The sequence below is a fragment of the Archocentrus centrarchus genome, chromosome 9 (assembly GCF_007364275.1).
Source record: "Archocentrus centrarchus isolate MPI-CPG fArcCen1 chromosome 9, fArcCen1, whole genome shotgun sequence".
Lineage (NCBI taxonomy): Eukaryota > Metazoa > Chordata > Actinopteri > Cichliformes > Cichlidae > Archocentrus > Archocentrus centrarchus.
Genome location: NC_044354.1, coordinates 7,553,574 through 7,697,752, shown reverse-complemented (window position 1 = coordinate 7,697,752; position 144,179 = coordinate 7,553,574). Strand labels below are relative to the sequence as shown.

Below are 144,179 nucleotides of genomic sequence, written 5' to 3'. Positions count from 1 at the left end.
TCTAAATTGGACTACTGTAAAGTCCAAATGCTGCAGCCAGGTTGCTGTCTGGGTAGTTTGCTGCTGTGTTATTTATACAGGTAGTGTGAATATGATTAGAGAGAGTCTGGGAACCCTTCTGTTTTTCTGTATGTGCTATATAATGTAATTATTTGACTGTATTCAGTCTAAATTGCATGTTTCTAATAAATATAGTTTGACTGTGGATGCCAGAAACAGACATGTCAAATCTACCAAAGCTGCGGGTTTGTAGCTTAATATATTAATACTTTAATGTATCTATTAGAATCATTCCCTGATTAGCTGCTTTCAAAAATACCACATGCTGTAAATCTTTCTCGTTTAAATCTCAAAGAATCAATCAAAAGTGCCCCATAACCTGACATTATGACTTGTTGATCCACAGCTTGATGGCTATTTTCCCAACAGATGGCAGCCTGATGGGCTTTCAGCTAGCCAGCAAACCAGCTTCCTACCAGCAGCCCAGTAAACCAACCAACAAGCCAGCCATTAAAACCCTCCAGACAACTTGCTTTTAAGTTAACCTAGTCATTCATGCAGCCAGCAGGCCCCCACCCACGCCAGTCCCTCATAGCTCTAATCCACCTTGCTCGGCCGTGGCCTAGCAGTGCTCATTTCGAGTGCCCCGCAATCTGTGGTCACAACAAGCTTAGCTGCGTGCTAATCCGCCTTGTTCCATCCAGCAAATCATTATCCTCTCACTGATACTGTCTACATCCGTCACTGCTCTTAATGGCACACATCCTAATGTGTTTTTCATGCATCTTTCTGCCAAAATAGGGTTGCTCCAGCTACAATGACTCAGACAAAAAAAAGAAAAAAAAATAGACACAAAAACAGACAAATGAACAAGCAGAGAGGATAATTACCTGTCAAGTCAAAAAAGCCACAGTGGATTTAAAGTCAAAATAGACAGGGAAGCAGAGAGACACAGATTTCCGCTCTCACACACACATTAACACAATAAATAATGTGTCCCTTGTGAATTTATATTGCTCTCTATGAGCCATTAATGGGGGTCAGTAGGTCCCTAAATGCCCATTCCCATGTTGGCTGGTTTGTCATTAATGTATCATGGTCAGTGTCATAATGGAGACTGCTTTATAATTGTGTGCGTGCGCTTGTTATAGTCTGGGATCACACTTATGGGGATGCCCAGGTCATGTCATCTGTAGTTTTTCTGACAATTTGGAATATTGAGTAACACAGTTTACACTCCAAAGTTAACATCCATGCATCCATCCATGCATCCATCAATCCATCACTTTTCCAATTCAGGATCACAGGGGGGCTGGAATATACTTAATTTTTAAAAACTGTTTAAATCTACAGCACAACTGAAGTGAACTTAGATTGACATGAGGTTTAAATCAGGCAACTTGCTGAAACAAGCCGAACGCCAGTAAAACTTTGAGCCACAGTCCTGGGGCTGTTGGGTTGGACACTGAATTATGATTAACATTAGTGTTTGATATATTTATTGAAAATTTTACATTACAAAATCACTTTACAAAGATATAAATGTACAAGAAATATCCATGAGAGAAAAAAAGAAAAAGATTAGTAATAATAGTAACAAAAAACAAACAAAAAAAAAAAAAAAAGGACCCCCCCCCCCCCCCCCCCCACCCCCAATAATGAACAAACCCAGTCCACACTGTCATGAAATACTATTCAAAGGGTGTAAAACAGTATATACTGATGAATAATACCCGATCGATCTGTATAACTAAAGAAAGAGCCTTATTCCTGAACCTGTGTTGAGGGTTGATTAAAGAAAAGAAAGAAAGATTTCCAAGTCTGATAAAATTTCTTTTCTGAGCCTCTCATTATACATCTGATTTTCTCCAGTTTTAAAGTAGCTAACACATCCCTAATCCAATATGTTACTGTGGGTGGGGCAGCGTCCCTCCACCCCAAAAGGATCAGACGGCGTGCCAACAAAGTTGAAAAGGCAATCACCCTGTGTCCCCCAACAGGTAATATCATCCCCTCGGGAACAACCCCAAAAAGCAATATAGTTGGATTTAGATTCAATTTAACTGCAAGAACATCAGAAAGGGCTTCACAAACACCTCCCCAGAATTCTTGTATTTTAGGACAGGCCCAGAACATGTGAATCAGAGTGGCTTCCTCAGATTTACATCTATCACAGATTGGATCCACTTCTGGATAAATCTTAGCCAATTTTGATTTATGAAGGTGCATCCGGTGAACAACTTTAAATTGAATAAGGGAGTGTCTTGCACACATGGAAGAGGTGTGAATTCTCTTTAATACTTTAACCCAAGTTGTCTCACTGATTTGGATTTGCAAGTCTTGCTCCCAAGCTAGTTTTACTGCAGGGATGGGAGGGAAATGCAAATGGGAAATCAATCTCAAGGTGGCAGAAATCGCTCTTTTCTTGGTTGGGTTAGATGATATCAGTTCATCAATTATATTATTGTCTGGTTTATCTGGGAACCCTGAAATGGAGTGTGAAACATAATGCCTAACTTGTAGGTACCTAAAAAAGTGCGAAGTGGGGAGATTAAATTTAGAAGACAGCTGTGCGAAAGAGGCAAACTTGTCTTCAATGAAAAGGTCTTTAAAATACTTCAGGCCTTTTTTGAACCAAGTATTAAAAGTGGCATCTTGCATTGACGGAGGAAAGAAAACATTTGATGCTATTGAATTAGAAAGGTTCATGTTTCGAAGGCCAAAGTATTTCCTAAATTGTGAATAAATTCTAATAGAGTTATTAACTACTGGGTTAGTGATTGTCCGATTTATGGAAAAAGGTAGAGATGCTCCGATTACTAATGATAAAAATTGAGGGTCACAGGACTGTTTCTCCATCTCAACCCATATGGGGCCTCTTTTATCAAAGCAGTAATATGCCCAAAATGACAGACACCACAAATTAGTTGCCCAATAATAATATCTATGATTTGGAAGGGCCATTCCACCAACTTGTTTTGATTTCTGTAGATGATCTTTTCGCAAGCGTGGCCTTTTCCCATTCCAAATGTATGTTGATATAATAGCGTCAAGCTTTTTAAAATAGGCATTGGGAAGAAACACCGGGAGACACTGGAACAAGTATAGATACCTAGGTAGCACAGACATTTTAATCACATTCACTCTCCCAAGCATAGACAGCGGGAGGGGAGACCATTTAGCCAAATCTTGTTCAATTTTAAGTAATAATTTATCAAAATTATTTCTTTTGAGATCTGCAAAATCCTTAGTTACAGAAACTCCTAGGTAAATAAAGCTTTGCTCAGCAATCTTAAAAGGCACCCTAATCTTTGCAAGAACAGTGTTATCTAAGTTTAATGGCAACAGCTCACTCTTATGCAGGTTTAGTTTATACCCTGAAATTTTCCCAAATTGAGTGAGAAGGTCTAGAATAGGAGGAATAGTCGTCTCTGCCCTGGATACAAACAGCAAGAGGTCATCAGCATAGAGGGATAATTTGTGTTCTGTACAGCCTCTGATAATACCATGGATAGAACCACTAGATCTTATGGCTATAGCCAAGGGCTCGATTGCTAATACAAAAAGAAGGGGACTCAGAGGACATCCCTGGCGAGTCCCACGATTTAATTTGAAAGATTTAGAATAAAGGTGATTTGTAAGAACCATGGCTGAAGGGTTGGTATATAATAACTTAATCCATGAAATAAATGTTCCACCAAATCCAAATCTTGCCAATGTCTCAAAAAGGTAATCCCACTCTACTCTATCGAATGCCTTCTCTGCATCCATGGAGAGAAGGCACTCTGAGTCAGCCTGGCATGTGGTGTACATAATGTTAAACAGACGCCGTACATTAAAGAAGGAGCGTCTATCTTTAACAAAACCTGTTTGGTCTGGAGAGACAATATCTGGCAAGACATTCTCTAATCGTCGGGCCAGTACCTTAGCTAATATTTTATAGTCACAATTTAACAGGGATATTGGTCGATAGGATGCACAGTCAAAGGGGTCTTTATCTTTTTTTGGTAGCAATGTTATACAAGCCTCATTCAAAGTGGCAGGAAGAGACCCTCTCTCAAGGGAGTCAGAGTACACGGCCGCCAGCACAGGAGTAAGTTGTGCGGAGAATGTGGCATAGAACTCGCTCGGTAAACCATCTGGCCCGGGAGATTTCCGAGGTTGTAGCATTTTGACTGCCATCTCGACCTCCCGCTGCGTTATTGGTGCATCCAAGGCAGAGACCTGGTCTTGAGACAAGATTGGAATAGGTAAATCCCTAAAAAAATTCTGTAAGAGATCAGGGTTGCTGAGATTATCAGAACTATACAATTCTTCATAATACTGTTGAAAAGCATCATTTATCCCCTGCTGATCAATGGTGAGCCTGCCATGATGAGACTTGATACCTTTAATAATTTGTTTAGCTCTCATGCCTTTTAATTGTCTTGACAATATCTCTCCAGCCTTATCGCCATGTTCATACAAGTCACTCCTATTTTTCAATAATAGGTATTCTATAGATTGTGAGGTGAGTAAATCATATTCTGCCTTGAGTTTTAAGCGTTCCTTATACAGATCCCGGGATGGAGCCTGTGCGTTCTTATTATCTATGGCTGCAATCTGACTTTCCAAATCCAATTGTTTGGCTACACTGCTCTTTTTCTTTTTGGCCACAAAAGATATTACCTGGCCCCTTAGATATGCCTTGAGCGCCTCCCAAACAGTCGACATAGAAACTTCAGGGGTCACATTGATATCCAGGAACAGAGAAATTTGGTCTGACAAGAATTTTCTAAAGTTTTCATCAGATAATAGAAGAGAGTTAAACCTCCAGTGTCTCCTAGGAGTCATCACTTCAGATATATTAAGTTTAAGCATCAGTGGAGCATGGTCAGATATTACTATGGCATGATATTCACATGATTGAACATCCTGAATTAGTTTATTGTCAATGAAAAAATAATCGATCCTGCTGTAACTATGATGAGCATGAGAAAAAAAGGAATATTGTCTATCAAGTGGGTGTAAAAAACGCCAAATATCTGAAATGCCATATTCTGCAAGAAGAGCTTTTAGACAGGATGCTGATTTGGATGTGGCATAACCTGGTCTCACTGATGATCGATCCAGCCCAGGGTCCAGACACAAATTAAAATCCCCTCCCATAATAAGCTCATACGAGTTCAAACAAGGGAGTAGCTTAATAAAACGTGAAAAGAATTGAGGGTCGTCAAAATTTGGAGCATACACATTAGCTAATATTACATCTTTGTTATAAAGTTTGCCAGTGACTATAACATAACGCCCATTGGGGTCTAGTATCGAAGAGGCTGGTGTAAAGGGTACATTTTTATTAATCAATATAGCAACCCCCCTGGCTTTGCCCTGGAAGGTTGAATGGAAGAGCTGCCCCACCCACCCACATTTCAAACGCAGATATTCTGGATTTTTAAGATGGGTTTCCTGGAGAAATGCGATTCCTATTTGCAAGTTTTTGAGATGTGTGAGAACTTTCTTCCTTTTCACAGGATGGTTCAGACCTTTGACATTCCAAGTAACAAACCCAAAATTATTTATCATATTCAGGACATCTGCAAAGTTAGGGAACAATACAGTTGGTTATAAACATAAAACAAAGTACAAAATAGTTTACGCTGGTCGATCTGGAAAAAGAAACTAAAAGAGTTACTATTATTGACAGCGGGAACCCAAAACCCTTCCCAAAACCTAAGGCGATACTAGCTGCAAAAACAAACAGCACACCTTCCCTATCTACCTGCATCACCTCCCTACAAAATCTATCTAAATGACATCTCCACCTGCTCCTTAGAAAAATTGGCAGGTTCCCCGCTGATGAACAGGACAGGTCAGGCCCAGACAGACTGAATACTTTGTTATCCAAATAACACTCACGATATTAGTACACTTGACCGGGGGAGCCCAGAACCAATAACTTAAGTAAATACTGTCCTTAACTTAGTCAGTGTAAATTAAGAGTCATTTGGGCGTGTTCTTACTTATGTAGGTATACTATTCAAGAGGGTTTATTAAAATCCACAATAAACTTCTCAGCCTCAGCCACAGAGCCGAATGCAGTTCGGGTCCCGTCAGTCTGTGTGATGCGGAGTCTTGCTGGGTACAGCAGGGAGGGTTTCAGTCCCATCTTGTATAAAGATGACATTACAGACCTATATTCCTTCCGTTTGCTCACCACTTCAGGGGGGTAGTCTTCGTAGATCCTGAACGAGATGTTTTGGTATTTCAGATCCCCCCTCTTCCTGGCCTCCCGAACAACGAGCTCCTTGTTTTGAAAACGATGAAAGCAGAGAATGACGGGCCGCGGCCTACATCCGGGGCCAGGCTTGGGCACCAGGCTGCGATGTGCGCGGTCCAGCTCCGGTGCCGAGGGAAAAGTGTCGTGACCAAACACGTCCCGTAGTAGCTTTGAAAAAAAAAGACTGGGTTGTGGGCCTTCTATACCTTCAGGTATACCTACTAGCCGGACATTATTCCTTCTGCCTCTCCCCTCTAGCTCAGTTAGCCTGGCCTTAAGCTTCTCGTTGTCAGCTTGTAGCCTCTCGTGACTGCTCTCCACCTTCTCCAAACGCTGATGAAGAGATTCGGCGTTTTCCTCCAGCGAGGTCAAACGCTGATCGTGGCTGACAACAGTCTCTTGGATTACATCCAATTTGTCGTTAACCTCTTTAAACGATGTTTTCAGCTCGGAGATCAGCGCAGACCTATGCTCAGCTAATGAGGCTGTAAGGTCAGCTTTGCTAATGGCGGCTTCAAACTCAGCTTTTTCGCCTGTTTTGGGAGGTTTAGGCGGCATATTGAAGTTAAAAACTTACTACGCAAGAGTAGCAAACACTTCAATGGCAGATGTCCGACTAAGATAAAAGCAGGTAGGTTTATAAGGATAAAACTTGGGGAGCTAGAAGATGACACGTCTTACCCCATGCTCGTTAAACCGGAAGTCCTGAATTATGATTAACATTAATTATTAACATTAATTTTTAACATCTAAACCATCAGAATGTCTGTTTTCTGCAGCAGGAAACAATCCATCAAAGCACAGAACAAACCTTGGTTGTGGGAATGCTGACGTGCTTGCTTTTCCTCATTGCAGCCACCACATGCTCCTTTAAAGGCACCCAGACACACTCACTCATTCATTAGCACACTCTAACACACACACACACACCTTTAGCACAAATTTTTGGAACACAATAATTAGTTTTGTAAGCTCATTGACCCTTGGCCTACATACACAGGTGAATCCAAATGTGAGAAGGTGGCCAATTGCAAGTGTTTCTCCTCGTTGCATGTTTTCTGAAGAGTGGCAACATGGGAGTCTCAAAACAACTCTCAAATGACCTGGAAACAAAGATTGTTCAACATCATGGTTTAGGGGAAGGATCCAAAAAGCTCTCTCAGAGATTTCAGCTGTCAGTTTCCACTGTGAGGAACATAGTGAGGAAGTGGAAGACCACAGGCACAGTTCTAGTTAAGGCCCGAAGTGGCAGGCCAAGAAAAATCTCAGATAGGCAGAGTCGAAGGATGGTGAGAACAGTCATAGTCAACCCACGGAGCAGCTCCAAAGACCTACAACATCATCTTGCTACAGATGGTGTCACTGTGCATCGTTCGACTATTCAGCACACTTTGCACAAGGAGAGCCCGTGTGGGAGAGTAATGCAGAAGAAGCCTTTTCTTCACACACGCCACAAACAGAGTCACTTGAGGTATGCTAAAGTGCATTTGGACAAGCCAGCTTCATTTTGGAATAAGGTGCTGTGGACTGATGAAACTAAAATTGAGTTATCTGGACATAACAAGGGGCGGTATGCGTGGTAGAAAAAGAACACGGCATTCCAAGACAAACACTTGCTACCCACAGTAACATTTGCTGTGGGGCTGTGTGGCCAGTGCAGGTACTGGGAATCTTGTTAAAGTTGAGGGTCGCATGGATTCCAGTAAATTCTTGAGAACAAAGTTCAAGAATCAGTGACAAAGTTGAAGTTGCGCCAGGGTTGGCTACTTCAACAAGATAACAACCCTAAACACTGCTCAAAATCTACTAAGGCATAAGGAACAAGTACAATGTTCTGGAGTGGCCATCTCAGTCCCAGACCTGAATATTATTGAAAATCTGTGGTGTGATATGAAGTGGGCTGTCCGTGCTCCGAAACCATCAAACCTGACAGAACTGGAGATGTTTTGGAAAGAAGAATGGTCCAAAATACCTTCAACCAGAATCCAGACTCTCATTGGAAGCATTTAGAGGCTGTTTTTTCTGCAAAAGGAGGATCTACTAAATACTGATGTCATTTTTCTGTTGGGGTGCCCAGACTTATGCACCTGCCTAATTGTGTTTGAATAATTATTGCACACTTTCTGTAAATCCTATAAAACTCATTTCACTTCTCAGATATCACTGTTTTCATCTGCTATATGATATATTTAACTGAAATTGCTAATCTGAACAACCAATGATTTATAAAGGAAACTCATGAAAATTATCAGGGGTGCCCAAACTTTAGCATACCACTGTATATTGTAAGGTAAAGACACCACAGTTTCATGGCTTAGTTTAGGCTGCATGTATACCTTATTGTATGTGCATTACAGTACTTACGATCATTTTTTTTTTGCATTTAGGTACATGTTTTCTTTAAAAATTAGGATTTTAATATGGCACGTAAATACAATGAAAAAGATTAGATTTTTGACAGCTGTACGCAGTTACACTATTAAAAACTGCTATTACAGTTTCTAAATTGTAAAAGACCTGTTTTTTCCTTTTGAATATTTATTATTGCTCATTAACAAGGCAAAAGTATTTCTTATTTGATTACTCAATTAATTGATAGAATAATCAATCAATAGCTGCATCCCTAATGTTGATGCATTAACAAAATGTAGAGGTTACTTCAAAGTCCTGGGAAAACACATTTAAGAAAATTAGGTAAAGGATCTTGTTTAAAAAAAAATCCCTGCATATGATGGGAAATATACTCATGGATCTAATTCAAGGTCATATCAGCTCTGTCCTCTTTCTTTCCAGTATTTGGGGAAGTTTACTTTATAGCAACACCAGCTTTAAACTTTTGATAGCATTATTTTACATGCACATTGCTTTATTTTCATCATAAAGCCGTAACTTGTTAAAAGTGAAAACACAAACATATCAAACGTATTTGGATAATGTCAGAGTTAAATAGCTAGGACACGCTACACTGCAGCATCAACAGTTCTCGTTAAAAAAGTGAGCTCAAAACACCGAAAAGTAATCTGGAGGCAAACAGTTCAGAGCAGCAGTGTCAGCTTAATTAGCTAGCAAGCCACAGCTGTTAAAACCTGCCAACACCAGTTAGCCAAAAAAAAAGCAAAAAAAAGCCAGAATGAGAGGATGCTTTTGTTTATCTGTTTAACATAATTTCTTCACTCTGTCAAAATATGTAAATGAGGATGCTTTCAATAATTCTAAAATCTTGACAGAGCCTGTTTTCCGTATCTGTGCACATATTTGTGTGTGTCCAGTAATTCTGTCTTTATGAATGAATTAATTTATGTCTATAACATGGGACTCCTAGAAAAAAACAAACAAACAAACAAAAACACAGAGGATGTGCCCTGTTTTTGCTGCAGTGTTATAAACAGTCCCACAGGCTACTCTCACAATAAATAAAATATTAATAAAATGCTGGGTTCATTTTTGCTGGTGTTACTTTTTTTCTGCACTTTCATTAAGTTCTTTGATGATAGATAATGGCAAAAAATACTTTTATCAATTAGATAGTGGCTGGAATAATTATAAAAAAGTCAAGTGGTGATAAAGACCACAGCAGTAATCCACACTAAGTGGAGGATCTCTGTGGTTTAATCACTAGCAGCAGTATCTCGCACGGCACCTTATGTCTTGTGCACTAAACAGCATCTACACTATTTCATATCAAGTTGAAATAAGTCCTGCAGTAATCTGGATGTTGGCCAAAATTCAGTGCAGAGTAGGCATTATTGCCTTGTGGAATACATAAAAGTACACTAGAGACATTTTATCCTTGTAGGATACCCATTAACAGCACTAAATGTACCTTTAAGGCATTTAGGTGGCCTTGTTGTGAACTGGGGAAACCTGTAAAGGTGTAAACAATGAAACAGCTGCTTATGCAATTGAGTCATGAAGACTTGCAGCCACAAAAAGCAGAGTTAAATGTGAAAAAAAGGCAAAAGCATTAAAATAGATGGAAGAAAATAGATTGTGACATTATTCAGGTGCAAAAGTCCAATTATCAGATTCACTGTATTAAACTGCAATATAGCGAATCACATGTATGATAGCCATTTTCATATTTTGTCCACATTCATACAATATTAATTTCTAGCATTCTAAGCCTGCACCTGGTCCATTTACTTTAACCAGGAATCCATTAAAATTTCCTTTAAAGGGTGTTATGATATGATGGTTCAGCGAGAAAGCAGAAAGATGCAGTATAGCATGCTGAACACTGTCATGGTGATAACAGCCTATTCTTGTATGATTTTCGGTGCACTGAATCATGCATCATTCAGCTCAAACTTCTCAGAACCCGAAAAGAATCCAGCCGAAGAGTCTCAGCAAGGATTTGCAGGAACCAGGGCGAGAGCAACTGTCTCTCACGCTTTGAAAAAAGCCTTAGGCTGTAAAGAAGCAGCAAGAGAAGTATACCTCTGAGACTTCTGATGGCAAAGTGTGCAGGGGAAAGAGCCAAGCCTCGCTCTGCTCTTATAAGCCCTGGACTGCATACGCTGACGTACAAGCAGGGGAGAAATTGGCAGTGGGAATAAGGGCAACACAGTGTAAATTTGGAGCACAAAAGGCTTAAGGGGACACTGTGCATTCATCCCTGTGGCCCTGCACACACACATGCAGTACAGTATGCATGGGTCTTCAGAGGTGGCTGTGGAGAATGGCTGGTGAGGAGATCAAAACAAAGCCCATGGGTGATGTTGGAGGGGAGCTCAGGGACTTGGGATGGAAGTCTGCTCCCCATCCTCTGGTCTTATCCAAACTGGGATGTGCACACACTCAGACATATATTCACTAAGAGCATAATGACCATAAGAAAAAGGGAGATAACCCAAAAAGACACACCACCAGGAGAGAAAGCTGAAACTCACATGCATTCATGCACACGCACACTGACAGCACAAGGCTTTAACTGACTGATATTGCCAGGAGTTCCGAGGATAATCCTGTGAAACTGTGTTTGTGGGGAGAAACTGGGTTTCAGTGGCCAGGAGAAAACACCCTCCAAATGTTGAGAGAAGATGCCAATCAACTTCATACCACAGTCATAATCTGTGACCTGATTTCTCAATGTTGTCAGCCTCTTTGAGGGGTGAAAATAACAGCAACACAGCTCCATCCAATTATTTTTGTTCCAGGGCATTTCAACATTTTCGGCAAACACGTCTGGTACTTTCATAGTCACAGCTCAGAGCTATGATTGCACAAGCCTGTATATAAAAGACTATATATATATATATATATATATGAGTGTGGAACAAATATTTAGTGTGATAAAGGCTGCGACCAACAGAGTAGGTGCACTCAGCAGCAGGAAAATGTGGCAAAAATTTAGAGAGCCAAAAAGACAATTTATAGGAGTACAGTTCCTATAAATTGTGTCACTCTGTGAGGAGCCAAGAGCCACAACTGGGGTGACAAAGATGGAAATGGGAAATGCCATTTGATTTATGAAGTCACATGTGCTGTTAATTTTGCACAGGATAGACTCATCAGTGCGTTTGCACATAAACAACCCCCTCCCAAAGCTGAAAACTGGTGCAGTGGGACTGTTTTCTGTGCTGTTAGCTTCTTGAATAACAGTGAATATGAAACAGATTTTTTGTGGGAATAACAGCTTTAACAAAATTAAAGCTATCAGCTTGAAGTCAGGACTCTGTTTTGCAAATCTCAGTGAGATAACACAAAAGAAGATTTGTATTTGGGTTCAGACCTAAAGCTGATTTCACACATAAACTCCAGACAATGTCGGGAGAATCTGGTCCGAGACTGTCCTTCCTCTCACACACCACAGGAGATAGTCCACTTCAGACGAGTTCTCACCAGTGAAAATTTCACTGGTTTTAAGCAAAGGCGATGCCTGAATAGAACATGCAGGAGGCAGGACATTGGCTGGCTGTGAATTCACCAGGCAATTAGTTGTGCAATTCTTACAAGGGCTTTATCAGACATCAGACAGACTTTGTTCTGGGGAGCTGGCAGGGAGAAGGGCGCAAATGTCCAAATCACCTCCATTGGGTAATGTCTAGAAAAGCTTAAAACTGCAGTGCATGTGAGAAAATGGCTTAAGATATATTTCTTGAACTTCGTTCTATTGATCCATTAAATAGCTTGACTTCATCAGCATAGGTACAGTCAGTAGCAGGAAAAAAAAAGATCATTTGAGTAAAAATTCACAATTAATGGGAGAATAGCCTTTCTTAATGGTGTCATCATGGGAGGAGCTAAGAGCCACAACTGGGGTGACAAAACTGTCAGTATTGCAAATATTCTGACATCATTATGCTTCGTATGTTGGTCAGATGTAGGAACAGCACCTGAAACCTCCTTCCTCCATGACCTTTGGTATCAGATCCAACCCAACATTTACACTCACTTCACGCAGTAATTACCGTAGCTGGGTGTGCAGAGGTTAGAAAATAACCAGGGTTTCTGTGGTCTCTGCAATTTTTCACAGTTACCTCATGCAGCTATGTATATTCCTGCAATAAAACTCTGTCCAAAAGTGTTGACTATTTGACTGATTATCAACATTAATACCACTCCCTATTACAGTAGAGTTTAGTTTTCTTTTGCTAACTTGTTAACCACCTGGAATGTGGTTATTCTGAACAGGTTCAAACTCGCTGGCTTCAGGTCTGAGTAATACACTACTTTTTAAAATCTAATAAATTTTTGAAATATTTTAAATTCATTGTCACAAGCCAATTTCCTCTCTAATCACTGCTTAAATACAAATTAGACCTTGCAACCACTATTTACTGCTGACATTAATGGAGCTTCTGGTTGATTTGGAAAGGGAGCCTTAATTACTGTGATTAGTGACACCTGTGGTTAGCATATATTGCCACAGCTTTGTGTCACAATGGCCACTTTGAAAATGGTCTGTTATTTCATAAACCTATGTAAAATTGTCATCATATAGTTTAAGGCAAACAAGTGAAAATGGGTAGAAATGGGCAGAGAAGCTGTTTCATCATTCAGACCAATAAGCAATAAAACAAACGGAGCTTAAATAACCTGAATCAGTTTCTTTTTGTTAGGACTTTTATTACAGCCCTTGCCCCAAAACCTGTTTCATGTCTTTGCAGTCATCAAAAATGTGAGAGGAAGAGGTCATAAGAGTAGTTTGCTCAAAGTCTCTCCTCCTTCCCGTCCTCTCAGTCATCTGCAACAAGGGACAGGAGTGAAAACATGCATGTGTGAAAGCTGCCACATATTTGTTAATTTGCTGACAGGTTTTCATCCATCTACACTGAAGGGGTTGTGATCTGGCCTTTCCCATCCCTGTGAAAATGCACAGTAACATCTTGTTTTAGTTAAGTTCCACCTTTTTTTTTAAATCCTTTGTCTGGGTTTATTTTATATAATCTTTCACTGTGTATTTATTTTGCACAGGCCTTGCCCCGGCTTTGCTGTCACTGTTGCTTCACAGCATTTCTAAGATAACATCAACATTGAAAATTGATGAGCTTGTCATCAGTGATTAAGATTCAAAGGGATTCATGACTGTTTACTTTTTACTCCCCTCTCTAAGTGCCGGTCATTCAGCTGAGGAGAGAATAAGTGTTTTAAAAGGATGAAAAAGGGGGTTGGTTCATAATGCTGAACATGAACATTTAGGGACAGATTCTTTTTTTTAAATGGACAAATTATTTCTTCCAAGTTACAAATCTTTGTGTACAGATAAAAGAATATATCTGTATATTAGAAATTTTTTAGTAAATCTGCACCCAGCTTGAATTTTGGTGTATTAATGTCAATAACAAAACCAAGTCAGTATTGCCAAGTTAGTGTCCTCTGTGAGGTTGCACTTTGGTGCAGTGTAGTATGTTGAGTGTAGGAGTGAGGACCAAATGCTGGACTAAATAACCAACAAGTGGGGGCACAACAAACCCCGCCCCCCAGCAGACGTTTTAGCTGATTGGAACGTTGTCACTCTCCAAACACTGAATCACCAAGATAATACATAGGTCCTTTTGTCCGTGCCCATAATTTTCCAAGATTTAAAAAGCTGAATAAAATAACTTTGATTTTATGGTCATTTTTGATTTTTTTGTAAAAGCTTTATCTCATATAATGAGAAAATACATAGTTTGTTGGGTGGGTGATAACAGGGAAACTGAGTGATCGGACTGATAGAGAGTCAAAGGTCGTGTCATATATTCACGTATCCGGATCACATCCCAATCAAATGTTACATGTCCATCGACAACAGTGATTCTTACTGCGACAAATGATGGATGACTTTTTTCAGCTGAAATATGGCCAAAAATATTCATTTAATGGAGTTTCCCATGCTAAATTTAAGTAGCCCACAAACCGGATCACAATGGCATTCTGTTTTGCACTAGTTCTTGACCCACCACAGCTGCATACTGAATATCAGATGAATTCATTTTTTTTTTTTTTTTTTTAACATTTTGCCCTATGATAAATATAGGGATTCCTTTCAGTTTTTCTGGAATTTGTTTTTACCTTGACCTTGACCCAATTATGGCAAAAATTTAATCAGGTGATCTATGGATCACTGGCCAACTTTCATGCAAATTTGGAATGAATCAGAGTGATAGTTTTGCTGTAATACTGTTAACAAGCATACCAAAATCAATACCAATTCCCACTCTGGAGTACAGTAAAGATGAGTCTGTGCTTACTGTCTCAGGTAAGTGCCCTGGGTTCTTTAAACCAAACAACCTTCATTAAACAAGAGGACTTGAAGTAATATTTGTATCCTGAGTCTTGTTATTCACTTCAGATGAGCTGTAGTAACATTAGAATACCAGCACTTAAAACTATCAGATTTGGGCACTGTTAAACAAAATTGAGACTGATGGGTATGCCATTAATTCAAGTACAAATACTAAATACTAATATTAAACTGTTGGATAAATTAAAAATGTAAATAATTTCTCTAGATAAAACATGAGGATTGAAGTGATAATAACTCCTGTGGGAACACTGGAAAGTAATTCTTGTAGATCAGTCAACCTCATGATAGCAATGAAAGATGAAAAGAGGGTCACCAAAGTCAAGCTATTTCATCATATTGACATCATCAACATATGAGCCAAACTACTGCTGTATACTGTAGGTGCTGCTAGATAAAAGAAGGTATCCTGGGGACATAGTTGCTGCAAATCTCTGGCGGATTACAGATCAGCACTTGCCATTGTGCATCCATGATTTGGAAGAGGCTAATTAACAACTTATAGACTATGTTGAAATGCAGTCCACAAGTAATGACATGAATCTACATTTGGAAGAACCTCCTATCAAAGACTGCAGCCATTCATCCATCTTACACTGTGGTCATTCATCCAAGATATGTTCTGCTGATAGCTGCTGTTGGATGGGATTGCCTGGACTTGTCAGTCACAAGAGTGAAAAGAAACATGTTTTGTGAGTGCCATTACTCCTCTCTTTCAGCAGCCATACCCTAAAAACAAGAGCAACCAACTGAGATCACAGAGGGATTTGTAAGCAGACTTAGAACAAACAGTCACCCCAGTGGGTCAGAACATCTTGTTAAGAAAAAGAAGTTTCATGACTTGAGTTATTCTATGGTTTCAGCAAAGATCAAGAGTGCTTTAATAGCATTTCAGTGGCCTCACATATTTGAAAAGAAAACTGTCTGAACTCGTGACACCTGACAACTGTTGTCTTGCCTGGTTTGTCTGACTCAGACATCCACATTAAGCTTTATAAGACTGAAAAAGTGAAAGGCTTGTTGCGATACACATCGCTCTCCGTCTCTATCTCGCTAAAGCTTTTTCTTTTCTATTCAAGTTACAGCTTGAAAAGAACAGCCTTGATGTTGAGGCACAATCTAAATATCTTTGGCACAGAAATGTTTTCTGAAGTCATTCAATTTGCTTGTAATCCAGACCAAAATAAAAACGTGTCATCCCAGCAATATCATCTCTGGCTTATTTGAAGAACTGATCAATATGTTGAAGGAATTACTTTAAGTTGATATTAGTGCAAATATGTCCCCAGTAGATCATATTTGGATGGAATCGGAGGTACAGCAGCCTTTATGACCATTTTGTGAACTGCACTGAAACTATGTTAGGAAGAGATAAGGAGTTTGGTGGCTTTGAGTGTTGAAACAGCAGCATGAGTGAGAAAAATATTACAGTACGTGGGAAGGATGCTTGTGTGCTTGTGTAACATCTTTGGCTCTGACACAGTCGAGAGGAGTCAGCCTCGGACTGCGGACTGGGTTATGCTGAAACACGCCCACAAGACTGCAATTACTTTAGTGTACAGAGAGGAGTGCAAAGGTCATCGGAAGTTATTTTCTCCGAGGTATGATGTAAAAGACAGATGAATTCAAGTATTGAAGCAGGCGATGCACAAAAATGTTGCAGGGATTTATTTGTAAATGTGCAAATAAATTGAACATTTATCGCTCTGATTTATTGTGCAAATGCAGGTGAGAATGATGTGTTTGAAAGCAAGATGACTGTCTCCGCATAAAGATTTATGGATAATTTTAAAGGATTATAAAAATAATTTGATCAGTGCATATCTTTGTAAGCATGTATGTGCAAATGGAATGCTTTTTGTGCCATAAAGAGACTCTCCATTTTCCGTGATGGGTTCCTAGGACAGATATACAAAAACTGTTTTCTTAAAATACAGGCCTGCGTAAGCAGTTCCCCTCTGCCAGATGATCCACCTCCCATATCTTCACACATAACAGCCTCTCGGTGGTATCAGCTCAGCATGTGCGAATGCAGATGTAGCTGTGTGTAGTGGTGGCAGTCATCCCAAACTGCAGTTCTGATATGAGAAAAGGGATATTTTACTAACCACAGATGTGGCCACTTAAAGCAGTCGCTCTGCTCCTAAGAGGAAGTAAAATCCAACAGAAGTACTGCAGCACTGAGAAATGTGAGAAGAAGCAGGCTAAGCAATTTAAAGCAGGTGTGTGGAAAACATTTAAAAACAAACTTTCCATCATATGATAAATAATATATATTTTTTTCATTTTACTCTCCTTCTAGAGATGCAGTCCCAAGTATTTTGCATGCAAAGGGCCAACAAATGGATATTTAAATTGCAATAGATATGGAACATATGTGTATTTTATGTTCCAGCTATTGGTTCATTTCAAAGCCATCATCAGAACAGAGGGACCACAGATATCTGATATTCCATCTGATCCACTCGTTGCACGAGTGCTCTTTAATACTGCAACAAGTTTGTCTCGCTGTATTCATTCCCTCTTGCCGTGCTGGCCATCAAGGGTTCCTTCCTAATTCAGATTTTCAGATATGTTCCCAAATCAGTTTCAGTCTAATATATAAAGAATAAAACCCACAATTCTTGTGTGTAAAGATACATGGCGGTTTTTATGTGTGTCCTTCAAATCTTGTTTTGAAAGCACTTCAGGAATTAATCCTTTAATGGTAAGCATGAAGCTAAGGAGCCAGCTGGCACACCCACTGTTTGTTAGCTGTTATTTGATTGTGATGCTTTCACATCTGCACTCTCTGGCAGTGATGTCACTGAGTATTGTTTGTTGGTTTGGGGTTTCTTCTTCACAGCTTGAAGAATTTTTCTGTCATCAGCTGCTGTTGTTTTATGTGGGCGATCTGCCCTGCGTTTATTTTCAAGTCAACCAGCTGTGTCTTTTTTCTTCCGAACGTTTCACGTCGCACTCCTTGATATTTATTTTCTTTTGCTATGGTTCTTTCCTCTTTTCTCTTTTTCTTAGCGAGCTATTTTTCCTTTCATCTCCCCAGTCTTCATTTTAATGTAAGCCTTTTGCCTCCAATCGCAACAGATGAGAAGACGATTGAAGTGAAGGCTGGACACCAACTGGCCTTTTATATACAGAGGAAAGGTGACTTGGGTAACGGCACATGAGTCAGTCGATAAATTACCTTCGCACACCTGAAAGTCAGGGCAATCAACACAACACAGCCATTTCTGTGGGATGGTAAAATGCATGCAACTTATCACATGTATATATGGAATCCCTCTTTTTGGTTAATCGTTTATTTTAATTGAAAACACCAAACTTTACTCTGCTCTTAAAACACTTTTGAAAGTTGGCGCGTCTGTGCCACCGAAGGACTAAGATAAGTCTCATGATGTCGTGTTTTTGGTTGGCTGTTGCCTGTGTGTAGTGGGTGTGTAATGTCTGTCACTGTCAAAGCTGTGTACAATCCATCAGCTCACAGCTGTGACCGCCTGTTGGTTGTCAAGGTCACTTCTCTACTACAAACACGCACACACAGACTGTACTGTAGTAGTACTGTATATATGCTCACGATATATATTGAGCATGTCTGTGTTATAACTGACAAGTTATAAGTGGGATGCCCTGTTGGAAAGATGATATTTGCATTATAACATTAAATTTAATGCTTTACAATGTGCTTAATGTTTTACGATTGTCCCTCCTTCCAGTGTGTACTTTCATTGTCTTCCTTATGTTAATCAAGCATTTTATTTTGCAGGTTTGGAGCATGTTTAATTTATTATCCTTTTCCGAATGTGTCCTCAGTATGTGATCAGACTGTGGCTGTCCATCAGCCAGTCAGAGCCCACAGTCCCACCTCTTGAAATGGTTGAGCTCAGTCTGAAGATTACCACAGTCTGAACAAATTGATTCCTTGTCATAATGTCTGTCCAATTAATTTACCTTTTGCAGCTGAGGCTTTGTGCAGAGCTGACTAATTGCTGCTGCCTCAGTCAAAGTCATCACAAACACAGAACCAGAGGAGAATGGACCATCTGCACAGTCTGTTCAAGTAGTGACGCAGTTAATGAAATATAAAATAAAAACCAACAAGTCCACGGTATGGTGGAGCCACTATCGCTTTATTGAAGCTACAACCACCAATTTAGCCTGTGTGGAAGTGATGTTTTGCTATTTCAGTTTAAGACATTTAAATGTCAAAAATGTGAAGCCAAAGAGTAACGGGATAAATTGAAAGCAAACTGTTGTAATCTTTACAAGGGAAAAGTGATTTCATTGAGTCTGAAAATTCAAAATTGTCTGTTTTACAAGGGAAACTAACAGATGGAAGCTAGTAACAATATTAGTTCTCATTTTGCTTTCAGCAAAGCTCTGCCTAATATGGCATGTTTTAAAAATCAAACAATGCTATCTTCCACCCTGTACACGGGTCCACCTTTATCCCCACCCATGCTGATGTTGTGTGGCCCTTGAGGGTGGGGGTGGGGTTGCATCTTTATATTTAATTCAGACCATACAATTCAGTGTTGGTAATAATTGCACGGATTACCTGAAGCCATAATCACATGATGCCTGACGATGAGAAGGTAAAACACAAGCCATCTGGTCTGCCTGGGTGTGGCTGAGCCAACGATCAGCTTGCAACTACACACACACACACACACACACACACACACACACACACACACACTGTATGTATACAGGCCAATAGGCAACACATGCAGGCAGTGCAGTAACAGTCGCATGTAGAAAAATCTCCAGTTATTCCAGTGATGAATTATGTCTTGATTTCAGCTATATGCACTATAAAACATCTCCAAAACCAATGAAGAAAGCATGTATTCTTTGTTCCTTCTTAAATGTTTCACATTCAACACAATGTATCCAAGACTTGCCTATACTGTAGAATGGAAGAAGTGGGTCATTTTTTGCCATTCCAACAAAACGTGTTTCATCAGCACATGTTGAAATTGTATCCATGTTTTTTTTTTCCCCTTTCTCTTTTCATGCTTGTCTCAGTATTTATTTTACCAGAAGAAAGAAAGTCTGAAAGAGATTTTTTCCTCCATTGAGAGATCTTGAATTGTGACAAAAAGTACCTTTGATAATCCTTTATGTGGATTATCAAAGATTTTAGCCTGCAATTATTGGAAGTAATTGTCACTTATTCCCAAGCTGTTCAAACTCTAAAATACATCAAAACAAGCAAACATATATTAAAAACACAGACATGCAGTAATATATTTATTTCATCTATAAAGCATGTGCAGCCTGTCTCTGTTCTTCCATTACTTTTTATCCCCTCCACCCTCCATGGTATTTTTATCATCTGTTTCTTCCTTTCTCCTCACCTTCCCCCATCATTATTGCATCATCTTTCTTGCTCCACGCTAATATCACTTCCCTACAACTCTCGTCTCTTCCTCCTCGTTCCTATCAGCTCAGTCGCCAACCTGTCACTTATTCCTCAGAGCAATAGGACACAGCTGCCGGGTATCTGTAACCTCGACACACGCGCACACACATGTGATTGTCCCCTTCTGCCTCTCTGGGCTATAATCAGTGGTGTCTCAGCTGCAGGTATGACCATCTCTTCTCTGAGGACTGCAGAGATCAGTTATCCCTCCCGGGGAATCACAGTGTGTGTGTCTGTGTCGGTCTTAGAATTTTTAAACATTTGGGGACAAATTTAGTGTTTAAACCAGTTGGCCTGTCTAATTAGTGACAAACCTGGTGTCCCCAACTAGTTTTTACTGCAGCTGCATTGAGTGTGAACTAAAACAATTTGGATTCTCTCAGCCTTCAGTTCTAAAAACCTTTTAAAACAATGTGCAGTGATATTCAGTTCCACATCAGACTGACTCATGAATGGCATGTGTGGCAGTTAATAAATTCACCATATTTCATAACTTCATGAGCCATACTCAGTCAGATTGATGTTTATTTTGCTTTTTGTACTCTACACTGAGCTGATTGCGTATTAATATTTCCAAATGAGAAAAATATAAATCATGATTTAAACATGAGCAGTAAATGCTTACAATGAAAAACAGAGCAACGAGTTGAAAGATGCAGAAATATTGAACTGGAAAGTTTGTGATTCAATCATGATACTAATGATTAACAATTAATAATACCTTTTTTTAAAAAAAAGCTACTCACGCAATAAATGTTTCATATTGTGGGTAAGACAGTAACCCTTTTTATTCCATTCCCCTATTATTATTGTGCACTTTATGCAGTGGTTAGGTCAGCAAAATGCTGCTAAATGAATATTTAAAACAACAGGATGTGTATCTGAGAGACAGCTATTGAAAAAGAAATTCAGTAATCTGAGTATGTGTGTGTGTGTGTGTACAGTACATGTGCCTACTATGTGTTTGTCAGCCTGTGCATACTATACATGCATGAATGTGCATATGTGGGTGTCTGTTTAAGACTCCTGATCCCTGAAGGTCAGCGGTGAGGTGATTATACTTCAGCTACATCCAAGTCTGGAGCACAAATGGCTGAACTTCCATATTGATTTCCTGTCACTCCAGATGGAAATTCTTACTGTACCTCAGATTGGACTCAACAGCCCCACCTCAACCTCTCTCCCTTGCTCTCTCATACACACACTCACAAACACACACGCCGACTAATCATCCTCAAACTGATGAATCATTTTAAAGTTGGCGGTTAAAAGGTTAAGGATCGGGTTGTGTTTGTGACAGGTTGCTGATGGTTTTTGTGGATGTGTGGAAATGTATTCTCTTGGATCTGGATGAACTGTCAAATGAGGTTATAGAAAAAGGTTTCATCTGGAATTTTAATTCCCAAATTTTGAATGTCTGACATGTTATTGAAATTCAAATGACCACCTCCTCTGTATTTCTCAATCTTACCACATGAATATGAATGGAGTGATAGCCTCCATCTGATTCTTCCTTAATATGCATGAGAGCAGAAGACTTGATGAATTGCTAAAATCTGTGTACTGATCTCCATTTGAGATTATTGGACCAAGAAACCAATTGTTCCATAATGAGAGCCATTTACGCTTGCTCCGAATGGGCTTTTAATGTTATTTGGTTTCCATACTGACCTGGCCTTCTTGCATGAGAGGTCAAGGGTCATACATTTTGTGACGGGAGCATCCGTCACACTTGACATTTTGTATTGACCTCTGTAGAGAGCGCAAAGTGGAAGCTGTGGGGCGGGGCGGCTGCTGACAGTTCGTCAGCAAAGGTGCAACGAATGGAAGCGCAAATAAACACAAGAAGAGAGGCGCGATGCGTGGACACACGTGCACGTGTGCACACACCGTTTCCAGTTTCATACCACGCTCCCTCCATCCCACACATGTTTTAAAAGCTTTTCATTTCAAACAGTGATTGTGGGCTTTAAACATAATTTGTGAATGGGGACGACCATTACGCGTTGTTCATTGCTGTGCTAACAGCCCTGCTCCCGGTGACATGTCAAGGCTGAGTAAGTGGAGCCACATAAGTGATGAAGTAACGCCCGATCAAATCAATGCCTAATTTTTATGCAAAAAGCTTTGCTGCAAATGAAAATCATCATTTGGCATCATGCCATGTAATGAATTTCAGCCTGCCATATTTGACCTGCAGCCTGTAATTGTATTCTTTCTTCATTTTTCTGGCTATTTTATACTCTAACTCTCAGGAACTTGGATTTGAAAACCATTTTCTTTAGAACATGGTTGACGCTGTATTTTTTTGTGAAGCTGCAGGGTACTTTTTACTGGTTTGATTGAGTGAAGTCACCTGTGAGACGGAGTCTCATTCTGACTGCAGGACACATCTGTGATGTATGCAGGTGCACTTGAGGATGTTTGCAAACTGCAAGGATAACGAAAAAAATTATACTAAGAATTTCTAAACATGCACTGAACATGTAAGTGATGAGATGCATAAATGCATTAGCGGAAATGAACATTTCTTGAAATATCTCTGTACACTGCTGGGTATATTTAACATTAAAATCAGTTCGGTCAGGCACATCATTAAAATGCTGATCATATGTTATTGCATCAGCAATGAAAGATGAGAGAAGGTTTTGGGCTGTAAATTAAAATTAGCAGTAAGACTTTACTTGAAGTCCCTCTGTTCGGCACCTAAAAATATTTTTACACAATGTAGTTGTAAGCTGATAAGTGTTTTTTTTAATTATTCAATCAGAAACACCTCTTAATGAACCCCCCAAGTGGATGTTGTTGTGTAAACTGATAATTTAAAAACCCTCTTATAATATAAAGGTATAATAGCTGGCAGATTCTAAATACATACAGTATATCCTTATATCAGCTTACAACTACAGGACAGGAAGAAAGACAGGTCTGTAATGTGCAATCATTAAATCAAAAATCATTAAATTATGAATAAGATTTCTGGATTTCAAATGTCAGAGAAAAAGGCTTGGTTTTCTTAATGATATCCTATATATATTTTTTCTTTTTCAAACTATGAGTAGTAAAGTATATATTTATCATAAGGAATAATTCTAGTACAGTATGGATTTTAGTTATGCATCACCACAATTAGAACGAGCTATAATAATAGTACAACCCAATATTTTTGAGCATACCAAATTTAAATGAGTGATAATGTGAACCTTTTTAGTTATAATGCATTTTTCGCTCCTTTTAATTTTAACCACAGTATCTGATTTCCCCCACCCACCACTTCATTTAACTGCAAATTTGACCTATTGTGTCTTTATGCTACAGTGGTAATGGTTTCCAAAAAAATGGGTTTAGTGCTGGGATAAGGTTGATTGGAGCGTTTGTGTCTTTGCATGGAGGGTTAGATGGACATGACCATTGCATTTGTGCAAGAGCCCCCCCCCGCCCACACAGACACACACACACACACACCCACCCACACACACACACACATCCATAATTGATGTGGGAGAAGGGGCTCCCTAAGGGTCATCTCCTCTCTCTTCATCCCTCCCAATTTCCCCAGCTGTTCTTGGCTGTCTCCTGCTCACTTTCTCCTCTCCTTCTTCCTCGTCTTTACATTTTCAACCCTTCATCCTCTGCCTTTCATCTTGTCCATCCATTTACATGCCTACTGGCTCTCAGCCATTTAATGCACTGACAGAGCTATGGGTTACCCGTTTGAATCCAGAAAACCACTCATTGCAACATGCCTTTCTTTTTCACCTCCTCACTGCTCGCTCTTCTCCCTTAGTGCATCTACTGCATGTGTGTGTCTCTAAATAAATTCGCCCTCCCCCACATGTATCACCTCACACAAAACTCTCAGTTTGCAATTTACTCGTGTATAGACACTCACGCACATAAGCATCTTGTATTCGCTCACTTTCTCTTGATGTCTCTCCAGATGTTAAGAGTCTTGCCGGCCAGTGGAGATAGTAAGAAGAAGGGAGGCACAAAGAAACACACAAAAACACACACATACTGGATAGAAATACACATGGTTAGGGACCACCAGCACCTCTTAATGGAAAGACACACATGTTTACACATACAGACTAAGACATTAGTTTAAATCTTGCTGAAACCTTTTGCTCATATATAATTTAGGCAGTATATCTCACCACATGCAGGAAATTTGCAAATGGTGCATCTCAATTTATCAAACGTGACAGTCATACTTTCTCCTGCAGTAATTGTGGCACAATGTGAGTTTATGTTGCATTAAATTCCTTTTTATTGGATTTATTATCATGGTTACTGAAATGGAACATGTTTTATTGCCGAAGTGAAAAAAATACACACCTCATAAAATCAGCCCGACTGAGTGAGTAGATCTTTTACTTTACAGTAAGTCACATTCAAACACATTTTTTTTAAATTCTACTATCCTTGTGCAGAATCTCATCAAAAATACCCTGATAAATGGAACATGAATGTATGAACGAGTTTAGGGAAATGTGAGAGGCTCAACTTGTTCAATAATTGAAAGTGAACTTAAGTGAATTTAAATGTAATTAGAGGCCCCCTTAATTTTCCAAAGTCCATTTTTTTTTGTCCTCTTCACTTTTATACTTGCAGTTTGATTTTTTTCAGTCTAAATTAATGAACTCTAGAGACACTGTTCTCCTTCCATCCTGCTGACTTCAGTTGATTAAATGCTGATACCAACAAGTTGCCTTCCATTATTACAGCACGATAGAAGAAAATAAAACCAGACACAAGGAACAGCTGATCTTATTCCTCAAGGCTGTTGGGCCATTATTTACAACCTGAAAGGAATACCTGCAGAGACTGTTCGAAGCTGGGTTTTACTGTGAGCTATATGTAGGATGTGAGATGTCCCTTTTTTTTGAAAAGCACAGCCAATTTTGCATAATATTTTATGCACCTAATTGATTTAAATGTTTCAAAAGTAAAACAAAGCATCTCATTCTTCCTCTAAATGATGATGCCTGGGTGGGTTATGGGTCACACCATAGCCTGAGGAGGCTGTCTGGAGACTCTGTCTGCTTAGAGTGCCTCCCAGGCAGCCCCAGAGCCCAGAGAGGGTCCCTGATCCCAGGGGAACATATGACCATCCTCCAATCACCAAACCAGCAGATGGCAGAGAACTGATTGGTATGAACCACCCTCTGAAATGGTCTATAGAAATAAGTGATACAAGTGAAAACAGCCACACTGAGGGGCAACAATGAATAAAACATAGGGCTATGACTCCTATTTGACTCCTCTCTGTTGACATCTTTTCTGTTTAAAAAAAAAAAAGAAAAGAAAAAAAAGACAAGCCCTTCAATACAAGAGTCAGGGGAGATCGGGTGAATTTACATGCAGCAGATATACTGAAGTGATTTTATGTGGCAGGAGAAACTGACTATTATGAGACATCTCTGCTTTAATACTAGACAGCAGGGGAGAGAGGAACAGGGAAGATGGGCACAGGGAGACGTGAAACAATGTCTTTGAGCTGGAATCAAACCCGCAGTACCCAAGAACCCATGTACACAGAAAACACAAGGATTGTTCTGTCAAAAAAAGGGGGAAACAGTCACTTTCAGAAGAACAGGAAGTTTTCAAAAAAGAAAATCAGATGTGAGTTAATGTGATCTATTTTGGCAATAAAAACAAGCACTTCTGGTAAAGCTTTTTTTTACTCTTTATTAACACCACTTAGGCCAAAACCACAATCATTTATTTATACACTTCATTTCTTATTTCACCATCATATCAGTGATGCAAACCTCTCTTTTTTTGGCATTTAAAAAAATAATAATTGATGCAGGTCATACTAGCAGCAAAGTTCTACCTGCTGTGACAGGGAGATGATTGAATGACTTCAGTGATCCCGATGCCTCTCCTCTGGTGCCGAACAGGCCAAAGTTTTTGCTTCAAGATGATAATTTAATTCACTGCAACAACAACTTAGTTTTTAATTAACTTAAAAGAATGTCATCTTTGTCCTGTTAGTCCTCTGGAGGAAATTAACATTCCAGTCTGAGAAACAATTAACAGGACAAGTCATACTTTTAGAAATGTTCAAGAGATTAATACTGCTGCTGGAATATTACTAACACAGTCAATCTGAATGGAATTTAAATATGAACATATCTTTGTTTCAATGTTAGTTTTGCAGCATTTGCAGCTGAAATAAAAATGGAAACATTAACATGGTTTTGAGCTACTCCTTCAATAACTGATGTTGAAACCATACTTGAGCGTATACATATTTAAACATATTAACTTTGCAGGATTACAAAGCTCTTCAACATAAACAGCTGAGAGAAGAGGGTTAAATTTGCAAATGTATACCAGTGCATCACCGTGCGTTCCCGCTGGGTTTCACACATGGCTCCTGCACATGCTGCATATTAGCTGATGGATCACACGATTACAGCAGTTCACACCGGTTGAATGGGTGGTAATCATGCATGTTGCAAAGTGTTTTTCACCACTGTATTAGTTGCAGGGCCCACATCTGCTAAGCCTGAGAGAACAAATAGCTCCGTCTGAAATATTCGATCAGACACGCACGCTTACAGACACACACACACACACACACACACACACACACACACACACACACACACACACACACACACACACTGAGTTCTGTTTACTCCTAAGAGACAAGCTCATTTACAACAAATGCGTAACAGCTTTTACCATCTCTCGCGTAGTTCATGATCATCTAAATATTGTGAAGTGTGCGGAGAGGTTCATGGCACGGTAGCTCTAATGGATGGGGTGAAGCTCTGAGAGTCCTTCCTCCTCACATCTGATTAAGACAAACACACTCAAAAGTACAGCTTCCCAAACCACTGAAATGGTCCTTTCACATGTGATAAATCAGAAACAACAAATATGCAAAGAAATGGATGATTTGATTATAGCTGACGCCAGTGAGCGTTGCTTTGATAAAATAACAGAGAGGCCAAATCTGCTTGATATAATTTCATTTAACTGGCCATTTATCTTCCTCAGTTTACCAGCAGTTACCAAAAAGGTCTCTATCACTCCATTGCAGCTGCCATGCACCTAATTAATTTATTTTTCAGAGGTCAATGAAACCTTCAGCAAGGTAGTCTTTGTGTTTCGCCTTTTTTAGAATCAACCACACCTGCAGGCATATACTGAGATGAAAACTGTTGCACTTGTTTAAACCTGAGACCTCTCTGTGAACGATGGCAAAGGGGGTTCAGACTGGAGGTTAATGAAGGAAGAGAAAGAATAAACGTGTCAGAAACACACACACTTCTTTCTTTGTGAGGACACTCTTTGCCACGTTGCGTTTCTTAACTCATGCTGCATACACAGGAAATGACCAGCAGCAATGTGGCCGTGTGATCATGAAATTTAGCAATAACAGGTGAAATAAGCGCGGCCTCTGCCAACCTCCTTTAACCTTTACACAAGCAGTTGAAGTGACTACCAGTGGGAGGGAAGAACTGCTGGCTGTTGACTGTGGGGAATACACACTCACCAGATACTTCATTAGGTACACCTATTCAGCTGCTCAAATATCTAATCAGCCAATCACATGGCAGGAACTCAGCGCATTTAGGCATGTGGACATGGCCAGGATGACCTGCTGAAGTTCAAACTGAGCACTGGACTGGGGAAGAAAGGTAATTTAAATTACTCTGAATGGGGCACAGTTGTTATTGCCAGATGGGTTGGTCTGAGTATTTCAGAAACTGCTGATCTACTGGGATTTTCCCACACAAGCATCTCTAGGGTTTTACAGAGAATTGTATGAAAAAAGAAGAAATTAGCCAGGAGGTCGTTCTTGTTGCTCCTTATGTTTAACTTAGTTTTGTGTCTGTTGTGATGTGGAGAATTGTAGAACACAGGGAAGGGGTTTTTGTGTGTGTGTGTGTGTGTGTGTGTGTGTGTGTGTGTGTGTGTGTGTGTGTGTGTGTGTGTGTGTGTGTGTGTGTGTGTGTGTGTGTGTGTGTGTGTGTGTTGAAGTATCCTTGGGCAAAATGTGTGGATGATAGTATATAGGAAAAGCAACAAAACACGTGTGTGTGATTGCGTGAATGGGGCTTCTAAGTAGAAAGTGTTTTGAGTGCTTGGTTAGAGTAGAAAAGCATTATATATATATGTATCAGTCCATTTATGATTTAGTACCAATTGAGCATTGCTTAAATGCCATAGCCTACCCAAGTATTTATTGCTGATCATGCCCTTTCCTGACCACAGTGTCCCTATCTTCTGATGGCTGCTCCCAGCAGGACAGCAGGCCATGCTACAAAGCTCAAATCATCCCAAACTGTTTTCTTGAACAATGAGACCATTGTGCTGAAATGGCCTCCACAATCACCAGATCTCAGTCCATTATAGATTTGCATTATGGACGTAGAGCCGACAAATCTGCATCAACGGTGTATTGTGTCATTATATGGAACAAAATCTCCAATTTTCCCACACCTTATTGAATCTGTGTCATGAAGAATTAAGGCACAGATTCAGAAGGCAAAAGGGGGGGCCAACATGGTACTAATGTTGTAACTAATGAAGTGGTCAGTGAGTACAGAATGGGGTTGCTTATGCAAACAGAACCTGAAATGTCCACCTTTAGCTTCAAAGAGGCGACAAGCAAGCTGTTGTATTGGTGGGCATTGCTTTAGCTAAACCTCAGTGATCACAGCAAAATGATAATTACTTGCCTTTAACTGAACCTGAAATACTCTTTGAAGGTGTGACACAAAGTAAGGACCTGCAAAAATAAACCGCATCTATATATCACTTTTCTTGTTTTACCCAACAACTGAAAGTGCTTGACACTACAAACAACATTCCACTCACTCTCTCACACACACACACACAATCCTACGCTGTTATATCATAGAGCACCCACCAGACCCTTTTTACCTCCTAAGCCACAGCTGCTCTGTGTTCTCACTCAGGAGGTCTAAAGGAGTAAACATACTCAGACGCAGACACAGACAGCTGCACACACCAGGACTAATCATTCCTGTTACACTTTATTCAAGACACGTGCACAGAGCATTGTGACCATCACCTGATTTTTGTCACGTGGACACAAGTAGACCCTAGCATACTCGCGGGCAGGGATACTCTTAACACCTATCCAAAATTCCAACTGGTCCTCACAAAGACAGGCGTGCAGGTTAACACACACTTTGAGGGGGAAGAGTGAATGTGGAGGATTGGTCTCATTTGTCAAAGGCCTATTTTTGTTCCCATCAGTTTTACAGTTTTAGGACTATCTAAATGCCAAAATCCAGATGGCTGAAGGCCTGAGTTCATCAAAATGTAAAAACTCTCATCTGAGTCACACTGAGTTATTACCCACAGATTTACGCTTTACTAGCACTAGCAAGTCATTTTGTGGGCCTTTGTGCCCTGTGGCAACATTCACTATAAGTTGCCCAACAAGGAAGACTGCAGGACACTACTCAAAGCTATAAATGTCCTCCAACTGTTCTGCATTGTTTGTGCAAAAAAAAAAAGGATAATCAGATATTCATGAATAAAATATAATAGTGCAAAGATAATATTCTTTATCTTGCCCAGCTCAGTGTGCTGCACCACGGCTCCTGCCTAATGTTGTTGTCGGTCTCATTTGAGCACCCGCTTTGTATCCACTTGCCAAACACATCTCTTAAATCTGTCCCTATCCATAGTAGACTCTTACACATAAATAGGAATACTTTGAAAACTACAGGCAGAGTAAGAGACAGATGGCACAACTAACCATACAATCTTTCTGAAATCCCATGATGCTAATAAAGCACTTACAGGTATTTAGTTTAGCAGAGAGCACAGAACATCCTCCACATCCTCTCACTAACACACAACGTAATCCATGCTGTTGGCACAGGAGTCTTGGAGCAGTTGCCGTGCTGCACACACTGAAACATCATCTGGCTACTGAGAAAAGCCTGTCAGCTATCACACATTTGGACAGACGTGTACAATCCTGAACTTGCGCAACCACATACAAGTCGCACACTCGAAATGTCACAAGCACCCACATCATGCAATAAATTATGGAGTAAGCTGTGCAGATTGAATGTAGGTGATCGTCTCTTCTCTCTTAGAAAGGAACACTTGAGTTGCACAGCAATGAATACGGCCTCATGAATTCTTCACTAAAACTCTATCAATAAACAAACAGAACAATAAATAAACCATTAAGTTTAGTTGCAGCAAGACAACAGACTGGCAGGAAGGCAGGGGAAGAAAGGCGTCGAGTGTCCCATTTGTCTGTTAGCTTTTTGTGTGTGCTTGAGATATTCTGTACAACAATGCACGCAATAATAAACTTGAGACATTATTGATTATAGATGGGGTGCAGGGATTTAGGGAGTGATTTACAGGAGAAAACATCTGCGAAGGCAAGCTGGAAGGAGACAAAGGCAGTCTGGAGGACAGTGGATGCCTGTATGCTAAATCGTATGGAGAAATGTGCAGCACCAATAGGATTTTCTCAGAGGAGTCCAAGGTAGTGGGATTTGGGCAACAGGATTAGCTGCTGTGTAATACTGTGGATGTGATGGGGGCAGCATGCTCAGAAGGTTCAACCCATGTGTGTGTGTGTGTGTGTGTGTGTGTGTGTGTGTGTGTGTGTGTGTGTGTGTGTGTGGAATGAGGGGTTGAAGAGAGCAGTCAAAGGGATTAGGATGGTCCTAAGAATGAAACGTTCTTCTTCATTGACAGATTTGATGTAACCATCCCAATTTTAGGGCGTAATGTAACAAGAATGATGCTGGTTTGGTTTGCAGGTTTGGGGCCATGTTCATGCTCTCTTGTATAGCCTACACATGCACACTGCCGCAGACAAGCCCAGCCCTGAAACAGGACTAACCCTCCGAGTACAAGTATTTATTATACAATGAAAATAAAAATACAAATCCCAGTGTTTTCTAATTCCCGACATCATTATAGACAAAAACCTGAGGTGAACACAAGGAATAACAATCGCACATTAAAAACAGCAGATTTCCTCTTTTTGACAGTTTCTGGGCAACCAGAAATACATTTATGAATTATATCTAAACTGTTATTGGGAGTAACCACCATGGACTGACACCAAGCATAGAATTAATACCCAAATGCAGACAGAGTAAACAAAGAACACGCCTTTATTGGTGAATGAGAAGTCCAGCAATCCAAAAAAACAAACAAAATCCATGAACAAAGTAACGTGCATGCAAGAGAAATGCTAAGAAACACACCAAGAGGATAAACAGATGCTGTAACAAAAGACAAAGGGAACACAGCACTATTTATAGACACAGACGCACTAAGGGGTAGTCAGGGGAATAGGAAACACCTGGGTAGCAAGCCACAACTGAAAACAATAAAAACAACAAGCCAGGGGACATCAAACCAGACATAAGACACAAACAGCCAGCTATCAAAGTAAAACAGGAAATCAGAGACTAACATATTCAAACTTGACATAGAAAGACACACAGGGGAAGGCTAGGGAAACATCACAAAATTGTTTCTTCAACATAAACAAGACAACTTAACCCTGAGTTACACAAGCGCAGACCTGCTGGCAACCTCTGGTGGCTAGGGGAAAGATTTATGTTTCCCAACTGGTTGGCAAGTGGTTTCTGGCAGTTGCGATCTGTTCTCTAGGTGAAATCCAAAAACCTCCTTGTAATTGCTTTGGTTGCCCATAGTTTGCATTAAAGGTGCAGACTTCTGTGCAAACACTTGCCATTTACACTGTGATCTGTAGTGAAAGTTGCACCTTTTACTTAGGAGGCAGATGGTCTCTGTTTCCAGTTTGTGCCATATGTTTCACGGTTTCACAACCACTTGTGTTTGCAGACAAGTCAGCAACTTCCATGCAAAGAAAGTACTGGCGATGGTGGCAACCTGCTAGAGACCAAGGCAATTGCAAGGAGGTTTTCAATGCACCACCATATACTTCTTTGCAACCAGTTTTACACTAGCAACTGCCACCAACCTCCATCAACCACTTGCAAACTGATTGGGGAATATACATTTTTCGTTAGTGACCAGTTTCTAAGCCTGATTTGGAACGACAGTTTAGTAATCAATTTCACAGCAACTGAGAGCAACTGCTCAGCAACAGTTGGAACACACATTTTTGCCTAATTACTGCTGGTTGCCAGGTAGTTAACTGGTCTCTCGACCAGTGTGACTGGGACTTTAAGGATTCAGTTCCACTTAGAAGGAAGTCCTTCTCAGTGGGGTTGAAAGAGAAGCAAAGCAGCAATCAAAAGTTTGTCAATAGAAACCTAACATAAAAAGAAAAAAAATCAGTCAGATCTGTCTGAATCCATTATTACCATAGCTGTTGTTGTTCCTGCTGTTTTTCCACTAGTTCAGCCTCTTTAAAACTGCTTGGTCTGTGACAGTGGTTATTATAGCCACACTTTCCTATCAGACATTTAAAAAGCAGAGCTCTATGATTGTATGGTTTTGAAACAAAAGAACATCTACAGATTTTGAATGTTGATTAAATGTAATTAGCTGAGAAAACAATTTAAATCTGTGAAGTGTTCCTACTCAAAAACTGTTCAAATCTGATAAATGTTTAGCCGGCCTGAAGACGGCAATGTTAGAAAACAAATAAAACTGAAAGAAGTGAGATTATTGACCTCTGTAGGCCAGTCAAATATGTATACACTACTGTATATTGCCAAAAGTATTCACTCATCTGCTTTGACATACAAAGGGGCAACCCGTTATTTCACAAATGTTTGTAGAAGCAGTCTCCATGCCTAGGTGCTAGATTTTATACACTTGTGGCCATGGAAGTGATTGGAACACCTGAATTCAGTGATTTGGTTCGGTGAGTGAATATTTTTGGCAACATAGTGTATCTGCTAGCACACTAAATCTCTACCATGTTGGATTGTGGGTAATGTAGGGATCACATTTTCACAAAGAAAAGATGAAAAACGGTAATGTAGGTCATGCTGATTTGGAAACCAGATCAGTGGAGTACTCTTTAAAGACATCCTGTTTGCAACCACAGTAGGAGAAATGTCGTGAACAATGCCCAAATCCCAATTAAAAAAAAAAAAATTCTGGAAGAAATGCACTGATGCACTTTTCCTCGTCGACTTTAAGTGCACTTGAATGCAATTAAGGAAGGATGTCTTGCTGCTAAGTAGGACTTTTAAAATAGAGACACTCAAAAAGCATTTGGCAATGCGCATGAATTGATTATATAACCACACACATCATGTCATTTTTAGACGTGACCTGTCAAGTCTGTTGCACAAATCATGAAGACAAACGGCGGAAATCAAATATTTACCTGGTGAATACACATGAGCTTCCTTATACTGTCAACGTGACAGATGTTGATAGCATTATCTGCTGTGTGAAGCATGTATTGTCTACACTTTCTGTCCAGATAGTTATCAGGCTACACTCAGAAACGATAGGTCAAGGTCAGACTGAAATTTGTTGAGACAAATCAGATGGATGTGACATGCCTAGCTCTTGACCTTTGCATGTTATTACATTCCTCTCTGCGATCACGTATCTTTTCCTCAACTGAAAACCAACTAATAGAGAACTTCAGAGGAATCATATCCTAAAATATCACCTGACTTTCTATCTCTTCATATTTCTGTTTACTTTTGTCTTTGCTTTGAACCACATATATTAAAATAAGAAGATGGAAGTGATATTGCTGTGTTTTCACCTCAAGATACCTGCAGATACACAAATACAGGCGCAGGGAAAATGAAGCTAGATGAATGGGAGTAACAAATAAAGGGAAGTCAGTTTGCATTACTGTGGCCCACACAATAGTAACATGGTTGTCCCTGGATCCACTCTGCCTTTGTTCTCGTCTGTGCGTCATTTAATATCACTGCTAAAAAAAACAAAACAAAGGGCTTTGTTTTTCAGTTTAGGAGCTCAGTACTGCAGCCCTTCAGCCCTCAGATCCAGACTGACAGGTAAGGATGTGAATTGTTCCCCTTTGTTGCTTACAGTCCTCTGACCTCTGATGTGTCTTCTCATATCTGAAGTTGGTTGACTTCAATAGCTGGACAAAGCCTGCTGCTGTGTCAGGTAACAACTTCAACTCTCTCTCTTCTACAAAGGAAAGAAACATTTGTACCTCATCATCAATATACGTGCATTTAAAAAAAATTTTTTTTAATTAAGTCTCAAAAGCTCTGATATTGTTTTAGGGGAAGTGCTGTGCAAAAATCTTGAGCCACCCCTCATTTATATATTTTGCTTCAGAGGAGCCAGACAGATTTTTCTTAAAGCGGTCTTGAGCAGTAGTTCTCATTTTCAGTCCAGTCCTTGTACTTGACCATTTTCAGAGGAATATGTTTTTTCTTTGTTTTGTGTTTTGTTTAAGCCACTTCACACTGACCTATAAATTACTGAAGCATAAAAGAGGCACATAACACAAAGGATGAACCAGTATTGTGTCTACATATAATAGACAACTTAGCAAAGAACCAGTTGTATCTTTAGGCACTTTGTTACCAGCAGCCTGGCACAAAAAAAATCACATAATTTGTTCCAATTTCCTTGGTTGAATCTAGGAAATACACCAACGATAACACAGTTTGAAAGGTATAAAATAGTATTTATGCACAACAAGGTGATTACCCGAGAGCTTTTAGCTGAAAAGTTGGCATACGTTGGCATATGTAGCCAGTCCTTAAAGATTTTGAGGAAACTGGACAAATGGAGGACAAAAGATGACAAAAACAATCTGCAGAAGATGAACAGTAACTGAAAGTATGTCCTTAAGAAGTAGGAAAAAATACAGCAAAGACCTGACACAGGATCTGGGGGATCCATCTGGCCCTTCAGTTGATCCATCTACTGCTCACCAAAGCCTTGTCAGAAATGATCAATAATGAAGCCTGGAGAACTATTTCTGAAGACTACTTCAAGAAATTACAAGAAAGCTTGCCTAAGAGAATTCAGGCTGTAGTAAAGAATAAAGGTGGTTATACCAAATATCGACTTTCAAGCTCTGTAGAAATTTACAAACCCTATTTTTGCCTTATATACTGTATTTCCATGTATATCTGCACACATTTCAATACATCGCTGCACCCATTTCCCATTTTGCTAACAAAATACAAAGAAATGAGGAGGGTCAAGATGTTTGCACAGTACTGTACAAGAATTAGTCTATTAGAGTACTGATTTTACTCTTACATAATTAGCTTAATACTTGTGATGCAAAAGTTGTCCAAATCACAGATTTAAAAATATATTTTTATATATCCAGGCTTTTTTTTTAGGGTCCTACCTATGAACATAAGAAGATAATTGATAATCAAAATGATTGTCTACTATCAATCAATTAGGTGAGAAGCTGACCCACCTTTTCAGGAATAAAATGTGTGGCCTTCAGTTCAATACAGACTGTAAACAGAGCTATTTGTCTTTGGTTTTTTATGTATGTATTGAGGTAGCTTATTCCTTATTAACTCTGGTAAAGCTTAGAACAATAACAAATGCATGTATAATTTGTACTTCTGTGCTTGCCAGGCATGAAAGCATAACCACTTGATGTGTAGAATGTGTAGAATGCTTTCAGTTCTTTTAAAGTCTAGAAATTTTTTGTTCATCGTAAATTAAGACTCAACAGTAAAGTAAAAGATTCATCATGACAGCATTTAATCAGACTTGGCAGGTTATACTGGAAGAGCAGTAATCACTTGACTGAAAATTTAATTTCCTATCCATAACTTCAGGAAACTCTGTGTTGAATTGGCTGGATTGGTTTGTAACACACCATGTTCATTGAACTAGGCAGCAGAACTTCCCCATCAGGTCCAACACAAGACCAGCTACAGCTACAAAATACCCAGGAGGCTGTAACAGTCAGTCATCCCTCTGTCCTACTTTCCCTCTTTTCATATTCCTCCTCCTTTCCCTCCTCCTCTCACATCTTCCCACTCTCTAACTCCATCCCTCCATTTCACTCCTCCATTGCAAGAAAATAGCAGCACTCGTCTGATTGCTTTAAAGTGCCATCAATAAAAATAAAAACACCACTTTCTGGATGTATCTGGGAAAATTCAGCTGAAGATTGAAGGTTGTTCTGGCTGGATTGGATCATTGGATATTAAATTACAGTTGCCCTTGATAGGAGAAAATTTGTATAGCAATTCCCTGGTTCTCACTTCATATGTGTGGTAGCTAAATATTAGAAATGAAATAAAATATAAACATCACAAAAGTAAACTAAACAGTAAATGCCTGAGAGTTGCTCTAATGCCAATAAATCTCAATCTGAACATGAAGAAAAAAAACAAACTTCTCATTCCTCATCTATTTTTTCTGTCCACATGAAGCAAAAGTGCAGGGAAACCAAGAAAGAGATATAGTCAGTATACAGGCCTACAATGTGTTAAACTAGTAACTACACAGGTAGTATTTTAAACCTCAACTTGCTAATGCATTTCATTCATACAGATTTTTAAAACCCCTTAAAATTTGTCCCTTTTAAGATACTTTTATGTCCTCCTTGTGTTATGAACATACATCACTGTAATTCTCTGCCATGGCTAGATAGGCTAGATTTGATACACAACAAAGCCTATCTCAGTCTGCAATCTGCAGTCATGAAATTCAATTTATTTATTCATGTTTTTTAGACAAATCTTAATACTTCCAAATTGAAAGTGCAACAAAATCTGCATATGGAGGCAAAATTTGCAGTCGGAGGCAGAAGTCATTCATTTAATAGAAAATCACACACAGAAGCAGTCTTATAATACCAATAATACCAATCTTCAGACATCATTCACTGTTTACTCTCTTTTTCACTTTATGTTTGGTTAGGTTGATTAGGTTCAGGCACCAAAACTGTTTGGTTAGATTAAGAAAAAGATCATTGTCTGAGTTAAAATAAAACTTCTACCAATCACTTTGTTAGGTACAGCTTACTGTTACTGGGTTTGACCCCCTTTTGCCAGCTGCACATTTTTGCATATTTAAGATTTAAGCAGTAAGACATAACCAGCAAAATCATTTCTGGTTTATGAATGGGCATGCATACTGTATAATTGTTTTTTGCATCTAAATTTGATTGTTTGTTTGCAGATGCAGCATTATCATAACATGTTAAAATAGTGGTAAATGTATTACATTTCAATTATGCTTTAACTGGGGTGGGACTAGGTGGTAGTCAGTTCAGCAGAAACACTTAGGAAGAGACACAAAGAGACAGAGATGCAGACAGACAGACACAGAGCAAGACAGCATGGCAGACCAATAGAGACAGGGTCAGCAGGTGAAGAAGACAGGAAGAAACACAGAGAATAAAGGACACTGACAGACACATAAGACAGAGAAAGAGGAAAAGGAGGAACCGAGGAGGATGGTGAGCTCCCCTGGCTGTGAACCTGCCATGTGTAGAGGCATGCTGCACCATCTGTTTTGAGACTGTTTACGTAACACACCACTGCCGCAGAAACCCTGCAGATGCATACCCCATACCACCTTGCCTAGGACATCACAGGGCAGGGCGGTGCCATGCTTCACTTCCCCTAGCAATGAAATCAACAACAGAAAAAACAACCACAGCAAAATGCAGTGACAACAAAAATAAGGAAAGGGCCAAGGCCATACTTCTGAACATAAACACAAAACAAAATAGGATGTAGTTTTACATTAAAATACTTGTTTTAAATTTCAAGAAAGCAGTGGCAATAAAAGCAGAGCAAACAGCAGTCAGGTGGGAAAAAATAGTGTAATAAAAATGAAAGAACTTGGCAGCCTGATACTGCCAACACACATCACTCTGTAACAAAACATGACCCTAAACAGCAATGACAGCCATTGACTGTTGTCTGTCATTAGACCCAGAATCACAGCTGTAAACAATGACCCAAGATACAACCACCACATTATCTGCCGAAGATGCACACTGAGAACAAAGAGAAGCAAGAGAGCGAAAGAAAGAACAAGACAGAAAGAACAAACAACAGAAGTGATGTCACACATATTGACAGAGAGGGCAAGACAAGGCAAGACATGAGTTTTGCGAGAAGGGAGGCTAACAAGTGTGAGAGAACTACGCAGGGCAAGTGGGGTAAAAGGAGACCATGAAAAAAATCACCAGGGAGGCAGGGAGAGTCTAGTGCATGTTGACAGTGCTGTCGTGTCTTGGCAGTGCCAGTTAGACTCTGGAGATGTCTTCAGCGAACACTGCCGCTCAGAACGTGAGCTTTTTGTGCGGAACCAAACAAATGTCTGCAGGGAGCTGTTGGTAATTGTGTTGGTTGAAGATAAAGGCATGAGTTTTCCCAAAAGCAAAAGCATGTTATATAAATAGCAATTGCCATCAACTGACCATTACCTAAGCCTTTGCCCCAAACAGTTTTTGCCTGATGAAGTAGGACAGGCCTCTTGAGCATTAAACTTATTTTGCTATTAAGCAAAATATTAAATTTTTCAGTTCAGTTCAATTCCATTCCATTTTATTTATATAGTGCCAATTCATGACAAGGTGCTTTATTTAGTAGGGTAAAGAACCTACAATATATACAGAAAACTTCAACATTCAGACAAATTTCCTATGAGCAAGCACTTAGCACCAGCGGGACGGAAAAACTCACTTTTAACATTAGAACCCAGAAAAACCAGGCTCAAGAAGGGGCAGTTATCTGCCATGACCAGCTGAGGATGAGGGGACAGTGAAGAGAGTAGAGGGAGATGGGACAAAAGAGACGTTGTATGAGAGAGTCAGAGTTTAATAATTACTAACGCTGGTTTAAACCTCTAAATGCAATAGTGGTGTATAAACACATGGAGCGTGAAAGGAGGTGAGCAAAGGAGAAATGCTTAGTGCAGTGGGGAAGCCCTCCAGCAGCCAACCCCTATTGCAGCATAACTAAGGGATGGTTCAGGGTCACCTGATGCAGTCCTATCTGTAAGCTTTATCAATGAGGAAACTTTCAAGCTTTATCTTAAAAGTAGAGAGAGTGTCTGTCTCCCAAATCCAAAATGGGAGCTGGTTCCACAGGAGAGGGGCCTGATACCTGAAGGCTCATTCTACTTTTAAAAACTGTAGGAACCACAAATAAGCCTACAGTTTGGTAGTAAAGTATACTCTATTGGGTCAATATGGGACTATGAGATCTTTAAGACATGATGGGGCCTGACTGTTCAAGACCTTGTATGAGAGGAGAAGGATTTTTTATCCATCCATCCATCCATCCATCCATCCATCCATCCATCCATCCATCCATCCATCCATCCATCCATCCATCCATCCATTCGCTTCCCCTCATCCTGTTCTGGATTTAACAGGGAGCTAATGAAGAGAGGCTAATATTAGAGAAATAGGATCTCTCTTTCCAGTCCCTGTCAGTACTCTCGCTGCAGTGTTCTGGATCAACTGAAGGCTTTTCATGGAGCTTTTAGGACAACCTGATAATAATGAATTGCAATAGTCCAGCCTAAAAGTAATAAATGCATGACCTTTTTTTTTTGTGTTGGCACATGGCAAATATTGATGAATGAATTTAAATTTAAATGTTATCTCAAACTGATCACACAAAAGAGGGTTTTCAGGAACTACCGCTAAATGTTCAGTTACTGTGACATATGTCAAGACAAGCTCATGAGCTGTTTTCAGCATCTACATGGATGTTAAAATCACCGACAATAATTATTATATCTGAACTGAGAACTAAGTCTGATTAAAAGAAGAAAATCTGAGAAATCGTATAGAATTCTGAGTAAGGCCCAGGTGGATGATAAGATTCAACTACTAAAACTGTTTTTGGGGTTTTCTATAAGGGTGTACAAAGCTGAGAGTCAGGCTTTCAAATAATGAAACCTGTCTGAGTAAATAAAATTGCTGTTATTCCTCCTCCTCAGCCTGTGCTTCAAGGATTTTGACAGCATAACTCAACAATGTTGATTCATTTGAACTAACATACTCATCCTGCTGTAACCACGTTTTTATAAGAGAAAAAATCAATATGTTGATCAATTATTAAAATATTTACTAAAAGAGAAAAAATCAATATGTTGATCAATTATTAAATAATTTACTAACAGAGACTTAGGAAAGAGAGATGTAATGTTTAATAGCCATTAATAGAGGGATAATAAAGATTTGCTTGACTTTGACATTTAATTGTTTTACTCTTGGGTGCAATTATAATTCTTTCTTTGTGAATTTTTAAACTTAAATAGATTTTTGTTGATTTCTGGTTTGTTTTTTTCCTATTTTGGTGGTGTGGCAGAAGACACAGTCTCTATGAGGATGGAGTTTTGGGGGAATGACAGGAGGAGGGAAGTTGCAGAGAGGCATGGAAGATTACAGCTCTGCTTCCTGGTCTCAACTTTGGATACACAGTGATACAATCTGAGTGCCCCAACCTACTCTGCTAGCATTTGTGGCATTTGAGCAGTGTAGTGTTAGCTTATGCAGGCCACAAAGCTAATCCTGCAATCCCAATATATGAGTCAGTTCATGCCCTTTGGTTCATCACATTAACAAATCTAATCTGGCACCTGTTAGTTAAATTCCTTTTTTTACACCCCCCCCAAGTTGCTGCTGATTCTGCAAGCAGCTTTGCAAGCCACTTCCAATCCCAGCACTCCCTTTTCATGTTGTGTCAGATTTAATCAATATTATGTCTATTCTGTTTTGCTGTAGTTGCTGCTGTCCCTCCTTAGGCTTTTCACATATGAACAAGGCAGGGTGGAGAGTTCCCAGAACTGAGTATTTACCACATAAATAAATTACTGCAGATGGAAATAAATACCTACTTTTGACTAAAGTGGTCCTGGATTTGATCGATATCTGCATTAACACACCAACAGCTAACAGAAACATTTTGTGAAGTTTGAGGTTATGTTAGAAAAAAAAAACAGAATCAGACCCACCGAAGTCTATGAAAGAGAGTTACATCAGTCCTTGATCCCACAGTGTTCAGTTGCTGCAGTACTGTTTGGTCTGTGATTTTAGTCAGCTGTTAGGTGGCTTCTAGGCAACATGATGACATCATAAATGTGTGATTCAAGTTTGTTCTTGTTGTAAAACTTAAACGATGGGATGCTTGTATAAGGTGTTATCGGTGCATGAATGATAGAAATAGGTCATTTTAGCCTGTTGGTAGGTGGTTGCTAGGTAACATGATAAAGTCATATGTGATGTAGAAGAAACCTTCAGGGTCTGCAATGTACCTGCAGCCAAGTTTGGCTGCTCAACTCCTGATGTGTAGGAGGAGTTTGTGGACAGACAGACAGATATTTTTTACTAATATCTATTATTACAGTAACACATGGAATTGTGTTCTGCCGTGTTCTAGTGTCTCATAGGCTAATATTTATCCTAAAATTCTTCTCTGACGTTAAAATAATCATACTCACAATTAACATGATAAGTTACATCCAATTAACTTCTGCCATGCATAACTGACTAGCTGTAAAACCTGCTAGCAAAGTCTGATATTACATTTTTATACTTGTTATTGTAGTTCGGGGCTAAATGACACTTTGGCTCTTCTTTCATCGTCTTTACATGGATCATCAACTGAGTAAGATGAATTTGTTTTGCATGCATGCAGTCTTTAATACATAAGACCTTTAGTAAGATTAAGTTTTTTTATCCACTATATGAGCACTAACACAGAGTTCTCCTTCTTGTTTTGACATAACCATTACTTTTTTGTTTCTTTTCTTTTTGTTCCAGGTCCCCGACTTCCTGTTTCCCACCAGTGTGATTATATTCCTCACTCTATTGTGTGTGTCAAGTGTTTATTCCTTGTCATATTTGTTTGCCTGATATCGATTCCCTACCTGTGTACTAAGCCCTATTTACCCACTAAAGACTTGCTCTTACTCTGATGCTCTGGCTCTGCCTTGTCCTGTTTTGCAGTCTGCTCGTTGTTACACAACTACCAGAGTTAACTAGCTAAATTAAACTTTCATGAATGAAAAATAAAAAGCTACTTCTCTGTGTATGTCAGTGGAGTGCAAAGGGTCATTTGCCTTAAAAATCTGATTAAAAATAATAGCATAAGAACATGAATGTCCTATGAAGTCAAGGGGACATGCAGTGTCAAGGCTTCCACTTCACTGAGTGATGCAGAGCACCATATGTGAGACAAACCTGCTCCACAAGCATATTTAATTCATCAAAACACACAGAAAACTGCATAAAAATATTCTTATGCCACTGTAACAAACTTCTTTCATTTGTCCCAGGTGAACTTTGCCTGCGCCAAGGTCGACTCCATAATATCACATCGCAAGATCAAAACTGCAACTTGTTTATTGGAAAATCTGCCCATCTGGCTAAGCATCATGGCTGGCAGCAAGATGAAAAGATGACTCACCGAAATAATGTTGGGGAATGAGGGAAAAGCAAACGATGTGAATCATGAGTATAGCCTGGCAGTCCCTGATTGGCTCTATAATGGAAACCAGACTACACTCAGCCAGACGAGGCTGGGTGCCCAGCATTGCCACCTAGGGCAGTGGACCAACAGAGAGGCACTAGCTGAATGAGCTTGCCTATTCAATTTGCCAACTGTGCAGCCAGCTAGGCAGAACATGGAGGCAGAAACAGAGAGAGACAGAGAAAGATGAGAGTTTGAGGAAGACATCATGGTCATAGCTGGAAGGGTTTGGATGAGCAAAGACTTTGAGAAAAAAAAAATAAAAAAGGGGGCATGGAAAGCAGGATGGGAAGTTTGCTTTAAAAGAAATAATGATGTATCTGCTTTGAACAATGTGGACAGCGGGACAGAAGCAGTGCTATGACCTTTCAATGGAGCGGCCTTTGTGGTAGTGTTTCCTGTGCTATGCTTTTTAGTGAGAAAACTTTGACAACTTTAAGCACTACGCAGGAAGCTCAGCAGGTTTAGTGCCATGGCAACGCTGCATTTGTAAAGTTTTCTACACTTTTTTGGTTTCAGACTAATCTTAAAATGGATTCAATTCATTTTTGTCCTTATCAATCTACTCTCAGGACTTCACAATGACAGAGCAAGAATGGGTTTGTGTGTGTGCGTGTAAGTAAAATGATATTTGTACAGGTTCTGATCCCTTCAATAATTATGTGCTTAAAGCACCTTTGGCAACAAGATTTCGAAGGAACTGTCCTACAGGTTTGTCACAGCTTTCTACCATGGTGAAATCATTCAAGCACAAACAGTTTGAAGGGGGATTACCTGTGCACAGCCATTTTTTTAAGGTCTTTTCAAGATGCTGTATAGGGGTCCGGTTTGAATTCTGGCTGGGGCACACTTGGACTTTCCTGGGCTTTCTTTGCAGTATGTTTCTGGTTGTTGCCTCAAAACCTTTTGGAAACCTTTGCTCCAGTCTGAGCTTCTGGACAATCTGGCAAAACATTTTCCTGCATCCATCTTTCCCTTTCCCAGTCACTGTTACAGAAAAACATTCCCACAGCATGATGGTGCTACCACCTTGTTTGATTGTGGGGATTTATTGCTTCCTGTCAGATTTGACAAAAAGCTTCATGTAACAGTGTCAGCTGCTGTGAAACTCTAATAGGTTGGAGGCAAGTAGAAACAGGACAGACCAAAAGAGAGAGAGAGAAAAAAAAGCCAATGTCAACACCAAATTTCAAAAACTGCAGTCCCCAAAACGACCATTTGAGGCAGATTCCAAAAGCAAGTCAATCCCCACAGTGTAAAAATACCTAAGCAGGAAAAACTTTTTACAGCCTAGTACCAAAAAAAAAAAAAAAATGTCACTATCTAATTTGTCCCATAATGGTACATCCACATTCCTGTTTAAACTGTATTTAGGTGAACAGTTTAGGGCATTGCCACTTTGAATGACAAGTGGGTGCCAACATAGGCCTGTGCAGTCCTATAAAATACTAAGGACACCCTTACTGCTTTCACAGGAATTAAGAGAGTAAGTAACAGCCAGGTGCTGTTAATCAAATGCACTTGATTAATTAATCACCAGCAAGTGCGAACACCGCTATAAAAACCAGAAGTTTTGGCAGTTTGCCGGTCTGGAGCATTCAGGCGTGTGTTAACACAATGTCAATCTTATTGTACCAGGAGTGGACATCCAAGCAAATGTGCAATGCTCAGAGAAAAAAACCCAAGAGCTACATCACAGACTCTACACGCCTTGTTAAATGTTAAAGTTCATGACAGCACGATTAGAAAAAGACTGAACAAGTGTGGCTTGTTTGGAAGTGCTGCCAGAAGAAAGCCTCTTTTCTCTAAAAATGACGTTTACAAAGTCGCATCTGAACAAACCACAAGACTTCTGGAACAATGTCCTTTGGACAGATGGGACCAAAGTGGAGATGTCTGGCTATAACTGCACAGCACCAGATTTGGTGAAAAACATACACAGCATATCAGCAAAAACACCTCATACCAGCTGGTGATGATTTAAGCTTGTTTTGTGTATTCTAGTGTCTGAAGTTTGGCTGAAAACTGGGTCAGTACTTCAAGTTATTCCTGGTAAAGGCGGTTCTGGAAGCTATTGAATATCATGGGGTGTGCTTTGTTTTTCACATTACACCTGTGAAAACTTTCTTTTTCACATGACTGTAGCTGCTACCTGTCTGCTAGACGTTCTGTCAGCTAATTTGAGTCATTGAGCAGGAGTGGGAGTCCATAAACCAATGGCTGATGTCATGTATACACACCCATCTTTTACAGACAGTTTGTTATTATCAGCTACACTGTTCATGACAGATGTTTTCTTTATCAGTTATATTATCATTATTTGGTAATTAAAGGTACCGCTGTTTTAAACAAACCCAAACATTTTCTGCTAAATTCATGGAAGCTCTGAGGTTTGAGCATCTCAAATTGACTTAATTTTTGATGTCCTTCATTGCTCATTTTTGTCTCCTGAATTCTTGAAACTTGTCCCAATTAAAACAGGACCTCCTGATTGCTGCCTCTCAAATTGTGATCTTCCTCAGAAACAATCCTGTGAACGAGTTGTCAGAGCCTTACGTTGCCACAAGCGTAAAATGCAGTTTTGGCAAGAAAATAAAGGTGACTCATTGCCAACTGTGATAGATCTGATGCCAGCTTCCAGCATCTACGAGATAATTTTCATATTTTACTATCATGAATGAAACAAATGGCTCCCTGCAAGGTAGAAAACAAATCAGTGAACTTGTGTTCGAAGATGGCTGGCAGCAACATAAAGTACATGATTTGTAGTTAATGGGCTAAAACAGTCCTTTCATGCATCCCGCTGTGGAAAAAAACAACACACTTAGTATATTGAACTCTTCCAGTATGTTGCATAGGTTACAGCAGCATCAGTTTATTATCTTTACTTCTGTTGACAGTCATTCATCATGCTTTGGCATGTTATTGAGAAAAGAAACATTACTGCTGATCTGTAGATGGACAAGGAGCTCCTGGAGCAGAGAAAACAAAGACGAGAGTTAATTTTAGACATGTTGCAGAACAAAGCAGAACATCACAGAAAATTAAAAGCAGGCTTCGTGGAGATGAAATGTTATGCTGGTAACATGTAATTCAGTGAAACGGGGTTGTGATACTGGCACATCTCTCATGTACTCTCATCTCAGGATGATAAATCAAACAAACTTAAAAAAAAACCAAAAACAAAATTAAAAATTTATACATCAGAGCAGTTCAGCATGCACAGTTTTTTCCAGGCATAAGCTAAGAAAGTTGAGTGTGAAGAGGAAAGATGGGGAAAGAGTTATATTATCCCCTGTCTTTAAGAAAACTTTGGTTCTGGAGATACAGAGGAGAGAGGAAGCTTAAGGGGGCTGGAGAGGTTGGGAAGTTGTGGGAGAGTGTCGTAAAAATAAAAACAACAGGATACAAGAAGACGGGATCTGCGAGAAGCTAGGTGCCCTAGTTCATTTCAAGAAAATGAGGTGAAATTCCATTCAAGTCAGCAACCTTCATATAAACATGCAAGGAAAACACCGCTGCTGTAACTTTTCTGTGTCTGTGCCCTGCAGCAAGATGTTAATTCTACAAGGATAATAACAGAGTGGGAAAAAAAAAGAAAAAGAAAAAATATATAATACATACATAATTGGAAAGAACAGAGTTTTAGAATAGAAGAGAAAATGATGATTTGCAAAACATGTGTTTGCATGAGAACTGACCACAGGTGGGTTATTGGGGCTTGAAGTTGAATGGTCGTTTTTGGAAAGAAAACAAATGGAGAGCACCACTGAATATTTGATGTGGTGATTCAGCTCAAAACAGCCAGAGGAAGGATATTTGACCATTTATTAACCTGAGAATATGAGAAAAATTCTCCTAAATTAGTTATTTATTATTAGTGTTCTCTCCAAATTCCCAAATTAAATCAGTTATAACTCCAGAATTATAACCCCTGAAGGCTAACAAAGGTCAAACTTTTTTTCTTTCAGTGGTTGCCTTGCAAAACATTTCTTCTAAGCCCTGCAGGAAGGCTCAGTTGTATGATACAATCGTCTATCGTGTGCAGTAGATTGCCTCTTGTTTTGACAACTCTAAGAGTAACTGCACTCTCAGCTGTGGCTGCACAGGCACAAATTTGTACCATTGCATTTATAAACAAAACCAAAGAAACCGATTCACCTGGTCTCTTACTGGACACTGCCAGGACAGACTGTCGGTTAGATTACAACTTCAGCCTTGTAACATACGATCATGTGACGTTTTGAAAACCTAAGAACACCCCATGACTCAGTAGCAGCAATAACCTGAAGTAACTGTTTTCTGTTTTACTGTATCAGTCTTTGACATCATAAATTTGATCCACTCTTCTTTTTAAAGTTGCTTCAGTTCATTGATGCCTGATGGTATTTGTGTATGCACAGCTCTCTTAAGGTCCCCCCACAGCTCTGCTGTGGATTTAATGCTGCAATTGAGAATTGTCCTTGTTGTTACTGCATGACCCAGTTTCACCCAAGCTTTAGCTGTCAGAGAGATGACCTCACATTTGACTCTAGAATACTTTGGAATACAGACTAATTCATGGTCAGCTCAATGACTGCAAGGTGCCCAGCCCCTGTGGCTGCAAAACAAGCCTCAATAATCACCCCTCCACCACTGTGCTTAATGGTTGGTACGAGGTGTTTGTGCTGATATGATGTGCCTGGTTGTAGCCAAATGTGTTGTGGTGGCCAAACATCTCCACTTCAGTCTTGTCTGCTTTTAGACACACAAACTGAGGCCTGTAGAGTCTGAGATGTAGGAGATGTTTGCAGTTTCTCTGAACATTGCACAGTCTGACCTTTGGCTGAATTTGCTGGGATGTTCACTCCTGGGAAGACTGTGGCATTGTGATCACACAGACCTAACTAATCCAGACCTGCAATCTGCCAAAACTTCTGCTTTCACAGAGGTTACCCTCTTAATTCCTATGGAAGCAGTAAGGGTGCATTTAGGTTTTCACAAGACTACACAGAAACCTGTGAAAAAGTTCTTTTTCATATTACTGTAGCTGTCATAGTGATCCATCACAGGGGCTTATTGCACCAAACCAAACCAAATGTATATATCATTTATAGCACTGTACTCTGGGGTTAAAGTGGATCAGAACAACGGTCGCTGTAGTTCAACATCTAGCTAGCGCTGCACAGGAGGAGCAAGCATAAAGGCAGTAATGTTTTGTGGCAGGCAATTTCAAATTTCTAACCACTTGACAAATATCAACAAGCACACAAACTGTTTCTGTGCAGTGTGACACACAATGTGCCTGCAAGCTAAAGTTACAGCTCCTGTATTTCCCAGGGAGAGAAAAGAGTGTGAGATACTTCACTCAGAGATGGAGAAAGATGTAAGAAAGAAGGGACACAAGAGGAAGAAGAGAGATTATTTTTAAAGGCAAGGACTGTTGGTGACATTTGATAAACAGCAAATTTAAAGCTTACTTCTTGTGTCCTCATTCTTTGTAGAGTTTTTTTTTTGTTTTGTTTTTTTTATCAGATATTGCCTCTGAATATGATGTGAACTTGTGTTTTTTTTTTTTTTTCCCTATTGTGAAACAGCTTGCAAAGAAAATACAAGGCAGTTTAGTGCAGGATACACAGGTTAGTTTGCAGTGCTGTGGTGAATTTATTATGCACTGTGCTGGACGGGCACAGAAAAGCTGTGGTGTTCAACGTCAGTGTTGGGTTACATCAAGTGTACCTGTAGCAGACTTCAGTTTGAATTTAAGCTGACGATGCCGGTTAGATTCACTCACTGAATTCCACCTTTACATTGTGTAGAAGTTGGAAATCAGCCTTGATGTAACATCTATTTATAGGTTAATGAATTGAGCTGTGTAAATCCAAAAAGAGCAACAGCAGCATGCCAGCTGATTGCAGCTTGTACACAGAGAAAATCTACTTGTGCTCTAAAATAGAAGTTGTCACTTATTTTAAGTGATTTTTTTTCTTCCCGCATTCATCTACTACAACCAATCTTAAGTTTCTCCCACCTGCCAATTTAAACCCTGACTGTGCTCATTTTTTCTGTTCAGGTGTGGAGGCAAAGTCACCCATCTGCAATGCAAACAACAGGAAGTAGAGATTTTTTTTTTGTTTATGCCCTTTGTATGCCCAGCTTTTTATTTTTACGTATACTTTGATTACATTTCAGAGCCTGTACTTTTTCACTTTTGCTTGAGTCAAGTATCTGTACTTCTTCTTAAGTGAAGAAGTCTGCACTTCAGCGACATCTGCCACAAACTGAACCAGAGGATCAGCCGAGGAATGAACAATAACCTTATCAGCCATGGCTTCACCCATTGAAGCCAGGCAGAATAGCTGCAGATGTGCTCACAAACAGCAGCTGGATGCTGTTGGAGCTTTTTTCCAGTGAATAATGGGCAATGAATGTTTAAGTGTCACATCATCTCTTCTTGTCTGCCTTAGATGGTGGTATAACTGGACTGGACCAACATGCTTACTCTTTGCATCAGAATGTATGCAAACCATAGTCTTTTTGAACTTTTTAAAAATTTCTCAGCAGCAACTGCTACCAAATTTGATGGAGCAGAAATTAAGCACAACAGTGATTGGCAACAACTTTGTAAAAAGGGGTTGCATAATTGATACAGGCTGGTCCCAGCAGAGCAATTTTCAGGGTAAAAGGTGATAACATTTGCACAACCTAAATGTGCAAATACACTTTTGCATGGGGTATAATTGTATAGTTTTAGCTGTTGAAGCAGTGCGCATGATTTAAAAAAAAAAAAAAGTGTCTGTGACAGGCAGTTAAAGGGAGAGGAAGTGTCACAAAAACAACCATTAACAAGTGAAGAGCGAACAAACAAAAGTGACAAAAAAGTGTAAAGTTCAAAGAAAATAACAGGTTTAATGAAGAACTATCAAACTCACTTTAAAAATCACATGGCTCTTTTAAGTCAAACTTTACAGTTGATCAGAAAGTTCAGATGTTTTTTAGCAGGAGATGTTTTTAACTACCCCTGTTGGGCTTTCATATTTGTCTCAGACTTGAAAGCAGCCACTGGTTTAAATCTCTGCTGTAGATGAAAGAAAAAAAAAATATGCACATTTTGATTAATGCCAGTTGAGCTGGGATCGTGACAACGGACACTTAATCCCCAAAATGACTCAGATACGTCACAAATGGGCTACAGGGGCAGGGTGACATGTCTCAAGGTTGTGGATTACATGAAGAACGTAGCCTAATCTACATTATTACTCATTTATTTCAAGATGGGTATCCCTCAACCCATTTGCAGAGCTTGTTGGGAGCCAAAAGGAGTTAAGCTGTGAATCCAAGGTTAACTCAGTGTTTTAATAATTTAGTTCTCACATAGATTCTGTAACAGGAAAAAAACTCTTCACTCGAATGCTCATCATCACTTAAATATATATATATTTTAAAAAGTCTAAATAAATGTGTTTTATTAAAGAGCTAATTGTCCTTATGTGACAAGCTACTGTTCTGCTTCATGGTCTTCATGGTTATTGTTTGTGCACGGTTTTTGCAACTTTAGACATTCAAGATATCGTAATAGAGACAAATGTGCATTGAAAAATGTGAAAGATAAGTAGCTGCAAGGGTTTTAGGAATCACTCAGACTCAAAAGATGCATCAGGAAAAGTGCTGTTACCTGTCATTTGCAGGTGGAATTGCCTATATACTACAGTTGTGTACATTGCCTGTAAAATGCTTCCACTGTGTTATAGCCTTAGGAGAAATTATATTAGTTGTCAGCTTTTGCAGGTGTTTCACATTTTTGCAACATCATGCCTTAGCACGCCTCAAGAAACACATCAATTGAGAAACGTGCTCAGATAGTTTTGTGCCTCAGTGGTAACAAAATCACTTGCACAGTGCATCTGTTCAGTTAATCTGACAGGAGCCAATGAAACTGCTTGAAAAAGACATCATTTGTTTTGTAAGAATGGGGCTCAGATTTCGACTAGAACTTTTTTGTTTTTTGGGAATTGTGAGGATGTTGGGCTTTTGGGTACCTGAGAATAATGAAAACGCTTTAAATGATTAAAACCTCAGTCTGGTTATTTACAAGAAAAAAAAAAGAGAGAGAAATCATTAACTGTATGACAGTCATCAATCAGACATCAATCAATCAACCCATTAATGCATCAATCTTCCACTTTCTCACTGCCGTTCCTGAGCCGGGTGAGATATACAGTCACAGTAAAAAAAAAATGAAGTCCACCCTCTGTCAGTTCGAAGCATTTACAAATCAAGACATAATTTTAAAAAGATCTAATCTTTATCAGCTTTTAAAATATTCTCACTCTTCTTTATAACTTTGCTTCAGTTCATTTTGATTTGTGGGCATTCGTTTATGTACGGCTCTCTTAAGGTCCCACCTTGGTCAGGTGGAGGTGTGGACTTTGGGCCATTGCAACAGCTTGATCCAGTTGCAGATTTGCTGGTGCGCTCCCTCTCTCTCTTTCCAATTGTACTCTCATGTCACGCAAACTGAAGCTTGCAGAGTCTGAGATGTAGCTCTTAAGTTTTTGTGCAGTTTCTCTGAGCACTGCACGATCTGACCTTGAGGTTAATTTGCTGGGACGTCCACCCCTGGGAAGATTGGCAACTGTCTTGAATGTTTTCCACTTGTGAAAAATATTTCTCACTGTAGAATGATAGTTTTCAAATTGTTTGGAAATGGACTTATAACCTTTCCCAGACTGATGGGAAGCAACAATTGCTTCTGTAAGATCATTGCTAATGTCTTGCCTCTGCATTGTGCTAACACACAGCTGAATGCTCCAGACCAGCAAACTGCGAAAACCTCTGCTTTTATAGAGGCGGTCACGCTTGCTCAAAGATCACTCAAATATGAGCATCTGGCTGCTACTCTTGACTCCTTTGGACGCAGTAAGGGTGTACTTGGTTTTCCACACACTGCTTCTGCATTTTTGGTTTGGGTTTTGTTAAATAATTAATGACACTATGTAATACAGTTTGCCATGTGGTGCTTTTCATCTGGGGTTGTCTTTGCTTAATTTTAAAACCCTGAAAGGACCAGATTATTTTTTTATTGTTTTGATATGTAAAATCTTAGAACAGAAAGAGGGTGTACTTTCTTTTTACCATGACTGTACAGTCTCTCTAGAAATTGCTGGGTCTGCCCCAGGGTCTCCCGCCAGGTGCATATGCCTGCAAACCCTTCAAGGAGAGGTGCTGAATCCGTCCAGTGTGAAGGAACATGAGCTGTATTCTGACCTGTTTTCTGATGTCTGAGCTCCTCATGTTAGTGCCAAGTCTGAACCAGCCACCCTATGAAAAGAGTTCATTTTGGTCACTTGCATCTACAATCTCATTTTTTTTTTTTTGGTCACTGGTCAGAGCTCATGAGTTGAGGGTTGAACGTAGGTCAACTGAAATGCTTCACCTTCCAGCTCAGCAGTCTCTTCACGACAATGGTCTGCTACACACACGTGTCCAGCTCACACGCCACCTACCCTTAAAGAAGATGATCAGGATCTGCAGCTACTTGAACTCCTTCACTTGAGGCAACAGTGCTTTCCGAATCAAGAGGGAGAATCAACCGTGGCCTCAGATTTGAAGATAAAGACACTCATTCCATTCGCTTCACACTCAGCTGCAAAGTGCCCCAGTCCATCTCAAAGGTCACATTTTGATGAAGCCAACCAAAAAGCAGGAACCTGAGTCCAAGGTTCCCAAAATAGATATGTTCCTTGAGATCCTCTCTATGATAATCACAAGCAGGATGGCAGACAGGGGGGCAACCCTCTCCAACACCCACTGAAAATATGCTTGACTACTTGCCAAGAACACAGAATGGTGAAAACAGCTCTGGAAATGTGGGAGGTATTGAGGTAGGTCAAGCTGGTCCTTTTATAACTCCACTTTCTACTGGAAAGAGCAGCATTAAACATTTTAACTGGGTACACATAAGAGACAATGACATGCGAACCAAATTGTTCTTGACACAACACAGATTTATTATGACAACCTCTCTTTGCCATTGTTCACTTTCTATTAACTGCTCATATCTTGCCTGTCCATTGTGAAGGGTTGTTCCTCATAAAAGACTGGTGCTATCTGTGCAACTTAATACTACTGTTGTGACTCTCAGTCGTTGTTCATCTCTTACAAAAGACACTCGTGATCATGTCTCCTTTGTTGCTCGAAAGTAGCAGTTGTCAAGCAGGCGCGAGACAAGTGTAGCTGCACAGACGGGGATTAGGCACATGAACTTACAGTACACACATCCACACACGCACACACACACACACACAAGCATGTAATTACACACACAAGCATGTAATTCTTGTTCATAGTTTATACATACTGTAAAGCCTTTACAAAAATCTAATGATATATACAAAAATGCAAATATCTAAGCTTTCTAACAATGAACCAAAACCGTTAAATCCAGTTGTCTGCATATACAAATCATTTACACTCAACTGGCCACGCACAATTGTTACTGAACAAAATCATTAGATTTTATCAGTAGTATTTAAAGTTGTGGTAGGCAACATGTTTTTGGCATAATTGGACAAATAATCCATAATAACCTTTCCTGTGAATCTACTGATCTGAGATCTGGGAACAGAACTAGAATCTTGCACCTCCTCTGGGGCCTTTTTTAAGGCTTTAGAAAATCTTGCTCGTCATTTGGTTACTAGGGCTTCAAATACAATGTGAAGCCAAAGGTTTGCACTGACTTACTTTTAGTGCTTATAAGGTATGTGATATACTCGTCTGATGGGAGGGGCTATTAAAAAAAATACAGGGGAGAGAAGCACAAAAACAACCTATTGTAAATTTCTAACTACTGCAATTTAAAGGTTATGATAGGCCGCTTGAGACTTCCTAGTTAAAAGTCCATTAAAAGACTAAAAGCTACAAATTCAGTGATAATCTCACAGGTAATCAGATGCAGAGCTACTAATCTTGAATGCAGTGCATGCATACGTTAGCTTTAAATGTAGCAGTTTGTGTTTTTGTTTGGTTTTTTTTACTTATGCACCTACATCTTTGATATTTCTGACCCTACAATTCATTTTCCTCTTTTTGGTCTGAATGACCTTCTTCTATTTGCATCTTTAGGTCTTAGCTTTTAGTTACAACAGCTTTAAATCAGCACACTTCAACAAATTTCTCTCAGTTTGTCAGGATCAAGTACATTTATATGGCACTTTCACATTCCAGTGTCAAAAGTTTCAACTTTTCACATGTAAATGTGCACTGGTGACTGCTTGCCAACTACAGAGTTTGAAATTGAGAAAGCATCCAATTTTATACAGACGTGTTCTACTGACTTAGAAGCACCATCAGTAGAGTTTTCTCATTTTTATCAATTTGCCTCAAACTGAACTGGTGACATTCAATGACAAACCCTGCACAACCTGTAAGTCACTATTTCAATGAGCCTGGAATGAATTTCATGGGGAGAATTTTTGCTATGACCAGGCACTCTGGAGGGTAAGGGTAGGTTGTGTTACAGCTTCTTTCTGGGTTTGCTCAGTTTGGGTTTTGCTTCGCTTAACAGTATGCATAAACATTGTTGCATCTTACTTTTTAAAAGTTTCCATAGCCACAATACATAAAGTAGTAAAGATTTTTTGTTCACTTCATGTGGAAGGCATGACTGAGTAAAAACAAAGATGGCAATTCAGCCACTGTTGTGGGTAGAGGCACGCAACTGGGCTCAATTGTTTGTTGGCTTTTGTGTATTCTAAAAGGCAACTATCAGTGTCTGTCATCTGTGGCTCAGCTCTGTCAGCCCTATAGGACCACAGCCACATACAGAGGTAAGTCCATTTGAGACTTATTAAAGCTAGACAAGTACAGCATCCTCCCCCGACTAGCTGCTTCAGAAAAAAAAGCGCGTTTCTCTCTGTGTGGCGTCCAGCCCGACTTATTTTGCCTCATAACACACACCAGAGCAAGTAAACTGCTTTGACAAGTACACGCAGAGACCCAACTCACCAGACATTAATACACACACACAGACACATACTCCTCCTATTCCCCTCATTGGGACTGTGTGTGCTGTATCTTGCCGGATCTCAGTGTGAGTCTCAGTGTGACAGTCTCTTTTTTCCTCATCTTCTTCTTCTTCTTTTTTTTCCAAGGCATCCATCTCTGCTCGGCCTTGCCATCTGTTCTCCATGCTGTGGAACATGGCGCTCCCTCTGGCTGCAGGCGTTTTCACATGGTGGCAAAAATTGTCGATTGGAGTAAGAAGAAAAAAAAAAATGGCTGAGGACAGAAGTTGTTTAGGAAATGGTCTAAGATGCAAGAATTCAGATGCCAGGATTTCTTTTTGTATAAAGCAGACTTTTTTATGTGTCTAAACATATCTAGTTTTGATTTTGTTTGAATGGGGTGTATTTATATGTGGGTATTGCCACACTGAAGATTTTCTCTTTAGATATTACTTTTGAAGAAATAAAAAAGCTTTAACTGTTGCCTGTTTTCTTGTTGTATTGCGCTACATTAACAGTTGCCACACTAATTGGCAATGGGCAGCAATTATAAGCAGGGTTTCCATAATACAAAGTGGAGGTGGCAGTAATGTTGTTTGGTTTAGTGTGTATTTATGTTTTTATCATTTCTCTACCTGCTGATTATTCTATTAACAGAGCTTGCCACCTGCTAGCGCTGGACACAAACAGCAGGAGAACCACATGAAAAGTTGCCTTTTTGAAATGAAAACATAGCATGTGCATACATTTTTAACATTTCTAAAGCAAAGATAGGTATGAAAACAAGTTTCTCATAATGTCACATCTATGTTTCCATTTCTCCACCACTAATCTGGCTTTAGAGCAGCAGCTTGGAGTTAAGAAAAGCAGCTTTCTCCCAAACATCTTCCTGTCAGGGGGAACCAGAGGGGTTCCTCAGCCAGGTGGCATTTATTATTGCTGTCATGTCCTGGGCCGTTGGCCCAGCGTTTTGTGTTAGTTTATTTCCTAGTGTTGTGATATGTCTGCGTCTCTGTTCTGAGTCTGTGCCTGTTCCCCGTGTTTAGTCAGTATGTTCCTTGGTTTGTCACTTCCTGTTTATTTTGACAGTCTGGTTTTCCTGTGCTTTGTGTTCAGCTTTGCTTCCCCTGTGTAATTAGTTTCATTTGCCTCACCTGTTGTTCCCTGCTGTTTCCTCTTGCCCTGATTACCCAGTGTGTACTTAAGCCCTCAGTTTTGTTTTGTTCTCTGTTGCGTCGTTGACGTTGTGTGTCCGTGTGTTCCTGTATTCCTGTGTTCTTGTGTTCCTGTGTTCCCTGTGTCTGCCCGTCGTCTCCCTTCCACGGTTTTTGTATTTGCTTTTTCCCCGTTGAAATAAATCCCTTTTATGTTACGCTGACTTCTGGAGTCCTTCGTGTCAGCCATTCCTCGTCCATTTCCTCCCCGGCCATGACAGAACGACGCAACCAAACTAAAGACCCTGCAAGCTCCGGCTGCTACAACGGCACTCGCCTGGCGCTGGGGGGACCAGCTTTTTTGAACGGTCCCCGGCGACGCCGCTCACCGCCCCCGCCTAAACCGCAGGTCTGCCGCGTGGGCGGACTGTTTTTGGCGCCGGCCGCTCCCTCACCTGTCACTCCGCTTGCTGGTCCCTCCTTTTCTCAGCAGTCGCCGCAGCCACGGAGGACGAGATACCGGAGGAAGCGGAGAGACGTTTTCCTGGAGCCGGCGCCCGGAATGACTCCAGAGGAGTCATTTTTCCGATTCCTGGGTCACAGGGGTCCTTGGCCTCCCACCACTTCCGCGTCACCACTGCCTGCTGCTGACGGAGGAAGACCAAGCTCCCGGCAGCATCAGAGAGAATCGCCGCGGGAGCAGAAAGAGCAACTTCAGCCCGTCATGTACTCTGCTGCTTCCTCCCTCTCAGAGGAGAGCAGGAAAATTCTGATCCGAAGAGTGGACCGATTATGCTTGGACTTGTTATCTGACCCGTGTAAGGAGGAACAGGAAGCCATCACCACCAGGCTTCAAGACCTGATTGCCAGTTTCCCTTGGCTGTTGGACTCCTTGCACGGGTTAGTGAAAGACTTTGTAATCACCACCCTTCACCTACAGCCAGCACCACAGACCACTGCTGCAGCCTCTCAGCCACTCCTGTCAGTTCCCTTAGCTTCTTCCCAGTGTTCCCAGTCAGCTGTAGCTCCAGCTCCCCCTCAGTCGCAGTGTTCCCAGTCAGCTGTAGCTCCAGCTCCCCCTCAGTCGCAGTGTTCCCAGTCAGCTGTAGCTCCAGCTCCCCCTCAGTCGCAGTGTTCCCAGTCAGCTGTAGCTCCAGCTCCCCCTCAGTCGCAGTGTTCCCAGTCAGCTGTAGCTCCAGCTCCCCCTCAGTCGCAGTGTTCCCAGTCAGCTGTAGCTCCAGCTCCCCCTCAGTCGCAGTGTTCCCAGTCAGCTGTAGCTCCAGCTCCCCCTCAGTCGCAGTGTTCCCAGTCAGCTGTAGCTCCAGCTCCCCCTCAGTCGCAGTGTTCCCAGTCAGCTGTAGCTCCAGCTCCCCCTCAGTCGCAGTCCCAGACCCCTCAGTTAGCTCCAGCTCCCTCTGCTCACCCTGCTCCAGCTCCCTTAGCTCCAGCTTCCCCTGCACCCGTACCTGTTCCGCGGGTGGGGGCAGCCACGGACGGGCTGACCTCTGCACCCGTACCTGTTCCGCGGGTGGGGGCAGCCACGGACGGGCTGACCTCTGCACCCGTACCTGTTCCGCGGGTGGGGGCAGCCACGGACGGGCTGACCTCTGCACCCGTACCTGTTCCGCGGGTGGGGGCAGCCACGGACGGGCTGACCTCTGCACCCGTACCTGTTCCGCGGGTGGGGGCAGCCACGGACGGGCTGACCTCTGCACCCGTACCTGTTCCGCAGGTGGGGGCAGCCAGGTCCAAGCCTTCGCATCGGTCTTCTGTGTTAGCTGCAGCAGCAGGGTCTCAGTCAGCTCTAGCTCCAGTCGCTCTCTCTCGCCTTCAGTCAGCTCTAGCTCCAGTCGCTCTCCCTCGGTTCCCCGTGTCAGCTGTTTTAGTGCCCTCTCAGTCAGCTCCCTCTCAGGCCCCAGTGTCAGCTAGCTCTCACCTCTCTGTTTCCATGCAGCCAGATCTCCCTAGCCCTCAGGCTGCTCCCACGCAGCCAGCAGCGCTGTTTCGCACTCAGTCTGCTCCAGCCCCTGTAGCTCTCCCTCGCACTCAGTCTGCTCCAGCCCCTGTAGCTCTCCCTCGCACTCAGTCTGCTCCAGCCCCGGTAGCTCTCCCTCGCACTCAGTCTGCTCCAGCCCCTGTAGCTCTCCCTCGCACTCAGTCTGCTCCAGCCCCTGTAGCTCTCCCTCGCACTCAGTCTGCTCCAGCCCCTGTCGCTCTCCCTCGCACTCAGTCTGCTCCAGCCCCTGTCGCTCTCCCTGTCCACTCCACTCTCAGTCAGTTCCAGTAGCTCTTCCTCGGTCCCCAGTGTCAGCTAGTTCCTGGCCTGCTTCCACGCAGCCAGTCGTCTCCCGGCCTGCTTCCACGCAGCCAGTCGTCTCCCGGCCTGCTTCCACGCAGCCAGTCGTCTCCCGGCCTGCTTCCACGCAGCCAGTCGTCTCCCGGCCTGCTTCCACGCAGCCAGTCGTCTCCCGGCCTGCTTCCACGCAGCCAGTCGTCTCCCGGCCTGCTTCCACGCAGCCAGTCGTCTCCCGGCCTGCTTCCACGCAGCCAGTCGTCTCCCGGCCTGCTTCCACGCAGCCAGTCGTCTCCCGGCCTGCTTCCACGCAGCCAGTCGTCTCCCGGCCTGCTTCCACGCAGCCAGTCGTCTCCCGGCCTGCTTCCACGCAGTCCCCTGCACCTCGGCTAGTCCCCGAGCAGCCCCTGCTGCTCAATAAAGTAGCAGTGTGCCCTGTTCCGCGGTCCCAGCCTACGCATCCGGTGCCTCACTATGTAGGCCCCGTTCAGCCCATGGGCTCAGCTCAGTCCGAGCCGATGGGGGTCTCCGCTCAGTCCGAGCCAGGGGGTCCCGCTCAGTCCGAGCGCTCCGCGCCAGAGGGTCCCGCTCAGTCCGAGCCGATGGGGGTCTCCGCTCAGTCCGAGCCAGGGGGTCCCGCTCAGTCCGAGCGCTCCGCGCCAGAGGGTCCCGCTCAGTCCGAGCCGATGGGGGTCTCCGCTCAGTCCGAGCGCTCCGCGCCAGAGGGTCCCGCTCAGTCCGAGCCGATGGGGGTCTCCGCTCAGTCCGAGCCAGGGGGTCCTGCTCAGTCCGAGCACTCCGCGCCAGAGGGTCCCGCTCAGTCCGAGCCGATGGGGGTCTCCGCTCAGTCCGAGCGCTCCGCGCACGAGGGTCCCGCTCAGTCCGAGCGCTCCGCGCACGAGGGTCCCGCTCAGTCCGAGCCGATGGGGGTCTCCGCTCAGTCCGAGCGCTCCGAGCCAGGGGATCCCGCTCAGTCCGAGCCGGTGGGGGTCTCTGCTCAGTCCGAGCGCTCCACGTCACCCGAGGGTTCCCCACCAGAGCCCGGGGTCGCCCTTCTCCGCCGCCGCATGCCCCGCGGTCGGCCTCCAGTGTCTGCTCCCCGTCGCCGCCGCCGCATGCCGCGCGGTCGGCCTCCAGTGTCTTCTCCTCGTCTCCGCCGCCGCCGCTGGAAGCACGGTCAGCCTCCGGTGCCTGCTCCCCGTCGCCGCCGCCGCTGGGAGCGCGGTCGGCCTCCAGTGACTCCTCCTCGTCGTCGCCGCCGCCGCTGGGAGCGCGGTCGGCCTCCAGTGACTCCTCCTCGTCGTCGCCGCCGCCGCTGGGAGCGCGGTCGGCCTCCAGTGACTCCTCCTCGTCGTCGCCGCCGCCGCTGGGAGTGCGGTCGGCCTCCAGTGACTCCTCCTCGTCGTCGCCGCTGGGAGCGCGGTCGGCCTCCAGTGACTCCCCCTCGTCGTCGCCGCCGCCGCTGGGAGCGCGGTCGGCCTCCAGTGATTCCTTCTCGTCCTCGCCGCCGCCGCCGCTGGGAGCGCGGTCGGCCTCCCTCGTTGGGACTTTGCTTTGTGGCCCCTTGGCCTCTGCGGCCTCCTGAACTGTGTGTTTTTTTTTTTTTTTGGATTTCCCACTGACTCCCCTGAACTGTGGACTGTTTTTTCCCCTGCTGTTTTTTGTTTTGTCATAGCTCCTGGACTGTTCCTTGTTTCGACCCCCTGTTTTGGACTGTCTCCGGCCTTGTGCCGTCGCCTTTTGTTCTGGTCCTGTGTTTTTGTTTTCTTCCTGTACGGGTTTGATTTGTTTTGTTCACGCCCTGTGATTTCTGTTTTGCTCCCTGTCTTTGTTTTTGTTTCGGGCCCTCCCTCCTGGTCCCCCGCCTCCCGCCCTTGTCTGGTTTTGTTTTCTGGTTTTGGCCGTCGGGAGCCGGCCTTTGAGGGGGGGGTACTGTCATGTCCTGGGCCGTTGGCCCAGCGTTTTGTGTTAGTTTATTTCCTAGTGTTGTGATATGTCTGCGTCTCTGTTCTGAGTCTGTGCCTGTTCCCCGTGTTTAGTCAGTATGTTCCTTGGTTTGTCACTTCCTGTTTATTTTGACAGTCTGGTTTTCCTGTGCTTTGTGTTCAGCTTTGCTTCCCCTGTGTAATTAGTTTCATTTGCCTCACCTGTTGTTCCCTGCTGTTTCCTCTTGCCCTGATTACCCAGTGTGTACTTAAGCCCTCAGTTTTGTTTTGTTCTCTGTTGCGTCGTTGACGTTGTGTGTCCGTGTGTTCCTGTATTCCTGTGTTCTTGTGTTCCTGTGTTCCCTGTGTCTGCCCGTCGTCTCCCTTCCACGGTTTTTGTATTTGCTTTTTCCCCGTTGAAATAAATCCCTTTTATGTTACGCTGACTTCTGGAGTCCTTCGTGTCAGCCATTCCTCGTCCATTTCCTCCCCGGCCATGACAATTGCTCTAGTCTGTTTTGCACATGACTCACAAGAATACCTCAAAATTACATGCCCAGGAAGCATTTGAACCCCAAGCCATCTTAACTGGACTCTTTGAGCTCAGCAAACAAAGGCAAATTTTCTTTTCACATGGATCTACTGACCTGAAGGCTCAGCTTCCCATTTACTAATACCAACACTGCAATAAACCACCAATCACCTGCTGATGTTATCCTGACTCATTAACAAGACTTTGGATGTATTTGCAATAACAACCTGCTCCAAAAACAATCCCAATTAATTTGTCTTCAGAGCGCCTCAGACAGAGAAGTTGACTCTCTAAGTCACAGATTTCTGGCAGTCGTTGGGTGAAATCATTCACGAAGAGTCTGCTGTAGCAAAAACCTCCTTGTGATTGCTTTTGTTGCTAGCAGATTGGCACGGTTGCCCATAGCTGCATGGAAGATGGCAACTCATCTGCAAACACTTGCTAACTATTCATCGAGCAGCAGGCAACGGAGAGCATTTGCCTTCAAAGTAAAAGTTGTGTCTCATTGCTATAGCCAGCATGTTAGCAGCTTTTACTCCGAAGGCAAATGGGCTTCATTTCTATGTGTAAGCACTTTTCACAGTTTACCACCTGCTGGCTAGCAGTTAGCAAGTGTTGGCATCTTTCATGTAAGCTGTGGGTGACCATGGCAATCTACTGGCAACCAAAGTAATGAGGAGGTTTTCAATGCAGCACCGTATGCCTCTTTGTGACCAAATTCACCTTGTGACTGCCAGCAATCGCAGTCGCAGAATACAGATTTTACCATAACAACCTGTGGTTTTGGTCTCTGACCGGTCACCAGGGCTGCATGGCCAGGGCTTTAGCAATCAATCTCACAGCAACTGCCATCAATCGCTAGCAACCACTTGCCAACCACTCAGGGAATGCACACATTCACTGCTGGTAGTTACATGACAAACAGCACATAGGAAAGCACATTTTAACATATACACAGGTAGGAAATAACCATGCAGTTTACAGGCCTCTGACATTACACTTTAAGTAAATTCTTCAGTTTGCCAAAATAAAAGTCTAACAGATCAAATCACTAGAGAGTATAAAGAAGAGCTATTGGGTAGATCTAATAAAGTAAATGGGTTTACTAAAGCTCCAGGGGAGAACAACACCTGGGATTTAGGGAACTTCTCAAGCTTGGGCTCAGTGTGGACGTGAAGAATTTATGCACACACACACACACACACACACAAAAGGGCAGATACACGAACAAGGACACAGTCATGCAAACATGTTCACGCAGACACACATTTGTGCACACAGTCATACACACAAACACGCTGGAGGTCTGCTGTGCCTCCCAGAACTCCCATCTGTTGAACCAGCAGTCCAGGTTGGTCTTAATGAGAAATAATGAGCCTTCACTAAATAACAACAGCTTGGATGGATTTCACCTCCACTTCAGATTTTATTAGAATGGCATGGAGAGCAGTTCATTCTTCAAGCTACACAATGCATTTGTTGTAACTCAAATGACATTTTGACATTTAATTTCCATTTTTTTTTCTCTTTTTCTGAGCGTACAAAGAAAAGTTGAAGCTAAATGTCACATTTCCATCATCTACATCTTATTATAAGGAATGCATAGGGAAAGCAAGCATTAACTTACTAGAAGGTGGAGAAAAATGTTAACAAACTTGTTCAAGTACCATTCATACTGATGAAGTTGAGGGTAATTTCCCACCATAGAAATCCAATCTATGTAATGACCACAAAAAAAGGAGTTCAAAAGGAAACCCCTTCCTTCAAATCTGACATATTTCTCAAATAAATCAGAGCACAAATTTAATTGCGAGGCCTGACAGCTGCATGGCTGTCAGCAAAAACACCATTAACATATATAGTGTGTGTGTGTGTGTGTGTGTGTGTGTGTGTGTGTCTGTGTGTGTGTGTGTGTGTGTGTGTGTGTGTGTGTGGCTGTACAAAGTCCACCAGGCATCATGTCAGGGAATCCAGCTGTCCTTGGACGATTTCGAGCTGAAAGAAAGAGGGGAAAATGATGAGTTTTTGGAAAGGAGATGTGCACAAAAGAAGGACACACACACACAAAGAAGAAGAGGAAGTTTGAAAGAGAGAGGCAGTAGAATGCATCGAACTATGAATGAGTGCAAAATGCAACTTGGGTGCTTGGCACTAAAAACATGAAGATGGTGTGGCATGAAAGTGCCACACACATACACACATACACACACACAAACCTTGCTGTACAAATCAAGTAGCTCCTGGTGGTTAAACTCAACGAAAACATTTTCCTGAACCTGGAGAGACACAGAGAGAAATGATGTTAGAGACAGTCAGAGAGGCAAGAAACAATCTAAAAAGTAAGAAAAGTTCAGAAATATACAAAAGCAACAGAGCAGTGGAGAAGAAGCAGCGATGAGAGCACAAAGGTAAGAGTCATGACGCAGATTTTTTTTGAGCCGGTTTCTGGTGCTTTCTATAAAAGCCTTCATTAATTATTACTACTGTCTGACCAGTATGTACCATCTCCCAAGTCTTATCCATCAGTGTTTAAAAATACAGAGCTGTGCACCAGCTTGTGGAGGGAAAACCCATCAGTCTGTCTCCATTCTGTTGTCTTACTTTTAAAACTTGTAGACCTCTGTCACTGTGTCACTAACTGTAGTACAAAACTACACACATGACTAAATAAAACAGGACACTGCGTCAACAATGTCAAGCATAAACAACAATGGTTTAGTCCATCTCATACAAACAGAATCAATGCCTCATGGTCTGAGAGTCCTTCAGGTGCCTTTTGGCCAACTCCAGGTGGGCTGTCATGTGCCTTTTACCGAGCAGTGGCTTCTGTCTGGCTAATCTACTACACAGGCTACTGATTTGTGGAGTGCTGCAGAAATGGTTGTCCTTCTGGAAGGTTCCCCTCTCTCCACAGAGCAACGGTGGAGCTCTGTCAGAGTGACCATCGGGTTCTTGGTCACCCACCTGACTAAGGCCCTTCTGCTCCAATCGCTCAGATTGGCTGGGTAGCCAGCTCTAGGAAGAGTCCTGGTGGTTCCAAACTGTTTCTATTTGCAGATGATGGAGGCCACTGTGCTCAATGGGACCTTCAATGCTACAGAAATTTTACTGTACCATTCCCTGGTCTGTGCCTTGATTTCATGCGTTCATGCACTGTCAACTATGGGACCTTATATAGATCATCAAATCACGTCCAATCAACAGAATTTACCCCACGGGGACTCCAATCAAGTTGTAGAATACGTCTGACAGATGATCAGTGGAAACAGAATGCACTTGAGCTCAACTGTGTAATACAAAGGCTGTGAATACTTATGTACATGTTACAATTTTGGTTTATTTTCAATAAATTTGCAAGGATTTCAAGCAAACTTTTTTTCACTTTGTCATTAATGGGGTATTGTGTGTAGAATTCTGAGGGGAAAAATGAATTGAATCCATTTCGGACTAAGGCTGTAACATGACACAATGTGGAACAAGTGAAGCGCTGTGAATACTTTTCAGATGTACTGTAGATTGAGAGGTTAGTCATGCACACTGCAGACATTCAAGAAAGAAATGTGTGAATTGAGTAATGGGGAACCTGTGCCACAGTAAATCTTTATGCCTAAGAATGCCTCTGGCCCCTGTTATAGACTAAAGAGTGAAGTCATGTTAATGACGGATCACATAAGTTAGAAGACTTTTTGTTATTTATACACTAAATTATGTATTTTTCATTTGTTATACTGGAATATCTAACTAAGATACATGAACAGTGCTACAAGTTTTTTTTTTATATACATTTCCCTTTAGTCTCATACAGTTTATTACTTTATGTGCTAATTCTTAGGTTCACCCTCAAGCCTTTTTCTCTGCAGACTGTGTAGAAAACCATACAAAAGCAAGGGCAACCATCACTGTTCTATTACCATCATCATCGTCATCATTATCCCATCAGAAACTCAGACTGAACGATAACCCACCTCCATGAGCGGGCGTAATGGGGAGACACTTTATCAACACCCATCACTGAGAAAATAGCTATAATATCTGAAATGGATGGAGAGTAGTACAAAATGAGAACTGCAGTTTTGTAGCCAACTAAAGTGCATTTATTGATGTTACCCTAAATGCACCAAACTCTGTGATCCAACAAAGATAGCAGATGAGGGGGAAAAAAAGAAGGTGCAAAGAAAAAAGAAATAAAATAAGTTTATGCTGAAAGGCAGTAAAGCCAAATGTGAGTTTTCTGATTGTACACTCCCCCTCTAAAGCTCTACTCCCAGCAGTTTGGTACTTGGAGACTAAACGGAGCTTGCAGGCTTGAAGCAAACTGGCTGCCTGGTTGGGTGGGTGGAGGGAGGCCATGTGTCATGGTAAATTAATGACAGAGATATTAATTAGAAGCTACATTAAAAGTCCATAAATGAGAGCACAGAGGGCTGTTATCTCTTGTCAAAGCTCCCACTCCACAGCAGCTTCACAACACAAGGAAAATGTAGGACAGCCTTGAATTTAGCTACAGCTGAGGGAGCTCTGCAAGGACAGCCCAGCAGGTAATGAAACAACTAAATAAAGTGTTGTTACTGAGTGAGATAAAATGAAAAGAAGACACACATCAAAGAAGATCTACAAGGTGATAAATCATTTCTCAGAGGAAAGACAGTTGCCGCTAGGAAATTATTTGATTTGAAGGAAAAATTGTGCGTGCAGTGAAATTGGCTGAACGATGAACACGTTTTGCTTCCAGTAGCATTAATCAGCCTCAATTCACGCAACTCACTCCCATTGATCCCCACTGTGGCAACACTATTATAACGAGCAGACTCCTGAGCTGCATAATAACTTATCTTGGTTAACAGTCTTTAAGTGTGCCTGGGTCACAGCAACACCAGGAGCCTCGGTGAAAGAGCAGAAATAAACACTCGCCAGCCCGCTGAGCTGTCTATTATTTTCTGACAGAGGTAAGAAAGGGGACAACCAAAAAGAAGGCTGCATGTGTGTGAATATGATGTTAATCAGAACTAAACTACGATAACATGCACGCAACAAACACTTGCTGTCTTCACGTGTTCACATTTTTGTTAACGTGAGACCGAAAGTGTGTTCTGATAAGATTTTCAAAATACTGCTCTGTGTGTGTGTGTGTGTGTGTGTGACAGAGAGTGTGTGCATGTGTGTTTATGTGTGTGAGTGTGTGCTTGGCCCATCAAATTGCTCCTCAGGGTTGAGATTTTGCCAGGCAGTAACCCAACAAGGCTCTGACAGATCTGGGCTAACACTAATGGGGATAGGATGCATCATCCTTGTCATCACAGCCCTATACAGCCCTACAGTAGGCATAAACATCCACACACATATCCATAAACGTTTCATCTGTCTTAGTGCTAGAAAACAGAAAACAGGATAAACCCATTAACATAATCACAGATTCACTTGCATCTGGTGTTCCATATGCATTACATGTTAGACCATATATAGGCTAGACACTGAGGGAAACGCAAGAGGAAGGAGAATGAACGAGTAAAGCAGGAACTGAAATGAACAAATAAAGGAGCTATAAAATCATAAAATAAACCAGCAAAAGTTCTTGAAATATGTCCTTGAAATGTAGGACAAACTTTTCTTCTCTCAGCACTAAAAGCTCTCAACAATGTCACTTGTACAATTCTCAAAATGAGTCAACAAAGTCACAGAGGATAAAGACTCTTCAGGGATTACAGCATAACTCATCATGAGGACACCATGTTAATTCTTTAGTCTCTGGACACTTAAAGCAAAATTACTGCTATGGCAACACACACATAATTTCCACAGCTTTGGCCTTCAAGTCCTATCAGAAATAATAACATTGTACTCATCAAGACAGTTTCTGCAATCTGGCTGTGCCAGTGTTTATTATCAGGGAGATAATAAACAAATGCACATGATAGCAAATGTACCAAAACTGACTGTATGTTACAATGTACTTGCATTCATTATGCAATTAATAACATGGATATTCTGGGTGTGTTCACTTCAAGTTTTACTCTTAAATAATGGCGGACAACCTGTCTAATTGGCAGCTTTTAAAAATTTGGACCTCAAACAAATGAAGCCAAATTTCCTCCAGGATTCCCAAAATTTTCTTCTAGCACCAAAATTGGGTTGGCATTCTATTTTATGTTATTTAATCGTATGTATACCCTTTTTGCCTCTAGGATTGCCTTAATTCTTCATGGCACAGATTCAACAAGGCGCTGAAACCAGATCTCTTATAGATTTTGGTCTATATTGACATGACAGCACAGATGCTGCCGATTTGTCAGCCGCACATCTATGATGCAAATCTCCTGTTCCATCTTATCCCAAAGGTGCTCTACTGGATTGACATCTGGTGACTGTGGAGGCCATTTGTGCACTCATTGTAAGGATTAAGAAACCAGCCTGAGATGATCTGAGCTTTGTGACATGCTGCGTTATCCTGCTGAAGAAGGGTACACTGTGATCATAAAGGGATGGGCATGGTCAGCAACAATATTCAGGTAGGCTGTGGCATTTAAATGATGCTCAGTTGGTACTAAGGGGCCCAAAGTGTGCTAAGAAATCTCCCACACATTACACCACCACCTCCACGAGCCTGAACTGCCGATAGAGGGCAGGATGGATCGATGCTTTGGTTGTTATTTATGCCAGATTCTAACTGCAAACATCCAAATGCTGCAGCAAAAATCAAGACTCATCAGACCATGCACAGTTTTTCCAGCCTTCTTATTGTCAATGCTGGTGAGCCTGTGTGATTTGTATAACAATTTCCAGTTCTTAGCTGTCAGGAGTCACACCCTTGAAGCAAATGGGCTACAGTTGCTGCTGTAGCCCATTTGCTTCAAGGGTCAACTACTGTGCTCAGAGATACTCTTCTGCATATCTGAGTTGTCTGAGTTATATGAGCTGGAAGCAGTAGAGCCATTTTACTCTGACCTTTGACAACATGACATTTTCACCCTGAGAACTGCCGTGCACTGGATATTTTCTCTTTTCCCCTTCTTACCACCTTCTGATTCTAGATTAGATAGAAAATATTTACATTACCCAATAAAGTGGCTGGTGAGTGTAAATATATATGTATCAGTGATGGATTTCTATGAATTTGGCACAGATATTTGTTGCACCCTGATGAGGAAACCTAGTAACTCCACTGGTCCCCTGACTTTTCACCAGGGGCTGCAAGCACCAAATCATTCACAGATACAGTGAAATATCTCAAAAGTAGTGAAACGACTCAGCACAAATCTTGGACTTTATGTCTTTTTTCCACCAGCAGGTTGACATTTGTGATTCAGAGTGAAAAGTCTGGACAAACATTAGATAAACTTCCAGGCAGACATTCATGACTTATGGGGAACTTTGCTATTGCCCTGAATTTTTGGTCCATTGATTTCCATTGAGTGAAAATCAGGTCAAATAAACACTGGCGTATATGTCTAACAGGTCAGTTTTCTTTACGGCATCAGAGATTTTGAGACAAAACTGTGGCCATGACCAGAAAAACAAAACCCTGATTAAAGCATTTTAAGCAAGAATTTCCCTTCAGATAAACATCAAACTGAAAAACTCTCCTTGAAGCTCAGAGAGGCAAACATCTACTGTCATCTAGATGAACAACGGGTAACTGCAGCACTGACGCTGAGAAGAGAGCAATTTTATGTTATTCAGCTTAAAGAGATTTGTTGTATTCTTGAGTGCTCCAATCAATGTGTTACAATTGATAAAAAAAAAAAAAATGACACATTCAACAAGCAGTGCTTTTATCTCATCAAGTTGTTACTGTAGCCAGTTATAACAATTTATAAGAGACTGTGGTGTAAAACATGGAGTAGTGGCACTCTTAAACCACATGGAGTCCATGTGAATGGGGCTAGGAGGACGCAGAAATGGACTCTTCATAAATTATTTGCTTCAGCACAAAAAAGTAAGGCCTGGATTTGAAACACTCGACAAAGAAGCGATTTATTTTTTTCCTGAGTGCTTCACAAAAACTGAATTTCTTATTTTTGAGAAATAAAAGCAAAGAAGTGCATGTTGGGAATAAGGAAAGGAAGAGTGAGTACAACATGACAAGGAAGAGAGATTGACAAAAAAACAAAGAGGGGATGGGAGAAATGAGCAGCTGAAAGCAAGAGTAGAGGGCAAAGACAAGACTTTCAAAGACAAAGAGTAATATCTTAAGTAAATAACAGAAGAATTGTGATTATTCAAGAAAAAGTTTATTGTAACAAACAATAAGGATCTCTGATATGACTCATATCGTGAAATTTAACTGCAAATCTGATACAATAACACAGCTGTGGACAATTTCACAGAGAGAGATAGAGAATGAAAGCGGGACAGCACTTTTCAGCGTCTAGTTGAAGCTGTCTGTCGGGGGAAGCAATCTTAAAATATGCATGGCAGAGTCGATACCAGACAGACACGGTGTGAAGCAAATCAGGCTCAAGTGTTGACTACAAGTGACAATCAATCTTCTGCAGAATAGTTAAATGATATGTGTGACTGTGTGAAGGGGCAGCACAGAGGTGCCAGCACAGAGGTGACAGTGCTCACAGTGATGAGCACTGTCACCTCGTAGCAAAACAATTTCGTGTTTGATTGAGAGCCTTTCTATGTGGAGTTTGTGTGCCGTCCCTGTGCCCGTACAGGTTAATTGACCATAGTTTTGAGTGTGAGTGTGAATGATTTGTACTCTTGCATTTCTGGAAGATGTTTGCAAATTCAAAGTTAGGTTCTCAGTACAGCAGTTTTTTGTCTATTTTCAATGCGGATTCTATGAAGTTCAGAGTTGACAGCACTCAAAGGCCTCTGTGCAAAAAAAAAAGTCCTCGCTGCACAGCTCTGTTTTGCGGCTGTGATCACGGCAGTTCCAGCTGAAAACAGTTGTGAAATACGACTGCGTTTGTCAGTACCACTTCTCAAGAAGGGGCGGCATTTACAATACAAATAATGTCGGTCATGGCTGAAGTGAAACTAATCCTGACTGTGACCAACAACCTAATTATTTTTGATCTATTGAAGAAAATACTTTTTAACCTTGCAACAACAAGCTCCTTAGAAAAGCGCTCCAGAAATTAGGTCATCAGAGATTCCAGTGCCCATGAACACAGACACTTAAACTATTCTGCAAGATGAAACCATGAATTATTTCATTAATTCTGGTGCAGTGATCACCACATGATTACCTTCTGTAACTTTTCAGCCTGCCTCTGTCGGCTATGTTCATTGTGCCATAATAATCAGATGTGGAAAAGAAAAGCAGTTCCCCAGATAGCGTGTTCCCTCTGGAGTACCTAAATACCCACGTGGAGGGTTTTTAACATTAAACTTGGCACTTTTTCCAGAAATTATTTCACATTCATGAGAGGTGATAATTAGCAGAAAAATACATGAAGGCTGCAAAAAAATAAAAACAGACCTATCCTCTTGGCATTTACACAAAGTGTAAAGAGCAACAGAACATTTTTTAGGACTTGATTTGTCAAGAGAGCTGAAGAGCTCTGCAGTAAGAGGTTAAGGTACAGCACAGATCTCCTGTGACTTTGCGGCATTGCAAATGTTCTGGGACTATGAGCTCTTTCACAGTTTGTCCAATCGGCAGACTCTAATGCCGTCTGTCTGTTGACTTTTCCTGACAAAGAAAATCTTGACTGAAAGACAGACTGATAGAAGGGGAGATGGAATATGCTGGAGGTTAGCTGTGGGATTTTGGTGACCCTATTCTCAAGACACACACAAATACACACACGTAATTAGCTGGGACACCAGTGAGTCCATATACATTAAATGATGAAAAAAAAAAGACTAGAGGACAGGGGTGCAGAGTGAGATGGGGCCATGAGACCCCTGCCTAACTTCAATTCCAGGAAGACTGGGAAAAAAAAGAATTATTATCAAGAATTATTATTATTATTTAATATAATATATACAATTAATATATATCATTTAATATCATATAATTTGTAATATAATAATTTCTATTTTTATTATATATAAGAATTATTATTGCCATCCACTGCCATAGGCCTGTGTGCTGGGAGCTTTACTCAGCACTCACAGCTCAGACCAGATCCATCTTCAGACTTGAACTTCATTTGAAACCACAGCTGTAAAATTTGGGCTTTGCATAACTATTGCTGTTATTGTGTGGACAAAATCAGTCTGGACAGACAGACATATAAGCATCTGCCAAAGAACTCAAAACCTTCTTTGTGGCAGTTCCTGCTAAGCAGATGGCTCCAGGGCCACATTTTGTCATGACACACAGACACACAAGGTAAAAACAATACAAGCATTGCTATAGCGAGTGGTGACAAATACCCGCCTTCCTTTCCTGATTGATGTACTCTCTTTTAAACACAAACACAGATGCACACATATGCTCTTTGTTTTATCTTGGCTTCACTGAACATTACAGACCATTACTTGGAAAAAACAAAACAAAAAAACAAAACGGAGTAACAATGGAATGAGTGTTGGTTTATCTTATTTTCTGGCTTCAACTTGTCTTTATGCTTGACTGCCTTCCCGTCTCTCTGCAGCCAGTTTATAGTATCTACTCTGTACGCCACTGTTTGTCAGTTAGCTTACAGTGTGTGCATCACTGCAAACCTATCTGCCCATCTTCTTCTCTGTGTTTATGCTAGCCATATTTCACAAGCCTTACTGACTGTCTGAGCTGCGTTCTGTTATCTTGCTGAAGGGTGATCAGCAGAAGTTATTGAAAGAGAACGTTCTTGTCTTTCACTGAGCGTGCAGACAGGTGATAAAACTGTGGCATAAAGACAGAGTAGCGTTTCCAGCGATTATGTCACATACACTGGAATCTCACCATTGTTGATGTTCTTTTATTACTACAAATAAAGAAGTTGCACACTAACACTTGTTTTAGTATGCTAGTTAACAACCATGTACAAAACGCATCTGTTGCATCAAAGGGAAAAAATAATATTGTGAGCCCACTTTATTACCGAAAGGAGTGCTTTTGGTTTGTTTGGTGATGCATGTGCTTCCATGTAACCGTGCAAAGCTGTCTGTCACTAAAAAGCCAAATACTGACAGGTGTGCTGACAAAACAGTCTTTAAACGTCTCAAACATTTTCATTGTTTGCTGCACAGCCACAGGTGTGCTACATCCTCTTTTATGCCACGAGCACTTCTGTCAACATCTCTATCTCATCAGCACTTCTGAGGTTTGCCTAGATTGCAGCCACCTGAATCCACCTTGTTGGATGAAGAAATGAGAGGCGAAAATCAGGGACAGGTCAAAGTTTCAGCAGAGGAGAAAAACAAACCGGATTGAACATTGCACTGTGTTGGGGAGCTTTCAGTTCATTATGGCATACTAATCAAACAAAATATAATATACCATTAATCTAATATGCGCTGTAACTACATTTTCTAAACAAGAACAGGGTGCCATAATAAGACAATTACAATATGGTGACCGCTGACCCCTAAAACTTCCCAAAATGTCATGATCTATTAGAGCCAGCATTTCTCAAATTAAGGCATGTTACTGGGTATTCCCTCAGCCAGTTAGTGGACAGGCAAAATACAGGGCATTAGTATTCAGTTTAGATTTTAGAGTAAAGCATGATTAATTTGCAAGTAAATGGTCACTAGTGATTACAAGACTTCTTCAGTAGAAAGATGTTTCTACCCAAGAACTCCACCCAATATCAGGGAAATTAGGTCGGAAAACTTCCCAGAGGTTGCAAATTGTCCTTTCTCACATATAGCATCAAGAAATAGATTGTTTTAGACATGTTCTCACTACTGGAAATACTCAGTTTGGCTTGGGCCAAGGTGCTGCCTAGGTAGAGCTTAAATAAAGCAGGACACTCCGCAGGACAATTACCTGCTTTTTTTTTTTTTTTTTTTTGCTATGACTCACAGAGAGAGCAGCAAGGTTAAAGCTTGTTTAGTGCCTGAGCCGACTGCGTCTGACATTTTTGTTCTCACATATACCTCCATCGGGTCTCCATCGGGTCTTCTTCAGGAGTACGTTAGTGAGTGCTGTGATTAATTTTGTTTTAGGTATTCTTTGGTTGCCATGACAGGACATCTGAAATACTTAACTTTTATTTGCAAACCTGGTATTATTTTAACTTGTTTATTATACGTTTTAGGTGTATAACATTGCACATCAGTAATTGTGCAGTACCCAATTAACTTGTAACATCATCTTAAGCACACCATGTTGGTATTTATTTGGGTAATAAAATGCACAAATATGGTAACAATAAAACTGTCAGAAAATTTTTGTAGCATTAAAACTTTCTTTTAAACACATACAATGTAACAGTACACAATATCCCTCTTATGTGCCAAGAAATATATTTAAAGTTCAATAATCAACCATGTTTAATCTTCCCATGACCCGTTGAGACATTGCCATTCAGAAAAACGGTCTATAGGAGCCACATGTGCTCTGTGGCTAAATGCTGAAAGAGGGGCACCATTAACTGGTATCCATTCGACAACACTGCCCTGCAGCCATCACACAGTGACAGACACGGAACCTCAAAACGTCAGCCGTTCACCAAAAGCCTGTTGAGTGCAACAAATAAGAGCTGTCAAAGCCAAACACTAGAAACTGTCAATCACCTGTGGTATTTATAACAGAAATGGGCACAAGCAGATATGTGTACACACATGCACTCCCACACAAACACGCAAAGAAGAAAAGTTATTTTCCAAAGCTCCGTCAGACTTATGACATACAATAGATGACATGATGGAAAACCCATCCTGCAAACGGTAAGTCAGGGGCCTTCTAAAAACATGTAATGGGGCCAACACGTCACTCAGAGTTTCTAATTTCTTTGATTTGAAGAAAAAAAGAAAAGAAAAAGCACTGAGCAATAAACTTTCTTTTATCCCTCTTAATATTTTCTTCCCTTTTCAACTGTCCCTTTGATAAAGCCCTATTTTTCTCTAAACTCCGAAAACCACAGGGAGAAACTAATAGCATAGAAGAGTGCAGTGGACGTCAGGGGAGACAGTGGGAACTTTGACAACAATAAAAAGATAAATAAAGCAGGCAAAACAATAAACAAACTGTAGCTTTTGTTTTGTTTTGCAAGAGGAGGCAGCAGGTTTAGCCCCAGCAGGAAGGATTCCTGAAAGCACACCAGGACACAGACACACACACACACACACACACACACACACTTCTCTAACTACCCCCCACCACAACAAACAAAAGACTGCACATATATTTTAGCCTCATGGGCATGTATATACACAAGCATGCATGGATACAAATGCTCACCCACCCAGTAACACAAACAACAATCATGCACAAATTTAGCAGGAAGCAACATAAACACTGTAAAAACATAGTTTGTTTGCATATACACCAATATGCGGATTATCCTCTGGATGTTATATTAGGCCATCTATTATTTAAAAGCAGTTGCTGCTACAATGATACAATTAAATTATTAATATTTTCCATGTTGGTCTGGGAGAATATGTTAACAGCCATTAATTTCTGATGAAGGACACCTGGCAAGTGGTTGCAGTTAAACTGTCCATTCATTCTTCTTAATTAATGGGCAGACTGTATCTAAAGTAAGTTACTGAAGCATCAGGGAGGCAAAGCCTCTATTACCAGCTTATTACAACAGTTAACGAGTTAACCAGACATTTTTGAATAATGAAGGAAAAATCTGAAGGCGAGCCCTCGTTTCTACAGATTAGAACACTGTGGGTGCCCTGTTACAAAATTAAATAATTCACATGCAACACTTTCTAGAAGAGCGCTCACAACATCAGTCATATTTTTTTTTCTTATCACAACACCAAACATTACACTGTAAAATTCTACGTCAAGGTCTTGGAAGAGCAGCCCCCTGAATTTCCTCTGAATGAAACATCTGCTTGCGGGATTAGGAAGTCCCCTGTTCAGTCTAGCCAATATCTGACCACTCCATGCAGGAAATTCTTACCCAATTTCAAACTTTGGCATTGGCAATTCTAGTTCCCAGTATGTCAGTAAAGGCCAAAATCGTAGTTCAGAATTGAATTAAACTGAACCTAACTAAACTAAATCACCTTTCTCATGTCAGCCCCCCCCCACCCAAAAAAAAATTGCTTGTTTAGGCCCAAAAGCTGCTGTGTTTTAGTGGCATGGAAAAAATCATCTGCTTTCATGTGATGTCTCTGTTCATCTTTTCTACTATGCCCTCATAAATGCACACTCTGTTCTCCAGCCATCCATTTTCTTTCACTTATCCAATTTGGGGTTGCGATGGGGCTGGAGCCTATCCCAGCTGTCAGGGGGCGAGAGGTGGGGTGCGGTCTGGACTGGCTGCCAGTCTATTGCGGGGCAAGCACACAGACAGACAAACATTCACACTCGCATTCACATCTACGGTCAATTTAGAATCACCAATTAACCTAACAAGCAGAGATTACAGGGAGCGCATGTAAACTCCACACAGAGTTGGAGCTGGTAGATTCAAGGCCAGGAGCTTCTTACAGTTAGACTACAGTGCTAACCACTACACCACTGTGCCATCAAAGTTCTCTGTGTATATAGCTTTATACTGTTTTCTACATTGGATATTTTGGTGATTGTTTCTTTTAAACTATCTTTTAAACACGAGATTCAAGACTAGCAATGACGTGTTTAAAAGTGGCAAAGAGAACAACTTCCATCCTCCCTGTGTCTCTTTCTACAGTACCAATACATCCCTCCGGTCACAACAATGTTTTCTGACATCCAACTGTTCTTTTGGCTCTGCCTGGCAGGATAGGCAAGTGAGCAAAGCATCTTTCATCCTCCAGTGAGATGGAATCAGCCTGGTGCACAACCCACAAACTAAGAATCATAAAATCTAGAAGAACTCACCCAAATAAAACCTAAGAGGTTTTCTGTCTGCCAGGCCCAATGATCTGTTCAGTCCTGATATAAGTTTTAAGAAATATATTTCCAAATATATCCACTGGATGGCAAATAATGAGCCAGTGGACATCTACTACATCAGGTACATGTTGAAACATTACACATAATGTCTGTTACTTAACAAAAACATGGCAGTCTTAGAAATTTGTATGAGTCTGAAAACAAAAAAAATACCATTATTTAACACCTTAGGTATTTACACACAGCACAGCATCCAAAGCAATGCTTCGGGTCAGCCCTCTGACACAGGCCCACAGAGCTATCAGATAATGTCAGGATATTAATGTGAGGGCAGCCTGCAGGCTTACTGGGCTCCATCAGTGTGGGAGAGATGAGCTCAGAGTCGTGGCTTGTCATATTCCAATGTGTCAACAAGCAGTACACATCATGGCCAGCTGACAGCTGCCAAACAACCTGTTTCAAAGGTCACTATGCTTTCTAGTTTCTAGTCTTTCTGAGTACAACGTGATGGGATTTTTTTTTTTTTTTGTAAATTATGGTCCCTGTTAGAGTCAGAAGAGAGGATGAAGCAGCTTCAGGGTGGGCCGATCTATGGGTTGACTAGTCACTACCAATGTCCCTCAGTTTCTTAGTCAGTAGGTTCATCTTTTATATAGAGTCCATGGTATCACATTTTGCTAAGCATTTCAACACCTGCCAACACATTGGCCTATTCTAAATATTTCATAATACTTACTCAGATACTTAAAGAATTTTAATCGTGAATGTGTTTAAATTAACCTTTGAACTACTCTTCCCACTTGCTAACTAGTTTTGATGCATGTTAATATGTTCAACTCTACTCAGGTTGATTGGCAGCCAAGTTGGTATCGGCTGACCTTTGAACAAATCCCAGTTAGGAAACATCGCATACATAAATCACAAGTTTGCAGACTCACAGAGATACATCACTGCTAGTCTGTGACTTCCTTCCCATCACATATGCCATGTGGTTTCACAATCACTGCCCTCAGATTGGAGTAGCAGGAGGTGAGGTTTTGCTCTGTCTCCTTCTTCCTCTTGAGGTAATTTCTATCTCACTTTCCTCTTAGCTTTTCTCCATCTCTCATGGGCAAGAAATGCTGCCCTTTCTTCATGTATATGTTTTCTTTATCTCTGTAACTTCACCTCATCTCCTGTCTTGCCTTGCATTAAGTTACGTCTTGTTATAAACAGCCCATCAGTGAGCTGTCCATCCGTAACCTGCCCGTGGACTGACATTTATTAAGAGTCAGCTTTGCCTGCAGTCTCCCTGCCTCGTTCTGCATCCCCACATGAATACAGAGAGCCAATTAGAGAAAGAAGAGGGCATATGTAATGTCTACATGCTCAGGGAGGTTAAGCCACATACACAAACAAATGCCCAAACAGAGACACCAGACAGATGGAGGAATAGATAGAGAAAGAGAAGGGGACAGAGAGCAGATGAAAGAAGATGAGTATAGATGAGAAAGAAAAAGGTGGAGGGAAGGGTTTGAATGAACCTCAATAAATAAAGAAATGGTAATATTACCTACAGTGCCAAATGGCTGCTGCAACAAAGGAATAGGACGGTAACACTCTTGCTAAATAAACATACAGCACCTTTATTCAAGAGATTAAACACGCTGGGAGACAGCAGACAAGTAAATTGTGAAGCAAACTCTCATTCAGCAATGATGAATTTTGACATTTACCATGAGCAGGAGGAGGCAGCTCCTGGGGCTAAACAAATAATGTCCTCAGTGGTGGACTGAATAGGACGAGGGATATTTTGCCTATTGGTTTTTTCTCATACGGATGAGGTCACCTATGTCCTGTCTGTCCAGTTTCAGTGTTTGTGCTTGTTCCTTATTTGTTTGTGTGTGTGTGTGTATAGTCCACCACATCCTGTGTTGTGGTTGGGGACAATGGGACATGACTAGGCTTTCACCGGGGCATACCGTTTTCCACATCCGCCTCTTGAACCTTCCCATGCTATGCAGCAAAACACAAACACAAGTGACCTATTGATGATGAGCTTCATGTGAGGGATTCATTTAGATATGAATCACACTCTGAGGAGACAGGAAGACACATAAACAAAGAAACTCCAGTTAGGTACGAAATCTGGAATAAACATTGCTCTGTCTGTCTTAGCAATTAGTTTTTGGCCTTACACAAACAGGCATTTTGAAAACATTTCTTCTGAATCTAAGACAATACTGCTACAGAGTGCTATAGCACGCAAGATCAGAAAATACAAGAAAGATTATTGTAGACACAACGTGAGAGACTTTTTGCATTCCTTACAGCTAACACATTATTGCACAATGAACAAGAAAATAATTTTTTATTACACAAGCAATATCTAGTTATTTTTCCCACACATATGCAGCTTTGATGATGTACTTTGGAGAAGTCTTCAGAGTAAATCTCCCACTTTGATTCTATGGTCATCTTATTACCTAAATTATGAGATTTAAATATGTAAAAATTTAATCTAGGTTTCCAGTGACAGCCTGTAAAAAATATATGATCATTGAACTTTAATTAAAACCCTTACATACTCAGTTTACTTCCCAGTGTTTTTCCCTTATTTTGCCTTAATACAGGATGGTATAAGAAAAAGTGCTCACTGTTACATCGTGCTTTCATCATAATCACAATATGGAAACATGTCACAAAATCTGAAATGTGATGAAGAGGAAAAGTAATTTAGTTACTTTTCTCATACAGTGTTCAGGATCGTGTATTTAAATTCTTTGAGATGGGATAGGCCATTTAATGTTTGAGGTCTTTGTAAGCAGTATACCTATGAAAGTAGAGACACATAGGAACAGTATAACTTATATACATACTTCAGTATTTTTTTTTTCAAAAGTCATTATCACCATATTGAAAAATATTATCCCCATCACAGATTTTTCTCACATTGTGCAGCCTTTTATTAATTTATCTTTCCAGCATAGTTCCACACAACTTCATGACCAGAGGACTAATGACCTAGATGATTGAAAACGTGGACTGTGTGCAGGATCTTTAATCCTGCTCCAAGCTTTTTCGCTCTGCACTTAATCAGGGTCATTAACAGGTAGAGCAGGTATAAACATGTGGAATATAAATAGTTTATGTACTAATAAGTGTTGGCAAGCACACCAGTAAAGAAAGTTACACTCAGATGATCAACAGTAAATCTCTATAAATGATATAAAAACAAAGAATCTTTAATTAATGAGTACACAGCAGTAGCTATATAGGTAAACAATATATAAATGCTACAGTAGAAGGGCAGTTGGTCAGCATGCTCTGCCAAAGGCAATGCCAATCCTAACGCTGCAAAACTTTAATGAAAGTGATGCCAACACCCACAAAAATGTAAAAGGTTTCTCCTTAGTCCAAGCTGTCCACTCTACCAATTTTCATTAAGTTTTTCTGACTTGTTTTTGGGTAATCTCGCTGACCAAAAAAACAACAGACAGCACTGATCACATAGGTGATTATGCAATGTACATGGATCCTTATCGTTAAAGAGGAACACACAGGCACTGGAACAGAGAAAGCCATATTTAATGATGCGATTATTGATGGTATTCATTACATCTGTGCATTCAGACTGTGTTATGTCGAGCTACTGTGATAATGGTCTAAGCACGTAGAGATTGTAATGCTTGATGAAAGAATGTACAGAGGGACACAAACAGAAAGAGACAAGACAGGCAGCAACAGTTGTGCTGAGTCTGTGAGAGAACAGTGCAGCCTCTGCTAGGGGTCATTTGTCAGGCCATTAGGTTCACCAGTTAATGCAATAAAAGAATAATAACAAATTCCCCTGTAATGTCCAAAACAGACTGGCTGTTCAGTGAGGAGTCCTCTTTCACCCACCACTTCCCATCCTACACACATATGAATACATGCACCCACACACACACACACACACAAAAGCACTGTCTTTTCTTTCTGGGTCTGTTTCATTCTTGCACGCATACACACAGAACTGACAGTCTCTAGGTGGGCAAGGGTGGGATTTTCACACGCCTCACTCCCCAGAGCACATTCAGTACAGTACAGAGTGTGGCAGCAGGACATACACACAAAGGCTCGGATTGTCGGCACCCCATAAGCCACTCACTGAACTAGAATGACAGAAACACACTGAAGCAAGGATGCACACACATACACAGGCTCCTTGGGGGCATGCCTGAACACACAGACATGCGTGCACAAACACCCACATACACACCAAATTCAGATCCGCATTTCTCAGAAGCCAGCAGAGCTAAAGCTTTGCATTTTGGGTCCACGATGAGAATGAAAACATGGCTATACAAATTCACTATTTGATATGCTAAAAAATGATAAAATTAGAAAAAGAAATTACTAATCACTCAGAGATGCAATCACTCAGCTACATTAAACTCACACACTTTACTTGTTGGTAAGCTTTAGACTCAGGCATGTTGTTTACAAGCTCGAACATGGTCTCAAACAGAACCAATACTCTATATGCAAATAATACCCTTATCAACCTGCAGTCGAGCCTTTGCTAACTTTAATGCATTTTGACAAAAGTTCAGCTGTTCCATTTTGATGGCCCTCCTGCAGGGTCATAAATTTTTTAGGCATTTTTTGCAGTTAATTCATAAATAATAACCAAGGCCACAAAGGACTCTGGAACCTAACAGAAATAAACATCTGAATCTCACTTACTGTTCTCTGAATAAAATATTCTCCTCTCCTTATTTTATCAAGCATGGCAATATTAAAAGCTCCCTGTATTGCTGTCAAACATAGATGGTTTCTTTTAGGACTGGCTGTTGACATGCTGAGCTATACGATTCATAGAGAATGGATAAATAGCAGAGAGGCATAAGACAAGGACAAGCCTTCAATTTCTTATATTTTAAGTACATTCTCATTCCCTTCTTGCCTTTGTTACACACACACACACACACACACACACACACACACACACACACACACAGAAACATAGTACAAGATCAACAAGACCCTAAGAGCCTTCATCGAGAACTCAATGGGAATGTGGAGGACAACACTAGAGGCCAACTTCAAGCCAAGTGCACAAGTTACCATCAAGTGCGGGATTTAACAAGGAGATGCTCTGTCCCCACTGCTGTTCTTCATAGGCCTGAACCCCCTCAGCCAGATCATTAAAAGGACAGTTACGGATACCAATGATGGAATGGAGCAACCATTAGCCACCTCCTCTACAAGGATGACATCAAGCTGCATGCCGGGAGTGAATGAGATATCGATTCACTGATCCACACCACTTGGATCGACAGCAAAGACAATGGAATGTCATTCAGAATGGAGACGTGTAGTCAGATGGTAACAAAGAGATGGAAGGTAGTCAGAACTGAGGAAATTGCACTACCAGAAGGCAACACTGCAGAAATTGAGGACAGCTACAAGTACCTTGGAGTCCCACAGGCAAGCCGCAACCACCAAGTACCTGCAGGGAGTAAGGCAAGTCCTGAAGAGTCATCTGAATGGGAAGAACAAGATCTGGGCAATCAGCACCTACGGCATGTACCACTGGCAGATAGAGAGAGGGGATAATATAGAAAAATCCTACCAATGGCTGGACAAAGCTGGGCTGAAAGACAGCACAGAAGCACTAATCACAGGAGCAAGCTTAGGCACCATGTCGATAGAGGCCATACAAGGCAAGATCAAGATGCAGGCGGTGCAGAGATGCCCCTGAGACAATCCAGCACATAAGACCAGGGTGTAAGATGCTAGCAGGCAGGGCATACATGGGACACCATAACCAAGTGGCTAGCATAGTATACAGAAACATCTGTGCCAAGTATGACCTGGAAGTCCCGAGGTCAAAATGGGATACACCTAGGGATGAGAATTGATAAGAATTTACCAATTCCAATTCCATTATTGATATCACTTATTGATTCAATTCTTTATTGATTCTCTTGTTGATTGTCATTGGGTTAGGGAATAAAATATACTGCAAATGGGTTTGTGTGCACCAACCCTTAATGTAAAGTAGAACAAAATTAAAACTGGCACGAAATAATAAGAATTCCTCTGTCAAAAAATAAATTAATTAATTAAATAAATAAATATATATATATATATATATATATATATATATATAGAGAGAGAGAGAGAGAGAGAGAGAGAGTTACTTTATATTTATTGTTCTTTAATATACTTGGAAAAAATAAAGAATGTCATAACTCTTTAAGGACAACAATGCATGTAAATGTGATGCGAATGACAATAAAAAAAATCCTTGAATCCTTGAGTTTGTTTTCTCCTTCCATCTGTACAGCTATGCAGCATACTTAACCCACTTCCAATTGAAGATTCCAATTTAATTTTTGAGGTTTTTACCAAATGTAAAGTAACACATAGTATCTCAAAAATTGTTAACAAAGAACTGAAATCACGAAAGTAAAGATTAACTGTCTAATAACTGACTCCTCCACTCCTCCAAGAAAGAAAATAAAAAGCTTCTTTCTGCTGCTCCATTGCTCACAGAGTTGGCAGATTTTTATGCTGGATGCCCCTCCTGTTACAACCCCCAAAGAGTTTGTGTTTCCTCCTGGTCTCAAAGCAGGGATCTTTCACATTAGGCAAATGTGTAAACCACTAACTATGTAGCCACTTCAAGAAAGAAAATAACTCAACCTTAAAAGTCCAGTCCCCATGGTAATTGATCTACTTAACATGCAATGTTAAGTACATGCAAGACAATTAAATACAACTGCAAGAGGTAATAATAAGCAGATTACCAGCATTTAAACTTTTAGCCTTTGTCGACCTCAATGAAACTTGAAAAGACACTGCAATTATTAATTATTAATTAATTAACAAGGAAGACTTGGTCACCTGGGGAATTAAACCCTGGACCTCTGTATCCCCAGAGAAAGTGACTCACTGATTCTGCCTCTGGAAGACACCATTTCCTTCATGCCTCACAAGTTGAGGCAATGACATCATGTGTCCACAATTAGGATTTTTTTGTGTATTTACAGCTAAAAATGCTTACAACTGTCAAAAAGTTTGGATGTAAAAATAAATAAATAAATAAAATAACATCAATCTTCTTTTTTGAATGCTCTGTCAAATACTTTGGTGATGTTTGATCAAACTGATGAAACAGAATACGCCGTGCATACGTTGCTTAATTACAGTAAGCAGGGATTCTGCCAGTGTAATACAAACCCGAAGATCTTTAAGATCTTTTTAGATACAAACTTCAAGTGCTAAGTCAGCTACTGCATCTTATTAGTTAGTGTAACCTGAAAGGCTTGTTGAAACTATAAAGAAGTAAAAAAGAAATAACCAATTTTAAAAGGAAGCAGACAGATGTAATGTCTAATAACCATGTTGCCTACAGTGGTTCAGCTAATATCCATATTCATTGCTGTATGTAGTTAATGGTAACAATGATTTGGTGCTCTCTCGCAGATATAATCTGTGTTACAGATTGTTTATACTCAGAGTGAGAAATAAACTCCCCATTTCCCCATCTTCACACCAGCAACAGTACATCACATTACTATTACACAGTAAGTGGTATGGTAAAAGGATGTTGATAAGTTAACTGCAATGTTAAATCAAATGTGACTTTTTGGGGCAGATGACCAACAGAGCAAAGATGCAGATGACTTTTGAGATTAAAATGATGAAAGAGTTTTTAAACCAGGCCAACGTCGTTTTGAGACAATCATTACAGATGGTGCGGTTCCCTGAATTTTGAGGTCTGAGTAGTGGCGGGAATCTGAGACTGGCACAGAAGAAGCAGCATCATTAGAAGCTCTATATGATTCATCATATGAGTGCATTTGACAAGTACACAAAACATTGTATTAGTACATGAATGTCAGCTGACTCCCCAAATCAAAACCATCAGACTTTTCCTCTGGCCTGTAGACTAATCCTTCTGTATTGTTTTGTTGAAAGATCCTTATATTTGGAAATACTGACTATAAAGCTGTCTGGCTTCTTCACCGCAACTACCCCCAAAGTTATACTGATCACTCTGCACTGATGGCATAACATTTACTAAATTAAAGACGCAAAATGTCAGTTTTGGCCGGCATGTTAAGAGTTCAAATTGTTGGAATGATAAAACTCTACGAGATAAAAACTAAATTAATCATTTTAAACACCAAAGCTTCCATCTAACACTGCATCCGATGAGAAATCTTATCACAGAAGATTATCACTGTGTCTTCCAGATAATTGTGTCATGACTTCACTGGAAGGCAAAGTATCCCCGAATTCACTTAACATTTCATTAAACGAGCCAAAGCTGTAGCCTGCAGGTACAAAAATGCACTGTGGATTTAAAACCAAGATAAATACAAGCTGACAGAAATGTCTGTCCATTTGTGATGAGACTAAGAGTTTCTAGTGACTTTCATATAAGGGTGAATGTCAAGCCACGATGTTTGGGATAAATCTGGTTCACATCTTGCAGGGGCGTGCACTCGTGGTGCTTCAGAGGCAGCATCTGTGCTGATCAGTGGCCTCTCTGAGCTAAATGACGATGACTGGGATTACCGCATCACTTCCACATCCTTCATGTCTGTTACTGTTTAGCAGCCCGAACTTTAATCAAAAACATGTTTGCTCACAACGAAATTCTATGGGGTCAAAAGCACTGCAGTGCTTTTTGTGGTGCCAGTGACACTTGCGAACTTCCGTGATAAATGTTCTAATTTCTTTCCTCTTTCCGTGAACCCTGCTCCTCCAACTTCAGTGAGGTGCAGTCAAATTATTATTCATCCACTTGGGAATCTCAGCGCTCTAGGGAAATATGACAGCTCCTCAATCCCTCTGTCCTCCTTCTCCTCCCTCCCTACTGTGGTCAGTGTTGAACAGAAACAGAGCCGGGTTCTGCTCATCCTTCTAGCACGTCTGCAATGCGTCATCTGCCATATGCTGTGATTGCTAGTATTTCTGTGGCTTTACAGGCTCTAAGCCTAAACCAGTGTACAAGGAATAAGTGCTTATGTTATTGATCGGCTGCATTTTCACAACCTAATGTTAAAATGTATTCCCTTTGCCTAAAGATTAAATCAGAAAGAGAGGTTTTCCACTAAAAAAATAAATAAAACAAATAGAAATCACTAGAATTTTATTTTAGGTTGGCTGCTTTCTTTTTTTTTTTTAATTTTTGCTTGATCATTTTCTCTGCCTAATAACTGTACTTACACCAAGCTTCATGTGTCAGCCAGGTTTGATTATGCTTCCAGGCAACATCGCCCAGAGCTGAGCCAACGGCAGCAAAAAGGAAACAATACACACCATGCCATGTACAAAACAGCTTTTACATTTTTAATAAGTGAATCTGGGGCAGTTTCTTCATTTTCTGGAAAACTCTGAGATACTTATTAAGGTTTCATATCAAAAGCATTCCAAACCATTTTATACATAATACATTTATTTTGAACTTTCTGCCGCAGTACATTTTAATTCTGTGCCTGACACAGTATACTTCAATATAACAGTAATTCACCTTTTGAAGCCCAGCGTATGACACATGACTGATAACTGCTCACAATAAAAGAAAATACATGCAGAGGGCTTTATTAAATTCTGATTAAACCTCTCCATATGTGGTGAGAGAGGAAGCAGTGCACTCCATTAAGCTTTTCCTACATCAAACCAGTCCCCCAACCACCTAAGCTTGACAATCTTAATGTGACAAACTAGCGCAGTTCATGTCTATTTCATTGATGTATGAACTTGAAAATGTGTAACAAAAGCCTCCAGAGCATCTTTAAATCCAAGAGCACCTTAAAAACCCATCTGAGACGAGGCTCAGGTATCTTTTCATCATCACAAGAGGAATCCTGAGCTTTCAACCCTGTAGTGAATTTCTGTAATGTGAGAGGCACAAAGCTAGAAAAAAACAAACAAACACTTGGCTCCCACCTACAAACCCCTCAACTTGTATTTAACACACTTTAAATTCACCCCTAGTTTCCCAGAAACATGCACTGTTTAAGCAACTACCAATGTCTTCTGCTCACTCACTCTGTTGTTCTGCTGTGGAGCTTTATGAATATGGGATTCCTAAAAAAAGCTGCACTTTGAGGGGAATTTGGTCAAAATGAGAAAGTCAGCTTAGTGCCAGCTTAACATAAGTGTAAGCTTGTGTTTAGGCACTAGGAGGTGTCTGTAAAATGTAAGGGGGGTTGGAGGTGGCGGGGGGACGACTTCTCTTCACCTGACCTCCTTTTCAACATTTGCTCATCAAAGTAAACCATTAAATAACAAACTGGAGTATTTAAATATAGAAAATATAAGATACTAGGGGGAAAAAAAGACGAAGACAGCATGGAAGAGGACAGGAAAATAATCCAAGAGCTGGAAGAGCAAACTGAGGGAGGAGGACAAAGAGAGAAACCCAAAGATGAGCAATTTCATTTTGATTGTGAAACAGAAAAAAAAAAGAAAAAAAAAAGAAGTTAATCCATTTCATAGTCACCCACCACACCACCCTTCATATGTGGTCTGTGGGAGTGGCAAGGGCTGGGCTGGCCTAGATACATGCAAAATGAATAAAGCTATAATATCCTTTGATACAAGTCTTTGAAACACGTTCAGCTTCAAGCAGCATCTGTTCCTACTTTTAATCTGGTTAGGATGTTTCTCTAAATACAGCCAAGTATTATCGTCATCAGCAGGTGTTACGGATAGGGGGATGTGACATGATCAATGGAGTGCAGTAATTTAGTGGAAAATAATGTCAATAATCCCTGTTAATTCAATTTCTCAGTGTACATATTTAACTCTGTCAGCGACTGTGAGATGCATAAAGGAGCACCAGAGGAAAAAAAAAACACTGCATAAACACAATAATATTGATGAATAATAAAGCAGCTAATTTGGGTGTATATCTGAGAGAAAAGAGGTTTGATATTTGGCTCATACTGTGCTCTCTTTCTCCAACAATCTCTCCTATGTGGCCTATTTAGCCCAACTAACATCCAGCATCTGAAAAGGACCAGACCTCAAAGTGTGTGAAGCCTCTCCCCGTGCTCGTCATTACCATGTTTGTTTATCTACTGCTCACTCCCTCAAAGGAACACCCAGCCTTGTTAAGGAGGGAGAAGAAAGCTTTAAAAGTGGAAATAAGGCATACATTTGAGTCCGATCCCAGGACGATGCGCAGTACCGAGCTATTTCCATAATGGTAGCTTAACGGGAGCTAGCCGTCTGAGCGAGGGGCACGTCGCCCTCATTAAGGCACTCGCTCAGGAACAGATTAGCGCTTCATTAACATACAGAGAGAAGCGGGGGAAATTACCACTCTCCATTTCACAGTCTGAAAGGCAGGCAAAGACCAGTTAGAGATAAGTGGTAGGGAAAAGATGGACTCAATTTGGGGAATGATAAAAATCGGTGTACGGTATAAAATTTCCTATTAATGCATCCTGAATGTCTCTGACCATGAATGTGCAAGACAGAGTTTCCTCCCATTCTGTCGGTCTCCATATTTCTTTCGCTCCTTGTCAATCTCTCTTTTTAACAACTTTGTTGCACTTACTGCCCCACTGCTTTTAGAAAGACACCTTCCCTGGCATCATTATACATTAGTTAGAAGAGAATGCCAGTAGTTGCCCTCCTCTGTATTATATCCCTATATCCCTAATATGCTAAGTTCCTGTACAATCAGATGCATCAACAAAACCAGACTTCTCTCTTCCTAATTAGCCTGATGCTAAAAGGGAGGGATATGAGGCAGGACAGTGTGTTGAATAATGAACCAGCATCTAAAAAGCCAACCTGCAGTCATGGCAAGTCACACTAAAACTATAAATCTTAAATTTTACTTATAATGAGCTCCTTAAACTATCCCAAACTAACAATACACACATGAAGGTGATTTGATGTTCATTTAACTTGGGAGAAAAAATACCGGCAATATCGTGGCGGGTCCCTTCTGTCTGCTCAGATTCAAAAGCCAATGATCAGGGAGAACGTTTGGCAGAAAAGCTTAATTAGCCCTTTGTAAAGTCTTTTAAAAGAAACCCAAAATGGTCAAACAAAGAAAAAACATATGATCAGCCAATTCTCCAAGTGCATGTGGACAATGTGTACGACATTTTCCTGTTAGCCTGCCCTTCACTTTCACTGTCTCGTGTCCTATCGTTGCAATGATAAATTCCACTAGTATATTTAACCATTAGATTTAATGTGCCTAATTAGTGAAACTACCTGTCAGAAGATGGCAGACATAGTATGACCCTTTCTTTAAAAACTAAAACTTAACTCAAAGAAGTGTCTAATTAGGAAAGCTACCTGCAACAGGACATTTGCACAAAAGAGAAATGAACTTTTCTCACCTCTAACTTTGTGATGGGACTTTTACATGCTTCTGCTCTCGTGTTAGCGACCCTCACAAAACTACATATTTTAACCTTTCCAAGATGTTTAATTAGGAAGAGGCCTGCCTTGGCACTCTGGCCAATTAACATAAGGAAGATGTTAGCATGTCCTGCATCCTCTCCTTATATAGGATAAGTATATATCTATACTAAATTATTTAAATGCAAACTGTACCAAACAACAATTTTGAGACTTGCGTAGCTCTAATTAGTCTCTGGAAGCTGATGAAAACAACCTAGTGCTTAAATTAACTTTCTTTCTTCCTTGTCTCCCTGCTGTTATTAAATCATTTACAGTGATTTCCTATCTAGATCATTTTCCCCTTTATCACACCGTTTGCTATTGATACGCTGTCTTTCACTTTAACTCTCCACTGGACTCTTGGGGGGTCAAGCTGATTATCCAAAAGCTGGCAGGGTTATTATTACCTGCACAGTCTGAGATGACTTTGGCCAGAAGGTATTCAGACTGAACAATGTGCTCTAGGTTAATAATCTGTGCTTCATTCTATATAGAAAAGACTATATGTCAGATCTCTGAACGACACCTTACTGAAGCCACATTAACCTTGCAGGAATCATTTTTATACTGCAAAATCTCTGGTGTCTAAAATTTAATTTTTTATTCCTTCACACAAGTTTTAATTTAACCTAAGCTGAGAGGTCAAGCATGAGATACAAGCAAAGAGGGTGCATGGCGTGACACACCATACTAACCTGCATTCTTCAAATCTAAGCATTAACCCTTTACATTTCCTTTTCTTTTTTGCATTTTCAGCAGCTTAAGGTGAATAAAATGACTACTAGAAAGCTAATACACTACTACGACCTCACTTCAAGTTAAAAATGAAGAAAGTCTAAGAGCTGCCATTCTGCTGTAAATGAACCCTCAGTCCCTTCTTTGAAAATGAAATGGCATGGTGGTGCAGTCGTTAGTAATGTCACCTCACAGGAAAAAAAGTCCTGGGTTCAAATTCACCAGTCGGCTGGGTCCTCTCTGATGGAGTTTGCATGTTTTCCCTGTACCTGCGTGGGTTCTCTCTGAGTACTCCGGCTTCCTCCCACAGTCCAAAGACATGCATGTTAGGTTCAATGGTGAGTCTAAATTGCCTGTAGGTGTGAATGGTCATCTGTCTCTTTGTGCTGGCCCTGCAATAGACTGGCAATTTATCCAGGGTGTACCTGCCCTTCACCCTATAACAGCTGGGACAGGCTCTAGTCCCCATGAGCATGAATCGGATAAATGATTAAGAAAACAGGTGGATGGACAAACAGTGAAATAACCAGTAATTTCCACTCCAAAATATTGCATTATTAGTAAAATTCATTATATTTTTATTCATTATATTTTTTTATAATACCGGATATCAATTTTGCTTTCGACCACAATGTTGCACCTTGGTACTTACAATAATTTGTAAAACATGCAAGAATATTTGGTTGTCTGACTGGTAAGATTTCAAAGTTCATATTAAAAAAATGACCTAGCAGATACCAACACAATATAATTAACATGGAGTTAGTGATGTAAGGTACACTGAATTTTAACTACAACTTAAGAATGGTGGTAACTTGCAGTGTAATAATTAAAATTCACGTCTAACCTTCTCAGCTCACACAAAATCAAATGAATTAACTACAGCACTCATACAGTAGTGTTCTCCTCTCCCTGTGGAGTATGTCAGTACGGCTACAGTTGGAATTAAATGATAAATAAACCATACAGGCAGGACCACTACTGACAGCGAGAACACCGAATTACAGCATAATGAGCTCAACCTGTGCTATACAGTTCATTCAAAGTATGACGATTACGTCTTGCTGTATATCTTGTGTTTCAGAGACAGTCACCACGCAAGTTTGAGGTGAAAGTAAGAAATCAAGATGACTTATAACCCTTGGTGTGCAACATTAAATAAATACGGACATTTTTTAAACTCGCATTATTCTCATTATCTCTCAGAGTACAAGCAGTCATAATTACTTTCCCATTTGTTAAACAAATGAGATAAAATATAATAATGAGAAAGCCTTAAAGGTGTCTATAAGAAGTTTTCTTTCACATTTTCACAGAGCCAAGCTAGCTGTATTGACCTGCTTCCAGACTTTAAGCTGAGCTAAAATAAACCAAGATAAGATAAGCTGAGCGGCTTTGAGCTCCTGCTTCACATTTAACACACAGACATAACAAAGTTATTGATTTTCTGATCTAACTCCCGGCAAGACGCCATTTGAAAGCTTGGAAAAATTCAACCCTCAACTAACTTTGACTCACATATTATTCTGATATTATCAAATTTCTCACAATTATCACTAGAAATCATACTAAACTTGACAGACAAAACATTCAAACAACAAGATCCAGTACGATAATAGCTGTTTCCACATTTTCAATCGTATCACATGATTTTCCTTAGCAGATTGAGCTCATGCAGGTATCTTGGAACTGATATAAACAAGTTCAATCTCACTTCCTGTCTCAACAGAAAATTTTAAAACATCTCCAATGTTAAGCTGTCTGCTGAGCGTTTTCCTACAGACCAATTACCAGGGTTATTATAGTTAACGAAAACGAACGAAATAACGAAAACTGAAATTGAAAAAACATTGTCGTTAACTGAAATTAATAAAAACTATAATTAAAAGGAAAAAACGATAACTAACTAAAACTGAATTGTGAGTTTACAAAACTAACTAAAACTAACTGAAATTATCGATAAACTGACTTTCATTTACTTTTTTTTTTTAAGCCTTGTGGATTGATATGAAATCATTTTTTCTGCTCTCCGAGTTTAAGCTGGGAGCGCCATCGGACAACTGAGTGAGTGTTTGCGCATGTGCGTGCGCTCACCGCGCTGGTCCGCAAAGTAATGGCTGCGGTCTGCCGAGAAAGCGGCAGAGTCCCGTATGGAGGTTCTTTGAGTACAAGAGCACAGATAGAATCGAAAGTCTTGTTGTGGATGATGAAAAATGTGCGGAACATTTCTCAGTCAGGAAAAACCAGCAACATCAAAGTCCACCTGAGAAGCGCACAACGGCTACAGAAACCGCTCTGATCCTACCAGGTAACCTGGCCTGCGCCTCTGAGAAACGGGACTACTTGTCGGGTCCACGCAGCCCAGAAAGTTGTGACTAAACTGTTTAGTCCTTGTGCGTTTCCGGCTACTTTATCAGTGAGAGAATAACAATCAGGAATAATAATCAAAGCATCAATATAAGGACTCACAACTGTCAGCAAATTCCTGGTAGGAGACTGCTGAAACTATCAGGATGGACGTGAAGGAATGAAGAAAGTGAAAAAAAACTGGGACAAATATGTTTGCAGCCAAAAAACTGAGCACAAAAAGCGAGGACCAGAAAAGAAGTCCCAGCCTGCGCCGCATATAAAACACCTGCACACGACCACAAGGTAATTAACACACACAATCCAGCTACACAAGCATAAATGTGGACATGAGGTCGGCAACTTCCGTAGGCTATGTACAGAGGCCGCAAAGACCCTGCAAGTAGCGAGCATCTAACCAAGCTAGCTCCGAAACAGAAGCAGCTTCAGGTGGTGAGAACATCAGGATGCAGCTGGATTTGAGCTTTGACTCCTTCAAAGAGTTTGTTTTTGTCAAACACCACATGTAGGTGTTGTTAATCTACTGCACTGATGCTGAAGTTTACTGTGGAGTTTATTGTAGAATTTATTGAGTTTGGGAATTCATGTTTTTCTTTGTTTCTCCCTGTTGATGTTCATGTGTGTCCTTAATATTACACACATTTAGCATGTCTTGTGAACAGCTGGTTGTTGAATATATATATATAGTTTTCATTACACAATAGTCACTTTTGCGCCTTGAATCTTGCACCTGATTAGGTATGAAAATACTAAAACTAATACTGAAACTAACTAAAACTAAGCATGAAACCAAAAATAAAAACTAATAAAAACGAGAAAAACCACTCTGAAAACTAATTAAAACTAACTGAATTAAAGAAAAAAAAGTAAAAACTAACTAAAACTAAACTATAATGTAAAATCCAAAACTATTATAACCCTGCCAATTACTGTTTCCAGTATCAGAACTGAACTAATTTTCATCTTGAATATTTCATATCTGGATACCATAGAGTGATATACATAAATCAATGCTGGACCAGTTATTTTAATAATCCTGTGAGAAAGATTCCAACCTCTTCACCTAGTCTTAATACAAGAGTAAACATTCATTCAGATAAACTGAATAAATTCACATGCAAAGTGAACAAATGTCCCAATTTCATCCTGCTTTAAAGTGATGCATTCCTGAAATAAAATTCAACCCCATAAAATAACATCACAGACCCAGCTCATCCCAATGCAGAAGCCTAGTTTCTGTTTCTCTCTTTCAACATCTCACAGAGGGGAAAAAAAACAGATATGAAAGCTTTGATTGTACTTTATCCTTGAAGTGTGAAAAAGTAAACGCAGAGAGAGAGAGAACGGGAAAAAAAAAGGTGGGAAAGGAGCCATCCAGATTCCATCACTATCTTTTAGTCTTTCATGACCAAATCAAAACATTTCTAGTGTCTCTCGTCTTCATTGTCAACCCCTTTAATGCCTTTTCCCCTGCTTCAGCTCCTCCATCCATCCATCAACCCATGTTTTTCTAACCTTAAAGCACACAAAGGCTCATGCACAGACACATAAACACTAAGTAGTGTCCCATCCATCTCACGCTACATCCACAACCACACACTTATTACACACACACACCCCCCCACCCCCCCAAAAAAACCAGATGCCTGCGCACTCACACATGCACGTCCACATACACCACTGATTCACAGACAGCCACAGACCCTAACCACCTTTAACCATTCCTGTCTCCACACTCAAGTCGTGATGGCTGCTTCCAAGATGTGGGAGACAGTAGACGCGTAGCTCCTGCTGAGCCTCCTGAAATGCTAGAGTTGTTTTTCAGCCACGCTTTCACGATCTCAGGTCAGATATGCTTGCTGCTGGAGGCATTTCATCATCTCGCAAATTTTAGAAAGGTCTATGAAAGGTTTTCCGATGTTTTGAGTCCAGGTTGCGTGCTGTCTCTTTCAAAAATGGATGACTTCTGTCGACTTAAGTGCCTTGCTACAGATGCAACTCCAAGCTGAACCATTTACCTGCGTGGCTGCGTTCAGGTGCCATCCAGCTTTAAAAGTCTTTGTGGTGTTAGTGTTAATAATAAACTTTATTCCACATTGCAGGTATAAAATATGAACCCAGCCCTTAGACTAATGTCACAGCCATCCAATTTGGGATATTCCAGATAACTGTGTAGGTTTTAAAACTGTAAAAGCAAGAGTGAAACATGCCTTCAGATAGAATTAACCAAGTTCTAAAACACTGGTGACAAAGATGAAGTGTTAAAAGGTGGGGCGTGTGTGGGGGTAACTGTCTCTCTCTGAGGGCTTCTCCCATCTCTGCTGTGACTAAAGGGATTGCAGGGATTTTTTTTTTTTTTTTGACGTAATAGCAGAGAGAGGAAACTGCCTCGTTCGAAACAACAGCCAAAATTATTTTTTTCCATCCTTGCCACCCCTTCCCCACCTTCCTCCTTTCCTCTTCTTGTCATCATCTCCTTTTTCCTCCTCCTCCTCCTCCTCACTACCCTATCTCTTCATACTGCTCTCCACACCAATGTGTCTTTTTAGAGCCTTCAGAGGCTGGGTGTCTTATCGAGGTTTCCCAGGTCTATGGGTGAAGCTGAGGAGAAGCTACTGTCAACTCTACTCTCTGCTATCAGCCCCGTGGCAGTCACAATGACACTGACATGCATACTCAAGCAAGCACATTATTACGAACACACACACAGGCACACACACCTACACACACACACACACACACACACACACACACACACACACACACACACACACACACACAGAGGAATTTATTAATCCCAAACAAGTCTGGTTTAGACTGGAGTCATTTTCCCACAGGGCTGCAGCAGAAAGAAAAATTGTGCTTAATGGACATTATTGTAAAAGTGCTTTATGAAATCTGTCAAAAGGCTACCAGACCAATAAATAGAGGCGGATGAAGCTTACAACAAGCTAACACCTTATTCAAATAAGATGCTGAACACATCTAAATCCTATCCAGTCAGTGAAAGGCAATGCATAAAAAGCACATTATTGCCAAAATGATTTCAAGAAATAAAGAACGATCACATCAATTTTTGCTTCTTCTTATTCTCTCAAAATGATGTAATTGCCTGTGTTTCTCACTGTGAGGGAGGAAGAAAAATCTTTTACCAACTGTTTCAAAGCCATAAATCAGCTATTTGTTTACTTCGTTTCTGTCATTTCACAGCTAACTGTCATGTTTGTCTCTCTTAAAAATAAAAAAGAGCACTCACTGACAAATCAAGACTGTGTTTATTATTGTAAAGTGGCTAACTAAGAATGTGTGATGAGTCATGTCATTAGACACAACGTATGCTGAAAAACATTTCCTTTACTCAAATTTACATAAGATGTGTGATGATGAAAACAGAGAATGGAGAGCCATTCCAACAGAGAGGCAACATGAAAAGACATGCAGGTGGTTTAGTTCTTTGTCCATTGTTCTCTCACACTTTACCAGTGTGTTTATCAGATGAGCAATGTGAGCCACTCCCACTGGTTTAATTGGTAACCCAGGTATCACATAAACAAACACTCTGAAATAACTTCTTACGCCTTGTGCCATGTTGTTAAAGTACGTGTGTGTGTGTGTGTGTGTGTGTGTGTGTGTGTGTCTGTGTGTGTGTGTGTGTGTGTAAGGGGGGGTTGAGTTGGAAGGAGAAAAAGGTGGGTGTGCTGTAGCATGACAGAGAAAAACATTTTCGCAAATTAAAATTACTACACTCAAATGAGCGTCGGTTAGCAGAAGGCAGCCAAAGAAATTAACAGGCATGTCAGAAAATTCAGCCAGGATCATCTATCTATATCATCAGAGGTTCCTGACTGAGGGAGTTTGCCATTAATACTGCTTAACATAAAGAGACTTTTAATATATGTAGATATTTATATATAAAATGAGTAATATCATAAGAGACACTGCAAGTCTCCGTACTTAAGTCTTTAAGTAATGTTAGATATGCTACATGCTCCTTGGGGAAATTTGTCTTCTTCATTTGACCCATCCAATCTAATTAGAAGCAGCAGGCACTCACAGTGCAGCACCCAGTGGCCAGCTCCACCTCCTTGGTCAAGGGCAACAGCAGGAGTATTCCCAATATCTAACATGCTAGTGTGAGAGGAAAATGGCACACACAGTGAAAGAGAATGAAGGAAGGACAAGATAAGTTTTTCTCCTGTCATATTTTTCTTCCTTCAGTTGTTTTTGTCTTTATTCATCTCCATCCTTATTTTACAGCTTCCATCTCATTTTTAACCCCCCCCCCCCTTTTTTTTTTTAGATTAATTCTAGGAGAAAAGTGAAACCAATACAAAATTCACTCAAAGTGAGTCCAATATTGCCTTGGAGAGTTTGAGCGTGTGACATTTAGCTCTGTTAACCTTTGTTTTTCTGTGGCTTTACTCTCAAAGCTGCAGGCAAAGTTAAAGCCCAGCAGTTTTGTTAACACAGCATCCAGCTTTCCAGACATACACAACAAGATGGGGTGAAAAATCACCTGCAGGATGCATGAAGTCAATAACAAGTTGCAAGTTGTTTGTGTAAAAATATGTGCAACACATATCTATATGCGTACATGGTATATGCTCCAGAAACAGTGCCTGCTGTGCTGCTGTACAGAAACTTACATATATGTATGACGGGGCCAAAGTCTCTGAGATGTAGTGGAAGTAGACGCCTACATAAACAAGTGGGTTCTGACACTTGTACTAGACTTAGAACAATGAGGATTACTTCTCAACACCCACCAACACTGGCATGTTCTGGCCTATCTGACAAGCTGTCATCTTCTACATTGTTCACTCTGTGCAATTGCACAGTGACAAATGGTATGAACAAAACTGTGTAGGAGAATAGCACAGATTTAAGAAAAAAATGTCAAACTACAGTACATAATCTCTGCCACTGGCAATCATTTAAACAGCCGAGCTAGAGCCATGTGCACTGAATCTACCTACACATCAAATACAGAGCTGAATGCCTCATCTGCACTGTCAGATATCTCCAATGGTAATCCTTCACCATTCACCAGCAACTGTACAATGCTAATGCTAATATTCAACAGCAGTGCCAAAAGCTACTGCCCTTCTTTAAACAATAAGTTGGTTGTCTTTCATGCAACAGTGTCAGTTTTATTTGGCTCTCAACAACACATTATACAAACTGAAAATTAATGCAACCTTCAAGCTGTTGAACCATCACCAAGTCACAGCTGGGAGCCACTTGGAAGGCTTTTATAGTTGGTTTAAAATGGGGGGATAGTCAGAGCACTAGGGGGAATTACAGCTCTGTCTGTGTGTGTGTGTGTGTGTGTGTGTGTGTGTGTGTGTGTGTGTGTGTGTGTGTGTGTGTGTGTGTGTGTGTGTGTGTGTGTGTGTGTGTGTGTGTGTGTGTGTGTGTGTGTGTGTGTATGCATTACTCATTCAGTAGGGACATAAATCGGTTTATATAGTCACAGTGCCAGGACTTTAATTCTTTTTTTTAAATAAAGAAGAAACATGGTATAATTCAATTTTAAGATAAAGACAGGATAAGGCAAAGTTTACTTGGTAGTTTTCCGTCTCTACTCAAAAACACTGCAGGTGATTAAAATCAAAACAAAATTTTATTTAGTTTTTCAGCCTAATGCTGGCCTTCTTCACTTGTATCTTTGGACCTTATATTGAGAAAAGCTTCTAAATGCAAGTTCAGTACTTGGCCTCAACTCCAGATCTTCTATGTGCTTAATTTGTCCTGAAATAATGAGGGAACATGACTCACCTGGCCCTGAAACCACTTGACAGTTAATTGTTCAATTACTTTTCAGCTTTTGGAATTGGGCTATAAAAATGCCTGTAATTCCTAAACAGTTAATTCAATACTTTTGTTAAACCCCTTGCATTAAAACTTAAAGTCTGCACTTCAATCACATCTTTATTGTCTGATTTAAATCCACTGCGGTGGTGTACAGAGGCCAAATTACAAAAATGTCACTGTCCAAATACTTCTGGGACTAACTGTACCTGTACCTTTGTGTGATGAAAAGCTGGTGTGCTTGAAATGTTACAGCTGCAACAAAGACGTGAAATTGGAGTCCTGCAGTGAGCAAACTGTTGATTTTTTTTCATGCAAAAATGTTGACTTGCTTTCAGTCCGGGACCTGCTCCACTTTTTTTTGGGTGTAGATGTGTGTATTTTTTTCTGCTTTGCCTAACTGTCCCTAAGCCATCTTCCGTACCTCATGGTTAGGGTACGCATTATCATAATGAATGTGTCCACACAAACACAAAGAAACCAACAAGTACGGTGTGTGTGTGCACTGCACATCTGTTTGCACATTATGCTTGAACATAAGAGAGCGTGTGAATCTATGCATATGTGTGAACCATCATTAGAGGAAGGTCAATGTGACACCAGCAACACTGCTTCATAAATAATGTAAATCAGCACAAGAATTAGACTTTGTAATTATAACTCTCTACGGCACTATGGTTACTGTTTGCATGTATACATGTGTACATTATGAGCATCTGTGTCTTTGTGTGTGTGTGTGTGTTTGTCTAATCTCTAATTAGCTCCAGGAGAATACAGTGGCTATTTAAGTGTTGCATTACTTAGTGCTAGAGATAAGAGAAGTAGTAGAGGGCTTAAAATGCCTCAGTTCATTATAATTTGTGTAGTCTAGTTTATGTGCCTGTTAGAAGAAATTCACAATATGTGAGAGAAAGAAAAGGAGGAGAAAAGGGAAAGAACATTTAGAAATATGCAAGCTCACAGGCTTATACTCTATTTGTATGAATGAGCATGAGTGAATGGCTCATGTTTATAAAGTGAGCCTGGCAGTGAGTGTATGTGAGTGTTGCACTTGTAATCATATTCATCCCTGTCAGGTCAGCCGCAGTTTACACTGCCACTTTCAATCTAGTGGCTGTGACTTTGCTTTAAACAGCACACACATGGTATTTGGCTGCTATTCTAATGACATTTAAAGCTGACCGATAGGGACTGCATGTCACTCTAATTAGAAGAAGCGTTCCCCTGTATAGCGAACTGTTAGGCTAACATCGACTCTTCCCCGCAAATTTGGGGGTGAATTATTGAAAAGGGCAAAGCTGAGCACCTTGATGAGGTTGGCACATTTAGCTGGCTGAATGGTCAGATTGACACAGCTCAGAGAAAGGAAATAAAGGCCATCACTATCACACTAGTTCAGAGTGCAGCTTTGTGTGGAACCTGGACCTTATCTTAGAAACAACTGGCAATTCACCGCTAATATGACCTAAAAGGCAGAAGTTACCATAGTTCAAATTAACATCAAATTTTGAACAGCTGTCCTCACGGTAGTATTTACCAGAAGCAAGCCTTGTGGCTCAGTCCCACTAGAGTAAAAATAGGATGGTAACCTCCTTGTGATCAGGAATTGGTGTTTGCACAATTAATCTTTTTCACATGCACATGCACATTCACAGCACGGTGGCACAGTGGTTAGCACTGCTGCCTCACAGATAGAATACCATCTGGAAGGCCTGGGTTCGATTCCACCGTGGCCCAGGCCTCTCCCTCTCTCTGTGTGGAGTTTGCATGTTCTCCCCGTGCTTGCGTGGGTTTCCTCCGGGTACTCCGGTTTCCTCCCACATTCCAAAGACATGCAATTACTGGGGTTAGGTTAATTGGCTACTCTAAATTGCCCATAGGTGTGAATGAGAGTGTGAAAGGTTGTTCGTCTTTCTGTGTTGGCCCTGTGACAGGCTGGCGACCTGTTCAGGGTGTACCCTGCCTCTCGCCCTATGACAGCTGGGATAGGCTCCAGCCCCCCCGCGGATGGATGGATGGACATTCGGAGACAGACTGCAAGCAGTTGTGGTGACCGAGTGGTTGTCCAGAGGTTGAAGGAGTTCCATGCTCAGGTCCAATCACAAGGCAATTGCAAGGTTCACCAGGTGGGAGGTAACCTGTCTCCAAACAATCACAGTCTGACATACACTGACAGCAATCACGCTCAGACGGACTGGCAAAGGTGTGCAATTAATAACCGTTAAATTTATAAACACAGACAGAGTGTTAACACATTGCAATCAATCAGTCTGCAGCGCATCTCTTTGCTATAATGGACACAACTGAAGTGGTTGCCAAGCTGGCATTGGCAGAGAAAATTTGGCAAGTTTTTAATGGGAGCAACCCACATACTCGACTCTGCTGCTCACTGAATTTTCCTTACAAATATGCACCATTGCCAAGAAGCACTGTTACAACAAAGTAATAATCGGCCAAACACATATTTCCTTACTTTCTGTGCTAGGTTTATATAGGAATATAACCCAAATACAACCATTTGGCAGCTGTGTCACCTATTGGAAAGAGAAATGAATTTAAACAGTTAATGTGAACTCCTGTTTAATGCGAATGCGTGTAGATGCTACAGACTTGCAATCTTCAAAGATTTAGCACAATTAATCGCCATATTATCACCAACAGTTTTCCTGTAATTGCCAACTTGACCCAATTCAATAGCAAACTGATAGCAGACTTTGTTTTAGTGCTGTTGTATCGCCATCATCCCACAACAAAGTCGCTTCAAGGACAGCAACTGACTGAGTGGTTGCAAACCTGGTCCCCGTCTTTGAAGCAACCATTTCAAAGGCAACAAGATTGCAAGTTCATGGCACTGAATTGCATTGAATCAATACATGCACACAGACCCAAAGCCTGCCTACACCCACCTATTTTAATTAAGCCATAATAGATCACAAGTGTTAAGTGAATGGCAATAAATGATATGCTTTGTTAATAGCTGAATGTCACTGGTTAAAAGCGAACACCAAATTCTTAAATACTGCAGCAAAAACAAACAATCACACTACCTCAAAGAAGTGACCACTGAGGTGCTGATAATCAATTGTACATTCAGATAATTAATCTGAATGTACAATTCAATTCTTGATATGTCTTCCTCAGCTGCCATTGGGACATTTACTTAGATGACTAAATGAAGCTGACTGAAATCTAATTTGTATTTTACTCTTTGTTATATTCCAAAGGTTTTCTTACAATTCACTTGACAGCTGAATCAAAATTTGCTACAGAGCCACCCAGATAACTAAAGTGTTCAGTGCTGTTGTAGATCCTGTGAGTGTGAGAGAAATAAAGAGTGCGTTAGCCGTTCCCGAGTGATGATTGACGCCGCTGATGACAGAACGGTGGCATCGGATTCTTTTCTGTCTTGCTCCCAAAGCTCCTGACCCACCTAATTGGTTTTCATTGTTTAAAAGACCAAACCATCAAAGACACCACTGTCAGTTTGACGGCTTTCACTTTCAGATTAGGCTCTCTCTATTATTTATAACTGACAAGAAACTTTCTGATACGCACTCTCAAATATACAGACAACAATCCTGACTTGTCTACACATAGACACATTGGTGATCATGTATGCACACTTGTGCTTCCACTGTGTGTGTGCGCGCACACACACACACACACACACACACACACACACACACACACACACACACACACACACACACACACACACACACACACACAGTGTAAGTGCGTTGTTCAAAGACAGCCAGCACACCCTGACACAGCAAAGAGAATATATGACCAAAGGGACTTTTGCAGTGTGTCTGTGTGTATTTGTGGATGTGTGTGTTCGAAAGAGGAAAATGAAGATGGACAGTGTGTGTTTGCATATGTATGTATTTCAAAAGGAGACAGACAGATTTTGTGAGTGCGCGTCTGTGTCTGTGTATGTTCAAAGCCTTCACATTTTGCCTCTGTACAGACTCTGCAGAACTGCTGTGACAGAGCAGAAGAACCGACACTGATACAAGTTCTGTGGGAGTTTTTGTTCCAAACAATACAAAAAAGCCTCATCCTAATGATCAAAGTACTAGAATAACCCAAGGAAATGTCACTGCATAATCCTAGCCATTAAAAATAGCCCGTTGTTTAACTTTGCTGAGCATAAAAATAAATACCAAACTTAACTTAAATGTTAAATTCCAATCAGGGAAATATTTGACACAAAATAAATGTTTCTGAGCTCTCTGTTGCCTCAAAATGACTTTTCCATATCCACAAATAGACTAAATTTCAACAATTCCTCTGACAGCTAAACAAACAGCCTCCCGTTCAGCCTCTTCCACATCAGCATGTCAGCTAACGGCTGAAGAAACAACCAAAACCGCTACAAACATCATCCCTTTGCTTCCTGCTATGCATGCATCTCCCATCCTACACTTCTGTATCATAATCTATCTAATCTGCACCTATGTCTGCTAACTCAAGATCAAGGATACACATTTAATGCAGATTGAGTCAGGCTTTGATAGAATGCCATCTTTCTAGTTTGGTAGGACTCCAGTCTGCTGTCTGTCACTACCAGATACAGCTCAAACCAGGAGAGGGTCTGACTCCACCTATTTTCACCCACACATGTTCTGCTATACGCGACACACACACACATACCTCTTTTATCCCAGACTGTGTTTCCTCTTTAGGATGTCAATCAAACATTGATAAGTACTTGCTTTTGGACTTACAGTGACAACATCCTTCTCTACCTGCCTGTCTATTTTCCTTTCTTCTTCACAAAATTCTGGGGGGAAAAAATGGCAATATGAGTTTTGTCAATATTGCATACCAGCCTCCCTTTCATTCCCCCTCTTTTTTCCTACTGTGATAGTGATCCAAGTGATAAAGCTTGCCTCTATTATTAGCAGTGTAATAGAGGGCTGTGGTTGTGAGGATCTGACAAGGAGATGATAGCAGAAGTGCTTACTCCTCCATTCTCCCCGTTCTCCTCCTATATCATTTAGAAAATAGTCGCAGTGCAGCAGCAGATCATGGCTGGCTAATGGCCTTAGAACATAACTGCTGCCACAGTAAGACACACTTACCATTACTCAATTTGTACAGACATTAAAAAGAACATCATTAAATGCAAGAATCTATCTGTTATTTCACTGTTCAAACATGCTCCAATAAATATTTGTGATCACGCACAAGACCCAGAAGCCAAATTAAGAGGTGTAATTAAAAAAGCGTGAGACTTTAGCTGCGGAGGCCTAGGGCTGCTCTCAGGATTGAGCTTTCTATTATGGACTCACAGCTGCTTTGTCTAAATGTTCATACCTCCTGGTTTTTGGCACCTCTCAACCAAAACATGCATCTTTTTTTTAAATTGCCAGTGGGTGCATTTCCAGACATACTTATCTTCTGTTGCAAATTATTTTCTTTGGAGAAGCTCCAGATTTGACACCTGGCAACATCAAGGATTTCAAATTAGGTCTACAGCATTAGGCTTTAGGGAGAGTTCTCATTCAGTCCCAAAATACAGACCAGACTGTGTCTGACCAGAAGTGTAACATGCATGGAATAAAGGGAATAAAGTGAAAACCGTCCTTGAAGGACGATTCCACTTTATTTCTAGTTGGGTCTAATTCTGAGTAGCAACAATAACAACGTGCTAACTAAAGTAAAATACTAAAATCTGAGAACACAAATCTCAGCAGACACCAAAACATACAATGGACTACATCCAGTTTGAGAAAATATGTGCGAAAAAAGTCCTGTTAGAGAAACCTCACACACATTCTTATTTGTTAAGCTCATAAAAAGACACAAAGAAGAAAAAATAAATACCACAAGCTTATTTCCATAGGCTAATGATTGTTCTTGTGCTTGTTCTGAGATGAGGATCAATAACAGGTGTTTTTGGTATATGTGTGTGTTTTCAGTGAGTTCGGCTCTGACGGCAGCAGTGAAGGCAACCAAAGCCTGCATAGATTTCCAGGGGGTATGTTTTTGGAGCACTGTGGGGGACTCTGAAAAGCCTTCAGAATTTAAAAAAAAAAAAAAAAAAGAATAGTTCCCCAAGAAGCCCCCTGCTGTCTGTGCCTACTGTATGAGTGTGTTACTGAGTTTTCTGCTATGCATCCATTGCTTACATGTACACAATTTAGGCTCAGTTTGAATACATTCACCTCAAATGGTATGCTTCTGTGTGTGTTCATGTGCGTTCATGTGTCTGCATTGTGCCTAGGACTCTCAAGTGTGTGTTCCACCAAGCCTAAGAAGGTGACATATTGGAGGAGCTTCCTGTATCTATAATTCATAGTGCAGCCTCTAAACAAAGAACAGAGTGCTCAGCTCCCATCAGATATGCTACAGGGGAACTGACACGATTGCAAAAGCTGCAAACAAAATATAGCTGGATAGCTAGGACCTGGAGCTAATAAGAGGTATTACAGACTGTGATAACAGAAAAGAGCACACAGACTGACAAGAAGGCTGACAGCCACATGTGGAATAAGGAATACTATTTTCTTTCTGTCTCTTTTTCTTACCGCCTTGATGGATTTTCTCTGACCCACATTATCAGGAAACAGACAGGCAGACGTGTAAACAAGTTCAAATATGACTCAGTGTGCTGTCTACACTGAAACAAAGGCTCTTTCAACACAGTGCCATATTTCCTTTGTTGTGATAGACACCTGTAATCACCCCATGCTCACAATGAGGACAATCATGCAATATTTAGAAACTCAAGCTCCAAACATTCTCTGAGGGAAGATGTAACATTTATACCTGTTGTGTGTTGAGGTTTGTCTTCATGCTACACAGGTAGAAGTTTGTCATATTAGTCAAGCTAACCACTCATCCCTGCTGAAAGAAACATTGTGCACCTCTTTCAAACACAGGGTGGGGTGAGCAAAGATAATTTTATACAAATAACAGAACAGCCAGTCTTCTAGAGCTCAAATATTGAACATAACACAAAAGCAACTAAGTGTAGCGTTGAAAAGATGAAAAGCTTATTTGTATGAGAGAAAATTAATCATCAGTGATTTTTAAAATCAACTGAAATGTTTAGGTAATTTTTCCTCTGTTTTATATAATTGGTAATTGGTTATATTTGGATTTTGCAATGTTAATTTTGATGTTGCTTCTGGCCACACTGACAGAGATATACGCACACACTTTTTTATCTCAAATGCATTGCAGTGCATGGTCCACTTGTTTGTACTCACAGGAAGTGACAAAATCAGCTGCATGAAAAGTGAAAAGAGAATTTAAGAAGTTAAGAAGTTCTGCTACTGCTAGCACTTGGCTTTGTTTGTGAGTTCCGAAATGTCTTAAAAAATGGACACTAATGCTTATGATTAAATACCGATCGATCGATCGATCTCAGGTTCATATAATTGCCTAAAAAAAAAAAAAAAAAAAAAATCAACTGGTGCAACTAATGCACACTGCAAAAAAAAAAATAAATCCCACACTAACTTAAGATTACAGCTGCAGCTCTGAAAAAAGACATCAGGTTAGGTTATGACATGCCTGTACAATAAGATGCAATGATGGCTCCAGCCTCACATCTGCTCCTGTGAGTCTGTGCCCCTTAATTAAATAGCTCCATATTGTTAATAGCAGGTGACAAATGTGATTCTCTCAAACATACAAATTGTCATAGGCTTCTGACATCAATGCGATGCTTACTGCAATTATCACACAGACGAAGGAGCGAGGCAGATGGGAATATGTTCACGAAGATGTTAACAAAAAATAACAGGAGAGAGCAAAAAGAGGTGCGTCAAATACGGGGAAAAAAGATAAGTGATTGCAAAGTTGGTAAGATACGCTAAGATCAGTCTGGATACAGCACTGGCAAAGATGGGAGTGAGAAAAAAAAGTGGTTTTTCACCACTGATGGAAGAATCCTTATCTATTCATATGTAACTGGCTCGTGCTTTAGTGCAGCCAAAAATAGCTTCTTCACCAGTTGCACGCGGTACATTCCCCACCTCATTCATTCTGTTCATCTAAGAGTGAGTAACAATCAGAGAGTGTAGAAAACTAAAGGATAAGTCGGGAGTGTGATAATAAACATCTTAAATAGAATATAACACCATTTTATAATTCATATGAATATGTGAACATGTACAATGCCATAATGATTTGTTCACTGTGGTGCAATAATGTCCCACAAATATAAGCTATTTTAACATATTTACTGTCCTTATTTCTGGTTTCAGAAAAATCTGTCATGTTTGCATGACATTACATTTATTATTATGCATTTATTAAAAGTAAAAGTCTGTTTTCATAACTTAAATGATCATGTAACTGATAATCTACACACACTGTAAAGCAAAAACAAGCTTTTGAAGATTTTTTAAAATTAATTTATTATTAATAAACTGCCTGAAAAGTCTAAATATTAAGACTCCCCATCCAACCTGAGAGTCTGAAAGATTCTGCCATAATTTCCACAAAGACCTGAGTCTACTGTTGCTGCCAAAGGCAGTTCAACCAAGTATGTACATATTTTATACACACTAATATACTGTCCTTTAAATTTTATTTTAAGAAAATTAATAAACTATAAGGTAGAGTGTTTAAATTAATGTGAACTAAATTAAATGAAATTGGTTTTTTAGGTGCATTTCAAACAGTACAAAATAATAAAAACTGACAACCTTCTACATATAATGCATACTCACAGAGCCGTCGCAATTTTAAACCACCTAATGTTGCTGCTAAAACAGCACTGACCAATTCAGGCATAGACTCAACAAGAACTCTCTCCTGGTATCAGTCACCAGGACATTAGCAGCACTTTGTTAGGTATAACTTATTAGTACCTTTAGAACTGCCTTAAGGTTTTGTGGCACAGCTTCAACAAGGTGTGGTAAACATTCCTCAGAGATTTTGGTCCATACTGACATGACAACATCACACAGTTGATGCAGATTTGTTGGCTGCACATCTATGATATGAATCTCCCCTTCCACCAAATCTCAAAGGTGCTCTACTGGATTGAGATCTGGTGACTGTGGAGGCCATTGGAGTACAGTGAACTCATTATCGAGTTCAAGAAACCAGTTTGAGATCATTTGAGCTTTGTGACATGGCACATTATCCTGTTTGGAGCAGCCAACAGAAGATGGGTACACTGTGGTCATACTTAAAGGGATGGTCAGCAATAATATTCAGGTAGACTGTGGCATTTGAATGATACTTAATTGGTATTAAGCACCCCAGAATGTGCCAAGAAAATATGCCTCACACCATTATACCACCAGCACCAGCCTGAACAACTGATAGAAGGAAGGATGGATCAATGCTTTCGTGTTGTTTACACCAAATTCTGACTGTACCGTCCGAATGTTGCAGCAGAAATCAAGACTCAGACCAGGCAATTTTCCCAGTCTTCTACTCTCCAATTCTGGCAAGCTTGAGCCAATTTTAGTCTCAGTTTTCTGTTCTTAGCTGACCAGAGTGGCACTCGGTGTGGTCTTCTGCTGCTGTAGCCCATCTGCTTCAATGTGATATTTGGGTTATTGTTTCCTTCCTACTAGCTTGATGCAGTTTGACCATTCTCCTCTGACCTCTGACATCAACAAGGCATTTTCACCCAGAAAACTGCCGCTCACTGGATAATTTCTATTTTTCAGACCCACCTCTGTAAACCCTAGAGATGGCTGTATGGGAAAATCCCAGTAGATCAGCAGTTTCTGACATACTCAGACGAGTCTGTCCACCAGCAATCATGCCACATTCAGAGTCACTTAAATCAACTTTCTTTCCGATTCTGATGCTTAGTTTGAAATGCTCTGGGTTGGTGCCATATGACTGGCTGATTAGATGTGTGCATTAAAGAGTAGATGAACAGCTGTACTTAACAAAGTGATTGCATATGAAGCACATTTTTAAAGTTTTGCAGTTTGGTCAGCGCTTCTGGCAATGCTTTGATACCACCACCAAAACCAGGGGTCTTGGGGGTCATACAATACTCAGCCTAAAACTACTGAGCCATAAGGACTTGTGAATAAAAATTGTTTATAAACACTAACAAAAGCCAGAGACAACTGGCCAAGAGATGAAATAAGAAGAAACTGTAAACAAATGCAGGAGTAACTGTAGATATGTAACTAATCCTGAAGTAGAAAAACAGATTGGACATGATTTAAAAGCAACAAAACAACATGTACAATATATTTTATTAGAATGGCACCTGTCTGGAAATAGCCTGGTGCTTTCACATTGTTTGTTCACACCTCCCACACTGCCTAGTTGGAGGGTGAAAACACTGAAAGGAGGCAAATCATATTAAGCACCTAAAAATTACCGAGTCCTGAACTGGAATGACTGGAGCTGGCAGTTTATCCGTGGGCAGAGGAAAAGCTGCCTATGTGGACCATTTATTCAGTGCTTAGTGTTTGACTTCAGATCAACCCTCGAGCCTTTCAGCCCTTTCAGCTCATTTAGGCTATGCCCAAATCAATGAGGATGCATTTAAAATGCCTTAAACATCTGAAGCAGGCTAAAAGTTCTTTTTCGAAAGCTTTCGGCCAACTTTAAAACCTAAAAAAATAGATTCATTCCAGGTGAATCTGAAGATATTTAAACTACTGTGGTGTAAAAAGTCATTTGAATCTAATATGCTGATTTTTGAAATTTAATTACTTCAGTAGGAATTCATAAAATAAAATCTACGCCTGTTCCCTAATTAAAAAGGTTTATGAATCAGAATTTTTAGAAGTTTAAGTGCAATCACTCAAAGTCTATTCAATAGGTGCCATTTTCAAGATCACACTTGTATAAGTTATTCACTGAATTCACTGGCTTTGAGTTATGAGGTCACAAATCCTGCTCAAAGGAACTCACCTTCAGCAGTGATTTTAGTTGAGCTTAGAGAAAGTTCCCACTTTCAACAGAAGCATTTGAAAATAACATTTCAAGTACTTGTAGTGAATCACTTTACCTCAAAAGCATTTGACAGCAGAAACAGGAGTCAAAGGGCATGTACCGTAGTTTAGTACTGACCACATTTATTTATCAGAAAATCATTTGTGGTGGTACCTTAACTTTAAATACTGCAATGAGTAGTGGAATAAGAAGGTACAGCAACAGTGAGTTTTTAAAAGAGTCCGATGCAACTACCCTAAACTTATTTTCTGCAAACTCAAGGCAACTAAATGCTGGCACTGTGTTGTGCATCACATGGAGTCGTGTGTAACGTGAAGCCACTTTTGAATTGCTCACGAACAATTACTGAATTACTTTAAAACCATGTAAATGTGTCTGACAGCAGTGCAAACAGAAATAGTGTGCTTCTGGTCTATTTCTAACAAAGGAGAATCTCAATGAGTGTTTGCTCAGTGAGTGCAGCTCACTGAGCTTATTATTCATACCAGTAAAGTTTTCAAAAAAGACAATTTTGGGAGAATCGGGTCAGGATATTTTCCACAGTTGTCCTATCTCTCATGGAGCACATCTGCAGTGAATAGGCTAATTGTTTGTACATATTTGTCATTAACACTTTATTAAAATCTCACATCATGAACTTGTATCAAACAGCTGTAGTTCTTTGCAGTAAAACAAAAAAATGAAAGACATTTGCTGATCTAACATTGTCTGTTATTTCCTAAAATTCTTCCCTGGTTCTTTTTTTAAAGACCCAAAACATTCGCTTTAAAGAGCATCTAAATCAGGAGGCTTGACGCTGCAAGCCAGGGAAAATGGAGACACGATCAGCTCAAGCGCCAAGACAAACAAGCCAAGGAACACGAGCCGCTTGTGAGCCATAACAGGATGATTATTGTGGTGGCAGCTAGGTACCCTCGCCTGATATGCAGAAACAGGGAAGATGCCATGTCATGTACCATCCTCTGCTGCCAAGCCCATACATTTGTCTCCTTTCCAACAGGGCTGGGAAATAATGTTTCCACTGATGAGCAGCCACCACGGGGAAGCTGCAATGCCTATATACTGAACGAATGATGTGAACTAATATTAGAGATTTGAGTTTCTGGCTCTTTTTGCATATAACACCGATGCTTATGCTTATGACTGACAAACCCCAAGTTGCACGAGCAAAGTGTAAGTTTCTTCCTCCAAACTTTATGCTCTGAATCTGCTTACTACATCATGATATTAGAACAGCACCTGAATAAGCTGTGTCAAACCTTAATCATCTAAATGTGCATGGGCTTGCTTGAGAAAGAAGTGAAGCTAGCCAACATCTCATAGCATCAGCCTTAACTGACCCTCGGTGTGTCAGATTTAAGCATAAGAGGCACTCAACCCCTTCAGCCAGGGCCTCCATTTTGAAACAGTAGGCATTTTAATGTATTAGGTTGGCACAAGGTTAGAGTGGAGGTCATGGGTAAATGAGCTGAGTCCGTTAAGGACAGAGTGCCTGCAGAGGACGAGTAACGGCTGCTATTCACAACTGCAGGCCTGCTTCTTTCTGCTATGTGGCAGTCCTAGACGATTACCAAGGCAGCCACCCTGTGTCTCCATGGTATGTAGACACTGTCGCTCTCATATACAAGGAAAGAGAAGGGGGAGGACTGAAATGTGAGTGTGTGAGAGAGACACACAAAAAGAGATATGGGGTGGGATGGGGTAAGGGACAGTTTACAGTACAGCCTGCAAGAGACAATAGCAGCAATCCCTCCAATACAGCAAAACATTCCACCCCGAACCAACAACACAAAGCCAGATATAAATATGATGTCATCAACAAATACACTGCAGTTACGAGAAGAGACAATGATGTTTCCCCACTTCTTTCCTGTGCTATTAAGTTAACGCCAAAATACAAAGTCTGTTTACTGAACAGTGCTGGGTGGAACAATAAAAGCATCATGCCACATGTGTGATTTCATTTATAATCCCAATTCTACAAAAATTGGGATGTTATATAAAATGTAAATAAAATCAAAATGCAATGATTTGCAAACCCATGTTTAATCCACAGTAGAACTTCGAAAACATATCACATGTGTAAAGTGAGACATTTTACTATTTCATGAAAATATCATCTTATTTTGAATTTTATGGCAGCAACACATCTCAAAAAAGTTAGGACAGGGGGGAAAAAGGGTAGAAAAGTAAGCGTTAAGAAAAAGAAACAGCTGGAGGAACATTTTGCAACTAACTGGGTTAATTAGCAATAGGTCAGGGACAAGGCCAAAAATTCATATTGGACGCCCATGATCTTCAGGCTCTCAGGTGTCACTGCATTTAAAACAAGCATCCGTCTGTCATGGAAAACAATGTGTGACGACCTGCTCTTTGTCATGGCCGTGCGGCAAGGAAGAAGCCCTGTTTGAACATGATCCAGAAACACCACCATCTTCTCTGGGCCGAGGGTCATATAAAATTGACTGAGGAAAAGTGGAAAACTGTTCTGTAATCAGACAAATTGAAATTAGAATTTTTTTTTTTTTTTTGGAAAACATTGACATCGCATCTTCTATACTAAAAATTAGAGGGACCATCCTTCTTGTTATGAGCGCTCAGTTCCAAAACCTACATCTCTGATGGTATGGGAGAGCATTGGTGCCTATGGAATTGGCAGCTTTCACATCTGGAAAGGTACCATGAATGCTGAAAGATATATATATATAGGTTTTAGAGCAACATATGCTCCCATCCAGACATCTTTTCAGGGAAGGTCTTACATATTTCAGCAAGACAATGCTAAACTGCATACTGCATCTATTACAAAAGCATGACTTTGCAATAGGAAGAGTCTGAGTGTTGAACTAGCTCAAATGCAGGCTAGACCATTCACCAACTGGAAACAGTTGGTGCATCATGAAATGAAAAATGCAACAAAGAGGACCCATGACTGCTTAGCAGCTAGAATCCTATAGAAAGGAATGGAACAACATTCCTCACCCAAAAGTCCAGCGGCTGGTGTCCCTTTTTCCCAACCATTTACAGACTATTGTTAAAAGAAGAGGGAAAGCTACAGAGCAGTAAATATGTACCAACTTTTTGAGACATGTTGCAGCCATCAACTTTGAAATTACCAAATTTCTTCTTAAAATTGTTCTGTTGTGAATAAAATATAGGTTTATGAGATTTGCAAATTATTTCATTCTGTTTTTATTCACATTCACAGCATCTCAACTTTTCTTGGAATTGGGGTTGTATTTCCTCTTTAATCATACTAGTACAAGTCCATGCTACAGTATTGTTTGACCTGTTGATGCTGTTGGCCATAAAATGAAAATGATTCAAAGCCTTTACAGAGTGTTGTAGGTGCATAAAAGCAAAAATCAGGTCATTTTAACCCATTGCTACATGGTTGCTAGGAAACGTGATGACATCATAATATCTGATATGTATCTTCAGCCACCTAAGATGCATCTCTACAGAGATTTTGTGTATAGTATAATATTTATGACATGTATTTTAAATGGGCAAAATATTTGTATGGCTGCTTATTTTTAGACACCATTTGATTGTTTCTGTCAATACAGCTGTCAGCACAGCAGGCACAACATTTGGTGTTTTATAGTTATAGTCAAGAGCCTAATTGAATCCATATATTTCTATATGTGTATTCTGTATACATCCATACCCATGCTGCAAGCAAAGCAAATACATTCCACTCTGAACATATAAAGTAATTTCTAAAGTATTGCTTTACCTTCCAATATAACAGTCAAATACTAGTGTAACACCAAAGAGGCCGGGCATTCAGTAAGACACTGCTACACTGCTGACAATTTGTTGATATAGGCGGAGGGAGCATTCTATGCCCTATCATTGCAAGTCGAATGACAGCAGTGTCAGGCTGCAACCCACTCATTATAATCATTATTTCGAGGCAGGCAAAAAGCCTATAGCTCAGATCCCTTCATTGTTATTACATCTCGTCACAGTGTGATGCAAGCAGACAAAGACAACTCAGAAAACAAAGAGCACAGCAACAATCACAATAGAAACCAAAAGAGTAAACATCCAAACCTGTTCATGATGCGATGATGTGTCTACATTACTATCAATATCTGGCATTTGAATAAAGCAAAAACAGCCTTTTCACTCTGCATGCCTATCAGATAACTTTCACTGGAATGAATGCATGTGATTTGGCTCTGTCCTTCTGCAATCAGTGCGTCTTGTTTAAACTCAAATAGATTTCTCACCCCAGCACAGTTCAGCCCAAGTGGCAGAGCAGCTTTTCAAAAATAAATGCCAAAAAAATGAAATGATGAAGAGAAAAAAAAAAAAACCACGCACACACACGTGCACATCTGAAAATCTGACTCTTAAGCATTTCTTTTAGTATTTCTACCAGCTTCTACAAAATGGGCAACAGATTAACAGGGGATTAATGATTACTTCGCAAACTGGGTGAAAAACAAAACAGGCTGAATAACCAGAGAGAAATGAAAGCTGATCACAGGAGTGGGAGATGTGAGAATAAAAGGGGGACGCTAAATCAATGAGACTCAAATGGGAGTTGCAGTTGGATTTGCAGGGTTGATGGTTTGCCTATCTGGGTGTCAAGCATGTACTGTGGGTGTGCTAAACAACATCCAAACATACCCAAATCCCCCAGGCGCCTTTTAAGAGGCGAAAGAATTTGGGAAGAGTATTGGCTGAGGAAAAACAGGAGTGGAGGTTGGGGAGAGAGTGGGGTGGACAGGGGAGATATAGAGAGTGTGTAATGGGGAGAGCGAATCAATGGGTACCCCCGGAGCAAATAGGAACCATGACATCATCGTATGGCAAGTAGCAAGGAGTGGGGTGGCGAGAAGTGGGGGGAGAGAGAAAGTGAGAGAGAGTGAAGGCAGAGACGGGAGCACCCACAGTCACCCATTCTGCATCTCGGGGCCCATCCACTAGAATGGATAAGAGCTGAACAATGCACTCTGAATGAATGGGATCCCAAATCCCACAGGAGAAAAACAAATCACCAGTGGGAAAGTGGAAGGGCAAGGGAGAGATGGAGAAAGAGACAGAGAGAGATGGAGAGAGAAAGGGAGACCCTTAAAAAGATGTGCACACAAAGCAACAAAGCATCTTGGGACATGTAGAGCAAGGCAAGTAGAGACTGAGACAAAGCTCCTTTTGTCCTTCCCGGCTGGTGGGTGGCTTGGTGTGAAGGATTTGAACGTGGTACCATTTACATCAAAGCTCTCAAATATATTGATTGGGCCATGTAATCCCTCAAATGGAAAAATGAAAAGGTTGGTTCTACACTGGATGAGTTGTTTGTTGGGTCTACATGACGACAGCATGTGGGAGGCAAGAATGGGGGATTTACGTAACTTGTCAGGAAAGCTTCGAATTGCGTTTAAAGTTTGCACCGCTCCTCGTGATGCCAGTTTGACAGAGACACGTGAGGCAAGGAGGGACGGTTCAGGGAGGCTCTGATCACAGCGCCTCCTCGCAGAAGTCAGAAAGGGATGTTTAATTGCGTTCCTCATCACACAGTGTTAATAAATAAAGTCACAGCCTGCACTGGGAAGGCTCAAAATGTGTGCCGAGTGTGTATTGTTGTGTGCTTTCAAACAAAGAGCTTCCAGTCCTCCATGATTACAGCACCGGTGCTGTAAGCCAGAACAGAGAAAATAAATTAGAATCACCAAAAAAAAAAAAAAAGAGTCTTTCATGTCAGATGCTTTGATAAGAAAAACAAGCAGGTTTCCACAAACTAGATTTAGTTGGCTTATATTTTGCAGCTAGCTAGGGACAACTTCACACAAACACATGCGCACGCACACACGCACGCACACAAAGCGATCCAACAACAAATGGAAGATTTACTCATAGAAATAACAAATTAAAGACCTCAGAGAAAAAAAAAACTGGATCATGAACGCATGGACTAAAGTAAAATAATGCAAATATGGAGGAATCAGAAGGAATAAGATTCAGAAATATGAATCAGGAATCAGAAAAATACTTTTTTCTAAAAAGAAACACTTGAGTATGAATGAGCACAATTAACAGCATTACTGTATGATGCTTAGAGACACTCTGCCTATGAGAAAGGAGCTACTCTTGGAGCCCAAATTTTATGGAGAGCCTTCTAAACTACCACAGCACCATATCCATTAGGAACAGTGAGGCAAAACAAACTTGTTTTTTCCTTTTTCAGACGCTATCAGAAATGGGCTGTTGAACCGTTTTACTTTGGTTACAGTTTTATGTTATAATATAGTGATTTGGTTGCGCTGTGTGACATTTAAAAAAAAAAGTGAGTGCAGTTAAAAAGTAAGAAAGATGAATTTAAACATGATTTATATAGAAAATCCCCAGATTGTGCGGTGCAAAGGGAGACCGCAGGAGAAGCCTTTTGATAAAAATCTGTTAGTGGACTGAAATTACCTGGAGCGAAATACTATATCTCTCTTAGCTCAGAGGTGCTGACCCTAACCTCTGACCTCTGAACTTCTTTTCAAGGAAGCAAGTCTATAACCAACAAGTATTTTCCCAACTGATCATTCTTTCACCATTTTACAATCAATTAACTGAGTAGCCCACAAACTGACAGAATCATAAATTTTAAACGCTCATTTGAAATCTTCAATTTGCTCATTTTATCCAACTACCAGTCTATTAAAATTAAATAATAAAAAAAAAAAACTGACAAAAACAGCAAATGTCTACATTTCAGATGCCAGAAGCAGCAAATATTTGGCATTTTCATTTTATAAATAGAAATTACAAAAATAAATAAATTTAAAAAATGTCTATAAAAATGCCTATCATCTTGGTTGACAGAACCTTAAAGAAGATCCAGCTCTTTTGGATATTGATCCTCCTACTCCTGGAGGTTCGGCTTGTCTCCTCTTCTCTCTTTCATATGTATATTTGTTTTCCCTCTTGAGATTTGCCTTGTGTGTTTGTCTTCATGATGGGGAGGAGATCATTAGGCTCAGATCCTATCTGTTCTGTAACACCTGGATGTTTCTTGAAATCCTTTTAGATCATATTCTTCACGTGCTTGTCATGTTTTTTTCGAGGGGGGTGTTGTTGCACATCCATTTAATGTCTGTCTCTTTTTAAAGAGGGATGCTTCCTCAGTAGTATTTTCTTTTTGTCCTTAAAGGTATTTTTAGGGTGAGTTTTCCTTCTCGGGACTGAAGCTCTAAGGCCAGCAGGGTGTTGTATCAACCATTCGTTTCAGCACCAGAGTAAAATAAAAAACAACAAGGCTGAATGAAACAAGTATTTGGGCGGCGTCCAGTGGAATCTCCGGCTCTAGGGGAAAAGCTATTCCTGCTTACAAGTTTTTGATTGAATGGGCCATAGGAAGAACATAAGAAAAATCTGTTGGGAAAAGTCTGGGATTTGTCTCAAAGCTGCATTTAGTACATTTTTCCCCTTTGAGGCTTAAAACTCTGAAGAGCTTTGCTTTATCAATTCTCATCAAGTCTGTCTGAAGCTATCAAGTAAAAATATCCTTTGAAGTCTGAGCCAGCATGTAGAGGGTACATTAGCTCACTAGCTCTTACCCCGTGCCTTTAGAGCCTAGCATGCCCACAATAAATATTAAAATCGACAGAGGCTGCCTTGCAAGTGGATATTCTGTATTATAAATTTCACCCTACCCATTGGTCAGCAGGGCAGTGGCTCATTCTAATGCCAAAAGATAGAGATGGACCCCAAAGATTGGCTAAAGATTTTAATTTTCAGACTTATCAAAGTGACATCAGAATTTCTACTTTATGAATGTATGTTTAAAAATAAAAAGGACAGTGCACACTGAACAAAGTTTCAGTAGAATCGAGAAGTCCATTTTCTGCTCTTATTTATTTTATTTTATTTTTATTCTGAGGTATCTTTGAAGTATTTCACAATATTGAAGCATCTAATAGTTTTTAAAATCAACCAGTCTGACCTAAGGTGATCACAGCTAGCACTACTATAAGGGGGCAAAAGGCTGACTTGTAATACTGGTTACAAGCCAACAAAAATTTTAAACCAATAAGCTAGAGGTCTTCTTTTTGCAGCCTTTTGCAGCCAATTATACTTTCCTCCATATTTGTCCAATATTTGTCTTTTCCCTCAAATTATTTATCCAAGTATTTAAAACAGAAAAAGACCCATTGTGCTCTACTTTAAGCACTACTAAGAATGTGATATCCACTCACTCATTTAAAGCCTCCTCAAATAGCCTCCATCAGAAGTGTCTTTTCTGTCTGTCCTATTCCCAAAGCGCTCTACTGCAAAAATTAATAGTGCAAATGATTGACGTGTTTACACTAAGCTGCTTATTCTGTGGCCAAATATTTTGAGTATGACTAATGATCCTGCAAATGCTTACCTTACATCATATATTTAAAAGGATCCTGATTGCCAATATTAAACATGGCCAAAATTTCAAATGGTGGAGTTAGAATATGTGCAAGTAATAATTGTGTTCCAAAAGCTAAAGTTCACAATAGTCTTTAGCACTCAACCTCAGACACTTTTCCTCCTATATGATGTCAAAGCCTAAATCCTAAATATGATCACAGTCATGGTAAAAAGAAAGTGCAAGAAAGTTAATTTAAAGGTTTTACACATCAGGGCTTAATTAAAAATGATCTGCTCCTCAACAGGTCTTAAAATGAGTTCAATGCAACCTCAGATGAACAACATGTTGCATATTACACCATGTCATTATTTATTTAAGAAAAATTAAGTCAAAATGCAGAAGCAGTGTGTGCGTGAAAAATTAAGTACACCCCAGGATTAAACAGAACCACCTTTGGCAGCAATAACGTGAAATGAAATAATTGTTTGGTCTTTCACATCATTGTGGAGGAATTTTGGCCGACTCGTCTTTACAACTTCAGTTCATTGAGGTCATTTATTTATGTACAGCTCTCTTAAGGTTCTGGCACAGCACTTAAATCAGAACTTTGACTGGGCCATAGAAACAACCTGATTCTTTTCTTTTTCGGCTGCTCTGTTGTAGATTTGCTGATGTGCTTGGGACGTTGCGTGGCAAGATTTTGCCCAAGCTTGAGCTGTTGGACAGATGGCCTCACATTTGACTCTAGAATACTTTGATATTCTGAGGAGTTCATGGTCAACTTAATGACTGCAGGGTGTGCAGGCCCTGTGGCTGCAACACATGTACAAATCATCACCCCTCCACCCCCGTGCTTGACAGTTGGTATGAGGAGTCTGTGCTGACATGCTGTGTTTGGTTTTCTCCAAACATGGTGCTGTGCATTATGGCCAAGCATCTCCACTTTGGTCTCATTTGCCTGAAGGACATTGTTCTAAAACTCTTGTAGTTTGTTCACATGCAACTTTGCAAACCTAAGCTGTGCTGCCATGTTCTTTTTAAAGAGGCTTTCTCCTGGCAACCCTTCCAAACAAGCCATACTGGTTCAGTCTTCTTCTAATTGTGCTGTCATGAAGTTTAGCATTTAACATGCTAACTGTGACCTGTAGAGTCTGAAATGTAGCTCTTGGGTTTTTTCAGTTTCTCTGAGCATTGCATGGTCTGACCTTGCAGTGAATTTTTTGGGACATCCACTCCTGGGAAGATTGGCAAGGGTCTGGAATGCTCTCTGCTTGTGAATCATCTCTCTTAATGCAGAATGATGACTTCAGATTGTTTGGTAATGGCCTGATAACCCTTCCCAAACTAAAGGCCAGCAACAATTACTTCTCTAAGATCATTGCTGACGTCGTTCCTCCTTGGCATTGTGTTAACCCGCACCGGAATGCTCCAGATCAGCAAACTGCCAAAACTTCTGCTTGTACAGAGGGGGACACACTTGCTGATGATCAGTTAATCAAGTGCATTTGATAAAGAGCACTGGGCTGCTACTTACCCTCTTAATTCCTATGAAAGCAGTAAAGGTGTCCTTTGTTTTTCACACACTGCTTCTGCATTTTGGCTTTGTTTTTTGTTAAATATATATAATGCCATAATATTAATACACTGTGTGGTGTTGTTGCTCTGAGATTGTATTTACCACATTTTAAGACCTACTAAGGACCAGATTATTTTTATTATGTCCTGTCTTTTTATCAGTCATCTTTGGCACCACTGTGAACACAGAAGCCCCACTCATCTTGTGTTCAAATCCTTTGCTTATGAGAGGGGCAACCAATGTGATTAAAGTTGGCTTGTTTCAGTGGAGCTAAATAAGATAAATAAGGATTTTTTTTCAACTGTGAATAATGCAGTATCACTCTAATTGACATCAAGAATAATCCACTTTAATATTTTGCTTTCTGTAAGTTGTATCTTTTTACATATTCAATAATCACAGAAAAATAATATTATCTTGTTGAATACTTTGTGGCCTGGCTATGGTGTGATTATGGAAACATATGGCTAAGAAGTCTCACTTACTCAAGTTTTCAACACTTAAGTTTATGTCTCTGCCACTGTACAAAAATTGTGCCATCTGGTTTGCTGGCAATTGCACTATAGATGCAACTACCAAAATTTTTGAAACCAAAATCACTATCTTTCGTTCATCATTCGCTGGCATATTTTGGCATTTCCAAAGCAAGAGACACAAAAGAGTCAACAGAAAAAGAGTAGAGTTTTGGAGTAAAGGATAAACCGAGCATCTCAGAGAATAGAAAGTAGATGCCCGTGTGGTGTTACACACTCGAACAGTCAAATATGAATACGGCAGATTCTGGGTAGAAAGCCAGTGTCTGCAGTATGCAAAGTTATTTTTCTTAAAGCAAATTCATTCCACACTGGTCAAATTCCCATAAACAACACACCTCTGACATAAAATGGATAGATTATGTACTTCTATCTCAAGGTCTATGCAGTTGAAAACATTTGATCGGGTTATCTGCAGTCTAGCTAGCATGCCAACAAAAACCTTCTCAAAATACAGATAAAAGTAGACATTCCTGTTTCTCAGAAGCTCAGAAACACTCCCTGATATAAAGCGGCATGCCACATATACAACTATTATAACCACTTCACGTAGCCTAATGCAAACTGCATGAGAAATTTCAGCAAATTCTCACTGTCATCTTTCTGTTGCCATTCTCAATTTTCTTTGTAGTCTTTTCTCTATTCTTTGTCCTTGCTATCACCTTCTGCTGCATCCTGATCCTCTCCCTTCCATCGTCTACTCACATCAAGTTTTTCCCCTAACTTTTCTTTTCTTTTGACAGCAGATCAATCAAGTCATTTTCCTGTCTCAGCCCCCTCCCCGCTGGATAACAATGCAACAGGTCTTGCGTCATACCTTCACTGAATAAGGCCGATCTCACCAGTCCTTATGAGGGTAAACTAGAGTTCTCACTCTTGAAATATTAAGGAGTGCATGAGAAGACATTTATGCCACTGTGCAGATATGCTGCAGTGCATCCTCAGTGTTCTTAACTGAAACAGCAACTTTCCACTGAATCCAACACAAATTCAGTTAAGGAAAATAGCAGCTCATACAGGTGAAGTCATACAATTATTGTTGCATGGAAACAGAAACTATAATCCATAAAGTCAATGTTAGTCCACACACTTTAGAGACAGAGGGTGTTATGAAAGATCGTCCCCTGATATTATATACTTCAACAAATATAGAAACAAATTTAAAAATCCTAAAATCCACTTCACTCACTTTTAATTTCAAGTATGCCTTCTAACATCTTATCCACTCTACTGCAGATACACTGGACGTCACATATAGTTTGGAGAATGAGATGTGAAGCCCCCTGGCAGTCCTCCTCCTCAGGAAGAGTGCTAATGAAGTAGGAGGCCAGTCAGATGGGAGAGACTTACTCTCCACTTAGGTTCCAAGCAATCAATAAAATACAAAGTGCCACTGTTGCCATCCTCTAACATATCTTTTGCTGTCTTTCCTTGATTCCAATTTTCTCCATTATTCTTCATCCTATGTTTTTCCCCACCTTGTTTTTACCTCCTCTTTCACCTTTATACCTTAATATTTCTGTCCTTGTCACCTCTTAATTCTCTGTTCTCTTCCATTTGCTGTTTTCCCTTCCCCTCTCCATTAGACAGCCAGCACTGACGGTGCTATAAATCTGTGCTGTAATTAGTATGACACTCGCTGCTGAATTTTATTTCTATTCACAACTAATTTACTTCTCAGTCACTGCAGTGTTTTGACATCCCAAAAGTTTCACTGAGGGATTCTCAGAGAGTTTGGAAGAAAACAAACTTACTGTCAGGAAACTCTAATCAGAAAGCACCAACGGAAATTTAAAAGAAAAGCGCACACTCAAAGTACCTTAATACAAACTTAAACGAGGAATCTTATCCATCTCGGATACTTTACTGCCCCTGAGGGATGCTTTCTCAACTGTGGGGCAACAGTGCCCCCTGCAGGTCACTGGTGAACGTGCACCCTCCACTGACGTTCAGTGAAGTTGATCCCTTTTACACTTTTAACCAGCCTTGTTTTAGCCCCCCAGCTATCTCCTCCCACAAGGGAAATTGTGTAAGTGGATTTAAATAAATTAATACCTCTCCTGCAAAGCCTAGGGAGAACACAAAAAAATAAAACATAAAAAAAATTGTACTGCTGTCGCATTCATAAAGATAAAGGAAAACACATATTTTTTTTTTCTAGCTCACGCCTATAGGCCCATATTTAAGACGACAGCAATTTGAATATGCCATGCCTAATTCCACATTTAGGCTGAGCCGGCATTCTCTTGGGTCTGAATACAAAGCAGTGTGCAAGAAAGACACTTGACTAGTCAGCTGGAACACCACTATCCAGGCTGTGGGGATAATCAGTCCCACCATTTTGAGACAAAAACTGCTTTACAAGAAACCATTCAAATGCCCAAAGGCCAAAACCTGAATTTTCAATATCCGTGCCAACAAACAAAAGTCGTGTGTAGCACTCATAGTCTGCACAATATATTTCAACTATTTCTCAAATATTATATATATATATATATATATATATATATATATTGACAGCATTTCACTAAGTATGCGTTCATGTTTAAGGATGAGCGTTATAGAGAATTAAATCATTAAGACTGAAGAAAATGTTTCAATTAAATCTCAAACTTCAAAGGTTGAAAATCATTTAATGTTAAAAAAACACTGTCTTTTGAGTTCTGATTGCTTTCACTGTAGCTACAGAGCAGTAACTCTCCCAGTGGAGAAAGAATGAATGAGTGAGGGAGGCTCATGAGGTCTCAGTTATCAGACTAAGAACATGGTTTTAGCTAATTGGTATCCAAACAAACCACTGAAGAAAAATAAATGGAAACAGGAAAATGCTTCAATAGAAAGTAAAAACTCTAAACAGTATTTAAAATCATGTGTCATACTGGTTTCTTTTAGAAGAAGAAATATTTAAGGTTAATTAGAATGCTGCTTGATGATTTGTCTTATTATCCGTGTGCATAGGTTTGTTAGTAAGAATATTAATGAAGAAAGTCACAAGGGATGTCAATAAGGCGAGCACTGAGACTAAATCTAAAACATCTTCCAACAAAGCTTAGACGCTGGGCATTCACACAATTCACTGCTAGTTGCAAAACAATCCTAACATACTGACCAATTTCAGCCACACAATAAGGCTCTCAAGAGAACAAAAACACCCAGGAGGTTTCCGATAACAAGCTCCCTGATCTCTGATCCATACACTACAGTTACCCTGGAGCTAGATGTAAGTCTACCTCTGGATCAAGACAGAGACCAGAGGGATTAGCCCAAAAAGAAAGAGGAAAAGATTGGTGGTGCTTCTTAATTGACATTTACAAAGAATAGCTCTGTGATCAAAGTACAAAACAAGACTTGTAACAAATAGGGTGTTTACATTAGATAAGTGAAGCTGTAAGAGAAGCAGACTTATGTATGTGGTCATTCACTCCATTGTGCTGCTACCAGGCATCTGAAAATATCAAACTGTGTCTTATGTATCATATATACATACATACATATCTTTATATTTACTTGCAATTAAATTATATTTCTTTCTACCTTGCATAATGTACATTTTTCTTCTATTGTATAGCATTATTGAATATGCTACATGCAATGCCACATCTATTTATTTTATTCCTCCTCTATTCATTTTGCTGCTCTAATAATGTGAATTTCCCAACTATGGGACAAATAAAGGCGATCTTATCTTATCTCATCTCACACCTCTGAGTTTTCACTCCGGAGCCCCAGCTGGAGGACAGCGCTGGGAGACTTCAGTCTGGCTTGGCTGGACTGGGCCATCTGCAGGTTCAGTTGCCAACCGACATACTCCAGCTGAAACGCACAAACAGAGGCGGTTTTTAGAATTAATATAACTGTAAAAATAAAGCCTCTCACTTCAGTTTAATGACCACCGCAGGCAGCTTTTCAAAGATTTAAAAAAAAAAGTTTTTCCCATAAATTAATTGCTATTTTATTAGTACTTCTGTCTCATCCTCGTTATCCTGGCACTATTTGACGTGATTTTTTTTTTTATGCTTCACTTCCTTCTTATTGTATTTTTTTTATGTTTGCTTTTTACTGTTTCGTGTTCCTGAAGCACTTCTTAATAGTCAATTTAATCTGCATTGCACTTTTTTCCAAAAATACTCTGTAATTTTATGTTAACATTACATTGGTTTATTCCATGAAACATCACAATATCATAACAAAGACAAAGGATAGCAGACAACCTTATTCTGTATTATCACATTTGTGTAGATTTTAACTTTACTTAATCTCTCTTTGCAGCTTGCTTTCAACCTGCAAAGTTGTCATAACATCATCCTCTCATCCTAACTTCTCTTCAACAAATATGAAAAAAGGAAGGCCTATGAACTCTTATAAAACCTTGTAGTGTCTCCTTATACCAACCTTACCAATTCCCCACCTGCTTGGTTGATTTAATGAGATACACTTCACCAGTCAGCTGAAGCAGTGTGATAGATTAGCAGCGGTGAGTCAAGGCGGGGCAGTTAAGTGTTTTATGGTGCAGGGAGAGGCCATAATAATAAACCATGTGTGACTTATTGGTTGTGGATGCATCACAGCACAGGTGTGAGGTAGGGAAGGACTGAAATACATTTATGAATACTGGAACATCATTCAAATTAGCAAGAATAAACATCATAATTTCATGATTTTTATTTTTTAATTTATTTAAATAAATGTGTTAATATTCAGTGAATTAAATATGCATGCAGTATTTTTATATTTTGTTGAAAAGAAATGACTATTCTAATAGTACAGTACATAAGCACTGCTGTCTAACATATTTCTGCACTTCTGCACACATATATATATTTGTCTTATTATATGCTTATTTTTAAATGAAAAGCAGGTATTGAAAGGTATTTTCCCCTAAAAGCCTGAAAGATGAAAGTAAAGTTCTTAATTCTCTGTAAACAGCAGAGTTAATTAAAGCAGCAAATGGCCCATTCAATCACACAACAGCCAGCAGCTAGCATAAAGATTAACTTGATGTCCCGTTCTCACATGTGTGGGAAGTATTTCGACAGCGAACGTTTTTAGATCACCGGGGTGATCTAGGTTGTACTCATTAGTAAAACTGTTGTTCATTTTTGTTGTGGATTAATAACTTAACACCAAACATTACTCAGTGACTGCAATATTTACGTAATTTGTGGATCTTGACACACACACACACACACACACACACACACACACACACACACACACACACACACACACACACACACATATATGTCACCAGCACTAAGCTTAGAGATATATCTTGCAGTTATTTTCCTTATTGATTGATCTGATTGTTTTCTCGTTTGCTCTGTAAAATGCCAGAACACAGGGGAAAATGTCATTTATAATTGCCCGAGGTAGAATCTTCAAATGTCAGGTTTTGTCCAACCAACCAATGATATCCCATTTTACAACTGTGATATTATCAGTGAAGAAGAAAAGACCCAAGTCCCGATATATCAGAGTTTCAGACCTGCAATTGTTTGATACACACAATTAATCACTTAACCAGAAGAGTGACCGGTTAACGTTGTGTTGGCCAAGTTAGATGCAGCTTTATTGTTCACACCTAGTTTTGATACTGAGCAAGTTAGTATATTCAGTGAGTATGTGTAAGAAATGAAAAGGTGTCTGCTGAATGGAAATGGTGTGTCCTTTAAAAAAGTGGGTCTAATATAAAATTCAGCCTTCCATTCAATGCAAAAAGTGCTTGTGAGAAAAACATAGTGGACATGTTGGTTTAGTTACTATAGTATTAGTTTTATTATAGTTCTGTTGTTTAATTGCTTTGCTCAAAGATACAGCAGTACCAGAGGGCTTCTCGAGGATCAATAGCAGTCACATCCTTCAACGTACAAATTCATTAGGGAGAGAGGGATGATTTGCGAGACATGAGCAGGTGAGACATATAAATGTATGACAACAGCAACAACCCCAGCATAATGTGACTGATGTGTACATGCCGCGTATTTATTCTGTGTTTGATCTTAACTCCCTTGTCTCTCAAAGGAATGCTGTTTGAAGTGTCGCTCTTTAATCAAGTTATAGAGGGAAACAAGTTTTAAAATTAATGAAACAACTTGTGTGAGCTTTGAACGAACTCTTTGTAATCCAAACAGCTGGAAAGAATTCGCATAAAAGCAGGTCAGTCTTAATATAGACAGTCTAATGTTGATTTTCAAATTAGTATCACATTATGGGTTCAAGAGAACTCAGCTCATGATGAAAATAAGATATAATGACTCAGAGTTAAGTATTGTAATAATCTTACACACTGGTTTGGAAACATGTTCAGATTTGGGTTTAAAAGATATTGTAGCAGGCGTAGGCAAAGTTCAGATTTCAGGTATAGCAATGCTAACATTAAATTGGGTAACTTTTAAAAGTGTATGCCTAGTGTTCACAATAACCTGCAAGTAAGAACTGTAAAAATAAGATGCAAAATGCAGCTGATACAGTTTAAGTTTAGAAACTTTGGTTTAGTCTGAACAGGCAGAAACTTGGAAGCAATGATGAAGACACTCATCTCTGCTTCCTGACAAGGTCTTACGATTCACAAAAAAATATAACACTGCACGCTGGCTTTTATTTCCTGTTTACACCAGCACAGGTGCAATCACTGTATGATTGCCCAAAATAATAGGCTTACAAGCAGTGTAGTGTGGATGGATACTGTTTCTGGATAGTGCTAAAAATCCTTGTGTAGACATGCACAGTAAACTGTAAATGGGGTTTTTGTGCATGTTGGTTCTAAAATACAAATATAGTGTTAAAAACAGTCTGATGTAACAAGGACAAAAAAAAAAAAAGCTTTAGTCTGTACCTTCTTAGGGGCAAACACATTAAGTTTTTGTTTCTCCACCAGCTCAGGTCCAGCAGTTGCCCAGGTTTGGGAGAAAACCTCAGCCTTCTCCAGGGTTAGATGAACAATCTCCAGCTGCTGTTGCAAAGAGGCTGGCTTTACGTTATGATACACTGCCTAGGAACGGTGAGGAGAGGAGAGGTGATGAGAGAAGAGCACAGGATGCTGTAACTAGCATAAAATGCATTACATTTTGAAGGCTTATTGCCCATGTAAAAGAACTATCCATTTAATCTAACACCCAACACAATACTGCAAATACAACTACTCACGACACAACAGTGACCCCAGCTGGAGAAATGGGCTCACAACGTGATGCAAAAGCCACAGTACAGACATCAAGCCAAGCTCTTGGCAGGTTTCGCCATATATTATATTAAAAAATGTCAAAAATAAGGACTGTGCATCATTTTAGCTGTTGTCACTTTATGTGTGCTGCACGAAAAACAATGCAGAAACTTGTAAATGTGTCCAGTCATTTGACTTGGGTAAACCTGCACAATGTCACTGTACAAAAGACCTCCTGTATTGTTCATTTATTTTTTTTTCTCACATAAATGTTCCTGTATGATGTACACAATGTGGGCAAAGAACAAAAATACATTGTAAATTTGCAGCAACCTCTCTATCTGTACTGCAGCCCTATATATAAGTGGATTTAAGTTATTTCTTCTTTCTTACAGAGCAAGGGACACCATACAAAACCCATCTCCTACTTGGTCTTCTCCATCATATCTAATCACCATTGCTGGGCCCTTGAAGTTATAGAATATTCTTAAACAACAAAAAAGAAACTCCAATTTTGCAAAAATAGTATTAATAATTCAGATAAATTCTGATTATTTAACCAAAAATCAAGATAAACACAAATATAACAAAGGATGTCTGATGATCACTCACTTGCTCTAGTATGAAGGCAGAAGTTTCCAAGACTAGGTTGAGAGCATTTTTATCCAATGAGAGAGCAGTCTGGAGTTTTTCCTCCTCTTCTTCACTGAATGTCCGTTCTCCCTGTGTAGAAAAAAATAGATAAAACTTAACTATGTTATGTAAAAATATAACTACTGTTTTGTAGAAAATAAATATATGAATGAAAAGCTTGTTTTCAGAATTAGCTTTAAAACACATGTGGGTATCAGTGTTAATCTGACACGTTTAAACTACAAAGGAGTTTATGGGGTTTTCCCTATAAGTAGCTAACATTCATACAGTAAGCAACATACAGCATGGTGGCCATGTTCTGCTGCGAAATTAGAATTGCCAATTAACCTAATGTGAATGTCTTTGGAGGCCAGAGGAAGTACCTGGAGAGAGCACAGGAAGAACGCGCTAACTCAGAAGGCCCCAGCCAACCAGTGGATTCAAACCGGTGACCTTCTTGCTCTGAGGCGACAGTGCTAACCACTGCACTAATGAGCTGCCAGTTAAATAAATAAATTATTTAGTCTTTATTTAATGTGGCTGCTGGGACACTGATACACTGTGGTTTGTAGCAACTGACATCACACAAGCAAAAAGCAACAAAAATGCTATTGTACGAATTAAAAAAAAAAAAAATAAAAATACTGGCAGCTGCCAGTGCTACCCCTCTGATTCCTAGTAGATGCACTTAAATGTGAAAATCCAAGGTGACATCGTTCTCAAGTTTCTCAAGTACTCTGGCCACCCCATCAGCCTTTCAGGGCTGAAGGGTAAAAAGTATAAACTAACAACAAGATAAACTATTTATTCTAATTGCATAAATATCCACAAATCAATGTATCCAGTACGCTGAATTGTAGCAAAAGCAGAAATGGCACTATTAACATGATGAAATCGTATTCAGTCTAATGGAAAGTGTTATTTTAGTTAAATCATCTTGTGCTCACCTGCTGTTACATGTCAAAACATCTGTTGCATTATATATTATTATTTAACAAAGGTGCACTACCTCCCATTAGCATTTCAAAAAATTAGTAAGTAACCAGGCAAACGGCCCCTGGAATAAAACACTTAGCATGACAAGTAAATCTTGTGAAAACCCAGAAAGATTAACAGGTCTAGGTCTGTGTGTGCATTAATTAGAGTCGAGTGTGAGTGACGCTCCAGTAAGTCCTTATGCATGCGCTGCTCTCTCTGGCATGACAGCTTTGCTGTGAAGCCTCTCGTCTTAGGCACAGATAACACTGTGCAGTCTCCGTACCTTCAGATGAAGCTTCTGTATGATGCGGGAGATCAGTCTGGAGAACTTGTTCACATCAATTGCATTGATTAAAGTCACTGCTTCTTTTATGCTGTTCAGAAAAAAAAAAAAAAAAGAGTCACAAATGTTAGTTAATGATAGTGATGTAGGAAGTGCTCAGCTCTCTTAGTTAAGAATCAGAGTTCAGGGCTTAACATGAAAGATGGCTCCCTCAGACTGTCAGTGAATTTCAAAGGCACTTCTAACTAAAAACATAAAGTATTGATTGTTTTGTACCAAAAGATCCCACAAGGTAGAAAAGAACATCAACTTTAGTGTGAAGAGTGCATGGCAGCGTAAAACGAGGCTATAGACCAGAGATGCAGTGACTGTGAAATTCTGGGACAATACTAATATTTAAAATAAAGAAATGTGGCAGATACACTTTTTGTTTTGTTTTTAAGCCAGAAATATGCATGAATCTTAAAGCATTTATTCAAATTTAATGCTTTAACTACAAACCCAATTCAGGAAAGGACACAGAAAAACATATCAAGTGTTTAAATTGAGACATTTGTATTTCATGAAAAATATTAGCTCATTTTGAATTTGGTGGCAGCAACACATCTCAAAAAAAAAGTTAGGACAGGGACAACTAATGGCTGGGGCCCTCAGGCAGCACTGCATTAAAACCAGGCATGATTCTGTCATGGAAATCACAGCATGGGCTCAGGAACACTTCCAGAAATCACTGCCTGTGAACACAGTTTGCCATGCCATCCACAAATGCAGGTTAAAGCCATCTTCTCTGAGCCAAAGCTCATTTAAAATAGACTGAGGCAAAGTGGGAAACTGTTCTGTGGTCAGTTGATCAGCTAAAATCATATATTAGACAAAAATTAAACAAAAAGTCCAGAAACTGGTCTGCTCAATCCCCAGATATTTACGATAGATATTTACAGACTATTGCTAAAAGAAGAGGGGATACCATCAAATTTAAAATGAGTTAATATTTTTTAACGTTTTTCATGAAATAACAAAATGTCTCAATTTACACATCTGACATGTTTTCTATGTTTTAATATTCGCAAATCACTGCCCTCTGTATTTATTCAAATTTTGCACAATGTCCCAACATTTTTGGAATTGTGGTTATTTTGCAACAGCTGCTCATATGTGCATTAAAAACATAATAACAGATTCCTATTATTAATTTAAAAAAAGAAGTGATCACACTATAAAACTGGATGTATAGTTTACAAAATAATTAGATAGATAGATAGATAGATAGATAGATAGATTTATTATGTGTACTTATTTATTTACTCGTTTACATTCTGCTTGGATCAGCTGGATGTATTTGTAGTGTTCAAAACAGGTGTGTTGCCAAAAAGGAATTTGCAGATACCCTCTGGTGGACAAATACTGCAACATCAATACTCATAACGTGGTTAAAGGGTGTTTCACCAGTCTCTTCTTTCCTCTTCCAATTTTCACTTATCTTGTGTTATAAACTCCAATATCGATAGATCGGCTGCAGAAAAATCAGTTGGGCTCTATCACTCTAAGAAACTTTCTAAAGATTTGCATTAACCCTGCACTCTAGAGGACAACTAGATCATTTGTCTTGATCCTAAACTCATTCCCTTGCAATACTTTTTCTTTCATTTAAAAAAAAAAGTTTTCAGCCAAAGTACACACAGTAACAGAAAGCCTAAATGGGCTCTACTGTATCAACGTACAGCAGACGGGCTACATGATTTGATTTTAATTGTCTTATAAGTAGTTTGAAGGGGCCAATACTCATGTCCAGTTTAAACCAAGACGAAAGCTTCACATCTGTTTTATTTCTTGAACATAAACACAAAACATTTTTCTACAGAGTAACTTGCACACATCGAACTGCACCCTAGTAGTATATATTTTTTTCTTTTCTTAATAGACATTGCTCCATCGGAGTTACTGTGTGCCTCAGTCTGACCACTGTACCACAGTATGGCTCACTGACTCCAGTCCACCAACATACTTGCTAATGTTACCTTAGCAAGACTGAGCAAAACTGTAAGGATAAAATGGAAGAAGGAGCTTTTTGTGCAATTAAAACCAAAAGAAAACAATTTGATAAATACAGACCGCTTTTGCTACTGTGTATTAACGCACCAAATTACACTATAATATTAACTTTCGGGATGCCTTCCTGTGCGACAAGTATCTCACGGTTCGCTACAAGAAGAATTACCTGTCTTTAAATTTAATTTTGGAAAATAAAAGACTACCCACCTTTGTGTTTCTTTTATAATGGAAGTCATTGTAGTCTGTTTCCTTCTAAAAAATGAATAAATGAAGTGTTGAAAATAGTCAAACAGGCTGCAGCATCCTCACACTGTTGTCATTCCGGCTTCCTGTTGTCACAAGACGACTCACGTGACCATCAAAGCTGCGCGGAGATGCGCAGTCACGGCAGAGAGGAGCGCAGCGCTGGCTGCAGGCGGCTTGCTGGATGGAGGGAAATCATTTAGTGACATTTAAAAAAATAAAAACTCTTACTGGTGGCATTTGTGATCGTTTCACTTTCCACACAATAAAGCTCTTGTAAAATTAGTTTTGCGTAAAAACTGTGCAAAGTGAATGTCGGAAAGTGCAAGTGTCACTACGGAATCAGCGTTGGACAAATCTGCAACAAAAGCGCAAACACCGGCAAAATCACATAAAGTGATTAGTCAATTTTACTAATGCTTTATCCATCATTTATAAGAACAAATTTGGGGCTGTACTGGGAGATATTAAAAAAATCCCCTCGGCAGATGGGTTATCCTTCAGATATTAATCCAAATACAATGCTGGTAATCCATTATTATAGCTTACTGGTTTTTCGTTTTCTCTTTATCCCTGAAATTTGCTTTTAAGTAATTAATAAAGGCGTGGCACACTCAATATCCAGGTGGCTTTTTAAATTTTGTATTAACTGATTTTGTCTCAAATTTCTTTCAGATTATCTGAACTCCATTTCTACAAATAGGCCCTCAGTGGTTTAAATGGATAAACATTAGATAACCCAAAAATGTGTTCTTATCTAACAGTACATATTTTAAAAAGAAACTCACAAATGTTTAAGTACGAATACCAGCAACAGCTACATCTGTGACTTGTAAAATGACATCACATAATACTTAGCTTCCTTCCACATAACATTTTATTAAACAAGATCAGATAATTGTAAATTACAGTGGATCTGAGAATTTGTAAAGAATGATTAAGGCTGCTTTATTTTAAATGTTTTGTTACATATACTGTATTGCATACATATTTAGACAAGTATCGGGGGTGAAGGATAGCAGCAAGAGTGAAAGGGAAGGTTGACAAGATGGCAGTGAGACCTGCTATGATGTATGGTTTGGAGACTGTGGTGCTGACAAAAAGACAGGAGGCAGAGCTGACAATGCTAAGATTTTAGTTTGGAGTGACCAGGACAGATTGGATTATAAATGAGTGCATCAGAGGGACAGCTCAGGGTGAGCAGTTTGGGGACAAAGTTAGAGAGGCAAGGCTGAGATGGTCTGGACATGCGCAGCAGAAAAGAGATACATTGGACAAAGGATGCTGAATATTGAGCAGGAGGAAAAGAGGAAGACCACAGAGGACGCTCGTGGATGTAGTGAAGGAGGACATGCCACGGCAACTCCTAAATGGAATGGCCAAAAGAAGAAGATGACATACATAGAGTATTTACAACATAATATAATAATTGTAAAAACAAAATAAGCCAAACACATGGGTTGCATTTTGATGTTTATTATGTTGAAAAAGAAGAGAAAATAAGTCATATACACACAAAAATTAAGAGCATTATTTGGTAAGACATGGTGAATCTTTGAAAAATACTTTGCATACAAATAAAAGAAAAATCATTTTATATATATATATTTTTCTGTCACACAGCATATCTGCAACACATTAATATTCTGTACTGTATATCTCTCAATACTATAGTAGACCTACTCCAATTTTGGATTCAAATTGGTTTAACTTTTACCCCTGACTGATTCTCTCAGAAAAACAAACAAAAAAAAAAGAACAAACTTGAAAGACTGCTCCAAAAGGTCACTTCCTGCCACACATTTCCCCTTCACGTAAACACTTTAGCAGGTTCCAGTTACAAACTGACACAGAGGAGCTGAAAGTCATGAGCCTCAGCTTCAGTGAGGTGTAAGGAATGTACCATTCATAAATACTTCATTTCACTTCAAACAGAAAAAAAAACAAAAAACCATAAGAAAGAGAAAGCACAAGTACAAGGAGTGTCAGAACACGCAGTACCTTCAAGATGTTTTTGATAGTTTTGATAAAAGTTGGTAAATTGAGGTCGTGGTAAACAGATTGCATCACTGTAAACATTGGCTGACATCTGCAGGTTCAGGATCTCGCTGCCACTATTTGAAGGAGGGTAAATTTGGCACTTTTATGCTGATGTCACCAATGTTGATGTTTCTGGGCATTTCTGGGAGGTTCATGTTCTTTACAGCTGATACGGCACGAGCGGGCGCTCCTGCAATACCGGCCTACACACAGACACAGGCACGCATACACACACACACCCACACACACACGCACACATGCACGCACACAAAAGACACACACAAGGAGGGTTGATAAGAAACAAAATCAGTAAGGCAGAAAACATGCTGTTCAGGACAAGACACTGGACAGTGAACACTGGACAGGCACACGCAGTGCTAAACAGAGTACTAGACAATCAACTGCTGACAAAATGCAAAAGCACTGACAGCTACTGAGACAGACAACAGGTGCAAATGTACATTCAGATGCCTCCATAGCTTCATACGCACATGCATTAGATTTTTCCTAGAATGATTATATCACAACCAGAGCCAATTATGAGTCAACAGTGAAGACGTACTGATCTACACCATTCACTGATTTTGAGCAGTACTGGACATTCATCAAATGGACAAAAGGCAGCATTGCTTGGAAAGTGAACCCACCGGACTCTTGAGGACCGATAAGGTTAAAATGCAAGGAGAGAATTGGGTAAAGCAGAAGAATGGATTTGGATATGAAGACCGTAATGATGTTCGGATAGATAGGTGAGTAGATTTTAGAAGACATACAATATATGCTTAAGGAATAATAGTACAGGTGATACTATACCTCTAGTGACTTGAATTACTTCTGGGAAGCCTACACATGACAGTAGCTAAAATTCTTTCTATCTAAATGAATGTCTCAAATTATATCTCATATTAATGAACAGAGGAACAAAAATAAATAAATAGCGTGTCATTTGCATGTGTGTTGTGTTAACTACTGATGATAGTAAAAAGGCTGTAAGCCCACTGATACTAAACTACAATGGGAGATCTATTTTCAGTTACAGAGGAGGCACTTCACTCTAACATAGTGAATCTCAATGTGAAATCAAACAAGAGAAATTTAGTGTTTTTAAAGGTGAAGAATCAAGGTTGTTTAGCTGCTAATGAACAATAACATTTATTTAAAGAGAGTGAATGATTTGATGTTTTTTTGTCTCAAGTATGAGCAGACATTTGAGAATCACTGCAGTTAGAGAACCCCCAGCTGAATCTTTAGCAGACAGACCCAAAAATTACCAAAAGGATAACACACAGAAAACTGCATGTTCATTGCCTCACTAGAAATGAACGCCCTTGTAAATTATTTCAGTATATGACACACACGGCATGCCTGGAATGTAGATTAATCCATTTGACTTTTCATAAGGTTATTTCAATGGGCTGTTTGTTTTAGGGATGTCCCCCCGCCCCCTGCCAGGAATCAAGGAGACTTGTGTTAAATGGATAGATGACTGTGTCGTCAATGGAAAGGAATGCTGACCCAGCAAATGGGCTCAGTATTCAGAGTGAGAGATATTTTTTGCCTCACAGTAGGTCGCCTAGAGACCCGCTGTGCGGCTCCATTATAGTGGGTTTTTAATAAAATGCTGTGTGACGAATACACACAGAAATAGTAACACCAGCGCCATGTCACATAACTGATTTGATTCTGTGCTTTATGCAAGTCAAAAAGCCTTCTGAAAACTCACCCTGGGCCCAAGCTCATCTGTAAGTGATATTAATGCTAAAGAACCATGCCATAAAGGTCTAGAGGGTTTTCATTTCTGGTTTGCATCCATCTATATGTACTGTAGTTTGGAGGAAAAGCCTCTTTTTACTTTCTCGCAAAGAATTTGATGTAAAGACTGATAGAAAATGTGTCCATGCTATGCAGCCTTAGCCAGTAATGTAGCATTTAGATTGAAAATCCCGCGGAATAATGTCTTCTGGTTCTGGTCAAAAGTAAGAAAAGTCACCTTCCAGCTTCGTGTAAAAGCAATATTTCACTGTTTAATGGGAGGTTTGTGCCAGAACATTTCTTGGCTGGGGCTATTAATCTTAGTGTTTCTGCTAGGCAACACACAGTACTATGCAAAAGTTTTGAGCCACCCCCCAGTTCGTTATATTTTGGGGGAAGATTAGCTGCTTTTTTACTCATTTTCAGTCCAGTCCTTGTTCCTGACCATTTTCACAGAATTTATTTTTTTAAATAAGCCACTTAACACTGACCTATGAATCATTCAAGCATAAAAAGGTATCAAACTCAGAGGATGAACTAGTGTTGTGTCTGTAAACACAACTTAACAAGGAACTAATTTTAAATTACATCATTATGCATGTCAGCATGTCGAAAAAACACATGACTTGTTCCCATTTCTTTAGCTGAAGCTACAAAATATGCCAAAGATAACACAGTTTGATAGGATGAAATAGGGTGAACAAAGTGGCATATCTTGACATGGGGTGTAGTGTGTCCTTAAAAAAAAATTGTTGTTTGGTTTCAGTGGTCCTTAAAGCTGTCAAGAAGCCATTTCTAAGGACGGGAACCAGGGAGAAAAGACTGAGGTATGCCAGGAACTGGACTGAAACGGAGTGATGCATCCAAATCATCGTCAACAAGTACAGAGAGGGTCAGGACCGAGGTACACCAGTGAGTGTGTATATCTGTGCAAATCTAAGATAATCACCTGCTAGCTTCAGCTGCATACAAACCACCCACACATTAAATTTGCATCATTCTTTTCATTTCATGTTTTTTATTAGAAAAGTAGCATATTTCTAAATTTCTTATACAAATTAATCTTGCCCTCTCTGACACACTAACATTAGAAATGTAAGAACTTCTTGTACTAGAGAGCATAACACTGTTAGTTGGTTCTGTACTATATTTTCAACTGCCTGCAGCTTCAGCGCAGTGTTTTTGTTCCTAATTAAGGAGGGAAACATTTTTGGGTCGGCCACTAAAGATTCCAACTGTATGTTAGTGACATCACTTTGCTTTAACATGGAGGGCCATATGGAGAAACTCATAGTGGGGGGGGGAGGAGGGGGGGGTGTAAACTTCAGTTAAGGTTACAGTACTTGGTTGTAAATTTAGCAGTACCTGTGTCTACCTGTCCTGCCTGGTAGACTGAAAGATAAACGTCTGTAAAGAGAGAGAGAAAAGAATGGAAAGAACTGGACAGGGTCAGGAAAAAGAGGAATGAGGAATGTTAAAGCAGATTAAAGTAATTACAGTTTATCTCCACAGAAAAAAAGTGATAGGACCTATCATACACCACAACTGTAAACCCAGTAGTGATATTAACTATGTATTACAATTATATATAATTGCAAAAACATAAAGATATTAGCTGAGAAGAATCTTTTTTTTTTTTTAAATAACACTAATGTCATATAATCATTCCATGCCGGTCAGGGAGAAGACCGGCTTGTTCCTTGGACCCCAGACACTGACCTATAATTGAACAGTGTCAGTTTCAATTAGCATCAGTGTGATAAACAAATTCTGTGGTCTACAATAGGTCCAAGAGGGAAGAGACAGGGCAGCTCAGATGACCGTAGAACAGTAAAAGAGTCTGCTTACAGAAGGTCATCGAATAAAAGAAGAGTCTGTCTGGTTAAAAGCACACAATGCAGCTCAGAATATTAAAAGAAACAACACTTTTTAAAAAGAAAATCTACTGTTATAGCACACAACTAATCAGCCAGTTAAAAACCTGACAATGAAACCCTTCACTTTGTTATGGAAGCAAACAAAATGGGAACAAATTTGTGCGGCTTTGTGACGTAAAAACAGAGATTCCACCAAAACACTGACCCACTGCTTCTACATTATTGCAGCGTGTTGTACGTAATTTGCAAATAAAGAGCCAAATCATTAGCGCAGTTAGATTTTAGGACCACGAGAGGCTACAATCCAAATATTCAGCACATAAATGATTTCATAAAATTGTCTCTGGCTGTCTGTCAAATTAAAATCAAATTAAACTTTCCAATTTGCCAATGACTGTTTCCCTGCTAGCAAAAGCTGTGTGCAAAGCAAAGCAGTGTCCTTGCATAGAGCAGTTATCTAAGCAAGGACACTGGCTTGTAGATGCAACAAAACAAGTTTATAAAGCATTTACTACGACATTGATAGCATAAAAAGTTCACATTCTCTTCTAAAATAAAGAGCACGTGTGGACACAGCCTTGAACCAGCATATTTTCACTACTGTATTTCAAATATAGATGATATGGCAGATTTTATGGTCACAGATTCTGGAGGTGCATTGGAAAATGGTATAGTTAAGGTTCCATAGAAATGGCAGAAGTGATGACTATGACTGTACAGTATACTGGGAGATACAGGAGAGAATATGTTGAGTCTTGATCTGAGTTGAGAGCAGTGCAGCAAAGAGGCCAAAAAAAAAGAGCACAAACACTCAAGAGTGGGTAGGGAGCATCCACAAGGTCAAGAGAGTAGCATGCAGGGTGCAGCATACACACATGCCTGCATTCTGCATACGCCACCTCAGAGTTCGGAGGTTGAATCAAGTCGTTCATACAATTGAACTGGCAGGGTCACGCTTACCTCAGACTTCTCCATCTTATTCTGGGCATCCACCTGCGTGATGATTTCATTCATGTTGGTCTCCAGGACCATCCCACCCATTACCATCTCAGCCAGAATGTTGTGGACCTGAGAAGAATTAGATGTGAATCTAATCATCACACACAGCTTTTACTCACCATTCAGCAAGATTTGCATCGTTGCCTGACTTAAAGTCTTATTTTGTTGTGTTATAGTGCTGTGAAAAAGTCTCAAACTACTCCTCATTTCATTGTTTTGTTTCCAAGAAGCCACGCTTCCTCATAAGTTTTCTAACTGGTCTTGAGCAACAGTGCGCCAGGCTTTCTTTGGACTTAGCACACACACACACGAACACCATCAGTCATGGTTTAGCCTCTCCAGCCAACATTCGAAGATTAGCTTTGACTGTCCTTCTAGAAGTCTGGAGAACTATTCCTGAATATTACTTAAAGAAATTTTAATAAAGCAGCCTGAGAGAGAGATCCAGCTATGTTAAATAATAAAAGGTGGTCATACCAAATACTGACTTTGTACAGACTCTGTTTTTGCCTTATAGGCTGTATTTCCATGTATGTTTGCACAGGCTTTAAAAAAAAATGGCTCAAGACTTTTGCACAGTAAAATATCTTCCTTTTCTAAGCTTTGAGAAATTTGTGATATTAGAAATACAATCACTTATACAGAGATTTTTCTACATGGGGAAGTGCTGGCTTCCTCTAAAGAAAGGTAAACCAGAGCCAAAGGGATATTGTCATAAATATTTATAACCACTTTGGTTTCATTTACTCAAACATATTATAACAAGAAGTTATAAAACTCCGCCCCCTCCCAGAGTCCCAGAATAATCCCCATTATAAAAAAACAATATGGGACAACAACCAACATTTATAGTGTTGCAACTATTGACTGTTTTTGCTCATCAAATGATGCTTACTATGTTTTAAATTAATCTCTACATGTAGTTTCCTGTAAACATGCAGCAACCCAAAATCCAAAGATGATCATTTTACTGTCAGGACATGCATGAAAAATGACTTCAGTTACAAACAACAGATAAATCCCAATCAATCCCATAAACAATGAATTAACAAATGAATTTATTACCTTGTCAACATGGAAAATTAAGTCAAGCTCACAGACATTCTCAAAGCACTTGTCCAGAGTTTCCACAAATACCTGAAAATTAAATTGAAAAACAGACTATAGGCCAAAAAGAACACAGTTTGCAAGAAGGATCCTAAATGCACATTTCCAACCATGACAAGAGTGATGTCATTGTTTCCCAGGCTTTTACCTGGATTAAGTCTAAAATTCCTAGTTCACTCTCTGAGGAGTCGACACAAAAGACAAAGTACAATGTGGCGTAGTGTCTGTAGATCAGCTTGTAGTCTGATCCTCCAATCAACCTGAAACACAAGGGGCAAGAAAACATTACAGAGACATGTGTCTGTGTAGGTTCTCAGTCATCCAGGTCATAGTAGTCTCTGGAGCTTGCAAAAAGGCGACCCACGCTTTCTTTCACACCTTGGCACATGAGATTTGTACATGAACAATAGTGGGTCACAACCACTGCCAGGGGACAACACCCACTGGGGTTTAAATACCTGGGTCTCTCCACCTTTTGGTTTGAGAACTGAAGAAGCCTTTTGGATGAGAGGTGAAACATCTTCAAGAAACTTGAAGTCCAGTCGCCTTTTGGCAAGTTCCAGAGATTAGAGAGACATGTTCCTGATCAAATTCATCACATGGACTATCAGCACAGAAACTATGGTCTACTTAGACAAGTGAATCTTAATCATTTAGTAATCTTTTGAAAGTACACACAGGGTTCACGGGGAGTTTAACACTCAGAGAGAACTCTGAACCTTGAGAATAGCCTAATTTAACTAGTATGGCGTAAACATGTTATGACACAGATAAAGGTCTGGGGGAAAATAACAGGATGTTTTTAGTTATGAGTCAACAGTGTAAAGGTAGCATGTAAGATGTACTAACGTGAAAAGATACAAAAGGGTAGTGTTTGTCCAGCTTCTTGCTGGGTTTGATAAGAAATCACAGTTTCTGTTGACAAGAGGAAATGTAGTAACTCTCCCTCAGCATTGTGCAATTACTGAACAAAATTTGTAAATGAGATGATTTTTAAGAATAACTTTTGAAATTTGGTTATTATGATCACCACTAGATCCTTATTTTTTTTTTTATTTTACCATGAAACTTCAATTTTACACAATATAAGGAGACAGTATTGACAGTAAAAAGAAAAAAAAAATGCTAGAGCAACTGTGAGCTATAGTGTTTCACAAGGTAAAAATTACACCTAGTTCCTCATTCATGAATGATAAATGAACAGTGTTACTATTGATTGTTATTCATACAGCCCACTGTGCCGTCCTTTAGAGAGTGAAATTAAGTCCTGTAATGTTGCATCAAAGTTAATTATCTTCTGGAGCAGATTACCTCCACTAAAGCCTGCTTCTTTAGCATTTAGACACAGTCACGTACGCACAAACAGGCTTAACCAAACTGAGGAACCTCATAACTTACATTCCTCCTTCAAGGAAATTGCAGACATTCTCATCTCTTTTTGAGACCAAGTGGAAGGTTTCTCTGATGATCTGTTGCTCCGTGTCTTCATTCTGCAGGATGAATTAGGAAACAGAGAGTGTTAAACTGAGAAGAGACTGTAAACAATGTGATGTCTGTGTGCTTAATTGCTTCCAGTGAGCCATTTCATTACTATTAGCCAGAAGACTGGTCTGACAGGATATTATGGCTCCCCTCACCTCTCTTTTTATTGAATGTGTGTATTCCTACGGCGTTAAAAATAAAAGATTTATATACCAACCATTGTATTTGCCATAATCAAATACACAAGTAATACCCAGAGGCCACAGAGGCTCTGGCTGAACCATGACAGGCAGGCTTATCTCTGGCAAGAGATGAGATTATGTTCAAAACACTCAATATCCTTAGGCACGTTTGAACGAATAAGGGAGCAAAAAATCTCCCCCATCAGATTGTTATGTAGGTTTAAAACATGCTGAAGGCCCAGAGAAAGCATTCAAGATTTAAACTCAAATTTAAGCTCAGCAACATTGTTAAATCTGCTTGTTTGCAGCTCTAACACTGAGACAGTGTAACACCAAAGGGTGCTAACGTCCTCTCTGGGTCTATAACAGTTCAGTGAGCACAGGGAAGGCAGAGGGTGACCAGTATGCAGCTGGCTGGAAGGCTAAATCGGTCATGTGACTTGTAGCATGGGACTTGAAGGTTTACAGTACTTAATGATGCATTCACAAACAAGCAGGTCAGTGTGGCTGCAGCAGACAACTTTAAACTTCTCAGAGTTTTCTTGTGTTGAGTTTCTGTCCTAAAAACCACACCTGGCTGCATGAACCTGTAAATCTACTTTATATTTTAGAGGGGTCCAAGCAGAATCAACACAGTGTAAGTTAAACATAAGCAACCTTAAGAATTTATAAGGAAAATTTAAGTTATTACTATTAAATTTCATTTATCAGCAACTATAACTTCTATCCATAGGAGACATTTTTATACCATTGAAACTAAACTGTATTAGAATTCCTTATACAAGTCAGCCACAACATTAAAACCATTAAAAATACTGACAGGTGAAGCAATTTTCTCGTTATAATGACACTCGTCAAAGGGAGACATATATAAGACAGCAAGTGAACAGCCAGTCCTTTCAGTTGATGTGCTGGAAGCTTAAAAATGTGCAAGTACTTAAACCTGAGTGACTCAACGGTTACCAAATTGTCACAGCTTGCTCAGCATCAGCAGGTCCCACTATGCAGTGGTTAGTACACCAACGGGGGGTCAAAGAAGGGCAGCCAATGAACCTGTGACAGGGACATGACCACCTAAGGCTCACTGATGTGCGCAGACTCCAAAGAAGACCTATAATAGCACAAATGTCTGACAACCCTAATGTTGGCTTTCATAGAAAGGCGTCAGAACACATTGCATTGAAGCTTTATGTGTATGGGAGCATCAGAACTGAACCACAGAAGAGATTTTATTTTACATTTTATGGACGGCCAGGTGTGTGTGCATCATTTACCTGGGGAATAGAAGACAGCCAGATGCACTATGGGAATAAGGCAGGCTGACACATACACTGTGTTACTCTGGGCAATATCCAACTGGGAAACTTTGGCTGGCAGTTATGTTTATGGCGAATTAACACATAGTGTATAACCTTTCATAGCAACAGCTGTCACTGATGGCAGAGGTGTTTTCTGCAGAATTAAGTGCCACGCTGCCCAAAATAATTCAGGAATGAGTTGAGGACTCTGACAGAGGTCAGTGTCACTGCTCTAGATACCGTGGGACACCTTCAGAGCTGTTTTGGAGGTCAGAGCTGTTTTGGCAGCAAGGAAGTGGTGGGAACTACACAGTACTAGGCAGGTGGTTTTAATGTTGTGGCTTTCATCCACCAGCCCCCGCTCATGCGTGTGCACACCTACTTATCAATGCAATGTAGTCCATAAATTAATCCATAAATTAACACTTTGCTTTTTTTTTTCTATTAGATAGCATGTTTAGCACATTGCAACTGAGCCACTATATCCACATTAAGTAATAATAATATAGAGAAGATCAAATAATAATGCAGAAAATCATTTTCCATTAAAAAAATAAAAGCATATATTATATGGATATCCATTTTGTGTGGAAGCACTTTTTTTTTAAAGCAGTAGAACAAAAATAGTCAACACTGCGACATAAAAAGTTACGACTTGCATTACTTACTGATGATAAATGAATTATATTCAGTGTGAATTTTTATGTGCATATATTTTACACTCCCCTCAGACTGGACAGATGCTTTGGGTTTATGCCTGAGCCAGTAGGCTGGCTTTAACAACCAGAACAATGCCTCTTCAGCTCTGGCACGCACACGCACACGCACACACACACGCACACACACACACACACACTAAACCAAGAATATATAAGGAGCAGGCACTAAAACAAACACCATACTGAGGCCCAGGCTTAACAATAAACACTTATCAATAAACTGAATGCTAAAGATAGTTTTCACAGCTAGCCGGATGTGTGAAATTTAATATGCAGCCAGCCAGTAAGCCGACACCTCAACTGGTAATATAACAGATGGCATCTACATGGACTCCTTCTAATCCAATCAATTTCTGTTTATCCTCCTGAAATACAAACGCATTAATGTCAATCTCAATAAATTATTAGGTAATATGGAAAATAAATTTGGGGAGAATAGTAATTAATTTTCTCTTGACTGACTAATCAATTAGATGACCAGTTGTTAAATTTCTGCTGTAAATACTTGTGTTTTTTAAATACACACAACTGGGTAATGCCTAATTTTTTGTTTTGTTTTTTTCCTGTTACTATGTTTTGTTTTGTTTTCTTAAGCCTTAGGTGGCCTTTTCAGATGCTGGTTCTCCCCTAAAAACATTCAGATATCTAAAATTGAACCAAGCTGATAATTTGTTACTGTTTCTAGTTTTGAACGCATTTGTTTCATAGCAAACTAAATGTAAACGGTAAGACAAAAATAAGTAATTTCCAGATGTCACTTTAGACTCGGGGGAAATCTGGGTGGGAAATTTAGCCTAAATGATTAAATGGTAGAAATCTGTGCATCTGTGAGTTCCAGCTCAACCACACGCCAATGCTTTTAAATGCACTATGGAACAACACAAAGAAACTCACATGTTAGAAGCTGGTGCTGGCAAATGTGCAGAATTTATAAGCAGTCTGTTCCTGGCAAGTGAGTAATTGATTCATCAACTTAATGTTTTGCTTTTAATTTTCCTTTCCTCCAATGAAGACCAGAATTCATTCATTTTCTTGGTTGGCGCATATGCGACCTTGTTATTGTCATACCTATATCAAAAGAAGGGGCAGGCAACCAGTCTTAAGATATAAATCCAATTATGAGAACAAGCCAGCACAGCTCGCCCAGCAAACGATATTACATAACCTGCCATTTGTTACCTGTAGCCTTTCAACAGAGCAGGGAGCCTCCACTTGGTGATATCAATGTATTGGCAATAATCTAAATGGCATCAGTGATGGTAAATAGGTTGGACTGAGCACGAGTCCCTCACAAGGGTCACAGCTATTGCTGTCATGTGACACAAACAATAAACCTACTTCAGGTTATCCATCACACTGGCTGTATATACGTGTGATTAGATTTAATACGTTAAGTGAATAAAAGTGAGCTCACTCCTGCTCGTGCAGGCTCAGCGGGAATGTGATAGCCTCCCTTCGGCTTGCACACGTTTAATTATTCATATTTTTAAAGGCCAGACTGGCATCTTATACATCAGTTTAAAACAACTGCTCATTACTGAAGTACTCACAGCTTCCCATTGAAGCAGTCGGTAACACAGTACCATTTATAGTGACCAAACATGCATAAAAATATGAAACAAAGTATCCTAAGAGCCACAGCACAGCTGTGCAGCTTATGATTATTTTTTTTACCCCTTTCATCTTGGCCTATGAATCACACTAATGTACAGCAAGCTGAAGGAATAAATGAGAAATAATCAGATGAAATTGTTTACTCACATAATGTTCGTAGAATTTAGAAAGCCTTGGTTTCCCGTGGTTATTGAATATTAAAATGGCTTTTATCATGACTGTAGCGGATCCGATGGAGGCGGGGAACAGAGAAAGGGATCAGTCTATGAAAGACTGGTATCCGTCAACTCCGGTGAACCCAGATCCGAGCGGGATTCACGGCTAAATCCCGTCTCGATTTAAGGTTAGTATACTGGATAGCTTCGAGCTACACGTTGCTACTCCTTCATCGTCTCTTTACGGAAATATTCCACGTCAAGGACCAGTCATGCTCTCCTCCTCCTGCTACAGCAGCCGCGATGGCTCAAACTCTGCTGTGCGTGAATGTAAATCACGGGGTTAAAAAAGAAAAGGAGCGTTCATTGATTTATTTTAAATTCTAAGGGTGATACTCTGAATATCCGCGCACTGGCATCAGACCAAATATTCTGTTTGACTCAAGTGTCGCACTTTATTTTATTGTGGCCGACGTTTTTCATATTAAATTGGTATTTTTACTTTGTTTTTGATTGGCCCTTATGCTGCATTAGTTGTGAGTCTTAGTTGAATTTATCTCTAAAATCTAACTCTAAATACTCACCAAGCTACAACATTGTAAAAATTCTTTGGTGTAAGTGCACTTGATTAAGTGATCACCTCTATAAAAGCAGACGTTTGGGCAGTCTGCTGGTCTCAAGCATTCAGCTATATGTGAACACAATGCCACAATCTTCCCAGGAGAGGATGCCCCAGCAAATTCACCCAAAGGTCAGACCGTGCGATGCTGAGAGAAACTGCAAAAAAAAAAATTCCAAAAGCTACATTTTAGACTGTACATGCCTCGGTTAGCATGTTAACTGTTAAAGTTCATAACAGCACAATTAGAAAAAGATCACACATGTGTGGCCTGTTTTCAAAAGAGCCTACAGAAAAAACAAAAAACAAATACAGCTTATCAACACAAACTCCTCATACCACATCAAGTACAGTGTTAAAGGGGTGACGATTTGGGTTTGTTTTGCAGCCACAGGGCCTGGGCACCTTGCAGTCAGAGTTGACCATGAACTCGTGTATACCAAAGTTTTCCAGAGTCAAACACGGGGCCATTTGTGTAAAAGGTAACGCTTGGATGAAACTGGGTCATGCAGCAGGACAATGATCCCAAGCACACCAGCAAATCTCCAACAGAATGGCTAAAAACGAATGTTGTAATGACCCAGGCAAAGTCCAGACCTCAAAATGATTGAAATGCCGTGTATAAATGAACCCCTGCAAACATCAATGAACTGAAGCAACGTTGTAAAGAAGAGTGGACCAAAACTCATCCACAACAGTGTGAGAGACTGATAAAGTCACACAG

At 40.1% G+C, this 144,179-nt stretch overlaps 2 protein-coding genes across 4 annotated transcripts; both read right to left on the bottom strand.

Moving 5' to 3' along the window:
* Positions 1–62,121: 62,121 nt before the first annotated feature.
* commd10 (COMM domain containing 10) lies at positions 62,122–129,711 on the bottom strand. Its single transcript, XM_030737979.1, has 7 exons — positions 129,576–129,711; positions 127,317–127,407; positions 126,035–126,145; positions 125,096–125,251; positions 121,963–122,073; positions 62,914–62,973; positions 62,122–62,692 (listed from the first exon to the last, which is right to left on the bottom strand). Exons 1-7 carry the CDS (start codon positions 129,602–129,604, stop codon positions 62,654–62,656), a joined length of 597 nt encoding a protein of 198 aa, XP_030593839.1. The 5' UTR covers positions 129,605–129,711; the 3' UTR covers positions 62,122–62,653.
* Positions 129,712–131,071: 1,360 nt separating this feature from the next.
* On the bottom strand, positions 131,072–143,133 carry ap3s1 (adaptor related protein complex 3 subunit sigma 1). Of its 3 annotated transcripts, none has more exons than XM_030737439.1 (7): positions 142,829–143,133; positions 138,785–138,876; positions 137,535–137,646; positions 137,345–137,416; positions 136,241–136,348; positions 134,769–134,842; positions 131,072–131,854 (listed from the first exon to the last, which is right to left on the bottom strand). In XM_030737439.1, the coding sequence occupies exons 1-7, from the start codon at positions 142,895–142,897 to the stop codon at positions 131,812–131,814; spliced, it is 570 nt and encodes a 189-aa protein (XP_030593299.1). In that variant the 5' UTR covers positions 142,898–143,133; the 3' UTR covers positions 131,072–131,811. The 3 variants fall into 3 exon arrangements, with proteins under 3 accessions (XP_030593299.1, XP_030593298.1, XP_030593300.1); XM_030737440.1 differs by having other exon boundaries at positions 131,723–131,854; positions 134,769–134,810; XM_030737438.1 differs by lacking the exon at positions 134,769–134,842.
* Between the last annotated feature and the right edge of the window lie 1,046 nt (positions 143,134–144,179).

Coding starts and splice junctions, on each gene's coding strand:
- commd10 (XM_030737979.1), bottom strand. CDS start 129,604: ATGACTTCCATTATAAAAGAAACACAAAG. Junction 122,074..125,095: donor ATGTGTTTGCCCCTAAGAAG/GTACAGACTAAA, acceptor TGTGCGTTTCAG/CTGGAGTATGTCGGTTGGCA. Junction 62,693..62,913: donor TACTTGATTTGTACAGCAAG/GTTTGTGTGTGT, acceptor TCTTTCTTTCAG/CTCGAAATCGTCCAAGGACA.
- ap3s1 (XM_030737438.1), bottom strand. CDS start 142,897: ATGATAAAAGCCATTTTAATATTCAATAACCACGGGAAACCAAGGCTT. Junction 137,647..138,784: donor AATTTCCTTGAAGGAGGAAT/GTAAGTTATGAG, acceptor CTTGTGTTTCAG/GTTGATTGGAGGATCAGACT. Junction 136,349..137,344: donor TAATTTTCCATGTTGACAAG/GTAATAAATTCA, acceptor AATTCTTCTCAG/GTCCACAACATTCTGGCTGA.